Source organism: Elephas maximus, chromosome 9, assembly GCF_024166365.1.
Source record: "Elephas maximus indicus isolate mEleMax1 chromosome 9, mEleMax1 primary haplotype, whole genome shotgun sequence".
NCBI lineage: Eukaryota > Metazoa > Chordata > Mammalia > Proboscidea > Elephantidae > Elephas > Elephas maximus.
Genome location: NC_064827.1, coordinates 95,945,311 through 96,089,489, shown reverse-complemented (window position 1 = coordinate 96,089,489; position 144,179 = coordinate 95,945,311).

The following is a 144,179-nucleotide window of genomic DNA, read 5'->3' as shown; positions in this document are numbered from 1 at the left end:
TCGCGAATTCATCGTTGTCTTTATCATTGTGTAGTATTCCACTGTGTGAGTATACCATAATTTTTTTATCCATTCATCCATTGATGGGCACCTAGGTTGTTTCCATCTTTTTGTTATTGTGAAGAGTGCTGCAGTGAACGTGGGTGTGCATATATCTGCTCCTGTGATGGCTTTTATTTCTCTAGGATATATTCCAAGGAGTGGGATTGCTGGATCCTATGGTACTTCTGTTTCTAGCTTTTTAAGGAAGTGCCAAATTGATTTCCAAAGTGGTTTTATCATTATACATTCCCACCAGCAGTGTATAAGTATTCCAGTTTCTTCACAACCTCTCCAACATTTATTATTTTGTGTTTTTTCGATGAATGCTAGCCTCGTTGGGGTGAGATAGTATCTCATTGCAGTTTTGATTTGCATTTCTATAACGGCTAATGATCGTGAGCATTTCCTCATGTATCTGTTTTCCTGAACGTCTTCTTCAATGAAGTGCCTGATATCTTTTACCCATTTTTAATTGGGTTATTTGTGTTTCTGTTTTTGAAGTTTTGCAGTATCTGGAAGATTTTAGAGATTAGACCCTGATCAGATACGTCGTAACCAAATTTTTTCCCCAGTCTGTAGGTTGTCTTTTTATTCCTTTGTTGAAGTCTTTTGATGAGCATAAGTGTTCACTTTTTAGGAGCTCCCAGTTGTCTAGTTTCTGTTCTAGTGTTTGTGCATTGTTAGTTATGTTTTGTATTCTGTTAATGCTGTGTATTAGGGCTCCTAGCATTATCCCTATTTTTTTCTTCAATGATCTTTATGGTTTTAAGATTTTATATTTAGGCCATTGATCCATTTTGAGTTAGTTTTGTGCATGGTGTGAAGTATGGGTCTTGTTTCTTTTTTTTGCAGATGGATATCCGGTTATTCCAGCACCATTTGCTAAAGAGACTGTCTTTTCCCCATTTAACAGATTTTGAGCCTTTCTCAAATATCAGCTGTTCATAAAATCAAATATCAGCTGTTCATAGGTGGATGAATTTACATCTGGATTCTCAATTCTGTCCCATTGGTCTATGTATCTGTTGTTGTACCAATACCAGGCTGTTTTGACTACCATGGCGGTATAATAGGTTCTGAAATCTGGTAGTGTGAGGCCGCTCACTTTGTTCTTCTTTTTCAGTAATGCTTTACTTATCTGGGGCCTCTTCCCTTTCCATATGAAGTTGATGATTTGTTTCTCCATTTCATTAAAAAATGCCATTGGAATTTGGATCAGGATTGCATTGTATCTGTAGATCTCTTTGGCTAGAATTGACATTTTCACAATATCCAGACTTCCTATCCATGAGCAAGGTATGTTTTTCCACTTATGTAGGTCTCTTTTGGTTTCTTGCAGTAGTGTCTTGTAGTTCTCTTTGTATAGGTCTTTTACATCTCTGGTTAGATTTATTCCTAAGTATCTTACCTTCTTGGGGGCTATTGTAAATGATATTGTTTTGGTGATTTCCTCTTCAAAGTAGTCTTTGTTGGTGTAGAGGAATTTAACTGATTTTTGTATGTTTATCTTATATCCTGATCCTCTGCTGAATTCTTAGTTTCAGTAGTTTTCTTAAGGGTTCTTCAGGGTTTTCTGTGTATAAGATCATATCGTCTTCAAATAGAGATACTTTTACTTCTTCCTTACCGATTTGGATGCTCTTTATTTCTTTTTCTAGCCTAATTGCTCTGGCTAGGACCTCCAGCACAATGCTGAATAAGAGTGGGGATAAAAGGCATCCTTGTCTGCTTCCTGTTCTCAAGGGGAATGCTTTCAGTCTCTCTCCATTTAGGATGATATTGGCTGTTGGCTTTGTATAAATGCCCTTTATTATTTTGAGGAATTTCCCTTCTATTCCCATTTTGCTGAGAGTTTTTATCATGAATGAGTTTGGACTTTGTCAAATGTCTTTCTGCATCAATTGATAAGATCATGTGGTTCTTGTCTTTTGTTTTATTTATGCGATTGTTTGTTTTGATTGTTCAACATTGATTGTTTTTCTAATGTTGAACCATTCCTGCATACCTGGTATGAATCCTGCTTGATCATGATGAATTATTTTTTTTGATATGTTGCTGAGTTCTATTGGCTAGTATTTCATTGAGAATTTTTGCATCTATGTTCTTGAGGGATATTGGTCTGTAATTTTCTTTTTTTGTGGTATCTTTACCTTTTTTTTTTTTTTTTTACCTGGTTTTGGTATCAGAGTTATGCTGGCTTCACAGAATGAGCTCAGGAGCATTCCATCCTTTCCCATGCTCCGAATTACCTTCACTGGTAGAGTGCTAACTCTTCTCTGAAAGTTTAGTAGAATCGTCCAGTGAAGCCATCAGAGCCAGGGCTTTTTTTGGGGGGCGGGGGGGAAGTTTTTTAATTACCTCTTCAATCTCTTCTTTCATTATATGTTTATTTAGTTGTTCTACCTCTGTTTGTGTCAGTTTAGGTAGGTAATGTGTTTCCAGAAATTTGTCCATTTCCTCTAGGTTTTCAAATTTGTCGGAGTACAATTTTTCATAGTATTCTGTTATGATTCTTTTAATTTCAGTCGAGTCTGTAGTGATATCGCCCATCTCATTTCTTCTTTGGGTTATTTGCTTCTTCTCCTGTTTTTCTTTTATCAGTTTGGCCAATAGTTTATCGATGTTGTTGATCTTTTCAACGAACCAGCATTTGGTCTTATTAACTCTTTCAATTGTTTTTCTATACTCTATTTCATTTATTTCTGTTCTAATTTTTATTATATCCTTTCTTCTGGTGCCCATGGGCTTCTTTTGCTGCTCTCGTTCTGTTTGAGTTGTAAGGTTAATGTTTTCATTTTGTCCATTTCTTCTTTTTGGATGTGTGCATTTATTGCTTTAAATTGACCTCTGAACACTGCTTTTACTGTGTCTCAAAGATTCTGGTAGGTTGTGTCTTCATTCTTATTTGAGTCTGTAAATTTCTTTATTTCATCCTTAATTTCTTGTACAGCACAGTAGTTTTTGAGCAGGGTGTTGTTCAGTTTCCACGTGTTCAAATTTTTTCCTTGCTTTTTCTTTGACTGATTTCTACTTTTATGGCTTTATGGTCAGAAAAGATCCTTTGTAAAAATTCCATATTTTAGATTCTGTTAAGGCTTGCCTTGTGGCCTAATATGTGGTCTATTCCGGAGAATGTATCATGTGCCTTGGAAAAGAAAGTATACTTGGCTGCTTTTTGGTGAATTGTTCTGTATATGTCTGTGAGATCAAGTTGGCTGATTGTGGCATTTAGATCTTCTGTGTCTTTATCGAGCTTCTTTCTGGATGCTGTTTCCTTCACCGAAAGTAATGTGTCGAAGTCTCCTACTATTATTATGGAACTGTCTATTTCTCTTTTCAGTGTTGTTAGTTCGTTTTGTTTATTTTGAAGCCATGTCATTGGGTGTGTAAATATTTATTATGGTTATGTCCTCCTGGTGTATTGACACTTTAATCATTATATAGTGTCCTTCCTTATCCTTTGTGGTGGATTATGCTTTAAAGTCTATTTTGCCAGAGATTAGTGTTTCCACTCCTCGTCTTTTTTGATTGTTGTTTACTTGATATATTTTGTCCATCTTTTGAGTTTTAGTTTGTTTGTGTCTTTGAGTCTAAGGTGTGTCTCTTGTAGGCAGCATATAGATGGATGTTGTTTTTTAATCCATTCTGCCACTCTCTCTTTACTGGTGCATTTAGTCCACTTACATTCAGCATAATTTTTGGTAGGCATGAGTTCAGCACTGTCATTTTGATGTGCGTGTGTGTGTTGTGGAGAGTTTCTTTGTTCCACTTAATTTTCTTTGCTGAGTCATTTTTATGTATTTTTTAAAAATCTTTTTCATTGTTGTTGATTTTGTATTCGCTGAGTCTTTATGTTTTCCTTGTTTTTCATTTTGATGCACAGGATTGTTAGTTTCCTTTGCGATTACCTTAATAGTTACCTCTGTTTTTCTAAGTTCAAACCAATCTTTTTTTCTTGATATTGCCTTGACTTTCTCTCCATATGAAAATTCTATGACTACATTATCTAGTCCCTCTCTTTTGTTTTAATGTTGTCACCTTTTACATATTGAAGTCTCTATTTTCCTCTTTTCAGCTTTTTATCTTTGATTTATTTTTGGGACTTACCTATCTGGGTTGATATCTGGTTGTTTTGTCCTGTGTCTTGTGTTGTTATCTGATGTTATTGATTTTCTAACTGGAGGACTCCCCTTAGTGTTTCTTGTAATTTTGGTTTGATTTTTACAGATCCCCTAAACTTCTGTTTATCTAGAAATGCCCTGGTTTCACCATCATATTTGAGAGATAGTTTTACTGTATATGTAACTCTTGGTTGGCAATTTTTTTCCTTTAAGGCTTCTTACCTGTCATCCCGTTGTCTTCTCGCCTGCATGTTTTCTGCTGAGTAGTCTGTGCTTAGTCTTCTTGACTCTCCTTTTAGATGACTTTTCATTTATCCCTAAAAAAAGCCACTCTTAAAATTCTCTGTTTATCTTTGGTTTTGGCAAGTTTGATTATAATATGTCTTGGTGACTTTCTTTTGGGATCTACCCTGTATGGGGTTTGATGAGCTTCCTGAATAGATATCTTCTCATGTTTCACAATATCAAGGAGGTTTTCTGGCAGCAAATTTTCAACAATTTTCTCTGTTTTCTGTTAACCCCCCATGTTCTGGTATTCCAGTTACTCATAGCTTATTCCTCTTGATAGAGTCCCACATAATTCTTAGCTTTCTTCAATGTTTAAAATTCTTTTATCTGATTTTTCCTCAAATAAATTGGTGTCAAGTGCTTTATCTTCAATATCACTAATTCTGACTTGCATTACCTCAATTCTGCTCCTATGACTTTCTGTTGAGTTGTCTAATTCTGAAATTTTATTGTTAATCTTCTAGATTTCTGTTTACTGTCTCTATGGATTCTTGCAACCTGCTAAATTTGTCGTTATGCTCCTGTATAACCTTCTTATGTTCTTCTGTTGCTTTGTCTGTGTGTTCTTTGGTTTGGTCTGTGTTTTGGTTGATTTTGCTTCCTAATTTCTTGAAGAGCTTTGTATATTAATCTTTTGAATTCTATCTCTGGTAAGTCCAAGAAATTATCTTCCTCCAGGGGGTTTCTTGGTTCTTTGCCTTGGTCACTTGTTGAAGCCATCATGGCCTACCTTTCTATGTGATTTGATATTGACTGTTGTCTCTGAGCCATTGATAAGTTATTATATTTATTTATTTTATGTTTGCTTACTGTGTCCTAGCTTCTTGTTTTGTTTTGTTTTCATAGGCCCAGCTAGGCTGGTCATGTGAGCTACTTTGATTATTGGTGTCTTTGAAGTTCTCATATCTTGTCACCAAGTGGGTAGAGCTGTTACTAGGTATGTGAGCCCAGGAGTCTGTTTACTTTTCTTGTGTGGATTCAGCTCTGGTGTCCAGGCCATCGGTCACTGAGTGTGTGGTGCAGCTCTCACTTACAGTGCTAGACAGGCATGGGTAATTGGAGTAGGCACAGGTATCTGGCTGTAGTAGGGGGTCATGCACTGAGCGAAGGAGGGGGCTGATGGCTGCTCCTGAGTGTCTGGGTGGAAGACGTGTCCCTGTTCCCCAGAGTGCATAGGTGGGTGGGTTTTGCAGCTGGACTATGGGCACCCAATGCTGTTGGCTGTGAGGACTGGGAAGCACCACTTATTCTCAGTCCCCTGTAGTGGGTGGTGCCACCAATTCTCAGGCCTCTGATGTCTGTAGTTGAGGACCCTTAATGGGCAGGGTGGTGTCAAATGTCACGAATCTACCACTATCACTCAGCTGTTGCACTTGAAAATAGGCTTCAGGTTTATACCCTCTTGTACTGTGCTAATGAGCGCGTATGCTGTTGAAATGGGCCCACACAGGTCTAGGCGGGGGTGAAAGGTATTCAAAGTCTGTGGACCCTTTATGCTTGTGCCTAGCAAAGGAGCTGTGCCTGCTCTGAGTTCCCAGCTTAAGGGAGCTGGCAGATGATTTTTTTGTGTTTGTTTATTTGTTCCCTTTCCAAAGCTGGTAGAATAGCTCAGAGCACAAGACAGGTCCTACTTCTGGCCCAAGGGGTGCATTAATCACTGAAGCCAGACTGGGACCTGGAGCACAGCAGGAATGGGGCAGGTAAATAGAAGAGAAGTACTTCCCAGAGCGGGGAATGTTTTTTTTTGATCCTGTGCAGTAGGTTAGAGGCTTGTACTTAACCTTTGCCAATACAGCGCCACTTTTCTCTGGTTCTGGAGGCTTGAGCTGACTCTCCATCACTTGGTTTCTCTTGATGTGGAAAACAGGTCCCCAGCATGACTGCTTTCCTCAGCCCACACATGCTGGCTGATCCAACCTGCAGGGTGTTGGCCAGATCAGGTCTGGCAAATCCTCACTGGTTAGGAACTGTCTCTCCTTCCCCTGCCACTCAGTCCAACTCCTTAACTTTGTCTTTGATGTTCAGGGCTCCTAGATAGTCATATATAATTGATTCACTTGTTTTTTTCAGGTCTTTGTTGTAAGAGGGACCACAGGAAGTGTCTGACTACTCCATCTTGGTCCCGCCTCTTCTAATTTTATCCATACCTGTTTTGAAGAACTACCTGAGGCAGTTTGCCTTTAGTTGGTAAGGCCAGCAATACATCTTCATTGTCCTACCTCAAGGTTATATCAACTCTCCAGCCCTATGTCTTAATTTAGTCCACAGGGAACTTGATTGCTTTTTCCTTCCCCAAGACGCCACACTCATACAGCAACCCAATGCTAACATGACTACTACTATCTCAGATCCTTCAGGAATGAAGGTTTGGGTCACCTCATGTGACCAGTTGCAGAAAAAAGGACTGTAATTATTTTTAGTATTTCTTCCTTGTCTCATTATACATGTATGTGTACATATTTTATTGTTGCTGTTAGGTGCCATTGAGTCAGTTCCAACTCACAGTGACCCTTTGTACAACAGAACAAAACACTACCTGATCCTGTGCCATCCTCATGTTTGTTGTTATGCTTAAGGCCATCATTGTAGCCACTGTGTCAATCCATGTCATTGAAGGTCTTCCTCTTTTTCGCTGACCCTCTACTTTAACAAGCACGATGTCCTTCCCCAGGGAGTAGTCCCTCCTGATAACATGTCCAAAGTATGTGAGACCAAGTCTAGCCATCTTTGCTTCTAAGGAGACTTCGGGCTCTACTTCTTCCAACACAGATTTTTTTATTCTTCTGGCAGTCCATGGTATATTCAATATTCTTCACAAGCACCATATTCCAAAGGCATCAACTGTCCTTCAGTTTTTGTTATTTATTGTCCAGGTTTCACATACATATGAGGCAATTGAAAACACCATGGTTTGGATCAGGCAAACCTTAGTCCTTGAAGTGACGTCTTTGCTTTTTAACAATTTCAAGAGGTCTTTTGCAGCAGATTTGCCCAGTGGAATATGTCATTTGATTTCTTGACTGCTGTTTCCATGGATGTTGGTTGTGGATCCAAGTAGAATGAAATTCTTCACAACTTCCATCTTTTCTTTGTTTACATGATGTTGTGAGGTCAGTTGTGAGGATTTATTGTTTTCTTTATGTTGAGGCATATGCATACAGGTGTGCATATATACCTATGTATATTTATATGTCGTTGTTGTTAGGTGCTGTCAAGTCAGTTCTAACTCATAGTGTCCCTATGTACAACAGAACGAAACCCTGCCCAGTCCTGCGCCATCCTCACAATTGTTGTTTGGCAGTACTTCTTCCAAGATAGGTTTGTTCATTTTTCTAGCAGTCCATGGTATATTCAATATTCTTCATTAACACCATAATTCAAAGGCATCAATTCTTCTTCAGTCTTCTTTATTTATTGCCCAGCTTTTGCATGCATGTGAAGTGACTGAAAACACCATGACTTGAATCAGGCACACCCTAGTCCTTAAAATGACATCTATATCTATAGAAAATACCATTGTTTTCTTCCCTCCCTTATTACTTATTATAAGATATAAACGGGGCTACTGCCTTTTCAATTTCATGCATGTTAGTTTTATCATGTTAGGCACAAATATGACTTTAAAGTTGTCTTTATTCACAGATTGTATTTCATTTATAGAGATGTGTACAAGTGCCAAGTTGACAAAGGGTGGGCTGTGATGTTTAAGGTTATGTGTCAACTTGACTAGGCCATGATTCTCATTGGTGCAGCAGATATAATCACCATCAATGACATGATCTGTGGTGATCAGCCAATCGGGTAATGGGGGAGTTTTGTTGGGAGTGTGGCCTGCATCCAATACATATGGATGTTCTTGCAGAGCTCACCCTCTCTCAATCCTGCACCCAACTCCTCATCCTCTGACCTCCGGCTCTTGGGATGTGAGCCAGCAGCCTACCATCTGACCCTACCATCTGACCCTTAGATTTTGGGATTTGCCAGCTCCGCAGCCCCGTGAGCCAGTAGACTGAAATCTGACTTGCTGATTTTGGGCTCATCAGTCCCTGCAAGTCCTGTGAGTCAGGAGAAACCTCCAGTCTTATGCCTGATGCATGGATTTGGGACTTGACAGCCTCTACAACTGCATGACCCATTTCCTTGAAATAAACCTCTTTCTATATATTTACACTTCACTGCTTTTGCTCCTCTACAGAAACCAGCCTAAGACACCCAGTTTCACTTTCTACTTACTAGTTGACCTAGGGCAGTTTACTTAATTCCCCAATAACTGTTTTTTCTTCTGTTGAAGCAATACCACCTTGCCAGGTTACTCAGAGGATCAAAAGAGATTAAATAGGACAGTGCTGCCTGGCCCAGCAACGTCAGCATTCCCTGGGATCTACTAGAAATGCAAATTCTTGGTCCTTCCCTAGACCTACAGAATCAGAAACTATGATTCTGTGTTTTAATGATGTCTCCAGGTGATGTTGACTCATGCTAAAATGTGAGAGCCACTGAAATACGAAAAGCCCCTAGCTTGGAGCTGATGTCCAAATGTGACAACTACCTTTATAAGCACGCTCCTTCTTCATTTGCTGGTCTTTGAGTGATGCAAATGGTTAACAAGCTGGGCCACTAACCGAAAAGTTGGAGGTTTTAGTCCATTCAGAGGCATCTCAGAAAAAAGGCCTGGTGATCTATTTCTGAAAAATCAGCCACTGAAAACCCTATAGAGCTCCGTTCTACTCTAAGACATAGGGGGTCGCCACGAGGCGGTATCAACTTGACAGCAACTGTTCTTTGTTTACTGTCTTCCCCTGTTTCTCTAACTCTCCCTCTACTTTTTCATTATTAGAATAGATTAGCGTTGCCCTCTGTCTTCTCTGCCGTAAGGAAAGGGAGGCTGAGAGAGCAGACCTTGGGGACAGCTGGGTAGCTGCAATCAGACTTTCCCCTCAGGGATCCTGATGCTCACCCTCTAATGCTCCTTACAGGTCTCCAGGACTCCTGCTAAATGCCACCCCCACTGAGCCCGTGCACCAATCAACCAACTCCTGCAAAACCACAAAGGAGAGTGGAAGGAAGCTTGCAGGCAGAATTGTTCACATTGGTTCGCAGGCCCCATTTGGATTTGTGACATTTCCTTTCTCTCTAATTTATCTTCCTTACTACAGCCAGATCATCTTCCTAAATAAAAATATCCAATCCTCTTACTCCTTTTCTAAAAAACTCTGTAGGTGCTGTAAGATTTTATCCATAAGATTAGGCCAAACTATTTGGCACGATGGAGTCCCTGGGTCGTGAAAATGGTTAAAATGCTCAGCTGCTAACTGAGAAGTTGGACGTTCGAGTCCACCCAGTGGCACCTTGGAAGAAAGGCCTACCAATCTAATTCTGACAAATTATAGCCACTGAAAACCCTAGAGAATGCAGTTCTACTCTGACACACATGGGGTCACCATGAGTTGGAGTCAACTCCACGGCAACTGGTAACTTGGTGTAGCACGTGAGACCCTTCGCAATCTGACTCCCAGGACCTCTGCGGTGTCACCTCCTACCTCCTGCACACCGCTTCTGCGCGCGCCTCCCCAGCCCCTCTCCCTACCGCTCGTCCTCTTGCCATCTTCACCACTCACAATGACTTGGTGCATTGGGAAAGCCAGCGTGAGAGAGGCTTCCTGGTTGGAGACCGCTGACTAGTTAACACATGCTGCCTGATCGGATTCTTTTTTAGACCTTGAATAAAATAGCCATTGCTATCTCCAGCAAACAGCTGAAGAAACTGAGACTCAGAAGGCAGATCATTGACCCAAGACTTGCTCACACTATTAATGGCAACAATATCATTCAAAGCCATCTCTATGCTCCCAACCACCTCACTCTTCTGCACCCAGAGATTTGTCTAGCCCTTTAAAAACCAAAGTCCCTGAGTGGCACAAATGGTTAGTCACCAGGCTGCAAACCAAAAGACTGGAGGTTCGATACCTCGGAAGAAAGGCTGGTGATCTATTTCCAAAAAAATCAGCCATCGAAAACCTTATGGAGCAAAGTTCTACTCTGACACACATGGGACCACAATATGGGGTGACACATGAGTCCGAATCCTAGTTGGAGGCAACTGGTTTGGTTTTTACTGGTTAAAAACCAGGGATCGACTTCCAATTTGTACTGTAGCTCTAGATCCAACCCAAACATTTTCACCAGAGTCCTCAAGTTAGACAAATTACTCTATTGACCTAAAGGGATTTATTTCCTTCTGATTGGTGTCTTAATTGTTTGTTATTATTTTTTCCTAACGATGCTGACTAGAACGATGCTGAGATTTGCACATGATTAATTTTATGGATCTCCTTGATAATTTCTTGATGAAAAGCCTCCTTTGTCTGCACAGCTGGTATCAACATCCATAAAAGACCATTTATGCAATTTGTCAGTTCTGTAAGTGTCAATTCCCTGGAGTAGGTGTCTTTAGTGGCCTTCACTTAAAGTTTGAAAATACATGGAAAAACAGCCCTAGAAAATAATATTTTGTTTTTTAAATGGTGGGCTATTATTCTCTATTGCTTTCAGGAATTGCTTGTCAAAACTTAAATCCAAGGAAGCACAATGAAACCTTAAAATGTACAAAAAATCCAGAGGAATCAGTATGCCAAACTGCAAACTGGGCTTATTTGAAATCACCATAGCAGTGACAATATTAATTAATATTACTAGCAACACTAAAGCTGATAAATGCTAACCAAAAGGTTGGCAGTTCCAATTCACCAGCTGCTTCTTGGAAATCCTATGGGCAGTTCTACTCTGTCCTATAGGGTTGCTATGAGTGAAAATCGACTAGACAGCAATGGGTTTGTTTTGTTTTTAATCTAAAACTTTTTAAGGGTTCCTTCTTTTATGTTGAAAAAAATATACATACGTATACACACCTTTGGGAGAAAAGGTTATTATTATTTTTTCCTTTGTTTTAAAAATAAAGAATATTAAGACGTATCCTAAATTGGAAAAAAATCAAATTATAGTCATGAACCACATAACGTCCATTTGGGCAACGTCCAACCACATATATGTCCGTAGTCCCATAGGTTTTTTTGTTTGTTTGTTTAAAGAGGAAGCAATTCTCTTTTTGCTTATATTTCCCCTCAATGGTTTTAAAAGCCCCAAGTCCCCAGAGTAGCAGGGCTCCAGGGTGCATCCCAATCCCCAAAGTGCCTCTTCCTCCTTGTCCCCGCCCCCTGGCTTCGTTCAACTGACTATTAGCCATGCAGCCATTCACTTGGGCACAGGACAGTGCCTACCATGATTCCTCCACTCTTGTCCTGCCATGGGCTGGCAGGGCCCTAGCAGGCTTCTGGCTCTGGGTGGCAGGGGTGGCTGCACATGATCAGGGGGCTGCCGCAGCACCAACAGAACTATGGAAGCCAGGGCCACACCTGCCAGCCGTGCTCCTGTCACCCACACACCTGCTCCACACCTGGTCCCCACAGAGAGGTAGCTGTCCCTACCCTGCACCCAGAAGTGAGCAAAGTCCCAACCCAGCTACTGGTGCAGCTTCCACCAGGCCTGTAGCTGCACACCCAGCAAGGCCTGTAACCAGTGGATACATCTCTCCAGCTTTGTCAGGTGGACAGGAGGCTGAGAGGGCTGCTCAGCTCCTCTGGAAGACGGAACAGTGGGTGAGGCTGGGTGCTTAACCTAGGGACTGCCTACATACAATACAGAAATGCACAATATCCAAATTGCATAACGTCCTATTGTGGATGTTAAGCGATACATGATTGTCTTAATTTCAGCCTGCTAAATCTCTCAAACTTCTATGTCCTTGCAAAATAGAGATTATGCTCTATTTCTAAGACTAATACAGCCTTTGCCACATAGTAGGTACCCAACAAATATTTCTTGAATTAATTAATGAAAATATTATTAAACCAGATCAATCAACCTGAAAATACATTTAGTAAATATTTCATAATGTTACATGGTGCCCCATGTATCTTGGAACATACTTCCATTTAAAATCCGTTAAAATAATTTCCACTTCCAGGTATTTATTTTACAGATAAGCTGGCACGTATGCAAAATAGCAGAAGTACAGAAATATTCATTGTGGCATAGGTTGTGATAACATAAGATCTGAAGCCATATAAATGTCTGCCAATAGCCCTTTAATGGATAAATTATTTTCTTTTTGGAATTTTATGGTGATATCATGTTTTTTCACTAATGGAATGGATGCTGGGTCATTCTTTGTTGGTAGATTTTTAGTATCTGAAAAAACGGGGGGCCAATTGCAAGAGGGCCTTACCGGTACAATGCTCTGTGAAGTGTATCACAAATGTGGTACATGTCAGTACCACGGCCCAGGAAGTGTACAAAAGATGTCATCAGGGAGGCAAGCACTTTATAAAAGATCTCATCAAGAAGGCAAGAGCTTTCTCAAAGATGTCATCAGGGAAGTGAGCCCCTTATGAAAGCTCTCATCAGGAAGGTGACTAATGCAAGCTGGCCATATCAGTTCCATGTTCCAAAACGCACATCATACATGTACTACATATCTGTCTCATGGCCCAGGAATTGCATCACGAACTGTTTTCACCAAAAAAACAAAAACAACAACAACAAAAACCTCATTTACTTGAATATTTCCAAATGCCGGTAATCTTACCTTCCCAGTAACACAAAGGAAATAGTAAGCATACTTGCAAGCCTTATCCCACTGTGTTGTTGTTGTGAGGTGCCATTGAGTTGGCTCTGACTCATAGCGACCCTAAGTACAACAGAACGAAATGCTGCCTGGTACTGGGCCATCCTCACAATCCTTGCTGTGTTTGAGTCCATTGTTGCAGCCACAATGTCAATCCATTTCCTTGAGGTTCTTCCTTTTTTTCCACTGACCTTCTACATCACCAAGCATGAGGTCCTTCTTCAGGGACTGGTCCCTCCTGATAACATGTACTAAGTACGTGAGATGAAGTCTTGTCATACTTGATTCCAGGGAGCACTCTGGTTGTATTTCTTCCAAGACAGACTTGTTCATTCTTCTGGCAGTCCATGGTATATTCAATATTCTTCGCCAGCACCGTAATTCAAAGGCATCAATAATTCTTTGGTCTTCCTTATTCATTGTCCAGCTTTCACATGCCTATGAGGCAACTGAAGATACCATGGCTTGAGTCAGGCACACCTTAGTCCTCAAAGTGACATCTTTGCTTTTGAACACTTTAAAGAGATCTTTTGCAGGAGATCTGCCGAATGTAAAAAGTCACTTGATTTCTTGACTGCTGCTTCCATGGGTGTTGATTGTGGATCCAAGTAAAATGAAGTTCTTGACAACTTCAATCTTTTCTCTGTTAATCATGATGTTGCTTATTGGTCCTCCAGTGTTGAGGATTTTTGTTTTCTTTATGTTGAGGTTTAATCCATACTGAAGGCTGTAGTCTTTGATCTTCGTCAGTGTTTCAAGTACTATTTACTTTCAGTAGGCAAAGTTGTGTCATCTGTGTATCACAGGTTATTAATGAGTCTTCCTCCAATCCTGATGCCACATTCTTCTTCATATAGTCACACAGTACAGAAGCTAAAGACACAAGAACTTCACATAGCCACTTCTCCAGGAAGCACTCCCTCATTCGAATAAGCATTCCTTCATACGAATGGCTGTCAACACTCAGATGTGGTGCAGACCAACTTCCTTGTTTTTTAGGTGGTTGCACCAGTATCCACCACAATGCCAGAATGTACTAAAGTGGCTCAAATGCCTGCCAATAAACCACCAGGAACGGAAAGTGTAACAGGTACATGTATGTCCCAATGCCCATAAAAGGGGTAGAGAGCTGGTTACTTCTGTACAGTGATGGAAGACCATGAAAACATTACAAAGGATTGACATCTCTCTGTATCATCAAAGGACCCCTGGTGGCTCAGTTGCTAAGCACTCAGCTCCTAACAAAAAAGGTTGGCAGTTCAAACCCACCAGCTGCTCTTCGGGAAAAAAGACCTGGTGATCTGCTCCTGTAAATATTATGGCCTGGGAAACCCTATGGTGCGGTTCTACTCTGTCCTATAGGGTTGTTATCAGTCAGAATCCACTTAATGGCACACAACAATGACATATGTATCATTAACTGAAAACAGCAGAAGAATATTTTTATTTTGAAACAGTCTCAAAATTATAGAACACTTGCTAAACCAAGAAAACCAAACCCGTTGCTGTCAAGTCAATTCCGATTCATAGTGACCCTACAGGACAGAGTGGAACTGCCCCATAGGATTTCCAAGGCTGTAAATTTTTACAGAGCAGGCTGCCACATCTTTCTCCCGCAAACCAACTGGTAGGTTTGAACTGTTGTCCTTTTGGTTAGCTACTACTGAGTGCTTAACCACCAGGGCTCATGATTCTCGAACACTTGCAAGAATAATATAAAAATTCTTTTTTTTGAACCATTTTAGTCTAAGCTGCTAATACGATCTCTCATCATCTCTGAATACTTTAGTGTGTATTTCCAATGAAAAAAAGTATTCTCCTACATAACACCAACATAAACATCAAAATCAGACACTTAACATAAATACATACCCACTATCTAATCTCAGACCCAATTAAAGTTTTGTTAATTGTCCCAATTATGTCCTTTATAGCAAAAAAGATCCTGTCCGGAGTCACGCATTGCATTAAGTTTCTTAATTTTCATGACCTTGACACTTTTGAAAATTGCAGGCCATTTAATTTGTAGAATGTTCCTCAATTTAGGCTTGTCTGTATCTTTCCTCATGATTAAATTTGCATACTTGGTAAGACATTCCCGCTGTGTTTTTCTCTCTTCATCCTATCAAGTGGCACAGGGCTTCAATTGATCTCACCGCTGGGGATGTTAACGTCAATCATTGGATTAAACCTTCTTCCTTGTAAAGTTATTCTTTTTCTCTTCGTAATTTTAGTTAGTTGCCATCTAGTCAGTTCCAGCTCATAGAAATTTTATGCATAACAGAACGAAATGTTGCCTGGTCCTGCGCCATCTTCATGATCTTTGGTATGTTTGAGTCAATTGTTGTGGTTATTGTGTTGATCTGTCCCATTAAGCTTGTTGTTGTTGTTGTTAGGTGCTGTCAAGTTGATTCCGACTCATAGCGACCCTATGCACAACAGAACGAAACACTGCCCGTTCCTGCACCATCCTTATAATCGTTGTTATGCTTGACCCCGTTGCTGCAGCCACTGTGTCAATCCACTTCTTTGAGGGCCTTCCTCTTTTCCACTGACCCTGTACTTTGCCAAGCATGATGTCCGTCTCCAGAGACTGATCCCTCCTGACAACATGTCCAAAGTATGTGAGACGCAGTCTTGCCATCCTTGCTTCTAAGGAGCATTCTGGGTGTACTTCTTCCAAGACAGATTTATTCAGTCTTTTGGCAGTCCATGGTATAATCAATATTCTTTGCCAACACCACAATTCAAAGGCATCAATTCTTCTTCAGTCTTCCTTATTCATTGTCCAGCGTTCACATGCATATGATGTGATTGAAAATACCATGGCTTGGGTCAGATGCACCTTAGTCTTCAGGGTGACATCTTTGCTCTTCAACACTTTAAAGTGGTCCTTTGCAGCAGATTTACCCAATGCAATGCGTCTTTTGATTTCTTGACTGCTGCTTCCATGGCTGTTGATTGTGGATCCAATTAAATTAAATCCTTGACAACTTCAATCTTTTCTCCGTTTATCACAATGTTGCTCATTGGTCCAGTTGTGAGGATTTTTTGTTTTCTTTATGTTGTACAATCCATACTGAAGGCTGTGGTCTTTGATCTGCATTAGTAAGTTCTTCAAGTCCTCTTCACTTTCAGCAAGCAAGGTTGTGTCATCTGCATAACACAGGTTGTTAATGAGCCTTCCTCCCATCCTGATGCCCCGTTCTTCTTCATATAGTCCAGCTTCTCGGATTATTTGCTCAGCATACAGATTGCATAGGTATGGTGAAAGAATACAACCCTGGTGCACACCTTTCCTGACTTTAAACCAATCACTCTTCCCTTGTTCTGTCCGAACTTCTGCCTCTTGATCTATGTAAAGGTTCCTCATGAGCACAATTAAGTGTTCTGGAATTCCCATTCTCCACAATGTTATCCATCATTTATTATGATCCGCACAGTCGAATGCCTTTGCATAGTCAATAAAACACAGGTAAACATCCTTCTGGTATTCTCTGCTTTCAGCCAGGGTCCATCTGACATCAGCAATGATATCCCTGGTTCCACGTCCTCTTCTGAAACCAGCCTGAATTTCTGGCAGTTCCCTGTTGATATACTGCTGCTGCCATTCTTGAATGATCTTCAGCAAAATTTTGCTTGTGTGTGATATTAATGATATTGTTCTATAATTTCCACATTCGGTTGGATCACCTTTCTTGGGAATAGGCATAAATATGGATCTCTTCCAGTCAGTTGGCCAGGAAGCTGTCTTCCGTGTTTCTTGGCATAGACAAGTGAGCACCACCAGTGGTGCATCCATTTGCTGAAACATCTCAATTGATATTCCATCAATTCCTGGAGCCTTGTTTTTCACCAATGCCTTCAGTGCAGCTTGGACTTCTTCCTTCAGTACCATCGGTTCCTGATCATATGCCACCTCTTGAAATGGTTGAACATCGACTGATTCTTTTTGGTATAATGACTCTGTGTATTTCTTCCATCTTCTTTTGATGCTTCCTGCATCATTTAATATTTTCTCTGTAGAATCCTTCACTATTGCAACTCGAGGCTTGAATTTTTTCTTCAGTTCTTTCAGCTTGAGAAACGCTGAGCGTGTTCTTCCCTTTTGGTTTTCCATCTCCAGCTCTTTGCACATGTCATTATAGTACTTTACTTTGTCTTCTTGAGCCACCCTTTGAAATCTTCTGTTCAGTTCTTTTACTTCACCCATTAAGCTAGGCTACGTATATATTTCTTTACACCTGCATTTATGGTGCAGTTTGGGATGGTCTTAATGGAGCACAGGTTTTAGATCCTGGCATAATCTCAACCTAACCCAGTATAAAACCAAAAACCAAGCCTGCTGCCGTCAAGTGGCTTTGGATACACAGTGATCCCCTAGGATGGAGTAGAACTGCCTCACAGGGTTTCCAAGGCTGTAAATCTTTACAGAAGTAGACCAACTGCCACATCTTTCACCTGTGGAGCTGCTGGTGAGTTTGAACTGCTGACCTTTCAGTTAGCAGCCAAGCACTTAACCACTGCACCACCTCAGCTAGGTCTATGGTGCAGTGTAGTATTTAGGAAATTATACCCTTATCCCCCAAAACTTTCATTTTCTTGTTCTTGTATAATTTTCGGTACCTCTTATGTTCTCATGTAATTAAAAAAACAAACTCGTTGCCCTGGAGTCAATTCCAACTCATAACAACTCAATGGGACAGGGTAGAACTGCCCCAAAGGGTTTCTAAAGAGTGGCTGGTAAATTTGAACTGCCAGCCATTTGGTTAGCAGCCCTAGCTCTTAACCACTGTACCACCAGGGCTCTCTCATGTAATTAGGTGTCCTTTTTATCCCTTCTTAAAAATCTGTGTCCTTGAAAGAACATATTAAAGCAAGAAACCTAATGAGACAATAGGCAGGTTATGAGCAGTTAGTAGAACCCTCACTTCTTAAAATATAAAATTTCATAATATTAGACATAGCAGTCACTATTCCTCACAGCCTCTGGCAGATATTGGGCAAAGATCCCTGAACTCTGAGAGTATAGGCTCCTCCCCTCAGGATAAACAGTGATTGGTAGAGGGCCCTAGGTAATTTTATGCCCCTTGAGCTGCGATTGGTCTAGGGATGGGCATGCAACTCAGTTCTGGCCAATGGGATGTAATGAAAAGGCTTGCAAGAAGGGCTCTTCTTCCTGAATAATAACACAAATCTGCTTGAGGAGGAGGCCTTTTATTCCCCTCCCCCCCGGTTACCCCTTCCTGCCAGGAATGTACCAGTACTAGTTGCTGTCTAGTCAGCTCTGACTTATGGCGACCCCATGTGTGTCAGAGCAGAATTGTGCTTCAGAGGGTTTTCTTTTTTTTTTTTATTTTGTTTTTCTTTTTTTAAATTGTGCTTTAGGTGAAAGTATACAGCTCAAGTTATTTTCTTATTCAAAAATTTACACACTTTCCACCTCGGGTTCTCTGCGTCCATTCATTCAGTCCTGTCCCCTCCTACCTTCTCGTCCTGCTTTTAGACAGGAGCTGCCTATTTGGTCTCATATATTTTTGATTGAACTAAGAAGCATATTCCTCATGTGTGTTATTTTTTGCTTTGTAGGCCTCTCTAATCTTTACTAACATCTGTAGCCTGAAATTGATCAACATGCAATCAAGATGCATTGATAATTGGAATGCAAAAGTTGGAAACAAAGAAGACGATAATTGGAAAATATGGCCTTGATGATAGAAACCACACTGGAAATCGCATGATAGAATTTTGCAAGATCAATAACTTTTTCACTGCAAATACCTTTTTTCCATAACATAAACAGAGACTACACATGTGGACCTCACTGGATGGAATATATAGGAATAAAATTGGCTATATCTATGGAAAGAGACAATGGAAAATCTCAATATCATCAGTCAGAACAAGGCTAGATGCCAACTGTGGAACAGTTCACCTATTGCTCATATGCAAGTTCAAGTTGAAGTTGAAGGAAATGAAAACAAGTCCACGAAAGCCAAACTACTACCTTGAGTACATCCCACCTGAATTTAAAGACCATCTCAAGAATAGACTTGACACATTTAATCCTAATGACTGAAGACCAGATGAGTTGTGAAATGACATTAAGGACATCATACATGAAGAAAGCAAGAGGTCACTAAAATGACAGGAAAGAAAGACCAAAGTGGATGTCAGAAGAGACTCTGAAACTTGCTCTTGCATATCAAGCAGCTAATGCAAAAGGAAGAAATGATGAAGTAAATGAGCTGAACAGAAGATTTCAAAGGGCAGCTTGAGAAGACAAAATATAGTATTATAATGAAATATTCAAAGACCTGGAGCTAGAAAACCGAAAGACAAGAGCACACCTGGCATTTCTCAAGCTGAAAGAACTGATGAAAAAATTCAAGCCTCTAGCTGCAGTACTGAAGGATTCTACGGAGGAAATATTAAACAACACAGGAAGCATCAAAAGAAGATGAAAGGAATACACGGAGTCATTGTATCAAAAAGAATTGGTTGATGTTCAACCATTTCAGGAAGTAGCATATAATCAAGAACTGACGGTACTGAAAGAAGAGGCCCAAGCTGCACTGAAGGCATTGGTGAAAAACAAGTCTCCAGGAATCAACAGAATACCGATTGAGATGTTTCAACAAATGGATGCAGCATTGGAAGTGCTCACTCATCTATGTCAAGAAATTTGGAAGACAGCTACCTGGTCAACTGACTTGAAGAGATCCATAAGTATACCCATTCCAAAGAAAGGACATCCAACAGAATGCAAAATTATTGAACAACATCATTAATATCACACACAAGTAACATTTTCTGAAGATCAATCAAAAGTACATTGACTGGGAACTGCCAGAAATTCGAGCTGGATTCAGAAGAGGATGTGGAACCAAGGATATCATTGCTGATGTCAGATGAATACTGGCTGAAAGCAGGGAAAACCAGAAAGACGTTTACCTGTGTTTTATGGACTATGCAAAAGCGTTCAACTGAGGGGATCATAACAAATTATGGATAACATTGGAAAGAATGGAAATCCCAGAACACTTAGTTGTGCTTGTGAGGAATCTGTACTTAGACCAAAAGGCAGTCATTCTGATAGAATAGGGGGATACTACATAGTTTAAAGTCAGGAAAGATGTGTGTCAGGGTTGTGTATCCTTTCACCATACACCATACTTACTCAACCTGCATGCTGAGCAAATAATCTGAGAAGCTGGACTATATGAAGAAGAACAGGGCATCAGGATTGGAGAAAGACTCATCAATAATCTGCCGTATGTAGAAGACACATCCTTGCTAGCTGAAAGTGAAGAGGACTTGAAGCACTTTTTGATGATCAAAGACCATAGACTTCAGTATGGATTACACCTCAATATAAAGAAAACAAAAGTCCTCACACCTGGACCAATAAGCAAAACCATGATAAATGTTGAAGAGATTGAAGTTGTCAAGGATTTCATTTTGCTTGTATCCACAATCAACACCCATGGAAGCAGCAGTGAAGAAATCAGACAACGCATTGCATTGGGCAAATCTGCTGCAAGAGATTTCTTCAAAATGTTAAAAAGCAAGGATGTCACTTTGAGGACTAAGGTGTGCCTGACCCAAGCCATGGTGTTTCCAATCACCTCATCTGCATGCAAAAGCTGGATAGTGAACAAAGAAGACTGAAGAAGAATTGGTATATTTGAATTATGGTGTTGGCAAAGAATATTGAATATACCGCGGACTGCCAGAAGAATGAACAAATCTGACTTTTGATTTGCAGCTGAGCTCATTGACTGTTTACACCACCCAGAGACTCCACCCTAAAGGCACAGTAGCCGTCTAATAGCTGCAAGGCAACGGCAAGAGCTATAATTTTCAAGAACAGTAGCGCGGGAAAACAAGATCCAGTTCCCTGATTCATTGTTGAACTGCTGACCTAAGGCCAGCAACACCTACCTTGGGGGTCCTTGTTATAAGGGAAGAGTAAAGTATCTATCTGCAGTCAAACTGCAGCCTTTCTAACGGACACTTTGATTACAGAATTCTGGTCCATACTCCCAGCCACTACCAAGGAAGATCATTGCTAGTATCATGTCCTTCACTGCAATATAGGAACTGGAGAATTTAGGGGAAAAGGTAAGTGATCTCTTTTAAAAAGTCAGCTAAGTAAATCACAGCACAGGACTGTGTCTATATGCTACTTTTGTGTTTAAGAGGGATTGAATGGCAATATATTCCTAGTTTTTGTATTTACATGAAAACAAAACAAGCAAACATCTAACGGGTACACACAAATACACACAGACAATTAAAAAATTAAGGAATAGGACAGGGAGGAACAGAATTGGGGATGGCGTGCGAGTGAGGAATAAAAAGTAATCAAGGAATATAAGAATAAATTCATTATCAGAAATTAGAAAACTGTTCACAAAAAAGACTTTTTTTTCCCACAAAATTATATTTTGTTTGTCTTTATGCCATTCACTGGCTCGGTGATTTGGGGCCTCTGTTTTCCTACTCATGGGATGAGAAGTCAATTGTTTTCTAATTAGCTGTTTTTCATTTCTAAAACTACACAATGCTATAAGGTATCAATCAATTTTGTCATCACGTACAAGGGCTGCAGTTAAATGATTCCAACTGGAAATAGTCATCTGGGCAACTTTACAACAGGTTATTGGAGGCACATTTGGAGACAGCCTGGGGGTGGATCAGAGGAAACAATTCTGACTTGTTCTCATGACGAAGCATTAAAACTACCCATACTACTTAATGGTGCCCTGGTGGTGCGATGGTTAAGTGATATGGCTGCTAAGCATAAGGTCGGCACTTCCCTTTCCTTCCCCTTGTTCAGGATTCCTGATTCTCTTTGCTCTACTTTTTCTTTTCTCCATATCGCTGGCACCTTCTAACATCCCCAATAATTTACTTAATAATTATGCATGATGTTATTGGTTTCTGTGCACACTAGACTGTAAACTCCGCAGGGTGGGGGATCTTTGCATTGTTCACTGCGTATATTGAGTACCTCGCACAGAACAGGACTCATCAAGTAATTGCTGGATGAGTGAATGAACGCAGTTACAGGAGTGTGCCGGATCTGCTTCAATGTCTAAATAAGCTTCTCTCAATATTTGGGAAGGATGGCAAGGAAGATAACAAATCAGTTTTCACATTTGGATGGTCGGAGTTTGTTAGGAAAATATTCAGAACTTGGAATCATAGTTTTAGCTTTTTTGTTTGTTTTTTCTTTCTGGCTCATCCTTCACAATGATTAGTTATGAAGTAAAAGTAAGGATCTTAAGAATTCAATAAGTAAGTATGGAAATAAGTAAACCTGTACTCAGAGCAAACCTGTTCTTAGCTGCTGTTGAGTTGGCTCCCACTCATGGTGGCCTTGTGCATCCCAGAACAGAACATTGCCTGGTACTGTGCCATCTTTTTGATCATTGGTCTATTTCAGCCCATTGTGTGGCCATTGTGTCAATCCATCTCATTAGGGGTTTCCTTTGTTTTCGCTGACCCTCTCCCTTATCAAACATGATATCCTGGATACTCAATAAAAAGGGAGTGTTCTCTTCAATATTAGTGTTAACCCAAGTGTTCTTGTGTGCCAAGAGCTTGTAGATCTGAGAATGGTTCCCTTTAATACTTTGCTCCGAAGTCTCAGAACTCAAGAGATCCTACCCCTCAAAACAGAATTTCAGCCCTTCTGTTTACTTGGGTCTCACTTCAATTTCCCAGAAAGGTTTCCTCAAGTGAAATTCACACTGCAGCCTGCGTGCTCCTCTGTCTCCGTTGGCTGCCGCTTTTGCTCAGGTTGTCCCTCTTGGTGGCTGAGTACTGAGCTGCTCTTATGCCACCTGACTGCTGACGTTGATTTGGCTGCTCCGGCAGTGTTACTGATCCATTCTTCACCTCACTTATGAAGTTCTCTCTCTTTCTCATCCTTTCTACCTTTCGGAGTTGCTCTCTATAATCCGGCTTTTATAATCCCCCCTGCCCCACAAGTGTCAGATGTGTCTTATGTATTTGAACAACAGCAGTGACCAGGATTAAAATTCTTTCCCATTCAACTCCTGGGTTCTATGAAAATTCAGGGGATACAGCAGGTGTGTGTTGGTGGAGGGGGCCAGGAAGGAGAGAGGCAACTCTTAATTCAACATATTAAGCCTGAGTGATACACGTTGACCTGGGTTTGGAACCTGGGTCCGTGTTTCACTTGTTCTGTTACTTTTGGTAACTTACCTGGCTTCTTTGGAACTCAGTTTGTTCATTTATAAAATGGAGAGCATGACAAAGCCTACCTTCAGGGGATTATCTTAAGGATTGTATGTGCTGACCGCACGTGGACGATTTAAACCAGAGCCTATATAAGCCCTCAAACGTTAGCAGCTATCATCGTCATCATTTACTCCCCTTCTTTCTCCTCCTTTTTCTTCACTATTTCCATCATCACTGCCAACATCTCCTCTTCTGCCTCATTGCCATTGTCGTTTTGAATCTAGCTAGGACCTCTGTACTACTAGGTTTCCACCCAAACTCAATTTTCTTATCTTCCCAAAACAACACAGAACACAGGATTTAGTCTCTTTTGGGGGAGAAGTTTTTAACTTCCTAAAACACAATTGCTCACTGACCAAAAAATTTTAAAACTTAGAAGAACATGATACAGGGAAAGGATTGCCAATTGTAGTTTATTACCCAGATAAATGTTGAGACTAAGATTCTTTCCCTTAAAAAAAAAAAAAAATCATACCTAGAAGATAGTCTTAAACTTTAATCATAAAACTCAATATCTAGAACTAGAGAAAATCAAAGAGAAAACATGAAATTGGTTGTATTACAAAACTCCTGTCCTGAAAAGAAACATCTCTGATAATATTCCTTCTTTCTGCCTGTCACCCAAGGTAGAGTTTGAGTCCACATTCTAGGGGCGGGGGAGGGAGAAGCAATTTTCAGGCACAATACCTCAAATGAAAATACTAGGTATAGTCTAGGAATTGTTTGGAAATTAAAAAACCTCTGTTTTCCTGCACGGAAGGGACATAATATGTCATTATGTTGAGAACATTTATAAAGTTTTAGACAGGATATTTGGAAGGTGGCCTCACTGAGAAATATTGGAAAGCGATTCAATTTGCTAAAATGATTCTCTGAGAAACTGGAAATCAATAAATTGAAATAGAGAAAAGTGGACATAAATTTGGAACGCAAATTTTGAGATCCATCTCCTAGGAGGCAGAAATGGGCGAAATAGACAACTCCTTTTCCTTGTTATATTTTTGATAGTTTAATACACCCCTGAATTATTTTTTGTAGACTTTCTGGGCCATTGCTTTTTTTTTTTTTTTCTGTTGGTACTTGTGTTTGTTTTTTAAAATCGCGGTTTCATGCCCTTTTATTGAGGGGTGATGTTATGGATTGAATTTTGTCCCCCCCAAAATGTATCAACTTGGCTAGTCCATGATTCCCAGTATTGTGTGATTGTCCACCGTTTTGTCATCTGATGTGATTTTCCTATGTGTTGTAAAAACTACCTCTATGATGTTAATGAGGTGGGATTATCAGCATTTACGTTAATGCAGCAGGACTCAATCTACAAGATTAGCTGAGATAGAAAAGAGAGAAGCAAGCAGAGAGACTGGGGAACTCATACCATCAAGAAAGCAAAGCAGGGAGCAGAGCTCATACTTTGGACTGAAGATTCCTGTGCTGAGAAGCTCCTAGACCAGGGGAAAACTGATGACAAGGACCTCCCCCCAGAGCCGACAGAGAGACACAAAACACTTCCCTGGAAGTGGTGCCCTGAATTCAGATTTCTAGCCTACAAGACTTTGAGAGAATAAATAAATAAATCTCTGTTAAAGCTATCTACTTGTGGTATTTCTGTTATAGTAGGACTAGATGACTAAGACAGACAGACAGCATTAAATTTTTCTGTTAACTTTTTATTTTGAAATGATTTCAGATTTACAGAGAAGATGTAAAACAGTACGAAGATGTATGGCATATCCTTCAGTCAGGTTCCCAAATATTGGCCTTTTTAGTATGTTTATTGCTCTCTTTCTCTGTCTCTGTCTACAAACGCACATACACAAATACACACATGCATACATATTACTATATATTTTTCTGAGCCATCTGAGAATAAGTGGTAGACATGACATTTCGTTACTCCTGAATACCACAGAGTGCATCTCCTAAAAATAAGGACACTGTTTTTATAACTGCAGTCCATTCTTCGCAATCACAGAATTGACACTGATAAAATGTCACCGTCTAAACCACGGGCCCCCTACAAATTTTTCCAGTTGTCCTGTAAGTTCAGGATTCAGTCCAAGATCACCTATTGCTTTTAGTTGTCATGTTTCTCCAGTCTCCTTCAATATGGAATATTTCCTTGTCTTTTATGACTTTGCTATTTCTGAAGAGTGCATGCCAGTTATTTTGTAGAATGTTCCAACATTTTGGTTTATCTGGTGATTTCTTGTGCGTTATGTACTTTATACGGAAGTACCAGAGAAGTGATGTTGTGTTCTTCTGGGACACACGTCAATATATCTTAGTCTTGGTGATGTTAACTCTTATCACTTGGTTTAGATGGTGTTTGCCATGTTTCTCTGCTTTAAGGTTACTTAATGTGTGTTTTGTGCTTATTAAGTAATGAATAATTAAGCAATTTGGGAGGGATACTTTGAGACTATAGGAATATCCTGTTCCTTATCAAAGTTTCCCCACCAGCTTTAGTCTCCTGAGATGACTCTTGCCTGAATCAATTATTTCCATAATGAATGCCAAATGTGTCAGTTTTTAAGTTCTATCATTCCTTTAGGGTCCCTGGGTGGTGCAAACGGTTAACACTCTCAGCTGATAACCAAATGTTTGAAGGTTCCAGTCTACCCAGAGCCTCCTTGGAAGAAAAGCCTGGCAATCTACTTCTGAAAATCAGCCATTGGAAACCTTATGGAGCACATTTCTACTCTGACACAATGGGGTGGTCATGAGTTGGAACTGACTTGGTGGTAGTGGGTATTATTCCTTTTATATTTATTCTTTTGTATTCTCCTCTAAGGTAGAACTTTCCCTTCTCTTCTGCCCATTGCTATCTATCTGTCTGTCCATCCATCCATCCATCCAGCCATCCGTCTGTCCGCCCATTCATCCGTCCGTCTGTCCATTGGTCCGTCCGTCCATCCGTCCATCCATCCGTCTTCATCGTCTATCTATATTAGTATTGACTTTGACTCCTATTTTACTCAATGAGTTACAATCCATTATTATCATTGTTTGTCTTGATAATCATATTGTCTCAGGCTTTGCCAATGAAAGTCCCTTCAAACTGTCTCCTATGTCCTTTTGACATGTCCCAAAAATTCTTTGAACATTTTCTTACTTTCTGGAACAAGATGTTCCAGGCTTGTATCATTGTGTCTGCATTCCAGCACTGCATTCAGCCATTTCCCCAGGGACACTTGATTTATTTTAAGTAGAGAATGCTACTTAGAAATGAAGATCTGAGTAGCTAGGATGCTTGTTGCTGCTGGGATGCCATTGCATGTAGGCCACAGACAAAGCCAGGAAATATACGCATGTATGCACACACCCACACATGTACACATACACCTGTATCTATTCTATTTATGTATATTGAAAACTGTGACCCTACTCTGACACTTTCAATTCCAGTCCAGTATGACAGGGTTAACTCCGGCATTCCTTTTTTCTACATTTGTAATTCCTTTCTCCAACAGTGAGAAATCTGGCTTTTATTATTCTCAACTTTTCCTTATATATTCAGTACCCCTAAGTAGCCAATATCCTGATCGCACAGGTTTTTCTTCAGGCCTCACCCTGCAAACTGTGTCCTGCCCCACTGGAGTACCAGTTGATGCTCACCTCCAACCAACGAGAATGGAAAGAAGGTAAGAAGAAAGGAGAAACTTTATATCCTTTGCATTATTCATTAGCAACATTACCTATAGATAGACGGGAGAAAAGAAAAACATGAAATGCTGATGAAAAATTTTCAGATGCACCAGGTGTTAAACATATGAGACTCCAAATAGTTTGCCTGATTCATGCTATTCTTGTTATATAGACTTTGGTTCTAGTCTATGTTTATAAAATCTTCATTAGCAACACAAAGGAATTTAAATACATTTAAATAAATGCTAATAGTTTTATAATCCAATTTATTGTGTGTGATTGACAGATTGATTCATTTGGGGCAAAAGCTATTATTTCATTAACACAGAGCATGCCACTGCCTTTCAGAAACGTATCAGGGCTACGAAAGAAGTAGCTGGGTTCTTATTTTTCCTCTGAAGCAAAGGCAACAACAACAACAACAACAACAAAAACAGTTGCCATAGAGTCGATTCCAGCTCATGGCAACTCTATGTATGTCAGCCACGTGTGTCAATGGCTGGTTTTTCAGGAGCAGGTCACCCGGCCTTTCTTCTGAGGCAGCTTTGGTGGAATGGAACCTCTAACCTTTCCGTTAGCAGCAGAACAGGTTAACAGTTTGCACCACCCAGGGATTCCAAAGCAAATTTACTTACATCATAAAGGTGAAATTCCACCCTTGTCTCTTCTTTTCCCTCAAAAAGCTTTCTTTCTAAGCATATGATGCACTGAAAAACAGGAGGAAACTCTTTAGGTCATCTGGGGTCTCTATGAACTCCTCTTCTTTTAATATAGCGTGGTGAGGTTTTCACTTGTTAATGCTGTTTGCTAAGAGTGGTAGCAAATTTAGGAAGAAAAACTATTTTCACATCTTTCCTTCACCCTTCTTCATTTTAGAGTGATCAGGGAAAAAAGAAACAAAACATCTGCCGTGGAGTAGACTCTGACTCGTGGCAACCCCATGTGTGTCAGAGTAGAACTCTGTCCCGTAGGGTTTTCAGTGGCTGATTTTTTAGAAGTAGATCACCAGGCCTTCTTCCAAGGCACCTCTGGGTGGACTGGAATCGCCAAACTTTTGGTTAGCCACTTGGTGCATTAATCATTTGCATCCTCAGGAAATTGAATATGGGATACAGACACTTTGGTGCACAAAGGATTATATCACACCCAAGTAAATCTCTGACGTAAATACTTCGTGTAGACCCACATTTCCAAATCATAGTCATAATATGCACAGAAGCTTAAGCACGTTAAAGTGATACGCCCAATAATCACTTTATGGAATTTATAAAATTCTTTTGACAAAATTTGTATTCATGTGTTCATAGTCCTTAACAACAGATTACAATGAAGTAGTTTCATTTTACAGTGTCACAATGTCTTTTTAACTAGCATTAGCAATCTATTTCAAATATAGTGATCCCACATTCTCACATTCACTGAATATTACTTTTCTAGTCAAATCTGTTCAAACAATTGAGTCCTCAGAATAGAAATTACAATTACTGAGTTTGTTAGTCTAGTGCTTGACTTTTCGTGTTTATTTTTTTCCTAAAATTCTGAGAACCTTCTGGCTATCTGATATGGAAAATTGAGTTTGGGAGAATGTTTAATTACTGTCAAAGACATTAGTGTAAATAATTACAAACTTAATGGTAAAGTTTGATTATTGTGTATTGTATACACACACACACACAAAACCCAGTGCCGTTGAGCCTATTCCAACTCATAGCGACCCTATAGGACAGAGCAGAACTGTAATGTATATAACACCATTACTTTTGTTTCAGCACTTAGCTAGGTATCGGAATGTATGTTTTAGAACTTTGCTAATAGAGAGTCTCCTGGGAGTAGATTAATAGATTGGTATCTAAGAAGGACCTGGGGATTTTTAAGCAAAGAGGGCTCCAGGTTACAGATTGGTAACTTGATGACACACAGACTCTGTGTACAGAATGTTCTTTTGGAATCAATAAGACACTCTGTCAGATCATTGGAAGAGGATTAGATAGGAAAATTGCCAATGGCGCTTATTTAAAAGAGGTCATATTTTATTTTGCTTTCTTTACTTATAATAACAATTCAATGTATTAGTATATACTTCTATAGTACAAAGTATTTTCATATGTAATTTATATTCATATGCCTACAATAAACAAAATAGGCTACAACCTCAAACAGAAGGAGTCTCAAAAGTAATATGGTAATTTCTGCTTCTAAACCTGGTGAAAATATAGGTGTTTCTTATGCTGTAACATATTAAAAAAAAAAAAAAAAAAGCCATAAGAGTAGCCAGAGAAAGAAAATCTGCTTATTGAATATATTCTGTAATTTCAATGTTCACTTTGGGGGATGTTTTTTTGTTGTTGACTTCTTGGGGGAGGTTAGTTAATTTCAGACACAGGGTAAAGCAGGCATGACTTTCACACAGAGAGAGAGATAATTTTTCTTCAACTCGTGGCTTAATTACTTTAATTTGGCCAATGAAAGAGAAACTCAGACCAAACTATGATGGAGACACTGTGCCTGTGGTGCCCAGAGAGCCGGCGAGGTGACCAGTGACTGAATCTTTTATGAAGTCGGTCGGGTTCAGGCTCCATCATCTCGGACCATGGCTAAGCAGTCCTGGTGCCGAATAACTGGGTGGGAGAGACCTGTAGGCAAAATTGGAAGGAAAAGATTCCAGAAGTTTAAATTGAGGAGTTAGTTCTATTTTTATTTCACCTAAGGCTGCCTGGTTCCCTATCCCTTGTGCTATAAACAAAAGGCTGCAAAAATTTCTAATTAAAATGGAATATGCTCAGGCTGGGTCTATGGGGCACCAAATAATTGGATGAAAAGTCTCCTCACCACAGAGCCCTGCCCGTGTTCACTCAAATACCCAGAATGGTTTGTATGTAACTTGCTAACCATGAGGCTTTTTGAAACATTGGAGATGTTTGACTGTTTCAGTTTCCAGGCATTTGTGTCCAAAGTTGGAGAGTTCGTTACACACACACACACACACACACACATACATACACACGCATTCATACAAACATACACATACATACATACACACACACACATAGTCTTGGGTATCTTCAGTTCATATATTAATCATATTCCCTTTACATGATCTCAATTCTACCAGCTATGCTAGTGGTGGGTCTTTTATACTTTTAAAAAAATTATTGAAAACTCAAAAGAGCTTTTGTTTATGTGGGCTTTGTTTGTCAATGTTAGAAATTAAAACTGGAATTTTTTTAAAGTGTTTAGTAAATTATCATAAAACAGCAATAGAAAACTCATTGCACATTCACAGAAATAACACACTTTTAATCAATGTAACTGTATTATATAAGGTGCCTTGGGGACGTAGTGGTTAAGAGCTTGGCTGCTGACCAAAAAGCTGGCAGTTCAAATCCACCGGGGCAGTTCTACTCTGTCCTATAGGGTTGCCAAGAGTCAGAATTGACTCCATGGCAATGGGTTTGGTTGGTTTTGGGTATTATATAAAACAAATAGTGAGAAGAGTGGCATTGTTTTACATTTTTGCAAATCTTTTTCTTGTCGGCTTAATGGACGACAGCTTCTTCATTCAATCTGTTGTGAAGTTACATGTCATGTAGCCTCTGGGACACTCTACCAAGCTCTCATGAGATAATGAGAGTGAAAGAGGCAAAATAACCTTAGTATTATTACAAAAATAGTTTGATCCCATGGCTCCCCTGGAAGGGTTTTGGAATCCCCAGTGGTCCCTGGACCATACTTTGAGACCTGCTGAGATAAATGAATCTGAATAAAATTATCATTAGGTAGGTGCCCTGGTTCAGAATCCTATAAGGGTAAGGGCTTGACTGGCCTTTTCATTCTTCAGGAGTCAGCTTAAATGTCACACCTCAGAAAGGCCAACCCTGATAATTCTCTGTGAAGCAACCGTTCTCTCTGTTTCTGATGTTCTGGGGATTAGGATCTGATTTTTTCCTGTCATGGAACTTCCCTTAATTTGTAATTTTAAAATTTACACCTTTTATGTTACTTGGCTCTCCCCCCAACTAGACTATAAGTTTCTTGAGTTTTTCTGTCTTATCTGTTATTGTATCCCTTACAATGCTTTTTTCACTTTTCTTTCTTTCACTATAAGTCAGAATGGATGTGACAGCAATTTTTTAAAAATAGTTCCTTTACTGAGATGACCAGTAGACATAGGAGAATTGTAGTAAGCACATTTTCATTCATTCATTCATTTAAACAGTGTTTCTAGAGTGCCTCTTGTGCCAGTCAAGTTTATAGGATAAAATACATGAGTAAGACATAGTGCCCATCCCGAGTGATATCCCTATACAATAAGACCCAACAACAGAGGAAAATTTAACTGAATCCTAAAAAAATCAGGAGAGAATCAGAATCTCTAAGGTGAGGGAAAGTTTAGAATATTCAAGGAATTTCAAGGAGGTCAGTATCTGAACCAAACAGCAAGATGATTGGGGTAGGGGAAACTCAGAGTGAGACGTGAGGCTAGAGACATAGGTAGACCCCCATCTCTACCTGGTTTTGTATTAAGAAGGTTGTACTGCTTTATCCTAAAGGCAGACCAAGCATTCCATCCCACCTCCTGTTATGCAGATGAATCGTCCAGGAGGAATCACAAAGCCCTTGTCTCTATTTTCTCACACATGTCTAAGGCTTGGTATTTTAAGAGATACAGGGCAGAAGGTCAATTTTCTGGTTGAAAGACGTTCTTCGGCTGCTTAATGAACATCGATATGAAGTCACTTGATGCTATCAATTCATAAATTGTTGTTGCCATTGAGTCAGCTCCGAATCATGGTGACCTTCTGTTTAACAACAGAAAGAAATGTTGCCTGGTCCTGCGCCACCTTCATGATCATTGGTATGCTTAAGTTCAGTATTGTGGCTCTAGTATAGTGCCTTCCAACCTGGGGGGCTCATCTTCCTGCACTATATCTGACAATATTCCGTTGTAATCCATGAGATTTTCATTGGCTGATTTTCGGAAGTAGATCACCAGGACTTTTTTTCCTGGTCAGTCTTAGTCTGGAAGCACCGCTGAAGTCTGTCCACCATGGGTGACTCTGCTGAAATTCGAAATATCAGTGCCATAGCTTCCAGCATCATAGCAAACTCACAAGCCACCATTTATGACAAACTGATAGGCGGTAGAACTCATAAGCAGGTATTGATTATTTTGCCAACATATATCTCTTATTAACATAGAAACAAAAATTCTAAACAGAGTATTTGCAGGTTGAATATAGCAACATGTAAAAGGGATATTAGAAAGCAAATTAGAGTTTTCTAGGAACATAAAGTTAGTTTAACTTCCAAAAATCAATGAAATTTACTACATTTATAAAATAAAGAAAAAAATATGCTGTTGTCTCAACAGATGTATTAATAGCATTTGGTAAAATCCAACATTTATTTATAATAAAAAATCCTAGACACCTAGAAGTAGAAACTTCCTCAGTCTGAAAATATGTATTTAAAAAATATATGTATAACTATATTTATAATATTGTATATTATATATAATAATCAACTTAAAGTTGAGTATTGAAAGTTTTTACTTTTAATCTGGGAAAGGCATAAAGATGTCAGCTATTTTCACTTTTATTCAACATTGTACTGAGGTCCACGGAAGCATTATCAGCAAGAAAAAAGAAAACCCCAGTGCCGTTGAGTCAATTCCGACTCATAGTGACCCTACAGGACAGAGTAGAACTGCCCCACAGAGTTTCCATGGAATGCCTGCCTGGTGGATTCAAACTGCTGACCCTTTGGTTAGCAGCTGTAGCACTTAACCACTATGCCACAAGGGTTTCCAGAAAAAAAAAGAAAGCATAAGGATTAAAAAAGAAGAGAAAAAGACATTGTTATTTGCAAAGGATGTGATTGTATACATAGAAAATCTAAAAGATCCTATGAATAAATTATTAGATTTAATGAATGAATTTAGAAAGATTGCTGGATATAGGGTTAACATCTAAGAAATTATATTTCTAGATTTCAGCAGTAAACTATTAAAACAATAACATTGAGAAAAAGCATACTATGTACAGTAGTATTAAAAAAATGAAATACCTAGGGATGTAAAAATTTCTGCATAAAAAACTAAGCAGCATTCCTGAGATAAATTTTAAAATATTTAAATAGATGAATGGATATATCATATTAAGGATTAGAATACTCATTTTTTTAAACAGCTTTATTGATATATAATTTACATACCATAAAATTTACCCATTAAAGTGTACATTTTAATGGCTTTTAAAAAAACAACCTTCTTAATACAAAAATAATTTTTTAAAATTGTTGACAGTGTACACAGCAAAACATATACCAATTCAATAATTTCTACATGTACCTTTCAAAGATACTGACCACATTCTTTAAGTTGTGCAACCATTCTCACCCTCCTTTTCTGAATTGTTTCTCCCTCATTAATAGAAACTCACTGCCCCCTAAGCTTCCTATCTTACCTTTAAAGTTGCTAGTGTCTACTCATTATTTTTAAGATGTGAAATTTACCTAAACTTATCTGGAGGTTCAATAAAATTCCAAACAAAATCCTAGATATTTTTGGTGGATATTGACAACCTGATTCTAAAATTTGTATGAAAGTGCAAAGGGCAAGGATAACAAAGATAATCTTGGAGAAGAGGAGGAAAGTTAGGCATTGTATGTAAGTAATTACTGACTATAGTGATTAAAACAGTATTTATACAAAGATGGCAGATAGATGAATGGAAAGAACAGAATCCAGAAACAGATTCACATTAATATTTATTTATTAAAAAAGTGCCACTGCAATGCAATGTAAAACAATGTTCTTTTCAAAAAATGATGCTGGATCAAGTTGACATTCTTACCTACCCCCCCCAAAAAAAGAATGAACCTTGATCCCTAACTCACACCATATACAAAAATCAATTTCAGAAGGATCTTACAACTAAATGGAAAGTTAAAACCATATGGCTTCTTAGACAATATGGGAAAAAATCTTTTTGATTTTGAATTAGGCAATGTTTTCTTAAATATAATACAAAGAACGCTAACCCTGAAAGAAAAGACTGAAAAATTGGGCTGCACTAAAATTCAGAAACTTAGTTCCTCAGATGTTATCATTCAGATAATGAAGACTAGTGAGAGTGAAAGAATATCTAATACATGTAATTATGTTGTTTGTCTTAGTTATCTAGTGCTGCTATAACAGAAAAACCACAGGCAGATGGCTTTAACAAAGAGAAATTAATTTTCTCACAGTCTAGTACATTACAAGTCCAAATTCAGGGCATCAGCTTCAGGGGAAGGCTTTCTCTCTCTGTTGGCTCTGGAGGAAGGTCCTTGTCTTCAATCTTCCCCTGGTTGAGGAGCTTCTTGGGCGCAGGGACCCCATGTCCAAAGGACGCGCTCTGCTCCTGGTGCTGCTTTCTTGGTGGTATGAGGTCCCCAGCTCTCTGCTTGCTTCCCTTTCCTTTTACCCCTATAGAGATAAAAGGTGGTACAGGCCACACCCCAGGGAAACTCCCTTTACCTTGGATCAGGGAGGTGACTTGAGTAAGGGTGGTGTTAAAATCCCACCCTAATCCTCTTAACATAAAATTACAGTCACAAAATGGAGGACAACTACAGAATACTGGGGATCATGGCCTAACGAAACTAATATACACGTTTTTTGGGGGGACGTAATTCAACCCATGACATTGTTGTTGTTTTGTGCCATCCAGTTGATTCCTACTATAATGACACTATAGAGCAGAACAGAACTGATCCATAGGGTTTCTAAGGACAGGCTGGTGGATTTGAACTGCTGACCTTCTGGTTAGCAGTTTTAGCTCTTAAACAGTGTGCCACCAGGGCTCCATATAATTATATTGCTATGAGAAACCACCAAACCAAACCCATTGCTGTCAAGTTGATTCCAACTCATAGCGGCTCTATAGGACAGAGTATAGTGATATATATATCAATATACAATTCATATGTATATCAATATAATACATATTGATATGTATATGTATAGATAGGTAACAACATAGATGAATCTCTCAGATATATGAATGAATGAAAGAGGAGAGACACAGAACAGTCCACATTATATGAAGAATCTACATTATATAATACATTTATAAAAAGTAAAAAACCGGCAAACTGATCTATGGTAATAGATTCCAAAGTTCCTTTGCTGTGAGGTGGGAGTAGAGTGAGTCATGCCTAGAAGGGGGCATGAGAGAGGCTTCTACCTCGCAGGTAATATTCTACATCTGGGTTATGTGGTGTGTGTATTTCCTTTGGAAAATTCATCCAAATGAATATTTTCGATTTGTACACTTTATGGTATGTATGCTATGGTTCAATAAAAGAGTGAAATAAAACAAATCTATTGTTTTCTAACTGGAATTCAGGCATATATTTAGCATTTCCTTCTGTATTACTAGAGCCCCTGGGTGGTGTGAATGGTTAACTTGCGCTGGGTTCCTAACTAAAAGGTTGGCAATTTGAATCTACTCAAAGACACCTCAGAAGAAAGGCTTGGTGATCTCCAGCTGGAAAACCAGCCATTGACAACCCTAGGGAGCACGGTTCTACTCTGACACACGTGGGGTCACCGTGAGTTGGAGTCGACTCCATGGCAACTGATTTGTTATGTTGCTCTTTGTCGCAGAAATACATTTATATATATATATATAAAGTATATACTGAATGGAAACCCCGGTGGCGTAGCGGCTAAGTGCTACGGCTGCTAACCAAAGGGCCGGCAGTTTGCATCCGCCAGGCCCTCCTTGGAAACTCTATGGGGCAGTTCTACTCTGCCCTATAGGGTCACTAGGAGTCGGAATCAACTCGACGGCACTGGGTTTGGGTTTTTTTGGGTTATATACTGAATAATGTAATTAATACATGAGTTTCCTATCTTGAGCAGCAGTACAGAAGAGGGGGTTGGAAAGCTGGGCTCTGTCAGTCAATGGTTACAGACCACCAGATACTTTTGTCAATTTGAATGATGTTTGTCAGTCCATTTGTTGACCCTTTTGAGTCTAATTCTGCTGTTACGTTGTCATAGCTGATAAAAAGGATGTTAGTAAACACGCAGAGGTGGGCAATAGTTCAAATTAGACTGTCAAATGGGATTTTAAAATGCAAGGTGGATGGGGGCTTGAGGTACCTTCAAGGGAAGAAAGAGCTTGCAGGTAAGGAAACAGGAGTAAGACCAGCAGGCAACCTGGATGGATCGAAATCCTCAGACAGTATAAACATCCCTGCAGCCAGGGTGATGGACTACAACGGTGTGACCTGCACCCAGGAGAAACAATGCCGGAAGGCATGAGATGACTTCAGGGGAGTTGAAGTGAATGGATAATCCATTCATTCATTTGACAAATATTTACCGAGTGTCTGCTTTCTAGCAAGGCTTGCCTTAGGCGCTGTTAATGGTTGAAAATATGCCACGTAGAGACCACATCCTTAAGGGGAGGGTGGGTGGGGGTGGAGGTGGAGGCGGGGTGGTGGGAATGGCGTGGGGGAGGACTATGCCGTGGTGAATGTGTGTGGTGCTGATTCACTTAGCATTCATTCGTATTACCAGGAATGTATTTCCTGTGCTAATAAGGGTAGATTTTTTATTTACTTTTAAAAAAAAAAAAAGAAGCATAGTCTTTATTTGTAAATGTCATCTATTGCTGACTTATGGAAGACTTAGTAAGGGAACCTTGATTGATTCATCTACACTTCTATTCTTCCCTCTGTAAGCAACATTATGCATTTGTAAGAAATTTGAACAATAAATAGTGACCATGAGTTATAGTAAAATGCATTAGCTTATACGTGACTTGTACCCATGCCAACTGAGTACAGAATTTGCCCATGTATTACAGCATGAATTATTCAACAATTCTGCGCTAAATAGCCATTTTTGGAATCTAGTCTGCATATTGAATTTTTGTGTTTTAAGTGAAGGATTTAATTTGTGTGTATCCTGAAATTGTGTCATTCTGATAAGCTGCCTTTAGCAAAGAATATATTCTGTGGATGGAGAATATATGTTAGAATGGTGGAATAACTCTGTTACATATGTGCGTGTACACACACACACACAAACTCATACCAGAGAAGCATATTGTGGCAATCCTATGCACACTGCATAGTCTGAAATCTTTTCATCATGACTGAAGATCCAGAGATTTTACAAGTAAAATATGGACTCTTATTGGTTTTCTCCATTATAATATAAAATAACTGTGTGTGCAAGAGATGTGTGGAAGCAACTCCCAACTAAGAGAGTCAGAAACCAGCAATACTGAAACCAACCAAACCCAGTGCCGTTGAATCTATTCTGAGTCATAGTGACCCTATAGGACAGAGTAGATCTGCCCCATAGAGTTTCCAAGGAGCACCTGGCAGATTCAAACTGCCGACCCTTTGGTTAGCAGCAGTAGCACTTAATCACTACACCACCAGGGTTTCTGAAACCAGCAGTATAAACCAAAAAACCCTGTTGCCATCGAGTCAATTCTGACTCAGAGCAACCCTGTAGGACAGAGCAGAACTGCCCCATAGAGTTTCCAAGGAGCTCCTGGTGGATTCAAGCTGCTGACCTTCTGATTAGCAGCCATAGCACTTAATCACTATGCCACCAAGGTTTCCAGCACTATAAAGTGGTGCCCAAAAGGCTGGATTTGCAGGCCGACAGAGCTGAGTGTGGAGTCAGACTCAGCTACTCTTTAGCTGTGTGGTCTCGGGAATTTATTAACCTTGCTGAGCCTCAGTTTCTTTCTCTGTAAAATGGAGATCATAATAGTGCTCACTCATAGGGTTATTGTGAAACTTAGATAAGAGAGAGTATACAAAATTCCTGCCTCACAAACAAGCATTGTAAAAAAGACTACTGCTTTCTAGAAGAAACCACTATACCAATGCCATGGATTGAATTATGTCCCCCCCCCCGCAAAAATGTGTGTATCAACTTGGTTAGGGCATGATTCCCAGTATTCCGTGGTGGTCCTCCATTTTGTGATTGAAATTTTACGTTAAAAGGATTAGGGTGGGTTTGTAACACCCTCACCAGGTCTCATCCCTGATCTGATGTAAAGGGAGTTTCCCTGGGGTGTGGCCTGCACCACCTTGTATCTCTCAAGAGATAAAAGGAAAGGGAAGCAAGCAGAGAGTTGGGGACCTCATATCACCAAAAAGCAGCACTAGGAGCAGAGCGCATCCTTTGGACCTGAGGTTCCTGCGCTGAGATGCTCCCAGACCAAGGGCAGACTGATGCATCACAAGGACATTCTTCCAGAGCCGACACAGAAAGAAAGCCTCCCCCTGGAGCTGACGCCCTGAATTTGGACTTGTAGCCTACTCAACTGTGAGAGAATAAAATTCTCTTAGTTAAAGCCATCCGCTTGTGGTATTTCCGTTATAGCAGCACTAGGTGACTAAGATGACAAACCAGATATATTTTAACACTCTCTGCTGATTTTTAGTATTTCTTACTTAAGAGAAACATTAGAGGAGACACAGCTTAAATTAGTTATGTTTGAAATAAAACTGACTTTCACCTAGCATAGACCTCTTGAAGGCAAATTTGTCAAATTTGGTATCTTCATTCTCTTGCTCCTACTTACCCCGACTTTTCTTCGCAGTGTGAAAGTTACCATTTTGAATTGCTCTTTGGTTGACGTAAATTCAACCCCTGGATCCAAAGTAGCTTTGACGTTGGTCAGGAAAACGCTGGCATGCTGGAGTTTAGTACCCTATGGTTTTTGTAGAACGTACAACTCCAACTTCTGGTCACCGGCAAACGATCTTACCGAGAAATTAAATCTAAAAAGAAATGCCACTGATCAAACTAAAAGGATTAGTACCTTTTCTGAGAGGTCACATAGAAGATTTTTCAACCTTTGTTCCTTAAGAAATACGTAGGCACTAAATTCAGTTCTCATTTCAAACAGAACCTTTACGTGCCAGTTGTAAGAAATATGCAGAGGGGCGCGGTTGACTTTAATATCTTACTGAGCAATGTGACAAGAATTTGAAAATGTGCAAACTAACCGTGGGATGACCTTTCAAAACCGAAATGCATAGGTGTGGATGACATTTTCTCCTTCAATTACTTTATTTTGAAATCTAAATGAAAGCACGCACAACACCACATTAAATAGCTCTTTCCCCAGAGTGAATATCCCAATCATTTATAACTAAGCAACTTAAACATCCAGTAATCAACCAACATTACCATGTAAATACTTTGTTTTAATAAGCTGTAAACATCAATAAGCACATGGGTGAAATTACTCCCGCTGAAATGAGTCATCTGCAGCCCCAAATATCAAATAAGGGCTGGAGAGACATAAAACTGTTCAATTTGATTTCGAAAATATTCGTAGGAGTTTGCATAAATCCTCTTTATTTTCTGGGTTTTTTTTTTTTAAGATTTTTTTTTTCCTCCCCCTGCTAGGAGTCTTATGAAACTGAAATGTCAAGTGAGTGCTGCTTTATATCATGTTCTGTCAATCAAAGGCAGCAGGCTTTATGCATCTGTTGGTAGTATATTGGCACTTTTTGAAGAGTGTTTCGGTGGGAGCGAGAATAAATAAAGATCCTTCAGGCACTTTCTCATTTATGGATGAGGAATCAAAGCAGTCTGAAAGTTCATTTTCAGCCTGATACCCTGAAGATTGTTGGCTGATAATTCTGGATGGAACAGCTTATCTTGGAGGATTAGGGAGAACATGGCCTTCCTATTACTTCTGGCTTCAGCCTATTCAGCTGGGTAGACTTCGTCACCCGGTATCTGGGCCTTTACATATGTCACTAATCTTATCTATATCTTTTCAGCTCCTTCTGTTGGAACTGCGGTTTCCCGTGCCTAAACCTCCCATTTCTTCACTACACCAGCTGTATAGGCATTAGCCTTCCCTAACAGCCTTTCTGCACCATGTCATTCAGTAACGGTGAGGTCTGCAGATGTGCGGCCTTCTGCAGGTTAGGGTAGGATTTTATCCCAAATCTTGAGCCTCTCACATCAGTTATATTAAAAGCTCCCTGCAGTCCCCAAACGAACTCATTTTCCCCCTTTACTAAATCCGCTTAACAAAATGAAATAATCCCCACAATATGTTATCTTTGCGCCCATTAAAGAAAACACAGCCATATCCCTGGTGTGCCCGTGTGCATGTGCTAGACTGTCAGTTCTTTCCCACGGGTATCAGGCAGACATTTACACACAAAACAAATATTGAACCCCTAGTGTGTGCAAGACATCAAGAGGCCACAGGCATGATTTCAAAATGGACTCTGTCCTCAGGATGTCTACAATCTAGTGGGGGAAAGGTGAACTCACACAAAGAGCTGTGGTGCCAGGTCAGAATGGAGCACACCTGAGAAGGTACATAAAGTGCTCTGGCAGTTCATAAGGGGATGATAACCAAGAATAAGCACCTGGGAAGGCTGGGGGTAGGAGGTGGCACTTGAAAACAACAAGGATTTGAGCTGTTGTGATGTTGTCGTTGTTGTTAGTGGCCGTCGAGTCAGCCCCATGACTCACGGTGACCCCATGCACAACAGAACGAAATGCTGCTCGGTCTTGTGCCATCTCCATAATTGGTTGTGGAAAAGACCATTGTGATCCATAGGGTTTCACTGGCTGATTTTTGGAGGTAGATCACGAGGCCTTTCTTCCTAGTACTTCTTAGTCTTGAAGCTCTGCTGAAACCTGTTCAGTGTCATAGCAACACACAAGCCTGCACGGATAGATGGGTGGTGGCTGTGCCTGAGGTGTGTCTTAGTCATCTGGTGCTGCTATGACAGAAATACCATAAGTGGGTGGCTTTAACAAACAGAAATTTATTTTCTCACAGTTTAGGAGGCTAGAAGTCTGAATTCAGGATACTGGCTCTAGGAGAAGGCTTTCTCTCTCTGTCAGCTCTGGAGGAAGGCCCTTGTCTCTTTGAGCTTCTGTTCCTGGGTGATCTTCATGTGGCTTGGCCTCTCTCTTCCCCCGTCTCTGCTTGCCTAATCTGCTCCTTTTATGTTTTATAATAGATTGACTCAAGACACACCCTATACTAATCCTGTCTCATTAATATAACACAGACATCCCTTTCCCAAATGGGATTATAACCACAGGCATAGAGGTTAGACTTACAACACATACTTTTCGGGCGGGGACGCAGTTCAATTTATAACAAAGCACATTGGCTGGAATGGAAACTTGCTCTCTCACGTGGAAGGCGAAAATTCCACTACTGAACTATCACAGCCTCTGTTGCAATGGGGGAGGGGGCATTTCAGGAACTCGTCCAATGTCTTCTTTCCAGTTATATTCAGAATGAGGGGTATAATCCAAAAGTGACAAGAGAGTGAGTGACCAAGGCCTGAAGACATCTGTATCAAAGACTGCTCATTGAGCATCGATATCCATTCTCCATTTCACTCTCAAATTAACCTTGCCTTTTAGCTTGGCACCCTTCTGCCCTGAATAAGGACAACATTTGTCAGCTATTCTTGCAGCTGTGTATGGCTGTATGTCTAAATTCTGGTCAATGAGATATAAGTGGAGGAAATCTATAAAGGAAAGCAGTGAGCCCATTCTTCTCTTCTGCCCTTCTGGTGCTTGGAATGTGGCGTGAGGGCTGGATCTCCAACAGCCATTTGGAACAAGAGGCTGAAGACCACACCCTAGGGATGGTGGAGTGAGAAGCTGAAAGAAGCTTGGATCTCTGACCATGGAGACCCTACACCCGTCCTGCCCTGCTCGTTTCTAGCCTGCTTTTACACAAGAAAGAAGTAAATTTCTGTCTTGTAGAGATGATTTCTTTTACTGGTCTCTGGTACTCAAATCCAACCTAATGCTAAGCCGTATAGCTTATACTCACTACTAAAATCTTGGTTTTATGAGCACTTATCATGTAATGGAAACCCTGGTGGTGTAGTGGTTAAGTGCTACAGCTGCTAACCGAAAGGTCAGCAGTTCAAATCCACTAGCTGTTCCTTGGAAACCCTATGGGACAGTTCTCTTCTGTCCTATAGGGTCGCTATGAGTTGGAATTGACTTGAAGGCAATGGGTTTGATTTTTGGTTTATCATGTATTAGGAACCCTGGTGGTGCAGTGGTTAAGTACTTGGCTGCTAACTGAAAGGTTGGCGGTTGGAACCCACCAGCTGCTCCGTGGGAGAAAGATGTGGCAGTCTGCTTCCATTAAGATTTAGAGCCTTGGAAACCTTATGGGGCAGTTCTGCTCTGTCCTGTGGGGTCACTAGAAGTTGGAATCAACTTGAAGCCAGTGGGTTTGGCATCATGTAACGATACTTGGTAAGGTTTCTGGTTTCCTAGCATAGCATTAAAATGACACTATGCATCAGACCCAAAATATTTACAGAATTTCTACTATGTTCAGGACATTTTTTTCTAGGCAAAAAGGAAGAAAAATTATAGGGCCTGATCCTGCCCTCACGGAATTTAGATTTGACTTGGGGGTTTAAAACATACTTGCAAAAAGATAACTAATCATATAAGGTCATTAAATACAAGTACCGGAGGAGGAATTTAATATCACAGGAGTTGAGAAGAGACACCAGACACTTAAAGCTGATGAAGGATTGCCAGATAAAATATAGGACACCCAGTTAAAGTTGAATTTCAGATAAACAATGAATACTCTTTTTTTTTTTTTTTTTTAGTATAAATGTATCCCAAATATTGCATTAGATATGCTTATATTAAAAATTTATCCACTGTTTATTTGAAATTCTAATCCCAAATTTAAATTTAAGTGTCCCAAACATTGCCTGGAATATGCTTACACTAGAAATTATTTATTGTTTATCTGAAACTCACATTTAACCAGGCAGTCTGTATTTCTGTTTGTTAAATCTGGCAACACTCAGCTGTGAGCCTCTGGGATGTCTCCACAGCTGAGGTGGGAACCGAGCTGAAGGAAGAGTGGAATCAATGGAGAGGCAGGAACAGGGATGTGCTTTTCAAAACATGTTCCACAGCCATGGCCAGAGCCGGGACAGGACACCAGATAAACATGACACGGTTTTTTCTTGCAGTGTCAATTTTACTCAGAAAACCAAACCAAGCCCGTTGCCATCGAGTGGATTCTAACTCATAGCGATCCTATAGGACAGAGTAGAACTGTCCCATAGGGTTTCCAAGGAGCTCCTGATGGATTTGAACTGCTGACCTTTTCGTTAGCAGCCATAGCTCTTAACCACTATGTCACCAGGGTGTCCATGTTACTCTGGGGCAGGGGGACCCTACAGTCACATGTAACAATATTAAACTGAACATTGAGTGTAATGCAAAATTTGTATGAATTTAATACAAAGCAGAGGGGGCAGTGGTGGTTCAGCGGTAGTACTCTCACCCTCTATGCCGGCGACCCGGCTTCGATTCCTAGTTAACATACCTCAAGGGCAGCCACCATCCGTCTGTCGGTGGAGGCTTGCACATTGCTGTAACACTGAACAGGCTTCAGCAGAGCTTCCAGACTAAGACGGACTAGGAAAAAAGACCTGGCGATCTACTTCCAAAAGCAGCCAGTGAAAACTCTATGAACGGCAATAGTCCTATCCTCAACTGTTCATGAGATGGCACAGCACTGGGCAGCGCTTCCTTCAGCTGTGCACGGGGTCACCGTGAGTCGGGGGCAACTCGAGGGCAGCTAGCAACAGCAACATAAAGCAAGGCTTCTCAACCTTGGCAAGATTAACATTTGGGCGAAAAAGAGGAAGACCCTCAAGGACCCTCAATACAATTCAGTGGCTGCAACAATGGGCTCAAGCATAACAACGATTGTGAGGATGGCGCAGGACCGGGCAGTGTTTTGTTCTGTCGTACGTGGGGTCTCTGTGAGTCAGAAGCAACTCAACGGTACCTAAAAATAATATAACAACAAATTGCAGTGTTGCCATTAGGAACATGGAGGATTAATTTCAAGTGTGGGACTTTAATGTGACCTTGCAAATAGATTCCCTAGACACTTTAACGCTTGCTGTTTGGAATCAGGGACCATTGTCTGCATTTCCTATTTCCACTAGAAAATGTCTACCCTCTATCTAGTCAGAAGCAATATTCCCTCTAAGCTGTGTGCCACTGTGGTGGCACCAGCCTTCAAGTACCACTGCCTAAGGCCTCTGTTTGCAATCTGCCACCCACTCTGCTCTGGAGACAACACTCACACCCAAAGGAAAATGAGCCTTTAGGCCGTCACAGCACACTGCTGAGAAAACAGCCAAAGCTTTCGGCTCCGTGGCTGCACAACCAGTTCCTCCATGGTGACGGGAGAATCCAAGAGGAGGATGACGTTTCCAGAAAGTGTAAGGACCCAAGCAGATGCAACCTGAATAGTGTAAAAAGACTCTGTGTGTGTAGGACTATTGCAGTAATTAGGTATCTTTTTCTCAGACCTAGTTCATTAAAGTGCAGTTCCAACAAAGATCACGGGCACAGATCATGGATGTTCCAGGCCTACCACATCATGCCTGAAAACAGGTCCTCCTGCTCAAATGCTTCTCTCATTCCCTCTTTTCTGCTTCTCCCTTTCTCAAGTCCATTTTTTTCAGCACCTGATCTTCCTGCCCCATCCATGACCCATCTACGAGTTTGTCCTACTGTGGGGGCTTGCATGTTGCTGTGATGCTGGAAGCTATACCAGCAGTATTTCAAATACCAGCGTTGTCACCCATGGTGGACAGGTTTTAGCAGACCTTCCAGACCAAGACAGACTAGGAAGAAAGGCCTGATGATCTACTTTTGAAAATTAGTCAACGCAAACTCTATGAATCACAGGTGAATATCCTCCAATATAGTGCTAGAAGATGAGCCTTCTAGGTTGGAGTCTCGCTACGCAATGGCCACAACCATGGACTCAAATATATCAACGATCATAAAGATGGCATAGGACAGAACAATGTTTTGTTCTGTCATACATAGGGTTGCCATGAGTTGACGCTGACTCGATGGCAACTAACAACAATAACAATATTCCTTCTGCTCGCCCTTGCTTTCAGCCCATTCTTCAGCCACGATTGCTCCCACTACAAACCGGAAGGATGTTCTTGCTGGCCTCGGCCACTGCAGTTTCATGCCCCTTAGTTCTTCTGTCTTAAATTCTTCGGCATCTTGACACTGAGGTCTGGTCCTTTTTAGGTATGAGGAGGATCAAGCAATACCTTCTAAGAACCGCTGAGGTGAGAGAAGGCAGACACCTGGGTCTCATCGTGTCTTAGTTCCATAGCAGACATGGTTCACAATTTCTGTAAACACAGCTCCCCTAGCCATCAGTACAATGCAGACAGAGTTGCACTCAAGATCAAACTCCTTTGCCATCCTCGTCTTAGGTAATGGAAATGGGAAGGAGTGGGAAGGGTGGGAGAAGTAACCGGGAATGTGAGGGGTGGGTAGAACAAAGGGTCTTAGTCCTGAGGCAAAAAGAGTGAAGCACATAGGAGACTGTGGCTATGAAGGAATGAAGGAAGCAGATCTCAGAAATTTGTCTGTAAATAAACATGCACAACTCTTGGCATGGTTTGTGCTGTGTGTGTACACATGTCCATAAATATGATGAGGATTGTTGTCGTTAAGTGCTGTCGAGTTGGTTCCCACTTATAGTGACCCTATGCACAACAGAACAAAACACTGCCTGATCCTGTGCCATCCTCACAATCGTTGCTGTGTTTGAGCCCATTGTTGTAGCCACTGTGTCAACCATATAAAATATTGTTGTTGCTGTTGTTGTGTGCCCTCATGTGGATTCCAACCCATACCGACCCTATAGGATGAAGTAGAGCTGCCCCATAGGGTTTTCAAGGAACAACTAGTGAATTCGAACAGCCAACCTTTCAGTTAACAGCCTGAGTTCTTAACTACTTCACCACCAAATATTAGGGAATAAACATTGACATGGTTATCAATAAAAAAACAAAACATGGTTATAGGTAATATAAAACAATAAAGAGAAGAAAAGTTGTAAAACCTTGGAGTTGCTGCATAGTATTAATAATAATTATAGCCATGTATATGAACTGCTTACTATCTTGGCCTTTTAACCATGCACATAGCAGATAAGAAGCATGTTATTAATGATATAACAGATTAATGTCATACATTTTATTTGATGACAACACTGAACTGACAGAATACATGATTTCAAAAGTTAGAAACAAAAGGCAGTTATAGTTCTCTTTATTTTGCTGATGACATGGCCTTGCTTACCTTCCTGGGGTGTTGCCATCTGCTCCGAATACATGGTCACCAATTTACAAGCTAGAAGTTATGAAACATTATATTTCTTATAAAAGAAAAAAGATGAGAAACATAATTTTGTGCAGTTGGCAATCTAGCCTGTAATTGCTGTTGATGATGTCCTCATACTCTTGGACCATCTTGTCATTTTCATTGAAATGTCTTTGGAATTCCATTTATTCCTTAGCCCTTGCCTAGTGAGACACTGATCGCTTTTTTGACTAATTCATTGTGACACAAAAAGACTTGTTCCTGTCTTTTCTCTTCCACTGGTGGTGCAACAGGACCAGGTGGCCAGGGAGAGGAGCAGGCTTTGTTGCCAGTAGAGCATCAGTCTTTCCCTACAGGGAAACTAAAGAGTAAAGGCCACACATTCTTCATGAACATTCCTCTTTCTTAATTCCGTTTCTTCTTTTTCCCCATTTAGGGCTCTCGCTTTTTTTTTTTTTTACAAGAAGAGTTCTTTAACTCTGCCTCCAAGTTCTACCATTTCAATTCAATAAATATTATCAATATCTACTGGATTGCAGACATATGCTAGACACGGAGGGCACTGTGATAAATAACATATGGTTCTTGCCTTCAGCAATCTTATGGTCTATTTAGAAAATAGAGTAGTAATGAAGTGGTAGGAGGAAGGGGGAGAAAGGAAGCTTTTGCTTAAGGGGTGTTGAGCTTATGTTAATGGTGGTGGAATAATCTGGAAAAGGATAACAATAATGGTTGCACTATATGAAGAACGTAATCTATGTCACTGACTTTTACATGTAGAAATTATTGAAAAATGTTCATGAGCACTTTCCATGTTCCGTGTTGCGGGATACAGAAATTTCATTGTGCTTAAAGTTTTTTTTTTTAAAACACTTTTTTTGACTTGGCTGCTAGCTCAATTTCCCATCAAACACTACTTCCTTCACTGAGGCAGATCCTGTCAGTGGCCTACCCAGTGGTTATGACTCCACCTCTGTCTTGCTAAGGGAATCCCAATTTTGTTTGGGCCAATGTAGCTAGTGCCAGATGATAAACAATGACTGATCCAAGCCAATCATTATAATTGCATTTTCCTTTGCAATGCAAAGATGTGGCCTTGTGTTCTGGCTTTGGCAAAGGGATAGCCTGCTGAGGGGCTTCTGAGACAGCATTTGCTTCCTGACCACAGAGACTGATATTGGGGGAGGGGGTGGAGCGAGAGCTTGTTGGTGAACAATCTTCCCCTCTTTCATGCCTGGTATGCTGGTGTGAGAACATGATGCTTGGAGCTGTGGCAGCAATCTTATAACCATAAAGTATCAAGCATAAATACGGAAAGCCAATGTGCTGCAGATGGAGGAGCAAAAAAGATGGAAAGAGTCTGGGTTGCAAACAATACTGTTGAAGCTTTGAATGGATCTTGGAATCTCTACATCTAGATTTCTTGTTAAATATACTGTACATTTCCTTATAGTCCAGACCAAGGCTGTTGTTAAGCGCCATTGAGTCAATTTCAAGTCATAGTGACCCCATGTGACAGAGTAGAATTGCCTCACAGGGTTTTCTAGGCTGTCATCCTTACAAGAGTAGATCACTAGGTCTTCCTCTCGTGGAGTTGCTGGGTGGGTCTGAACTACCAAGCTTTCGGTTAGCAGCTTAGTGCTTAACTATTGCACCACCAGGGTTCCTTTCAAGCCAATGATAGTGAGATTTTTTTGGTTCCTTGCAGCCCAAAGCACTCCAAACTAATATAATCTTGTAATTCTCTTGGTGATGAACTCAGTGACATTGCATTGCCTATCAAACATTATCCAAATGAGTCACCCTGGATTTCATCTGCGCCCCTGTATCATTTTTCATTGTTCCACAAGAGGGACTGACAAAACACACCCTATGTGCCAATCTGGCCCACTGCCTGTTTTTTATGGCCTGTGAGCTAAAAATGTTTTTATATTTTTAAATAATTGAAATAAAAATCAAAGAAGAATATTATTTAGTGAAGTGAAAATTTTATGAAATTAATTTCATATAATTAATTATATGAAATTAATTATGTTAATTCAAATTTCAGTGTCCATAAATAAAGTTTGATGGGAATGCAGTCATACCCATTCACTTCTGTATTATATATGGCTTTCACACTACAACAGCAGACTTAAGTATTTGAGAGAGAGACCAGATGGGCCACAAAGCCTAAAATATTTACTTTCTGGCCTTTTACAGAAAAGTTTGCCAAACCTCTGCACAACCACATGAATTTCCATTCAAATCTCTCTGATTCTGATTGTATCTTATGTATGTCATTTTCTCTTTCCTACATGCCTTTGACCATGCCTCTTCCCTACTGGAATTGTCCTTCCTCCTGGTGGCACAGTGGTTAAGACCTATGACTACTAACCAAAAGGTCAGCAGTTCAAATAAACCAGTTCAAATCCAAACCCTATTAGGGCAGTTCTACTCTCTCTTATAGGATCACTATGAGTAGGAATCAACTCCACGGCAACGGGTTTGGTTTTCTATTCTCTCTGAAACTCTCACATTTGTTTATTGAGTTTATAAAATACTTTCACAAATAAAAATTCATCTGATTCTTACAAAAAATTCTGTGAGAAGATAGGAAAGAGGTTATCATTTTATTTTACAGAGAAGAAACTGATACCAGGATGCAGCCCAATACAAAGAACGAGGACTTTGGAGCTATACTAATCTGAGTCAAATTCTCAAAACCCCGCCCTGTAGTTGTGTGGCTTTGGGTAAATCACTTGATTTTTCTGAGTGTCAGACTTTCACTTATCAAATGTGGATAAAATACTTTGTCAAACCATTATGCAGCTGACACAAGTTCCCAGAAGTAGAAAGAGCAAAAGCTAGAGCTGGAATCCAGTTGATAATTTAAATCCACGTATAAATTTAGTTGGCTCTGAGAAACACAGCCTTAGCAAGTAAACAACTGCTTAAAGATGACTAGGGAAATATCTTGGAAATTCTATTTCTTTGCTTCCACACTAAGACGGACTAAGAAGAAAGGTCTGGCAATCTACTTCTGAAAATCAGCCAGTGAAAACCCTATGGAGCACAATGGTCCAATCTCCAACAGACCATTGGGATGGTACAGGGTTGGGCAGCGTTCTGTTCCGTTGTGCATAGGGTTGCCATGGGTTGGAGCCAACTTGATGGCAGCAAACTACAACAACAAGAGCATGGTACTGATAAAGCAGTTAGGAAGCTACTTGCTTACCTGAAAAAAATAGTGTCTGCAGAGAAACATAGAGAGACAGAGAGAGAGAGAGAGGGAAGGAGAGAGAGACAGAGAGAAAAAGACAGAGAGAGGTGGAAAGAGAGAGACAGAGTCAGACAGAGAGAGAGAGAGAGAGAGAAGGAAGAGGAGAGAAGGAGGGAGAATGCCTGAGAGAAAAGAGAGCATACGGTGTTCTCTTTTAACCAAATTATACCTGCCTCAAATCAATCAGTGGCCTTTAGTGAGTTTCAAATTGGTGAGCATGAAAGACCTTCCAAGGTTTCCAACTCTCTGTCTCATGTGGTTCTTCTAGTTAAAAATATAGCCAAATGAAAGAGCTGACTCTTTCACAGACCTCCTTGACCCTGAGCCTCTTTTTTCTTGCCCCAACTACCTCCCTGTCAGCCACTGGCTCATTCCTTACTCTCACAGCCTGTTTTGAAATTGCATATTTCAATCACCTATATGTGCTAACCGAAACTGAGTAATGAGTGTCTGGAAGGTTTGCACAAGGTTATTAAAAGTTTCTTAATCTGCCACCAACTTCTCTTTTAATATTGTTTGTAGATTTCCTAAAGCACAGGAATAAATTCCCTTGACCCTCTTACTCATTAACTTGGAGAGTATGGGAGAAAATCAAAGGTACAAGGCTGTTAGGGTATTTGGTCCCTTTTAATAACCTCAGGACCGAAGCACTGAAAAGATAAGGCTATCGCTATCACCACTGTTGATCAAAAAGACAAGAAAAGGCAGCTACAGCAGCACATGCATCGTTGTGCAAAGAAGTTTTTTTTTTAATCATTGCCTCTCATTTTCTAATTGTATGTTAATTAGGGAGCATTTTAATGGAAAAAAAAAGAGAGAGAAAATGAAAGCTTCAGAATGTCTTTATAAGAGACTTAGACGTGACAGTTGGAGTCTCTGGGTGTCCCAAAAGGTTAAGCATTAGGCAGCTAGCCGAAAGTTTGGCGGTTCAAGTCTACCTATAGGCTCCTGGGAAGAGAATCCTGGCGATTTGCTTCTGAAAGGTCACAGCTTTGAAAACCCTCTGGAGCATTCTGCTCTGCACATCCGGGGCTGCGGTGAGTCAGAATCAACTTGACTGCAACTGACAACAGCGACAGAATATAAAAAACAAACCAAACTTGTCCTTGTGGAGTCGATTGCGACTCATAGCGACCCCAGAGGACACCGTAGAACTGCCCCATAGGGTTTCCAGGGAGTGGCTGGTGGGTTCAAACTGATGACCTTTTGATTAGATGCCGAGTGCTTAACCACGGTGCCACAGGGCTCTGACAATGGAATACCCAAAAACCCATAAGAGACTTATCTTAAAGTAGTATTTGTATAGCAAGCACATAGTTTTTACTTAGATGGTTTCTATTATGTGAAGAAAATAGGAAGAGGTGAATTTGAAGGCAAAAGAACAGGGTTTGTTTCTAAATTCTACCACTTGCACGCAATAAACACTTAGACAAGTCATTAAATTTCTTTGGGATCCAATTGCCTCATTCATAAATTAAAAATAACAACCCCCAGACTAAAAAGAGCGTTCATCTTTCTTTGAACACCTACAGAATGTTTTAAATAATTTAATCCTTTCAAAAACATGGTAAGCTATTGTGCTTACTTTACCAGTGCCAGTTTTGGTTGAGTTGATCATGACTCCTGGCAACCCCATGTGTGTCAGAGTAAACTGTGCTCCACAAAGGTTTTTTCAATGACTGATTTTTGGGGAAGTAGATGACCAGGCATTTCTTTTGAGGGGCCTCTGGGTGGACTGGAACCTCCAACTCCAAACTTTGAGTTAGTCAATGAGCACATTAACCCTTTGCACCCTATAGACGAGGAAACCAAAGTTCAGAGTTCAGCTGTTGTGCCCAAAGTTATACGATCAGTGAGCGCTGGAGTCAAGACGCAAACTCCCAAACCTGCAAAACAGGGTTGCGGTGACGGTCTGGTGAAATCCATTAAAGGGTGTTTTTCCAACCCAAAATGGCCAAGCTGTAGACTCTTTTCCAGAAACACCCTCCAAGGGCTTTGCCTAGAATGTAAAAAGGGTAGGTCGATAAAAGAAGTATGCGGTAAACACATTCGTATTTGGGGGAGTGAGGGAAAAGGAGGTCTCTGTGTTCTTTTAAATGTGTAACTAATAAAGAATAAATAGAACATGTCCTTTTGGTTTGTTTAGTTTTTGAATCATTCCAGCGCAATTTGCAGTAAAAACCGCTTTCATTTTTAAGTGATCAAAGCCATGCATGATCCAATCAGGTCAATGGCTGCAACAAGCCAGAACAATGCAAACAAGCCTAAGCTCCCTGTTTACTAAAGATGTCCACAGAAGATAATAACGTCCACGTCCCAGGATATTTAAAGAAAAATAAATACACACAGAAGAAAGCAGTTGGAAGACAACTCTGAGGCAGGCGAACATTTGAAATGTGCAATAGTCACTTTATTGTCCTTGTTGTTTTAATTATAATTGGGGGGAACAGTTGAAATTTACTGCATTTTTTTTTTTTTTTCTCTTTCCCTCCTCTGGAATTTCTTTTTTTTTTTTTCCCCCCTAAAGGGCAGTTTACTGCTGAGGAACCTAATTTTCTTTGAGTCATAGAAGGCTTTCTTGGCTCTCAGAGGAAAACTGCGTATTAACAGAATGTTCCAGCTCCTCGTGTGTCCATTTGGATGTCAGCAGGTCAATAGGACTCAGTCAAAAGCGTAAGCAACTCACAAAGAGCTCAGCTCTGTGCATTTTTATTTCATAGTCACACCAAATTCATTGGTTGCAGCCGCAAAACAAGGATAATGGCCACAGTGTGTGTGCTTGCTGAGAACAAACAATGCTGCCCTGTGCAGAATAAAAACAAAAGTTAACTTTCAGGAGGCTGTATGATTCAGAATTTTTAATTGCACGCTTTCAAGCACTTGCATTTTTGTGTTCTTATATGTCTTTTTCAAGGCCATTTTAATTCCTAGAGGGCCTGTAATCAATCACGGGAAGTTTAGACCTAAGAGGACATTAAGGATTGCTTGGACGATGGGTGTAAAGGACTAGAATCGTGACTAGCACATAGTAGGTCCTTGATCAATGGTCACCATTATCATTATACTCTACTGTAACCTTTCTCCATTATCGGTCAGTTTGTTGTCCTGTGGTGTCTTGTATGTTACTGTGATGCTAGAAACTGTGCCACCAGTATTTTAAAAACCAGCAGGATCATCCATGGCAGACATTTCAGCAGAGCTTTTTGTTTAAGACAGATTATGAAGAAAGGCCTGGCAATCTGTTGTTTTTGTTAGGTGCCATCGAGTTGGTTCCGACTCATCACTGCCCTGTGAACAACAGAATGAAACACTGCCCGGTCCTGCACCATCCTCACAATCCTTATGCTTAAGCCCATTGTTGTAGGCACTGTGTCAGTCCATCTCATTGTGGGTCTCCCACTTTTTTGCTGACCCTCCACCAAGCATGATGCCCTTCTCCAGGGACTGATTCCTCCTGATAACATGTCCAAAGTATGTGAAACGAAGTCTTGCCATTCTTGCTTCTAAGGAGCATGCTGGTTGTACGTCTTCCAAGATAGATTTTTTCTTTCTTTTGGCAGTCCATGGAATATTCAATATTCTTCTCAAACACCATAATTCAAAGGTGTCAATTCTTCTCCCATCTTCTTTATTCGTCATCCAGCTTTTACATGCAGAGGAAGCAATTGAAAATACCATGGCTTGGGTCAGGCGCACCTTAGTCTTCAAGGTGACATCTTTGCTTTTCAAAACTTTAAAGAGGTCTTTTGCAGCAGATTTACCCAATGCAAAGTGTCTTTTGATTTCTTGACTGCCGCTTCCATGGGTATTGATTGTGGATCCAGGTAAAATGAAATCCTTGACAACTTCAGTCTTTTCTCTGTTTATCATGATGTTGCTTATTGGTCCAGTTAGGCTAAGACAGACTATGAAGAAAGGCCTGGTGATCTACTTCCTAGACTGAGCCAAGGAAAACCTTATGGATCACAACAGAACACTGTTCGACTCACTTGCTTTGGATGAGTCATCGGGAGGGATCAATCACTAGAGGAGAACATCATGCTTGGTGAAGTAGAGGGCTGGCGAGGGAGGGAGACCCTCAGTGAGATAGATTGGCACAACAGCCGAAATGATGGGCTCAGACATGCCGGCAATCATGAGGATGATGCAGGACCAGGCAATGTTCTATTCTGTTATATGTGGGGTCACCATGGGTCAGAGCTGACTTGACAGCAACTAACAACAAGAACACCCTCTTCTATTTGTAGTAGGGGAAACTGAAATTGAGAGAGCTAAGAGGTTGACTAAGGATACAGACTGATATTTATAAGAACCGTCAGGGTCTGCATCTTTTATGTAGCATCACACTTTTTGCTATATTTTTCCTCTAAATCTTTTATTTTAAAATTGTTCTCTGTAGATACCACCAAGGAGTCACTTCGTGAAAGAAGTTCCTGGGAAAGATGAGTAAGAGTGCCCATCAATGATCCCCATCATGTGACCCTTGTGGAGCCTTGCTGCCAATGTACCCACCAGGGAATACTCTTGAGAGACAGGAGAAAAGAATAATTAGGACCACAGGCTCCAGAGTCAGGTCTAACTCTCAGTACTGCCATTTTCTACTAACTTGGCAACCTCCCATGAGTTGTTGAACCTGTCTCAGGTGCCTTCTCTGTAAAATGAGGAAAAGAAAGGCTACATCACAGGATTGGTGGGAGGATTAAAGAGGTAATGTAGACAGCGTACTTAGCATGCTATGGGAAAAGCTGCAAAATGCTAACCAACGGTAGCTACTATGAATATTAGTTTTGCTGTTATTTTAATTATTACTGTAGAATCCCATTTGTTAAAACGGGTCTCTCCAAGGGTTTGGTCAGATAAGCAGTACCTCCTCACGAACCTGGTTCATGGCACCAGCCTACCCATAGCTGTAGGAGTATCTCGTAACCACTAGGAAACGTTTTCAAATGTGATCAAAGCAATCAGACCAGCACAATCAAGAAAGGAAGGCAAAGGGCCATGTGTAAGTATCCAAAATTGGGAGGAATTATTTTACCTAGGGAAAGATTGAGATGGTGAATCTAGAACTGATCTCTCTACTACTCAAAAGTCTTTCTGCTAAAAAAAAAAGAAGTTGGTGATGGCGGTGGAATTTATTGGCGTATATAGCTGAGGAATCCAAGCTTTAGGCGTGGCTAGATCTAGGAGATCAAACAACACTATTAGGAACCGGATCTTTCATCTCCATCTCTCAGCTTTTTTTGTCCTCTCTCCGTATCAGTTTCTGGAAACCGTGGTGGCCTAGTGGTTAAGAGTTTGGCTGCTAACCAAAAGGTCAGCACTTTGAATCTGCCAAGCTTTCCTACGAAACCCTATGAGGCAGTTCTACTCTGTCCTATAGGGTTGCTATGAGTTGGAATCGACTCGGCGGAAATGGGCTTTTTTGGTATATCCGTTTCTATTTTCAAGTCTGTTGTCTGTGGCAGCTCAAGCTAACATACTCATAGCCCCAAACTAAGCCAAGCCAAACCAGTTGCCATTGAGTCAGTTTCAACTCATGGCAACCCTATATGTTACAGAATAGGACTGAGCTCCATAGGGTTTTCTTGGCTGTAATCCTTACAGAAACAGATCACTAGGCCTTTCTTCTGTAGCGCTGCTGGATGAGTTTGAACTGACAACCTTTAGGTTAGTAGTCGAGCACAAACCAATTGCTCTAAACAGGGACCAGTCCGCCAAAAGTAAAAAGTGTCTCTCTCTTGTTCAAGTAAAATCCTGGAATTGGTTTGGCTCTGATGGGCCATGTGACCTTTGCTGAACCATTCCTTGAGGCCCAGGGAAGTCAAAGTTGTCATTGGCCAGATCTGTATCCCATGACTGCTCCTGGAGCCAGGTTTGGAATGGGCCCACATGGACTAAGAGTGTAAAAGGAGTGGTTTCCTAATGAAAACATAGGTCTTCCTGTACTAAGATGTATTCTGAACAGACAAAAATAACACATGTCCATTCTCGTGTCCAAGATGGGGCAGGTAGACTAGTAGACATGTTCCAGGTGGGGAACATGACTATTTTGTTTCTATTCCTGGTCTTTCTTCCATTGTTAAATAAATGAACTCTTCAAATTCCCTGACTTTATTAATCATCTCTATTTTAAGACCTTAGGTGTTGGTCTAGCCATCACCATTTCAACTGCTTGTTAGTATAGCACACATCCATTGCTCCATTGCATGCATTACTTGATAACTTTGATGAAACAGGAATTTAAGGAACACATACGGCTAGATTGGTGTAAAGAGGAAAGAGCCTTAGCTAGTCAGTTAACCCAGCTGGCCACTAACCATCCATAACTCATGTTGTCTCCTTGGAACTTGATGGAACCCCCCCAAAAAGTGACCTTTACTGCCTAAGTCTAAAATGAACACACACACACACACAGCTTCATGATCCAAGGAGATGGGGATCAGAATTTCAACTTCCTTACTAATAATATATAAGGGGTGCTGATGTATGAGCTTGCTATAACTACCCTGAATTGAACTTAGAGCCTCAAACTGCAGGCCTTCCTTGTAGGTGGCAGGTCCTGCCCCATAAACTTACCCCATGGAAAAGAGCAAGCAGATAGAAATGTGTGTTCTCTGTAGGCAGGTGAATTGCAAAGAGAAAAAGAAAGGGCAAGGGACTGAGGTAAGAATACCTAAGCTTAACATTAATTCTCTACAGAGCAGGGTTTCTCATCCTCGACATGATTGACATTTTGGACCAGATAATTCTTTGTTATTGGGGGCTTTTGTTCATTGTAGGATGTTTAGGAACATCCTTGGCACCTGCTAGATGCCAGTATCATCCCCCTTGCTCCAGTGATGACAGATGCATCCAGGCATTATCAGGTGTCCCTTAGGAGATGAAATCACCCCTCTCCTAGAGTAAGAGGGAGAGGCCAAAAGTGTGTTACTCTATATTAGATGTTCCACTTGGAAGGGAACAATAAGCATGGGAATGGCACATAGTAATGTTCGTGGAATGACTAAAACAATCAAATAAACAAAAAGAGCAATTACTCTCCAAAGAAAGCCAACCGTTGGTAAGGATATGGAAGAGAAGTACAAGAAAGCATTTGGTTTTTGGGTTTTTATGACGTTAATGAGGCAGGATTAGAGGCAGTTATGTTAATGAGGCAGGACTCAATCTACAGGATTAGGTTATATTTTGAGTCAATCTCTTTTGAGATATAAAAGAGAGAAATGAGCAGAGAGAGGGACCTCATTACCACTAAGCAAGAAGAGCCAGGAGCAGAGCTTGTCCTTTGGACCTGGGGTCCCTGCACTGAGAAGCTCGAAGACCAAAGGAAAATTAATGACAAGGACCTTCCCTAGAACTGAGAAAGTTGGACTTCTAGCCTCCCAGTCTGTGAGAGAATAAATTTTTGTTTATTAAAACCACCCACTTTTGGTATTTCTGTTATAACAGCACTAGGTTTTAGGTAACTAAGGACTGTAACTAGGAGTTTTGGGAAAATAAATAAGTGAAATGTATATTTGGCAGTGGCTTAAGTAAATAAGAAAACTGAATCATAAACTTGATATGGGAACCAGAAAATTAAGTTTATGAAACTGTTACGAAAAATGTCCCAGCCACTGTCAAAATTACTAATTGAGCAAGAACTCGTCTTCAAAGTCTAAAACAGTGGTTAATTTGATGTGCAGATATGTCCAAGAATTGCATGACTCTCAACAGGAAAGCCTGTACTTCCTTAATTCACAAATTTAGGGATTCGAAAAGTCTCAGTCTGTATCCCCCATGAATGTCGTGTCTATTCTAATTACATATAATTATCACTGTATTTTTGTTTATTTTTCTCAGATCTGTTATTTCTCCCTCACCTTTATTCACATTGCTTTTTAATCAGGGTTCAAAGCATTTCACAAGATCATTTCTGATTAAAACCCAATAAATCTAGTATCAGGAAGAAGTCTAAGATAAAAGAGATACCATATAATCCCGGTTGTCAGCAATGTATTTTTTTTTTTTTTTTAAGTCAGAAAACAGCTCTGAGGTTGCTGCTCCTTGCAACTTCTGAAGAATATGGTAACCCAAGCAAGGGGAAAGACTTTTGTTCTTTTAGGAAAAACATTGGGGTTACCTTTAGGCCTGCCGCCTGAAGGAAAAAGAATGCCTAGAACTTCCATTACTTGTCCTCTTTAATCCATAACCCCCTAAAACTCCATTCTCTAGACTTTCTCACTATTTGGGATAAATAATACTTCTGAAGAGTTGGTATAGATAATAATAATTATTATATCTCATATTTTCATTGAAGTATTAACTTTTCAAAGTGGTTTTGTATGTTTGAGCTTCCAGGCACCTAGGGAGGGGTAGTATTATCTGTATTTAACATATGCAGGAACTGAAGCCCAGAGAGATCTAAGATTTGCCCAGGAGGCCACACATCTAGAAACGGCTCGTAGCTCCCAAGGCCTGCCGTTCTTATCAATAACTATTTTCAAGTGACTCAACAACTTCCTGTCAGCCATGTTTAGGTTCTATGGCAAACCCAGATCATCCATGATGAACCCTGGATAAAGGGGTAGAGGGCGAAACAGGGGACTGTCAAGATAGTTGGTCAGAAAAAAATACTTTGTGAGTGTGCATTCATGTACTTAATCATTCCTTAAGTCAGTAAATATTATCTGAGCAGACACCATGTATCAGCTCCCTTCTAGATATCTCAAAAACACAGCACCATAATCTTCAAGCTTTTATAAACAGCAGGAAATAATTTCAGTCTACAACCTGAGTGCATGATATTTAGAAGTAGGTAACTCACTTTGAGTAATAGTAAAATTCTCACAGGGAATTTATACCAGGAGATTAACATTAAGTGTACCCTCTCTGGTGGTGTAATGGTTAAGAGCTTGGCTGCTAACCAAAAGGTCAGCAGTTCAAATCCACCAGCTGCTCCTTGGAAACCCTATGGGGCAGTTCTACCCTGTCCTATAGTGTTGCTTTGAGTTGGAATCGACTTGGCAGGAACAGGTTTGGTTTTTTGGTTAGTTGAGTGTGGAAAGAAAATTGCTAATTTTATATCTGTTGGCATTCTTAGCCCTACTCAAATTGAAGAGTAGCAGTGATTGTTCATAGTATCATAATCAACTCCATGGGATTATATTTGCCAAACAGATGTTTAATACGCTGATGAAGCAATTGGAAAGCCAACGTGGCAAAACGTATCAAATACTTTAAAATTGTACATACATTTTGCTTCCTTTTGGAAGCAGATTGTCAGGCCTTTTTTTCAGGGTGCCTCTGGGTGGGTTTGAACCAGTCTTTCGGTTAGTAGTCAAGTGCTTATCTGTTTGTACTACTTAGGAAACTCTTGGACTTATTTTATTTCGTTTTGTTTTAAATTCAGGGAATTTATCGTCAGGAAATAGTTCTATATATGGAAAATCTATTTACATAAAGATGTTCAATTCTTTATTGTAGTAAAAAAATTCTAACAACCTAGTTGTCCAACAATAAGAAAATGCTGAAATCATTGTTTTCCAAAGTATGCTCTGGGGAATACCAACCTTGTACAAGGCTCCATGGTTAAAACTTTTCCATGTTTAATTAAGTTTGAGAAAACAGCACACTGAGCTCCTTTTCTGGAGTTTCACAGCACATAATACAGGGGAGGTGTAGTATCTTCAATTTCGTTCAACTAGGTGTACTGCAATCTATTTACCTTTGGACCCTATTTTTGAAGTAATGTATATTAATAGTCTATGGGTTTCGTGCTGTATTAAATAAATTATGATCCACCCTGAAATAATATGCAGACATTAACTTGTTTTTTAAAGCATGTAATAACATGAAAATGATGAAAATATAATGCTATGGAGAAAAGGTAAGATAGAAATTTGTGTGCACATGCAGATGATTACAATTATGTAAAAATGTAAAGTAAAAAGAAAAGAACAAAAAAAAAAGAAAAGAAAAAGGCATACACCAACATTTTTATGGTGGTCATATAGAGATTTTGTCCTTTCTTTTACTTTACAAATTTTCAGCAACCTTGGTATGTTACTTTTATAATAAAAAATTGGTTTTAGCCTAAAGAATAAGAGAATTAAAAAAAAAAAGCTACAATATATACCTTCACCAAGCTCAAAGTACAATTTTGTGAAGCTAATATAATCCAATATGTGGTTAATAAACAAATCAGTAGATTAAGAATTTAAATGGCCATTTAGATATAACAAATAAATTAGCTTAGCTTTGGCTGAAGATCAGCTGATTTCAATAGATGAAATTTAGGTATGATGTATACATAAACCACAGGGTCCCCAGGCAGTGCAAATGGTTAAGTGCTTGGCTACTAACTGAAAGGATGGCAGTTCCAATCCACCCAGACGCACATCAGAAGACAGGCCAGGTGATCTGCTTCCAAACAGTCATGGCCATGAAAATTCTACGGAGTGGCTCTACTCTGCAACACATGGGGTCATCATGAGTTGGAATTGACTTGAGGGCAACTTTTTTTTTTTTAAAACACAGAAAGCATAGTTGACCAGCTGTAAGTTGAGCCAAATAGTGTTTTATAAACTCTTATCTAAGGGGTTACATCTTGAAGTGTTTATTTCATTCTTTCTTCCCTCCCTACCCTTCCCTTTTCTCTTCTTCCTCCATCTTTCCTTCCACTTCATTCAGAATTGCCAGCGTTTGTTACCAAATGCCCCACCATGGCATTCCCATTAGGAGTCACTTGACTGCACTTAGCCAGTTTCTTAGAAATGTGCAGCCTTTGTTTTAGCTTTGCTCATGCATAGTACTTATGCTAGAAAGAGACAGGAACCAAGATGTTTGCTTTTTCTAGTGAGAGAAAATAAAACAAGAAGACAATCCAAAGGAAGCCATGGTGAGATCACCAGTAGATAAACATTTCACAAGAGAAATGATAACCACTATTATGAGAAGCAAATGCAGCTTTTTTTTTTTTTTTTTTTGGCCAAAGAACTTTACAACAGTCTCTGAAAACATCCCGTTATCCCTCAGCTAGCAGACACACATCTTCCAATATTTGACAAATACCATCTTGAATCTTTCTTAGTGCAGGTGGTGCTAACTATGTCATGCTGTTACTCTCTTCTCAGTTAAAGTTGCATTTCTTTTTCAAATTCCTTCAGCACAGCAGAAGAAAAACCTTAGCAGATGGATTCGGGTAAAGGAAATGATACATAATGAATCACATTCGCAACCCCAGCATACAGACCAGCATATAAACATACATGGTCCTCCTCCTTGTCTGTGTTCAGTGAATTTGAGACCCGAGAGGCCACCATCTTGCTCTGTGCAGAGAAAGTGTCTCGCTGCAGCTGGTGCCTTTCTCTCCTTCAGGCTGACTTCTTTATCTCCCCTGCCATTGTGCCATGAATGCACCAGAACCTCGTAGCCCAAACCTTCTGAGCACTTGCTGACATCGAGGCCAGAATTCTCATCTTCTGGGACTCTCCAGGAAATTTTCCAATGAAGGAGGTGAGTTGGTAAGTTAAGGTGACTTGGCTAAAGTCACAGACCACACCAGCAATCTGCAGTCAAATTTCAGAATGGAAATTGCTGATTCGACCAAATAAAATCACACCAAAGCACACAGTTAATTTTTTTTTTCTGAAGATTTGTTACATGTAATCACTGCTTATTTTTTTCTTCCAGTTCAACCCCAAGATAAGTGAGCTAGACACACTTCTTAATAAAATAGCATAAAAGATCAAATTTTTAGTCACCTCACCAGCTACCTGTCTGGAATTTTGTCATACTACATTTAAACACTAGGTGAGATTGTCATTACGGAACCGACGTGAGGTCTAACTTCGCATTTTAGTGTTAATAGAACTAACTTTTAGGTGGGAGCAGCTGGTTAATGGTTCAATTTGTAGAATCCCACAGCTTTGGAAGTCAGCCAGTGAACTGGTATTTTCGAGCACCTACTGTTTGCAATATACTTCATTCTTAGTCCAACTGAGGAGGAAAACGTATACATGTTTAGGGAAAAACAAGTGCTGTTGTGTGTTTTTAATAAGAGAGAATGAAAGGCAAATCACAACAATTGACAATGGATTGGTGAGCTATTTTCAGTTCTTTAATTTTTAAGTTCAATAGTTAAGTGAATTCTGTTACCGTCTTCCCCTGATATCACTTAGGCGTAAAAGTTTTGGAGCAACAAAGAGCTTTGCCGTCATCTTTCAGCATTTTGCAACAAGGCTTCTTAGAATGTGCGAGTATGATTTCTACGGAACTACAACCCATCAGACAATTTCCATGATACGTTATCTCCTGGCCTCTGTGAGTCAGGAGTCAGGTAGAATCTTGTCAGTTTCTTCCCGTTAGGAATTACAAACAGGCAACCATGTGGATGACGTGATACACATGAGGAAAGTACTCACTGCAACTAATAGTTTAGAAGAAACAATCTTCATGCCATAGTAGATACAGTTGTGAGAAAGCTATGAATTCCAGGGTCAGTGGTATAGCTGAAGGCAATTCTTGCTGCAGGTGGTACCCATAAGGAACAGGAAGACTGAAATGTGTCAGGAAATCAAGTTTTTGGATCACTATTTAAAGAGTTTTCGGGGTAAAGGTGGAGGCGGAGATAAAATATTCCATTAGAGAAACTTCTCAAAACATTTGAGTATTAGACAAAGCAGATGAGATGTTTAAACCCAAACCAAGAGGTCCTTATTACTTCTTTTGTGAATATATGCACAAATACAGCTAAGGAAATCATCAACAGAAGTGGGTACGCCCAACATAATTTTATCAGACTTGTATTATCTCTCTCTCTTCCTCTCAGCTACTACCCCGCTGACTTTTCTCATCCTACACTGTTTTTCTCAGCAATCTGTAGCATTTATCTGAAAAATGACCAGGTGCCCCATTCAAAACCAAACTGGTCCCCACCAAGTCAATTCCAACTCACTGCTACCCCATGTGTGTCACAGTAGAACTGTGCTCCATAGGGTTTTTAATGGCTGATTTTTCAAAGGGAGATTGCCAGGCCTTTCTTCTGAGGTGCCTCTGTCTGGGTAGATTCTAACCACCAACCTTCTGATTAGTAGCAGAGTGCTTAACCATTTGCACCAACCAGGGACTCCAAATTTCCCAAAAGATGATTGTTTTCTCCATGGAAAGCAAATTGAAATGGCATAGAAGAGAGGCTGAGGTATTGCAATTTCTGATTCTTTTAGATTCCATTAAGCACTGGGAACTTGGGCGGGTACTTCTTTGCATGTCTGTGTAATGGCTTCTTTTTCACAGTTCTCGTTCCGTAGCCTTCATGTTACTTGCATATTGAAACCAAATGAGAGCATTTTGGATGATCCCAGAAAACAAAATTGGTGTTAGCAGTGGTGAGTCTTAAAGAAGGCTAAAAAAGAGCAGCGAGAGATTTGACAAGTTGTAAATTCCAGTAATTTGGATATTTTTTGTGAAAAGAAATAAAACTTGTTATTTTTGAGAAGTACTTCTCAGTGTGTTCTGGGTTGAGGGAATGGTACAGAAAACAGCAATGAGGATGCGAAAGCCAAATGGTAGGACTGCTACAGCTAAGGCTCGTCATTGCTGTGGTTAGGTTTATTTAAACTGAACCATTGCATCTTCAGTTCTGGGGAGTGATGTAAATGTTACACAACCAGCTCTCCAAAAAAAAAAAAAAAAGTACATATACATACTTAAATTGTACCTTATTCAAAGAACACAATGAATACATCAACTAAACACTAGTTAATGCCACTAATAGTTCTTCTGAGGGACTCCTATGGTACAGTTACAAGTCCCCAGTTGTGCAAATGGTTAAAGCTCTTGGCTGTTAATCGAAGGGTTGGAGGTACGAGTCTACCCAGAGGTACCATGGAAGAAAGACCTGGTGATCTGCTTCTGAAAAATCTGCCATTGAAAACTGTGTGGAGCACAGTTCTACTCTCGCAGAAATGGCGTTGCCTTGAGTCATAACCAACTAAGCGGCAACCAGTTACTGGATGGTACAGTGGTGGGTTAAAAGTCCACACTGGAAAGGAGGCATAGAACACAAGAGCTAAGAAAATGGATCCTGAAGTCAAAAAACCCTACAGTGCCATCCTGGGGCCAAATCATTTACTGAGTTTTTCTGAGATTTAGGTAAAATAAAACAGTACTTCCCTCATATACATGGAAGAGGCAAAACAACCAATCAAGCCCCAGTTTGCAGCATTTGTGATTCTCATGATGTAAATACTCTCATCATGACTGATTTCAAGCTGCTGATGTGACGTCATTGAATGCTGAGACACGAAGTGAAGTAGCACTCCATTGTATTATACTGTATTTCCGCCCTACAGACACAATAGGCACGGATAACTTGAAAAGCATAGGTAATAGTAAAATGCTTAGAATGTGATGAGTTTTGAGTATCACTTTTGTTTTTAATATAATTTATTTAATTAAAAGTTATTATAATTCACCCCAGCTGGAGCAAGGGAGAATGAAGGAAACCAAAGACATAAGGGAAAGATTAGTCCAAAGCGCTAATGGACCACAACTACCACAGCCTCCGCCAGACTGAGTCCAGCACAACTAGATGATGCCTGGCTACCATCACCGACTGCTCTGAGAGGGTCACAATGGAGGATCCGAGATAGAGCTGGAGAAAAACATAGAACCAAATTCTAACTCACACACACACAAAAAAATCAGACTTACTTGTCTGACAGAGACTGGAAAAACCCTAAGAGTATGGCACCCAGACATCCTTTTAACTCAGTGCTGGAGTCATGCCTGAGGTTCACCCTTCAGCCAAAGATTAGACAGGCCCATAAAATAAATAATAATACATATAGCTCAACCATGTATACAAGACTAAATGGGAACACCAGCCCAGGGGCAGGAACAAGAAGACAGGAGGGTACAGGAAAGCTGATAATGGGGAACCTAAGTTTGACAAGGGGAAAGCGTTGACACGTCATGAAATTGGTAACCAATGTCACAAAGCAATATGTGTATTAACTGTTTGATGAGAAAATAATTTGCTCTGTAAACCTTCATCTAAAGCACAATAAAAAAGGGCTAAACAAATTAAAAACAATGATCAACATCTAAAGTACAATAAAAAATTACTATAATTCAGGGCTTCAAACTGGTTCTTTCCTGTTCCATCCCTGCTGACAATGTGCATTTCCACCCCAGATGTACAGAGATACATAAGAATATAAATAAGAATCTCCTGGAGATCTTGATAGAATGTAGATGTATACATAAGAATCACCTGGGGATCTTGTTAAATCGTAGATTCTGATTCAGTATATCTGGGGTGGAAATGCAAATTCTCAGTATGGGGTCAAACTGGAATGAACCGGTTCGGAGCCCTGCTATAATTTGATTTTTAATAACAGCTGAGTTTAACAACCAACCAAAAAAACAAACCTACCACCACTGAGTGGATTCTGACTCACAGTGACCCTATAAGACAGGGTAGAATTGCCCCATAAGGTTTCCAAGGCTGTAAATCTTTACGGAAGCAGATAGCCACGTCTTTCTCCCACAGAGTGGCTGATGGGTTCCAACCTCTGACCTTTCAGTTAGCAGCTGAGTGCTTAGCCACTGCGCCACTAGGGCTCCTTGTTTAACAACCAGCTAATAAAATTCCTGAAAAATTAACAATTGGCTCTAACACGCCCCTTGTTCTGAGCAACCATGAATCTGCTTTTTGTCCTAGGGAAAGAGTGTCAACGGGAACATCCCTGCTGCCTGCTTAGAAACTCAGCTTCTGAGGCCTGGTTCACATATGTTAATACTTATACAATTAGCTTCTTCAGTTTAAAAACAACAATCCCAGTAATTCCCTCAGGCTGTACTTAAAATTCAAGGTCCGCCAAACCCTCCCCAGATGCCAGCAGGCAATAATTTATGATGGCATTAGGAGTGAGGGTGAAGAAAGGTTACTTGTTAATTATAATTGTGAAGACCACACGCACCATCAAAAGGAACGTTTTATAAAAATGAAGGAATTCCCAGTTAGCCCAGCTTGGTGATAAGCAAAGTCAAGGGACATTTCTTCTGCTCCCTGCAGCTCCGCCATTTTTTTCTTTTTTTTTTTTCAGGTGCTGTGGAGTCCACTCTGTTTCATGGTGACCCCATGTGTGTCAGAGTCAAACTGTGCTCCATACGGTTTTCAATGACTGATTTTTTTTTCCAGACATAGATTGCCAGGCCTTTCTTTCGAGGTGCCTCTGGATGGACTCAAACTCCCAAACGTTCATTTGGCAGCCAAGGGCATGAGCCGTTTGTACCACACAGGGACTCCTGAAGCTCCACCTAGGGGCTTCCTACTTGCCGTTTTCTAATCAAAAGCCCATCAATGAAATGTCTTCACAAAAACCCTAGCAACTGTGGAGCTCTTGGGAACCAGCAGTTGCCAAAGGCATTACAGTACCATGTCATGCAGGCTGTTAAAGCAATCCAGCCCTGGTGATAATGTGTATGTTCATTCTATGTAAATGATTACGTTCAAAAAACCGTACAATGAATCATGGTAGCAAGGCCAGACTCGCTTTGATTAACTATACTGGTATAATGAAATCCAAAAGAGCAATCACTGAAACATTTAGCTCCACATGTAAATCTTCTTGAACTCTGGAAAAAAAAAAAAAAGCACGTGAGGCAACGAGAGGTGGTGTATAAGACAGCCGTGTTTCATATAATCAAAGTGGAGGCAGTTGTAAAGAAAACGGAACGTTAAAAAGTTGTTATGCTGTGTTTGGCAAGAATGAGTCATTTTAAAAGTGTCAATCATGATAATCCAACATACTTCTAACCTAAAGGTCAATAGAAGTAGTTTCTAAGGTGGTACAATAGTTACGCCAAATATAAAAGCAAGCGGTTGTAAGATGATTTCAAGTGTTAATATTGTACCATAATGTGTCTTGGAGAATTAATCTCAGCTCTAAAATGAAGAGCATGGATTGATCAAGGTGGAAGAATTTTTTATTAAAAATGTACTGAGATAGCTGGTGACGCTGTCATTCCATCCAAGCTGCTATCGGAGTTCAGATAATTCAGATGTGACTCAGGGAAGGCTATGGGGTGTCTTGTGTGATGCAGTGATTTTTCACTTGGGCTCAGGTCTTCATCTGCTGGTGCCAGTGTCTACAGAATGAAAACCCTCTCCTTACGCTAACTTACAAGTCATTTTCTAAAAAGCAAGAGAAACATACACCTATGAGACCTAAAGTCAGTGTTCTGTGATGGAATGGCCAGCCCTTTTCCGACACGGGACCATTGGAACCCCTGCATAGTTTCTGTTTTGTCCTTGAACATGTATGTATATGTGTACATATATACATATACATTTACATATGTGTACATCTGTGACACACATGCATTGTGAGTGGGTCACTAGGGGTAAGAATGAGCGGTAATATGTATATATATTTATATATATACATGACATATGTCACTTTCCCAGGTAACCTTTCAAAAGCATATCCTATATAATTTGTCAGTTAGCAAGCATTTGTGGAGCTTCAATTGTGTTTTTAGAATGTTTTAGGTGATCTGGTCTGAGAAAACAAGAGAAATCAAAGACGAAGGAGCCACTCCATCACATTCTGCTCTTTTCCTAGAACCTTTGTCTGTGGGCGAAAACCATTACACAAAGGTTATTGTAAACACCCTAGGACACGGCCATTGGATCCTCTGAGGCTTCTTGTTACTCTTCTTTCCCCTTCGTTTCTTTCCCCAGTAAACTCCTAAAACATGTCATTTATCTTCAAAGTGTGAGCCCCACCACCATTATTCCAAGTAGCTAAAAGTGTCTATGGCAGAATTTACCTACCAGTAACTTAAACTGCACAGTCGAGGTGGGGACTCACAGTATATTCTGTCGTTTTTTTATTTAAAAAATGTTTTCTCAACACAAAAGTAATATATGCGATTATGAGAAAAATGGAAACAAATCAGAGAAACAAGGAAGAAAGTAAAAATGGTAATAACCTCATCTCATAGAGAAAACCACTGTTAAAATCTTGGTGGATATTTCTGTGGTGTTCGAAATATGCACACATATATACACACATATTAAAATTTAACTTTGGGATCCTACTGTGCAGGATGCCATACAGCCTGAAAACATAGGCAAAAAAAAATTGTTATCTAAGTTAATATCATTATTGACACTATTAGATTTCCTGAAACTAAATTCAAATATAATTTTTATTTTTTCTTACAGGTTGGAGATGTCCTTGATGGCAGTATGTGTATTCACCCGGGTTCCCAGACTTTATAGACACCCTGTATATGAATGGAAGAGACTTCTTGGTAGTGTCTTCCTGCAGTGTGGCAAGTTCCGATCCTGGCATAACCATAGTTGTTGTAGACGTAGAAATATTCATACCTGCCTGTGAAAGGAAAGAAACATTTCACTCTCCTAGATTGTTTTTCTAAAAGGCCAATTCACGAGCACTCTGCAAATTTATCAGTTTCAAGGTGACTGACCATAATCTAGAAATACAGTTGGTGAAAATCCAAAGGCTGGAGACACTTAAAAGTAGCCTATTTCCTTAACTCCCTTACCTTTCCCAGACATCACTTATTGTGTTGACAAATTAGAAGAAGGAGGTAAGAATGTAAGGAAGAAAAGTGTCTGCCTTTGCTGTAATTGTCTGCTACGTAGTCAAAACATGGATGGGGATCATAGCAAAAAGCAAGATGCTGGGAAACCAGTCCCCAGGCAGGAACTCGGTTATACTGACTTTCATGAAATATGTCTGTCGTGTCGTGCCAATGAAGATATTAAAATTGAAACTGAAATTTATTCCAGGCTCTTATAAAACACGTGCTGGACAAGGCCAGCCTCCATCACCTTTTGGAAAAAATCCTTCATGTTCCTTTCATGGAGCTAAACCTCCACTGATGAGAGCGATGGCTGACTCAAAGCCTAAGTGTTTTAGAACCACGTCTGTCCGAAGGTTCTCTTTTTCCAGAAACTCTCTTAAAAAATGCTGTTCTTTCTCTTTGAGTGGCCGCAGTTGCAGTTGTGAACTTTTGGGCAATATTTTTAATCTGACCTAGTACATAAGGTTTATAAACAGGATATTGGGACAGAGCTTTAGCACGCAATGAATTCATGCTTGGTGCTTTACTAACTGAATGAGGTGCAAACTTTATACTGTATTCCCATCACTGCAGAAGTGACTGAAATGTTTTCAGATGAATATGGGCCTGCTTCCACCTATTGTTCTGGAGCCAAAACGCTAAAACTATGATACTAGGAGCATCTTGTAAAGGATTTGTCTTAGCTTGGGTTCTCTAGAGAAGCAAAACCAATAAAATCAACCCAACCAACCCAGTGCCATCGAGTGGATTCCGACTCATAGGAACCCTATAGGACAGAGTAGAACTGCCTCATAGAGTTTTCAAGGAATGCCTGGCAGATTTGAACTGCTGACCTCTTGGTTAACAGCCATAGCACTTAACCACTATGCTACCAGGGTTTCCGAAACCAGTAAAGCATATAAATATATACAAAGAGAGATTCATATCAAGGAAATAACTCATGCGGTTGTAGAGGCTGGAATGTTCCAAGTCCGTGAATCACAATAAAAGCCTCTACCAATTCACACAGCTGCAGCAGCTGGCAGCCCAAGATCAACAGGTTGGAGATCAGGGCTCCCGCTCACAGGCTGTGAAGGTTGACGGATCTCAAGATGGGCAGGCAAGACCGGAAGGTTTCTCCTGGTCCCTGTAGCTGCGGGGGGCTGGCGAACCCAAGATCAGTAGGTCGGGGAGTAGGACTGTTGCTCGCAGGCTGAGGAGATAGACGAATCCCAAGATGCACAGGTAAGCTGCTAACTCAAGTCCCAAGAACCAGAGGTCAGGGGACGAAAGGCAGCTGCTGAATCCAGACCAAGTCAAAAGCTTTGGCAAGGTGAGCAGGAAGGAAGTAGGTGGCGGAAGGCAGAGAGATGAAGGCTGAGGGGGTAGTGAGCCGCCACAGGCCCAACCCCACCAGTACCACTCAGCAGATTCTATCATGGGGGTGATCACATATCAAATTTCAACAGGGAAGCGGTCACATCATTATACAACTGCTAAAACACTGAAAATCATGGCCCAGTCAAGTCGACACACAATCTTAACCATCACAGGGTTGTTTATAGGTTAATTATTTGAGATGTGAACAAAGATGCAAACTTAGCCTAGCCCCTTCTGCAATGCTGAAAGAAGAATTTTTTTTAAAGTGCTTTGAAATCACACGTATTAAGAAACCTCTGCTTTATTTGCATGGTTTTGGAATAGCTTAATATCTTTGAACTGTTTCTTTGGGTGCTGCAGATGGTTAACGTGCTTGGCTGCTGACTGAAAGGTTGGGGGCTTGAATCTATCCAGGGGCGCCTCAGAAGAAAAGCCTAGTGGTCTACTTCTGCAAAATCAGCCATTGAAAACCCTATGGAGCAAAGTTCTACTCTGATTCAATGGCAACTGGAGATAGAGTGAAGGGATCCTGTATCAGAGGCTAGAAGGGAACAGAACCTTCATGGGGTAAAACAAGGGGTATCAGACCACCAGGAGGGCGATTAGTCTTCAACAGAGCCAACAATGAATAGGCCATAAATTCAATAACTGCTGATATCACTAGCAGAATCCCCAAGCATGGGAATGATCCAGGCATACCAAAGGCAATGCCAGCTAGCGTACACTCATGGCAGCATTTTCCCTCAATGCCATAAGGCCATATAACTCAGTGCTTCCTAAATTTCGATGTGCTTATGAATTATTTGAGTATCTTGCTAAATTGCAGATTTTGACTCAACAGGTCTGGGTGGGACCTGAGATTCCATATCTCTAACAAGCTTCTCGGTTGAGTTGGTGTGTATGCTGCTGGGCTGTGAAAAGTACTTTAAGCACAAAGGATACAAGCTTCTGCCCCATATTTAGATACCATCTTAGAGAGAATCAGGAAAAGGAGGAGTGTTTGAAAAGACTGACCAATTCTCACAAAAAGCCGGAGTTAAAGCAAAAGAGGCTGCTGAAATAGTGGATTGGACTATGTTTTAAACCAGATTCCAACAAGCCAAACTCATTGTCGCCAACTTAGTTCCAACACATGGCGACCCTATATTTGTGCTCCATAGGGTTTTCAATGGCTGATTTTTCAGAAGTAGATCTCCAGAGCTTTCTTTTTCAGTGCCGGTGGGTGGATTTGAACTGCCAACATTGGTTAGTAGCTAAGCCAAATGTCTGTGCTTTCCAGGGACCTTTAAACTGGATTAGACTACAGTTAATCTTTCTTCCCCTCACTACCCATGAAGATCGTAGCAGCTTTAAGGAATAAAGGGTCTACATTTCTTTGTACATCTGTGTTTAGTGTGAAAATCCTCACGTCTCCAGTACTTGGTTACAGTGAAGTAATTTTTCAACAATCTCCAAAAAGTTTGTCTGCCTTTGATTTTCTTATTCCTGGTGCCTAAAATGTCATCCCCTTCTCCTCCCATCTGTTGTCCAGCTACTTTTTCATCTCATTCATTGATGTTCAGCTGTTCTATTAGTTCCTTTCTGAGGCTGCCTCTTACCCACCCTCCTATCACTACTCTGAGTATGCACAATTTCCTTATTTGGGTTCTCTTAGTGTTTAAAATTCTATCTAGTATGTAATTTATCCCAAAGTGCTGGGTTTATTCGTTTAGAGATATTCCTCTCAGACTATAGAGTGATCGCCCGGACAGCAGGAACAATGACCTGATAGTCATCTTACAATTATCAGAAGACCAGGCATAAAGGAAGTTTTCAATGGGCACTTGAGTGAATGAATGATGAATGGATGGTAGAGAAGTTAGCCATACTTTGTTTCTGCTATTTTTCATTTCGTTGGTGCACATGTCTTTCCTCCTCTATCATAGCTTGATAACTAAGAAGACATAGCTAATAAATAGTTTTTAAACCAAAGAATATGTGAAACATCTGATGGTACAGATTATGCTGTTCTAGCTCTGAACACACGCCCCATGTTCAAAGGACTGGAGAGGGAGTTTTACAGAGCAAATAAAAATTATCTGATGTGATCTATTAATTCCCAAGCTTTATTTTAGCTACTTAATTCCCTCATCAGTTTTTGTTGTTAGTATTCTTAGCTGCCAGAAACTCAGGTTAGATTCAGCAGAGGGTGTGAAACAAGGGATATCATTGCTGATGTCAGAGGGATCTTGTCTGAAAGCAGAGAATACCGGAAGAATGTTTATCTGTTTTTTATTGACTACTCAAAGGCATTCAACTGTGTGGATTATAACAAATTATGGATAACACTGAGAAGAATGAGAATTCCAGGACACTTAATTGTGCCCACACAGAGCCTGTACATAGACCAAGAGGCAGTCTTTTGACTAGAACAAGGGCATACTCTGTGATTTAAAATGAGGAAAGGGGTGTGTCAGGGTTGTATCTTTTCACCTTACTTATTCAATCTGTATGCTGAGCAAATAATCCAAGAAGATGAGCTATATGAAGAAGAATATGGCATCAGGATTGGAGGAAGACTCATTGACAACCTGTGATATACAGATGACACAACCTTGCTTGCTGAAAGCAAAGAGAACTTGGAGCACGCACTGATGAAGATCAAAGACCACAGCCTTCACTATGGATTAAACCTCAACATAAAGAAAACAAAAATCCTCACAACTGGACCAATAAGCAACATCTTGATAAATGGAGAAAAGATTGAAGTTGTCAAGGATTTCGTTTTACTTGGTTCCACAATAAATGCCCATGGAAGCAGCAGTTAAGAAAATCAAATGGTATATTGCATTGGACAAATCTACTGCAAAAGACCTCTTTAAAGTGTTAAAAAGCAAAGATGTCATTTTGAGGACTAAGGTGCGCCTGACCCTAGCCACGCTATTTTCAATTGCCTCACATGCATATGAAAGCTGGACAAGGAATAAGGAAGACAGAAGAAGAATTGATGCCTTTGAGTTATGGTGTTGGTGAAGAATACTGAATATACCATGAACTGCCAGAGGAACGAACAAATCTATCTTGGAGGAAGTACAGCCAGAATGCCCCTTATAGGCGAGGATGGTTAGACTTCATCTCAAGTACTTTGGACACGTTATCAGAAGGGACCAGTCTCTGAAGAAGCACATCATGCTTGGTAAAGTAGAGGGTCACTGAAAAAGAGGAAGACCCTTAACAAGATGGATTGAAATAATGGCTACAGCAGTGGACTTAAGCATAGCAACAATTGTGAGGATGGCACATGACGGGGCAGGGTTTCATTCTGTTGCACATAGTGTCTCTGTAAGCAGAACTCACTAGATGGCACTAACAACAACATTCTTAGCTGTTGATCAGATCAATGAGAAAAGATGGAGGAGGAGAAAATGGATAAACAGACTAGGAAGAAGGACCTGGTGATCTACTTCTGAAAAAAAAAAAAAAGGCCATTGAAAATCTTATGAATAGCAGTGGAACATTGTCTGGCATAGTGCCGGAAGATAAGCCCTCAGGTTGGAAGGTATTAAAAATACAACTGTGGAAGAACTGCCTCCTCAAAGTAGAGCTGATCTTAATGATGTGGGTATAGACAAGCTTTTGAGACCTTCATTTGCTAAGGTGACATGACTCAATGAGAAGAAACAGCTGTAAACATCCATTAATAACTGAAACATGAAATGTATGAAGTCTGAATTTAGGAAAATTGGAAGCCATCAAAAATGAAATGGACCACATAAAGATTGATATCCTAGGCATTAGTAACAGAAATGGACTGGTATTGGCCATTTTCAGTTGGACAATCATATGGTCTACGATGCTGGGAATGACAAATTGAAGAGGAATAGCATTGCGTTCATCATCAAAAGGAACATTTCCAGATCTATCCTGAGGTACGATGCTGTCAGTGATAGGATAATATCCATATGCCTACAAGGAAGACCAGTTAATACGACTATTATTCAAATTTACTCACCAAAGACCAATGCCAAAGATGAGGGAATTGAAGATTTTCACCAATTTTTGCAGTCTGAAATTGATCAAACATTCAATCAAGATGCATTGATAATTACTGGAGATTGGAATGCGACAGTTGGAAACAAAGAAGAAGGATCTCTGGTTGGAAAATGTGGCCTTGGCAATAGAAATGATACCAGAGATTGCATGACAGAATTTTCAAAACCAATGACTTCTTCACTGTAAATACCTTTTTTTCAACAACATAAATGGCAACTATACATATGTACCTCACGGTTGGAACACACAAGAATCAAATTGACTACATCTGTGGAAAGAGACAATGGGAATGCTCAATATCATCCTTCAGAACAAGGCTAGGGACTGACTGTGGAACAAACCATCAGTTGTTCATATGCAAGTTCAAGTTCAAGCTGAAGAAAATTAGAACAAGTCCATGAGAGCCAAAATACGACCTTGTGCATATCCCACCTGAATTTAGAGACCGTCTCAAGAATAGATTTGATGCATTGAACACTAACTACCAAAGACCATACGACTTGTGGGATAAAGACTAATTGAGTACAATTCAGGAAAATTATATACATTATCCTATTTAAGCCTCAGGATGATCCTGAGAAGTAAGTCCCATTATCCCCATGTCACAGGGAACTAAACAGGGTCAGAGAAGTTACAGAGCTCAAGATCACATAGAATGAACAAAGGAATTGGTAGCAAAACACAGGTGTCCTAATGCCCAATCCAATTTTCTTTTCATTGGACAATGTTTTCTGGGACTAGAATCATCTTTGTAATTGCAACTCTGTTACGCACCCTTTAAAGTTTTCATATCCTCCGTGGATGGAACTGGTACGTACTTGAAGAAACTGCTGCTCTGAGCTGCAAAGCCACTGAAGTGCATCAAACAAAAATATCTTGGTAGCATGCACTCTTTGCTTTAGAGAACACATCGATACACCTTGCTTCTTGCTTTGGTGACGGTTTTCATCTCCAGCACGTTCTGTAGATTTGATCACTTACTTGAATTTGTTGCATAAGAAACAAAACAAAACAAAAAAAGACTCTATTATTCCCAAGAACCACAAATTTGTGCTGGTGAAAGCCTGACAATGAGGTGAGCATTCATTTCCATTTCCCCAGAGAAGGAAGGGAGAAAGTGAGGTTGTATTTTATGGAAGGGGAAGTAATGGGGGAAATGACCCTCTCTCTACCAGGAGATCGAATGAGCGCTTGAACCTCATAGGATGTTCTAATCAGAAACTATGTTTGAAGCTGACAGTATAAGCTGGAACACAAGGTACAACCGATGCCAGATTTCCTTTTTATAGTTTTTAAATTTTTGGACAGGAACATACATTTCCAGCAAGCAGGCTACACTCAGGCTGAGAGAACTGGCGCCCTCCCAAGGGGGTGTGAATTTTTCAGTGTAGTGAGTCTAACAGAGACATCTACTGGCTGAGTTCCCTGCTTCCAGACCAGTTTCTGCTGGCCCCCATGACTGACCAACCCCCATCTCTCACAAGCTTGTGTGAAAGCATTGCTTCCAAATAAATGAGAATGATAATAATAATAATAACTATATTTGCTCACACAAAATTATTAACTGCTTACTTGGCTTGTGTGCCCAGATTGAAAAGTTCACAGAAGTCTGAGTAGATGGAGGTGATAAAGTAATCAGCCATTTGCACATTTACTTTCAAAAGTGTCTTTACTGCATCTCACCAAGGAACAAAGGAAATCAAGAGCTCAACATGAGAGCAGAATAACTTTTTCTGCCTTGGAGGGCCAGCAAAGGAAAGAAAGGAAGAGAAGTGTATGTGCGAAATATGAATTTCAGCCAGATAAATCCTGTGATGAATCCTGAAGTGCCAATTTATGGGGAAAACTTAAGAGGCTAGAGGATCAGTCTTGGGGTTACAGACAGTTCCCACAAGCAGAACCTAGCAGACAGTGTTGTCTTTTGGCATTTGTGTTCTCTGGCTCCTCCTCCACTCCCTCTGGCGGGATCAGGCCAATATCTACAACGTTAGGATTGGACCTCTATTAATCAGAATGAACAAACCTCCCAATCTTTATTGGGAGGAATCATGAATTGGAGGGCTAAATATAGGCAAACAAATCCAATGACTAAACCCTCACAGCCAAGACATAAGCAAATATAAATCCCACTCGTGTTATTATAATGCCTCCCAACCTAATTGAGAACACATTCATTTGAAGCTAAATAAATTACTGCTACAATTATATAACCTTGGGGTCACCTCCTGTAGGAGATGGCCAACACTTGTATTAACTATTCCACACTTTGCTGTAAGTGGCCTCAACCAATCAATGCCAGATAAATGCTGTTAAAATATGCATTTAATTAACTCACCCCTTCATTTATTTGCTATTTTAGCCTAGGGACGAAGAAGAAAGTGAAGTTAAATTGTGTGTGTTCTTAAACAAGACTTCAGAATGGAAAGCTTTTCCCTTCCAAAGCACTCTCTTGCTAGTTAATCTGGCCAAGGGAGAACATTCCTCAGACTTTAACAGGATAGTGCATCCAACTGAAGAATGGGGTCTTGCCTGTGCCATTTATAACCCCACACTCAAGGCGGCAACTCCTTCATTTTCCTTAGAGAGGTGGATTTACAAAATGTCTTTTACACTGATGGCGATCCTTCCTGAAGTATGAACAATTATTATAAAATCTTTGAAGTCACATGGATATGATGGCAATTATATCACTAGCTATGGATTCATCCATTATTGTATTGTTTTCAAGCTAGAAAATCCAAAAACCCATTGCTTTCAAGTTGATTATGACTCCCTGCAACCCCGTGTGTTATAGAGTAGAACTGCCCTATAGGATTTTCTTGGCTGTGATCTTTATGAAACCAGATCGCCAGGCCTTTTCTTCCTCAACCCGGCTGGTTGGGTCTGAATCGCCAACCTTTCACTCAGTAAAAAAAAATGTTTTTTTTTTTTTTTTTACTGAATAGTGGAGTGAAAACCATTTGCACCACCCAGGGAAGGGTTTTCAAGATACAGAGCTGCTTTTGGCTGTCTTCTGGAATATTCTGCTCTACTCCTCTTCCCAGTGTTATACAAAATAATTCTAGCAGTACCTACCTGGTATGCTTCTTTTGGTTTTGATATGGCTGTTGCAGGCACATTATTGTCCACTGAATATTCAACTACTTCCCCACATATCCCAGCCAAGAGTTGCATTTCATGAGAACCATGTGACCTTGGGCTGTGAGCAGAAGTGATGTGTGCTACTTCCAGGCTGAAGCACTTAAGAGCTAGTGCACACCTTCTCTCTCTCGCTTTTGTTCTATGGTGATCCTAAAGGTTGAGCCAGTAGAAGTTTAAGATAAAAGCAGCCCAGATTGCTGAGTCATTTGACATGTATCCTGACTTGCATTGTCTTTTGCATGAGCAAGAAAGATACTTTTGTTTTATTAAACCCCGGAGATTTCAAGGTTTGTTTATCACAGCATAATCTAGCCTGTGCTGACGAATATAATTGGCTTCTCTGATAAGAAACAAATCCATAATCTATAGCACTAAGTAACTACCTAAACTGTTGTTAACTTGGATCTAATTTACGTGAATATTAATTCTTTGAAACAAGAAAGGAAACTGATGATATTCCACAGACTTTGCACCTTTGGAAGAAACCACTTGTTCATTAATTTTTAATGAGAAACATTCATTATTATGAATTCTTTGACAAGACTTTGATTTTTTTTTTTTTTTGGTAAGTGATGACCATAATTAAGCTCCTCATAATGAACACAGCAATTTCTAAATAGTACAATTTATATAATATTTCTCCTCTGGGAGGCTTAGTTTTCCTAATGCAAAGCAACAGTGAATACATGACTAAGTTTTTATAATGCAAGAGGGTGTGAAGTCATCAGTACGTTTTCACCTTTGATTTCAGTCCTTCCTTCATGCATTTATTCATGGTGTTGAAGCATATCCTTCCTGCACTTTTATGCAGAACTGACTTTTACTCAGCTCAAGAATGAATTAAAGAAAATTTTTTTTTAGACATATACAGAATTCTAGGTTACTGACAACATAACCTTTCTCCCATCTTAGAGGGGCAAACCCAGCGAAACATCTATATAAATATGTATGGAAAGATGTACTTCAAGGAAATGGCTCAAGCAATTGTGGGCTGGCAAGACCCAAATTCGTGACCAACTATTTCTCAAAATGGCAGACTTTTGGTGCTAAAACCACGACAGTCTAGAGGAAACTGGGGCAAATTGGGACTAGCAATATCCCAAGCTGAGAAGGCATCTGGCATCTGGGAAAAAAATTCTGTATGTGTTTCTTTGCGTGTAAGGTTTGTTTTAAGTATCTGTTTAGTATTCGGTCAATAGGGGTGATGCTAAGAAATTCCATATGGCTAACGTTTAAAAAAATAATAAAGTAACAGCCACAGAATGAGGATAAAGGAGGGACCATTTGCCAAAACTAAATAAAAAAAATAAATCGAAAGTGAAAATGGATCCAAGCTGATCTTGAGGGTACATAAGCGCCTTGATTTCATTCAACTGAAGGAAATCGGGGCTTATCAATGTCGTTTTATCTGCCAGGCAGAGTCAGCAATAAGGGAAGAATGTAATCCACGTGATTTGGATGAACCAACAACCAGGAAAAGCCCCCCGTTCTCAGAACTCTGATAGGAACACAATGGTTGCCTGTGACATCCGAAACAGGCCTCTGGGTTGAGTCAATCTTGACAAAAAAAAAAAAAAAGACTGCATATTTCCTACCAAAATTGTTTAAGGCAACTGTGCTGCCCTTGGGTGATGCATAATAGAAAGACTGGCGGAAAAGGAAAATTCTGAGCACTCAGGATATGGCCCTCTTTGTTTTTGTTTTCTCGTGTCCATCAAGAAAGTGGCTTTTAGAACGTTCTATCTATGAAACCAAATTAAGGGTAAAAAAATTAAGGGTAGATAAGAAAAAACAAAGGTGAAAGAAAAAAAAATCCTCCAGCTTTTGAGAGAATAAGACAGAACTCAAAGTTGGAATTTTAATTGAAAAGAGATTTTCCAAATGTCAAAAGTTTCAAGGGTTATGGCGTTATTGTCATGACTAAAAGCCTTACTAGAAGGATTAAGTTATTGAAGTAATCTAAATACCAGCAGTTCTACTCTGTCCTATAGGGTCGCTCTAGAGTTGGAATGGACTCGATGGCAACCAGTTTTTTTTTTTAAACTCTAGCTTTATGTTAAATATTAACCAATTGCCATTGAGTGGACTCTGATTCACTGAGACTGGATGTGTGTCAGAGAACTGTGGTCCTTGGGGTTTTCAATGGCTGATTTTTTTGGAAGTAGATTGCCAGGCCTTTCTTCCAAGGTACCTCTGTGTGGACTCAAACCTCCATCCTTTCATTTAGCATCTGAGGAGGTGAACCATTTGTACCATCCAGGGACTCCAGGTTAAATATTACCAAGGTATTAACCAGGCACTTTTTAAAGAAATGGATACTTACCTGTTGTGTTAAGGAAGGGATAAACAAGCCTGCATTTTAAAGTAGCACTTCGGTATGCAAAATTTCTCTTGACCTATCACAGTTATACTAGTAACTCGCAATCAATAAGTAAGAGGAACTCAAACACAATAAAAACTCTAAAACCAAACAGATAGCTGAACCCCACTGAGTTCATAACACTAGTTTCCCCCTTCGATAATTATAGTAACTCATGTTTGAATAGCATTTTCAAATTCAGTCTCCCAATCACTCTGTGATTTAAGTGTTAATATTATTCCCATTTTACACACAAAGAAACTGAGGTAGAAGATATTTATGGCTTACTCAAGCTTCCAGTGTTACGTAGTTCGAGGGCTAGGGTTACAATCAGGTTCTTTGGCTTCAGATGCTATCCTATAAACATAAAACAAGCTCTTACTTTAACCTCATAATCTTTTAACTTTTAAGGAAACAGTGATCTTTTCAAGATTATCTCTGCATTTCATTAGTAGGCAAGACATTCCTGGTTACTCATTCCAGCAATTGCAATGGCCAGAGACTTATTACTTCCTTCACATGGAGACACTCATGAATCCCCAGAGGTTGTGGCTGAAAAATCAGTGCCAGATGGTTGTAGAGTAGACACTCCTGAAGATTCTGCTACTGTCAAGTCACTCCGACAGAAATGTCCTGATGCTGATAAAGATGGCGATAACACACGCAGGCCATCTGTTCTAGCCACATGGCTTTTAACAAGGAAAATCTCTTAAGGTGAAATGAATGAAGCCTAGATACAGGCAAAGGAGCACCTAGGATACATTCTTGTTTGTCTGTTGGTCATTAGCTAATCATGGATGGAGATAATTAAGACAAGCCTCCATAAATTGCCCCATTCAGCAGGATTAGCACGATTGCTGAACCTGAGGGACATGTTGAATGATGAGAAATCAACTTTGTTGGCAATTCTACTTCAGAGATGTCCAAGTAAGCTTCACCATAATTTTTGACTGAAATGTGTTACTCTACTTTTTTCCAAGTATATTTGAGGTGGTGTACTGGTTTCCTAGAGCGGCCATAATGAAGTACCACACACTGAGTGGCTTATACGGACAGAAATTCTATTGTCTCACAATTCTGGAGGCTAGGAGTCCAAAGTCAGGGGTTAGCTGTGTTGATTCCTTCTGAGGGCTCAGAGGCAGAATCTGCTTCATGCCTCTCTCCTAGCTTCTGGTGGCTCCTGGCAATCCTTGGTGTTCTTGGTTTGCAGCTGTGTCACTCCAATTTTTACCTCTGTGGTCACATGGCTGTATTCCCTCTGTGTATCTCTCTGTGTATCTTCTCTTTCATAAGCACACTATTCATATTGGATTAGGACCTACCTTCCTTTATTATGCCTATGTTAACTGATAACATCTTCAAAGACCATATTTCCAAACAAGGTCACATTCAGAGGTACCAGGGGTTAGGACTTGAACATATCTTTTTTGGGAGACACAGTGAAATCCATAACAGGTGGCTTCTAGCAAAAGATGCAAGTAAGTAAAATTGAACTAGAAAGGCAAAACCTGAATATGGCTCAAAATGATCATCACCAGCAGACGAAGCACTGCAACCAACTGGTACAGAACTGTAATTTCAGCAGAAAATATTTAAAACCAAATTAGGAGCATTTCAAGCATTTGAGTCTGTCTTGTAATCAGGATAGAGCTTAATAATACAGTGCCAAACCCCAAACCAGCCCCACTGCTGTTGAGTTGATTTGGACTCATAGCAACACTGTAGGACAGAGTAGAACTGCCCCGTAGGGTTTCCAAGGCCGTAAATCTTTATGGAAGCAGGCTGTCACATCTTTCTCCTGTGGAACAGCTGGTGGGTTTGAACTACCGACCTTTTGGTTAGCAGCCGAGTGAGTTTAACCACTGTGCAATACAATACCAGAAAGTCCGGAATCACTTCTTCTTGCTGGGATAGTGGCATGTGAAATCCATGCATGACTTCTTTCTGTGAGTTTCATCACGGCATTGTAATCACACTCAGAATCCTGGAAACCCGGTTTCCAAGGAAATGCATAAGTCAATGAAAACTCTTACCTAAAGGTGTGTACCTGGAAACCATCCTCAGTGAGAGATGATGGCTGCAGGTGTGCCACTGGTGTTCATTTGTTGATGCATTTGCCAGGGTCAGGAATGTCAAGGCCAAGTGGAAATTTGTTTAGAACTGTATTTGGTTTGCTTTGAGATAGAATGAGAATTTCACAGTCTATGATTCCAAGAAGACTCTTCAATATGCTTTAGAACTGTCATTTAAGCAGAGAATGTATTCAAGTTTCAGGTTGGAGGCCACATTCAATCGCTCAGTGGTGGAATTTCTGAGTAGGTTTTCATTTCCTGCTGTTTTCCAACTTGTTGGTATAGTAGGGTTCCTCCTCATCACCATTGTCAGAGGTGTGTTGAAGCATCAATAATCTCACACAAAACAAGCAGGCCTTCCACAACTGTTCTTTATGGGGCTCACACCACTTTAAATTATTACAGTATTAACTCAGAAATATCAATTTCTGCAGCAGAAATACCCAAATTTTGTTAGCTTCTGGCGGCCCTAGTGTCACAGCAGGTTTTTCATGGGGCCCAAAGGTCAAATCATATGAAGCAGTTCTACCGTATCCTATAAGGTTGCTGTTGAGTTGGAATCCACTCGAAGGCAATGGATTTGGGTCTTTTGGTTTTTAGGCCAAAAGAAAAAAACTAATAGCTGATTATTTTTATTTATTTATTTTTAAGTGCTTAGGTACAAATAACTCACTACAGGTAATCCCCAATTTAGGATGTGTTCGAGTTACAATAGAGGACACTTACACTGTCTTTTTTTTTAGTTTTTAGTCATTAGTAATACGTACTACATACACGTATGTTGCAGTGCATAATTTGTGATGTTATCATCCTCACGTGTTTACTCACAGATGTTCAATTTTATGATTAACTGTTTAAAACACTGCATATAGCAGGCTATCGCCTAGTCTACAATGACGTCTATTGTAAGGGATAGGAAGCTGGGCGATGGTCGAATCTTAACAACTAACAACAATTGAACTGCGCATGCGCTTGACAGCCGTTACGCCGCCAACTTCCCGGTTACCACACTGATGACTTCATTGTACGTCAGATCTACAGCGTGAACTTATTCAGCATTTCATACCGTAAGAAGCATCAGTCTGAAGTCGAGTTGTTCAAGTTTCTCACACTGTAATACCTTCATTGCTTATACCCCCAACAATATGCCTAGCAAAAGAAGTCATGACCTGAAAGTTCTGATCCGAAAAAGAAGGTGAGGAAGGCTCTAGATATGAATATAAAGATAGGTCATTAAGGGCTATGATAAATGAAAGAAAGTCGGCCAAACAGCACGTTAGAAGAACTGTCTCATTGGACCATTTAGACAATAAAAATAGGATTTTGGAGGCAGTTAAAGGAGCAATTGGCATAAAATTGACAATTTTCACAAAGAAGAGGCAAAGGGTCAGTCCACGAGTTGGAGAAGTTGTTGATGATTTGGATAGAAGGCCAAATTCAAAAGAGGATTCCTATGAGTTTATTGACGATTAAAATGAAAGCACGCAGACTTTTTGAAAACCTGAAGAAGCAGCAAGGAGAAAAACTACCAGTGGTACATGCCAGCAAGAGCTGTTTTCATCGCTTCAAACGCAGAGTTAGCTTACATTACAGTGTGTATAACTGGAGAAGCAGGAAATGCTGATGTTGACAAAAAAAAAGCCAAAAAGCTGGTGAAAAATTCAAGGATGAGCTGGACAAGATAATACAAAATGAAGAAGATGGAGAATATCTACCAGAGCAGATTTTTAACGTGGTTGAAACAGGCTTGTTTTGGAAAAGGATGCCAGAACGGGCCTATATTCACGAAGAGGCAAAGTTGATGCCTAGTTTCAAGGCATTTAAAGACAAAATCACGCTGTGCCTTGGAGGGATTGCTGCTGGATTTATAAAGATACTGATAATAAAAGGCAATAATAATGAAAACTAAAAAAATAAAGAAAATGAGTTATTCGGCTTACTTCAGAACTGACTTACAACGGAGTCGTTGGAACGGAACCCTGTGGCAAGTCAGGACTATCTGTATATATTTACGACCTAATAAATTATAACCCATCTGAAAAAAAAGTTACACACACACACACACACATATATATAGAAAGAAAAATACTATTTTTATGTTTGTAACCACGGTTACTTACTAATGAGATGTGTGTATTTGTTGGGCATTGTACAACTTCTCAAACCTTGAAATCAGATTGGATGCTGCCATTTTCGTTTCTTGGTCCACATTGGCTTTTGCGCAGTTCTATGAGAGCAACCACTGAATACCCAGCTACACAAAAATATGATCTCATCAAAGTAATTTGTGTGACCTAATGTTGAAATGGCCAACTACCTGGAGCTGGCACATGTGTGGTACCCCAATTTCCTGTGACTGAGTATCGCTAGGCTCTTCCAAAAATGTAAAACATCTGGGTTGCCTCTGAATTCATTGCAGCATGCTCAGGGTGCCTCCGTGGACAGTTTGGGGATTGCAGTTCCAAAGAGTTATAATAATAGCTTTGAGCAAAAATAATATTATTATTGAGATATTTCAGACAATGACCAAAGTAAAAGCAGACGCCACTTACAGCATGTTCTCAGAAGTCACAGCTCGTCTGGATTAGAGAGAGAACATGGACACTGTAGAAGATCCCTTAGGGATTTTGGTGGTGTTGTCGTTCTCAACAAGGAAAAAGGAACTATAAAAGATTTGTGTTTGAAGGTGGCTCCATGAGAGTGAGAACGGTTTCTGGAGTGCTGTGGTTGTTAGATGCTGTTAAGTTTATTTCGACTCATAGTGACCTCGTGTGACAGAGTAGAACTGCGCCATAGTGTTTTCTGGTCTGTAATCTTTGGAAGCCCTGGTGCGTAGTGGTTAAGTGCTACGGCTGCTAACCAAAGGGTTGGCAGTTCGAATCTGCCAGGTGCTCCTTGGAAACTCTATGGGGAAATTCTACTCTGTCCTGCAGGGCTTCTATGAGTGGGAATCGACTTGATGGCACTGTGTTTGGTTTTGGTTGGTTTGGTTAATCTTTATCGAAGCAGATCACCAGATCTTTTCTCCCTGGATTTGCTAGGTGGGTTTGAACTGCCAATCTGTTGTTTAGCAGCCAAGTGCTTAAATGTTGTGGCTCCAGGGCTCCTTTTTGTGGAGAGCTAGGCAGGGAATAAGGACCCTTACTGGCACAACGGTTAAGCACTCAGCTGCTCACTGAAAGTTGGGCAGTTTGAACACACCTATTGGCTCCGTAGAATAAAGACCTGGTGGTCTGTTCCCAAAAAGATTACAGCCTAGGAAACCCTGTGGGGGCAGTTCTACTCTGTCACATGGGTCACTATGAGTCGAAAATGACTCTACAGCACTCAACAGGAACAACAGGCAGGGGAATACAGTGGAGAAGGATTAGAAGCTTTTGAGTATGAACGCATCATCTGAAGTTTCTAAGTCATGAGGAGAAGTTCTAATCACGCCAGCTCCTGTGTCTTTATTTCTATCTTTGTATTATGTCTCAATTTCTTGGGGCAGGCATTCAGCACAAGCAGTTATGTTTAATCACAAGTCTTTAGAAATGTGGGATTCTAATCACTCTAGTCATGTGAGCTTCACCATAACTCATTTGCCAGTTTTGGTGCTCTTCGAACAAATGATCCAGCAACAATTCACATAAATTTTGAAGAAGATCAAAACCATAAACATCAAATTGCTGAAGTCTAGCCATTCAGGCAAGTCATATAGTAGTGAGACCTCCTCATTTCTATTTTTCACTCTGTTCACATTTGCTAACAAGCTTTGGGGTGAATAATAAATTGATAAAAACAAGACCTCAGGGATGATTAATGCCTCAACTTGTTCTTCATTTTAAAAAGTTTCATAACAACATGTTTTTCTAGAGGGTTTTCTCAGTTGGCATTTATGTATAAAAAGGCAATATCGTGAGGTGAAGGAATTTAATTCTGGGCCCTGGTTTAACTGTCGATCAACTGTCTGGTCTAAGGTCAAAGCCATCTGGCCTCCCTGGGCCTCGCGTCCTCTACCTGCATGTATAAATGACGGAGATGACTTAGGTATCTCTGTGGGTTAGGTGTTTCTAAGGCCCTTGACTTCAAGCACTGAAGACTTGATGAACTTTCCTGCCAATATGAATTTTTGTGCCAAAGTAGATTTTTGCTCTCTTCTGAACAGCGTCACAAACCCTGGTGGTGTGGTGGTTAAGAGTTCGGCTGCTAACCAAAAGGTCAGCAGTTTAAATGCACCTGGTACTCCTTGGAAACCCTAGGGGGCAGTTCTATTCTGTCCTATAGGGTTGCTGTGAGTCGGAATCGACTTGAGTGTAATGGGTTTGTCTTTTTTTTGGGTCTGAGCAGCGCAAGTATCATTGACCCAACCAAAGAGCTGAACTAAAGGAAGAGGGCACTACTGCTGAGTTGACGAGAAGAATGCATATTTATTTTCTCTCAGCCCCAAGGAAATCACAGTACTGTCAATAATCTTCTGATTTCATCTAGAGAGTTTCTAGAGGTAAAGGAAGTAGGTCACCAGGGTGCTTAAACTCCATTCTGGGATACCTGTAGGAGGATTGTTTGAAATATCATTTCCAGATGTGTCTTAGGGCTAAAATGTATTTCCTTCTGTTTTATTACCAGTCATTAAAGGAAACAACAGGGGAAGAGAAAAACAAAGTTTTGTCTTCCAAACTGTGAAAGGTTTAGCCATAGGGACAGTTTTACTGTGGACCTGAATCTCCACAGACACGTCTCATTTTTAATTAGTTACAGATCTTAACTTTCTTAATTTTACAGAAAAAAGTCTCTGAGGGATTGGAAATTTTTAGTCTCACATATTATTATATCTGTCCCATTTCACAAGTGTTGCACAAAAGGATATTAATGTCTGTGAATAATTTGTGTTTTTAAGTCAAGCCTGACCATTTTTAAAGCAATAGGCTCAGAACTTTTCAAGGGAAGTTTTTTTTTTTTTTTTTAATGAAAGGAAGTCAGTCTTCAAATCAGATTAAGACTTCTACTTCTCGGTGTTCAATCACTAATTAAATACATAGTGTCTGTATTTTTGACTTTAGAAATAACGTAGCATTTACTTGATAATTGAAGCTGTTTCTGTACTTTCCATATTTTGAATTTTGTTTTTGTACATTCTGCTCCCTCAAGCACTTTTTTTTTCCTAAGCAGGCTATATAAAGCTCATGTTGAGTTTTAATGAAGAAAGCCTTTCAACATCACTGACAATATTTTTTTTATCTTATTCACGTATAAAATTGCGGGGGGTGGTGACGTCATTGGGGGAATCCATTCCAAATCAGTTGTTCGGTTTGAAATGGGAAAACCAAGTACTACTTAAATAGAAAAATAAATCACTCAAAATGCATAATTTTGATTTTCCTGAACCTGTGATGAATACTAGTGCAGAGATCCCCTGCATGCCTTTTTCCAGGTAGAACTCCATATTTAAGATGTTTAAGTCCATATTTAAGACTCCATATCTAAGACACTGCTCATTGAAATGTAATGTGAGCCACATAAGTAATTTTAATTTTTCTTGTAGCCATACTAAAAACAAACAGGTGAAATGAAGTTTAATAATATGCCTTATTAATCTATCAAAAATATTTCAGGATGTAATCATGTAAAAATTATTACTGAGATATTTTAATTTTTTTGGCTTTAAGTCTTCAAAATCCTGTGTATATATTACATTTACAACACATCCATTTTGGACTAGACACATTGACATATTGCAATGGCCACACTGGCTAGTGGCTACCATATTGGACATTTGGTGGCCTGGTGGCATAGTGATTAAGTGTTTGGCTGCTAACCAAAAGGTCTCAGTTCAAATTCACCAGCCACTCCTTGGAAACTCTATGGAGCAGTTCTACTCTGTTTTACAGGGTCTCTATGAGTTGGAATCGACTCGATGGCAACGGGTTTGCCCGTTGGTACCTTATTGGACAACATGCGCAGCTTTAGATAATTATTTTCTTTAAAACGTTTGAACTGTTCTGAATTTCCTAGAAGTTTATATACATTTACTTGTGAAATTTATATCATTTCCATTTCTATGCACATTTCTGAAGATTCTAAACTCGAAAAAAGCTCGATGTTCAGGGATCGATGGATACGTATTTATCCTACCAAAAGTTTCTTTACTTCACAAAACATCACAGGTTTCCCTTGAAGAGTGAGAGCTCTGGTTTATTTCCAATGATTTAATTTATGGAAATAGAATTTTCAAACAACTTTTTAAGTGCCACACGAACACTATGTAAATCAAGAAACACCTGTGTATCTTTACAATGAAGGAAACTAATTGGAATTCAAGCCTCAGTCCTCCTGGGAAATGGAGAAGGGGTGAAAAGTGAATCAGGATAAATTAATATTTGGAATATCTATTGCAGCTCATTCTTCACTAAAAAAAAAACAATTGCTTTACCGTTACCCAGATATATAAATGGTACTTTTTAAATTTAGATCAATGTAGTGAGTTCCCTATATCCAAAGAGTTATGAGTGTATTTTCTATTGTAAAAATAAATCCTAACACTTCTCTCTGTCTACTTTTCAATGGCCATGTCTTCCATTTGATTCTGAGATTAAACATACACACACACACACACACACACAGAGTAGGCTGAAGCTGAACAACATAAATGTAAGCTTGTCGTTGTTGTTAGTTGCCATGAAGTTGATTCCAACTCCTGGTGACACCATGTGTTACAGAGTAGAACTGAGTTCCATGCAGCTTTCTTGGCTGTAATCCTAATGGAAGCAGATCTCCAGGCCTTTTCTTACGTGGTACCATGGCGGAGGGGTATTTGAGTAACCAACCTTTAGGTTAGCAATTGAGTGCAAACCATTTGTTCCGTGTTGGGACCCTTATTGCAAGCTTAAAAACAAAACAAAACCCGTCGCTGTCGAGTTGATTTTGGCTCATAGTGACCCTACATGTTATAAATTTTTGCTTCTCTGCAGAGAGAATAATAGAGTGTTAAAATTGAGATTTCATAGATTTTCTGTCTCAAGTCCCTCCATTTTACAGATGAAGAAAGACCAAGAATCACTGAATGACTTCCAGAAGATCACATACCTAGGCTATTCAATACCTAGCCTCCAATCTATTTAAACAGAGCAGATCATTCCTCTTCCCTGCCTTGTTCTTCCTATCACCTATTTTTCTCTTAATCCTAGTTGTAGCTGTCTCTGGGTGTCATAGTAAATGTCAAGCCCTCTGGAAAGTGATCATATCTACTTGGGTAGTTTCAGACTTGGTGATTTTCTCATCTTAAGTCTCATGACAACTCTTCATTTGTCTAGTTAAAATTGGCAAGTTCTGATGTCTTCCAAGACAAATACGTTCTAATTTTTCTACTCCTATTTCAAGTCTGTGTCAACAAGTAGTGACACAATAACCAGTTTGTGAATGCTCTTGACTACTGGGCTAGCTACTGAGTTTGTTCCATAGGGAGTCCCTGGGTGGTGCAAATGATAGACATGCTCATCTGCTAGTCAAAAGGTGGGAGGTTGGAATTCACCCAGAGGCCTGGAGACCTACTTCCAAAAAATCAACCACTGAAAACCCTGCAGAGCACAGTTCTACTCTGACACACAGGAGTTGCCATGAGTCGGAATCAACTTGACAGCAACTAGTTTTTCTGGTTGTTCTGAAGACAATGGAGACCCAGTTGTTGATCTCTGTGTGTGAGTGTGTGTGTTTATTTGTGTGCAGGAGTATGCAGGAGTGCATATTTGAAGCAGGATGATAATATGTTTATGCTGCGTTCTAAAATAATAACTGAGTAAACAATATAGTAGAGGGCTTTGAAACAGGAGGGCAAGATAAGAAATGGTTTCAACACACCATAGCACAGCTAATTTGGATATTAATTGATTGTAACAGTATCTAATATTCATTAAGTCTTGTATTCACTCTCGTTTAAATTTCACCACAGCCCTGCAAATAAAGTTCTCTTATTATTTCTGTTTTACAGTTGAGGAAACTGGAGTTTAGAGAAGTTAAGTAAATTGTTCAAGGACATGTGACTGGTCTATGTCCATAGTGTCCAAACATTCTTTTAAAATTGTGTACCCAATCAGTGAAAAAAATTCAAGCATGCTTCCCCAATATATGCATTTTGATTTGTGAGTTTATATATGCATTACTGTCAATTCACATATTGAATATGAATAAAGCCTATTACTTTATTGCAGCCTAATGGATCATTTAGAGCACCTGCTGGGTTGTATTCACTCCACTTTGGAGGACCCGGGTCTATATAATTGAATATGAATATCTCTAGACATTTTATGACCCTTAAGTCGATGATGGAAACCCTGGTGGCGTAGTGGTTAAGTGCTATGGCTGCTAACCAAAGGGTCGACAGTTCGAATCCACCAGGCGCTCCTTGGAAACTCTATGGGGCAGTTCTCCTCTGTCCTATAGGGTCACTATGAGTTGGAATCGACTCGATGGCACTGGGGTAAGTCGATGATGGACTCCATACTTCTTAGATCTGGCTACTGTATACACTGACATTAAGTTTTCGGTCCTTGAATGTATCTGAGCTTGAGATTCTATATTAAACCTCACCATCAACCTAAATATGATTGTTTGTAGAACGAATCTGCATGTAATCACTGTTTCTGTTTGTTTGTATCATTGATCTGTTCTTATGTTATCACTGCTATAGAAATGTTTTTGGATGGTTGTCTTAGTTATCTAGTGCTGAGATAATAGAAATACCAAAAGTGGATGGATATAACAAACAAACTTATTCTCTTACATTCTAGGAGGCTAGAAGTTGGAATTCAGGGTGCCAGCTCCAGGGTAAGGGTTTCTCTGTCAGCTCTCAGGGAAGGTCCTTGTCATCAATATTCCCCTGGTCTAGGCGCTTCTCAGTACAGAGACCCTGGGTCCAAAGGACATGCTCCACTCATGGCACTTCTTGCTTCATGGTAATGAGGTCCCTCTCTCTCTGTTTGTTTCTCTTTTACATCTCAAGAGATTGACTAAAGATACAGCTTAATTCTGTAGATTGTGCCCTGCCTCATTAACATAACTGCCTCTAATTCTGCCTCATTAATATCATAAAAAAAACCACACCCATTGCTGTCGAGGGTTTCGTAGGATAACCACATCAGATCACAAAATGGTGGACAACCACACAATACTGGGAATCATGGCCTAGACAAGCTGACACACATTTTGGGGAGACATAATTCAATCCAAAACATTCTCCCTTTTGGATCCTGAAAGTTCATATCCTTGCTACACGTAAAACACATTCACCCGATTATATCATCCTGAAAGTCTTAAATCAACTCCAAGCCCAGAATTTCCTGGGGGAAAATTTCTCTTCATCTGTGAAATCTAGAATACAAGTTTTCTGCTTCCAATGTACAATGATGGAACAGGCACAAAGTAGACACTTCCATTAAAAAAATGGAAGAATTTGGAAGGAAGGAAAGTATAACAGGCACCAAGCAAGTCAGCAGAAAATGTTACATTAGCTCTCAAGACTTAAAAAAATTCCTCTGTTCGCTGAGACCATTTAGGCAATAGCCCTGCCCTCCAGACTCTGGGTATTGGCTACACTCTCTGGATTCTGAGTGGAGGCCCCTAGGCTCTGGGCTTCTGTTCCCCCTTCCAGGCAAATCTGCTCCCTCCCATTTGGGCAGCCCCATTCTCCTAGTCCACCTGAGTGGTGACTGTACCCCCTTGGTCTCGACAGACCCTGTTCTTCTGCCATCTGGGCATGGCAGCCCTGATCCTTCAGCTTTGGGCAGCAGATCTGATCCCATCCCAGTGGCACTTGTGAAAGGCAGCCCTACATTCCGGACCCAGGTTGGTGAAGGTTTGACTCTTTGAAACGTAGGAGGCTATGGCCTCACCCTTTGAAAACCCAGAGGCCATGGTTCTACCCTTCAAGACCCCAGATGTAGTGGCCCTAGCCTTTGAGACTAAGTCAGCTCTGCTTCCTGTGTTTCTTGTCTCTTTAGCTTTTGCTTCCTTGGTCTCTTTGTCCTTCAAGCCTCTTGGGCTGGCTAATTGTCTGCCCTACTCAGGCAAGTGTTTCAAATCTCTTCAGCTCTACTGATAGGTGCCTGGAGGCACCCTACTCCGCCAGTAGCCCCTGGCAGAAAGGCACTCAGCTCTCTTGCTCTGAGGGTCAGCAAGTCTAGCTCCATTGATAAGTGCCAGAGGCATCCCACTCCACCAGGAATCCTCCTGTGTGAAGGCACCCAGCTCCCTCACTTCGTGGATCAGCTGCAGTGCTGTCTCATGCTGGTCTCTTGGTTCTGCTGTCGCCATTTCTTTAATGCTTCTTCTCACTGTCTGCACCGTCTCTGTTGTTACAGCTCTTCTTCTGAGTTCTCAACAAAATTGCCTTTGGTGTCCATAATTTCACCAACAGTCTCTTCAAGGCAATCTAGGCTTTTATTGTTAGGTACTTTAAAACTCTTCTAGCCTCTACCCGTTCACATTTGCAAAACTGCTTCCACATTGTGGGTGTTTGTTAGAGCAGCACCCCAGCACCCAACACCCAGTAGCAAATTATCTAGTGCTACTATAAAAAAAAAAAAAAAAAATTTTTTTTTTTTTTACTATAACAGAAATACCACAAGTGGATGACATTTAACAAACAAATTTGTTCTCTCTCAAGTTAGAAGGCTGGAAGTCCTAATTCAGGGCAAGCTCCCAGGGAAGGCTTTCTCTGTCAGTTCTGATGGAAGATCCTTGCCATCAATCTTCTCCTGGTCTAGGAGCTTCTCAGCACAGGGACCCTGGGTATATAGTATGTGCTCTGCTCCTGGCACTTCTTTCTTGGTGGTATGAGGTCCCTCTCCTCTCTGCTCTATTCTCTCTCTTACATCTCAAAAGAAGTTGACTGAAGATAAAACCTAATCCTGTAGATTGAGTCCTGCCTCATTAACATAACTGCTTCTAATCCTGCTTCATTAACATAATAGAGGTTAGGTTTTACAGCACATAGGATAACATCAGAAAACAAAATGGTGGACAACCACACAATACTGGGAATGATGGCCTACTCAAGCTGACACACATTTTTGGGGATATAATGCAATCCATAACAAAGGTTGAGTTTAAATTTCTCCTAGAGATAATTTAGTTTGCCTTACTTATACTACAGGTGAGAAAAAGGAGTAAAACAAAGGAGTGTAACAAAATCACTTCCTCAAAGACAGGATTAGAACTCACATTTCTAATGCTCAGTGTTTTCCTTTCAGATACAAGGGCTATCTTGCTGGTGGCTTAATATGTAAATGTCACAAGCACCCATGCAGCATTTTAGCCACTCATTAGTGTGATTGGTGCATGTTGTTAGTTGACTTCTAGTAGACTCTGACTCACGGTGACCCCATGTGTACAAAGTAGAACTGCTCCGTGGGTTTTTCAAGACTGTGACCTTTTGGAAGAAGATTGCCAGGCTTGTCTTCCAAGGTGTTTCTGGGGGGTTCAAACCACCAATCTGCCTAAGTGTAAAAACTAGACTGATGCCCCAATAGAAATTAAAACAAAATTTTTATTGAAGGAATAATTTCATTTTGTGAAATGGAGAAACAGGTGGCATTCAAACAGATTACATCATGTGTTCTGCCTTGAGGTAGAACAGCGGGATATTTAATTGGCAGGGTAAACAAAGGCAAAGGGTTTCACATCAAAGAAGTGGCAGGGGAGGAAGGACAAATTTACAAGGGATTGTCAAACTACAAACTTGCTTAATGTCAGTTTCTAGCCTAACACAAATCTCTTATTCCTGATAAAATTTGACTAAAGCCAATATTTCTAAAGTGAGACATATAAACATTCTTGATGTGGGGATTTAGTGATGGGTGGTAGGCTGAGTCAAACCTAATTGGAGTCCTTGAATTATAAAGTCGACCATTAGTTAGGAAAGAGTGAAGATTAAACCAGCTCTAAATCTGAAGTCTTTTGAAATATAAATATCTTTCATTCAGCTAAGAGGGAGTGAGTTGGGGCTGGGCATTTACAGTGAATTCCCTGAAAGCAGTTAAGATAGTTTATTCATATAAGTTAAAGTCTGAATAGCTGCACTCCTTGTGTTACAAAACAATCAGGACTTCTACAACTGCAGTCTGTCTCCTTATTTTAACAAACTTACGCTCTATCTGGAAACCCTGGTGGCATAGTGGTTAAGAGCTACAGCTGCTAACCAAAAGGCGGGCAGTTCAAATCCAGCAGGCAATCTTTGGACACCCTATAGGGCAGTTCTGCTCTGTCCTAGAGAGTTGTTACAAGTCGAAATCGACTTGTCGGCAATGGGTTTGGTTTTTTTGGTTAGTCTCTATCTAGTTACTGATTTAAAGAACTAGCAGAAATACAGTGGAAAAATCCCAATGAGTGAAAATTAATTTGGTGGTCAGGAAATGGAACTAAAGCTCGATATATATCTATCTTAGCTATGAAGTTATTTATAGGTTCTAACTTCATTTAACGTTATCAGTCCTATTCTCTAACCTTTTGTTAATTGAGCCTCCTTCTCTGGGACCATCTCTGTAAACATTCTTAACTGACAATTCTTCATCCAGGTTAGAAATTCTGACTCCTGCCTTGTTTGTTTTTCAAGCAGTAAAACTTAGACAAAAGGCTGAATTGTTTCTTTAAAAAAAACCCACTGCTATTGAGTCGGTTCCAACTCATATAAAAAAGAGTAGAAATGAAAATCTTAATTTAATTCATAATAGAGCTTTTAATTTAGGTCTAAAGTCACCTAATTCAGATATGCCAGCGATTCAAAAATTCACACCCACAAACTTTTGGGCTAATAGTCAAATGCTTTGACCATTTGTACTATCCAGGGACTCCAGTTAGTACTTAGAGTTCTTTAGTAATTTTACATGATTATGACAATTATTTAGGATAACAGGCTGCAACTCTGGCTATATTAGAATCACTTGGGGGGAGCTTTAAAAAATACTGAAGTCCAGGCTCTAACTTGCATAAGTTCTTTTTAAATTATTCTGGGATGTACAATCAGGCATCCATATAAAAAAAAAAAAAATTACTCAAGTGATTTTAACGTGCAGACAGGTTTTAGTTCTCTAATTAGGAGCCACCCTGATTTAACGCCTGTCTTAACAGCAACTAGGAGACAACGTGGCTGTAAACAGTAGGCTTGACAAAGCTGTGGAAGTTTTTTGAGCTATATCACATAGATAAAAAATAGATGAGATACAGAGAATTTGAGAAACATTATTCAGAGGACTAGTCTTACATATACATACATATACACACACATATATAGATATCTATTAAATATCTATATATCCATTTGCCTATATATTTAATCTTATACTTTATAAGTATAAAACAAATGGCATATGGGTGTCAGACCTCCTTGTCTAACTTCACAAGGGGAGGAGAGAGAATCAAGATCGTGAACATTAGTTCAAAGCTAATTCGTATGAGGTGAAGGTCAAACCTACCTCCACCCTCCAGCCTTTTTACCAGTTTTGACACCAGCCATCCCTCCATGACACTTTCTACTTCTCTGCTGGGTTTGATAACTCACAGACCATACTCACCGGTATGGAGTTTATTAGGGTAGTAACAGGTACAATTCAGGATACAGTTCTTTGATCAGGACAGCTTCTTCTCCGGCCATGCCTGCTTGGGTCTGGGCCCTCGTGCTCAGCTTCCAGAGGATAGGCTCCTCTTAGCCCCCTGAGGACAGGTTTCTCTTGGCCTCCTCAGGACAGGCCCCCTATCTTGGCTCTTGGCCCTCGGCCCTCGTTCTGGCCTCTGCCCTGACTGGGCAAGTGTTACAAAGCTCTTTTAGCTCTGCTGATAAGTGCCTGGAGTCATCCCACTCCTCCAGGAATCCTCCTGCCCAAAGGCTCTCAGCTTTCTCGCTTCATGGGTCAGTCAGCCTAGCTTTGCCAACAAGTGCCCAGAGGCACCCCCACTGTGCCAGCAAGCCTCCTGTCCAAAGGCACTTGGATCTCTTTCTCCATGGGTTGACATGCCCATTGTAACCGCCTCATTTGATGGGCTAGGCAGTCCACTGCAGCTGTCTTGCATCGGTCTCCTGATTGTGCTACCACCGTTTCTCTGCCGCTGGACTCTGCTGTGCTTGCCATTGCTTCTCATGGTCTCATGCCCTTTCCGGTATTACAGTTCTGTTTCCTGAGTCTAGGAGGTTCTCAGGGCAGGGACCCTGGGTCCAAAGGACACACTCTACTCCCAGCTCTTCTTTCTTGGTGGTAGTGAGGTCCCCTCTCTACTCTGGGATTGACTGTCTTTTTAAGCCCAGCAGGGTGACAAAACTGACCAATTTCCTTGTTAGGGTTCCATTTACCTTATTTGCATGATCCCACCTCCATGAGGGTTCCATGCACTTTGTTTGTGTTGTTAATAAGCTGTCCAATCCCCTTGGTGGGTCACAAGCATCTTATTTGCATAGTCCTACCCAATCATAGTGTGAGAGCTACAAAACCATGAGTGGCTAAAACAGCCATATTAAGTAATTCAATGCACTGCAGTAACCAAAGAACATACATTTAATTTTGAAATGACTACAGGACATCATATTCTAGGCTTACAAAACAACGAGAAGAATTATGTAGAATCATCAATGAGGGCAACCAAAAAAAACTTTTCTGATAGATACTAAAAAGATGTAATAAAAGGAACATTCTATGTTCCTGGATGGAAATGTTCAATATTGGATAAATTACCATTTGTCCTCTGTGGGCTCGTTCCCACCATCTTATGTCATTTTGTGGCATCTTGCATTGTCTCCAGTGTTACAGCTATCTCTGACTCTTGGGCCTAAGAGGTTCTCAGAACAGGGACCCCCATATCCAAAGGATCTGCTCCACTCCAGGCTGTTCTCGATGGTTGTAAGGTCTCCCTCAACTTCTGTGGGTTTAGCTGTTTTATAAACCTACTTCTCCCACCAAAACCATAAACTGACCAATCCTCTTGGTAGGCCACAATCACCTAATTTGTTTAGTAATTGACCAATTCACATAAGAGGTTTATGTACCTTATTTGCACAGTAAACTGTCCAATTCCTTTACAAGATTGTGTCCTAGCAAGTCTCCTTGGCAGAATTACAAACCCAGGGCCAGCAAGGCCATATATAAAGAGAAACCCATTGTATTGCAGTAAATATGTAGGCATTTCTAAGTACAAAAGGCAAAATAGAAAATATGTGTATGTAAAATGTAAAAACATACCACAAATTAAATTAAGAAGCAATAAAAACCCATTGCTACCCATTGCTGTCGAGTCAATTCTGACTCAAATAGGCAAAACGTAAAAGACCTTTGCATCACAGATGTCATAGGGTAGATAGGGTTTTTACAGTCAGCGAGTAAAAGACAAGCATCTTAGCAGAAAAACTGGAAAATGGTAATAAATATACAATTTTGAAATAAGAGTTATCGGTGGGTGGGTGAAAAACCCAAAACTTATAAAGATTAAACGTTTTACTACTAATCATTTAGCAATAAAAAATGAAAAATAAGTAAACAGCTATTTACTATTATTGTCTAGTAAATATCCAGATTTAAAATAAAGTACAACCTCTATTGTTGGGAAGGTAGGGATTGAGATTAGAAAGGGCACTACCATAATCCCCTGTGATTGAGAGGATTAAGTGGTACAATGCTCTTGGAGGGCAATATGGCAACATAAATAAAAAATTAAGACTATTCTTTGATGTAGAAATTCTAGGAATCAATCCCAAAGAAACAGAGATGAGCAAAATTACATTTTTGTGAGCAAAATAATGCTCATCATGGCTATTCCTAATTGTTGTTGTTAGGTGCCATCGAGTCAGTTCTGACTCATAGCGACCCTATGTACAACAGAATGAAACACTGCCCGGTCCTGAGCCATCCTTACAATCGTTGTTACGCCTGAGCTCATTGTTACAGCCACTGTGTCAATCCACCTTTTTGAGGGTCTTCCTCTTTTCTGATGACCCTGTACTCTGCCAAGCATGATGTCCTTCTCCAGGGACTGACCCCTCCTGACATGTCCAAAGTATTTAAGACACAGTCTCGCCATCCTTGCTTCCAAGCAGCATTCTGGTTGTACTTCTTCTAAGACAGATTTGTTCATTCTTTTGGCAGTCCATGGTATATTCAATATTCTTCACCAACACCACAATCCAAAGGAGTCAATTCTTCTTCAGTCTTCCTTATTCATTGCCAGCTTTCACATGCATATGATGTGATTGAAAATACCATGGCTTGGGTCAGGCGCACCTTCGTCTTCAAGGTGACATCTTTGCTCTTCAACACTTTAAAGAGGTCCTTTGCAGCAGATCTACCCAATGCAATGTGTCTTTTGATTTCTTGACTGCTGCTTCCATGGCTGTTGATTGTGGATCCAAGTAAAATGAAATCCTTGACAACTTCAATCTTTTCTCCGTTTATCATAATGTTGCTCATTGGTCCAGTTGTGAGGATTTTTGTTTTCTTTAAATTGAGGTACGATCCATACTGAAGGCTGTGGTCTTTGATCTTCATTAGTAAGTACTTCAAGTCCTTTTCACTTTCAGCAAGCAAGGTTGTGCCATCTGCATAACGCAGGTTGTTAATGAGTCTACCTCCAATCCTGATGCCCTATTCTTCTTCATATAGTCCAGCTTCTCAGATTATTTGCTCAGCATACAGATTGAATAGGTATGGTAAAAGAATACAACCCTGACACACACCTTTCCTGACTTTAAACCAACCAGTATCCCCTTGTTCTGTCTGAACAACTACCTCCTGATCTCTGTAAAGGTTCCTCATGAGCACAATTAACTGTTTCGGAATTCCCATTCTTCGCAATGTTATCCATAATTTGTTATGATCCACACAGTTGAATGCCTTTGCATAGTCAATCGAACACAGGTAAACATCCTTCTGGTAGTCTCTGCTTTCAGCCAGGATCCATGTGACAGCAATGATGTCCCTGATTCCAGGTCCTCTTCTGAAACTGGCCTGAATTTCCGGTAGTCCCCTGTCGATATACTGCTGCAGCCATTTTTGAATGATTTTCCGCAAAATTTTGCTTGCATGTGATATTACTGATATTGCTCTATAATTTCCATATTCGGTTGGATCACCTTTCTTGGGAATAGGCATAAATAATGGATCTCTTCCAGTCAGTTGGCCAGGAAGCTGTCTTCCATATTTCTTGGCATAGACGAGTGAGTACCTCCAGTGCTGCACCTGTTTGTTGAAACATCTTAATTGATATTCCATCAATTCCTGGAGCCTTGTTTTTCACCAGTGACTTCAGAGCAGCTTGGACTTCTTCCTTCGGTTCTATTGGTTCCTGATCATATGCTACCTCTTGAAATGGTTGAACATAGACTAATTCTTTTTGGTACAATGACTCTGTGTATTCCTTCCATCTTCTTTTGATGCTTCCTGTGTCGTTTAATATTTTACCCATGGAATCCTTCACTATTGCAACTTGAGGTTTGAATTTTTTCTTCAGTTGTTTCAGCTTGAGAAATGCTGAGTGTGTTCTTCCCCTTTGGTTTTCCATCTCCAGCTCTTTGCACATGTCATTTTAATGCTTTACTCTGTCTTCTCGAAACACCCTTTGAAATCTTCTGTTCAGTTCTTTTAGTTCATCAATTCTTCCTTTTGCTTTAGCTGCTTGACATTTGACAGCAAGTTTCAGAGTCTCCTCTGACATCCATCTTGGTCTTTTCTTTCTTTCCTGTCTTTTCAATGACCTCTCGCTTTCTTCATGTATGATGCCCTTGATGTCATTGCACAACTCGTCTGGTCTTTGGTCACTAGTGGTCAATGCGTCAAATCTATTCTTCATATGGTCTCTAAATTCCTCATAGCAAAGGAAAAAAAATATATGATGTCCAAAAAATTAGGAAATAGTTACATGAATTATAGTAAAATCTGCTAAAGAATAATTTACAAGAAGATAAAATCAAGAGTCCACATATACCAACATATATATATATATATATATAGGCACAAACCTTATGTCTTTCATGAAGATTGACTCAAACTAGATCATAGACTTAAATGTAAAATTCAAAACTATAAAAATTCTAGAAGAGAATATTAGAGAAAAATTATGTGACCTTCAGTTTGTAGGTGAGTTTTTATGGACAATATCAAAATACATACATTTGTAATACAGTCGGATTGTTTTGCTGCATTCTGTTCTGAGATCACCTGACTTTTTAAATGATTTTTTTTTCAGATTTTCTTACATTAACATTAACTCTTTGTAAGGTTTTATGGGTTTTGACAAATGCATTTGTCAAAGAAATTAATAGGAAAAAATTGATAACAGGCTTTATTTAAATTAAAAACTTCTGCACTGTGGAACACCCTGTCAAGAGAATGAAAATACAAGTGACAGTGAGATAATATTTTTGGGAAACATACATCTGGTAAAGGACTTGCATCCAAAATATACAAAGAATCCTAAAACTCAACAGTAATAAAACAAATAACCCAATTTAAAAAATGGTCTAAAGATCTGAACAGATAGCTAACCAAAGGATACACATAGATAACAAATAAGCATGTGAAAAGATGCCCAACATCCTTTGACATCAGGTACTTGCAAATTAAAACAACAAGACATCACTACATATCTGTTAGAACTGCTTTTTAAAAAAAAAAAAAAAACTAACAACATTAATTGCTGACAAGCATGCGGAGCAACAGGAGCTCTCATTATTGCTGGTGGGAATGCAAAATAGTACTGTCACTGTGGAAGACATTCGACAATTTCTTATAAATCTAGTCTTACTCTACAATCCATCAATTGCACTCTTAGATATTTACTCAACTGATTTAAAAACATATTCACACAAAAACCTGTGTGTGAATGTTTACAGCAGCTTTATTCATAATTGCCAACAACTAGAAGAAATTAAGATTAATTTATAGGTAAAGTCAATAGGTGAGTAGATAAACTGTGGTACATGTATACACTGCAATATTATTCAGCCATAAAAAGAAAAGAGCTATCAAACCTCAAAAAGACATAGATGAATTTTAAATGCATTCTGCTAAGTGAAAGAAGCCAGTCTATAAAGGTGACGTACAGTATGATTATTATTATACGATGTTTTGGAAAAAAGGCAAAATGATAGAGACAGTGAAAACATCAGTGGTTGCCAAGGGTTCAAGGTAAAAGTTGAATAGGTTGAAGTACAGGGGATTGTTTAGGGTGGTATGACTATTCTTTATGATATTGTAATGGTAAATACAATACAATATGCATTTATTAAAACATATAAAACTTTGCAGCACAAAGAGTGAACCTTAATGTTTGCACATTAAAAAAAAAAAAATTAGGAAGTCAGAGGATCCCAGGACAGAATCAGAATGCAACAAAACAATCTAAATGTATTACAAATATATAAACAACCTCACTGAGCTTTGTGGCAGTAAAAGGTGCTGACCTACATAACTTTGGAAACGAATACATTGTGTAAGGCTAAAGTAAAAAGAAACTGTGCATAAGCATGTACTCTAGCTGATAAAGTTGTTTCCTCTGGGCTATGAGTAAACAATTCTGATATCCCCATACATGTATACTGGAATTGAACTATTAAGCAAATGGATAGTAGATGGTCATATCAGCTTTCTCACTGCTTGAATGGGAGGCTACATATAAGCAAGGGCAAGAGGCCAGATTGATTCATATTGTTACCCAAAGCAGGTCCTGCTCCGTGTGGCTTCTCCTCAAGGTGAGGAGGGAGGCACAGCGTTTATTGCAAGTGCACAGGCAAGAGTAAGGAGGAGTATACCTCAAATCAAGCTCCCCGAACAAAGGCAGGCAGAACATTTTATACCATCCCTCTCAAGGAAGTACATACAAACATTATGGACTACATAGGTTATCGTGCTACACAGGTGCAGTAAGACAAATTGCATTTTTTCTTTGGCATGTAGGCTAGTAAATTAGGTTTGACTGGCTTGAGCCACAGCCAGCACTTTGAGGACAATGGACAGGAAGGGGTATGTTCTGTGTGGTCTGAGCAGCTCCCAGTTGAGTCACGCTCATTGCCATCACCTAAGGTTTTGTTTGCTAATTGACAGGAGGAACAGGCTGCATTGGCTATCAATGTGGTAATGGATTAGAGGAGGAGACATCAGTATGAACTCCTGTTTAACTTAATATAGATACAGGTGGTTACATGTAAAAATATTTATAGATATGGGTACATACACAGGTTAGAATACTAACATATAATTCCTTGCTCTATCAGTTGAGAGAGTTTAGAGGCAATAATATTTCAGTAGCAACAAGCACACTTAGCACCAGAAGCTGGTTTCTAATACAGTGTTACCAAAAAAAAAAAAAGAACCAAAATTTCTTGGAGAAACGCCTGATTTTAGGATTGGGGCTAGATATATACAAGATGAGTCTGGAGCATTTTGTAGTGCCTGAAAATAAGGAAGTGCTAAAAAAACAACACACAAAAACCAAAAACAACCCCACAATGATGGGGGTATGTTAAGAGACACAGGGAGCACAGGAGTCAATTGAAAGAGCTAACCCCAATGGCCAAAGCTAGAACAATTGGAACAACGAAGTAAGTAAAAATTATATTGGTTTATAAGCCAAAGTATAAAATAAATATCAATGAATTCATTCTGATATAAACAAATTAATGAATAAATAAACAAATGTGCCATACTGCTAATATAAATGGAGTTGATTTAGACAAATCTCCTGTGCAGAAGAATTCCAAATAATTTATGATGATACTCTACCCTCAAGGAGGTAGAATGTAGCTCTCCATTCCTTCAGTGTGGCCTGCATGTAGTGATTTCCTTCCAAAGTGTATAGTATAGAAATGAGAGTGGTGTGGAATAAATTTATAGTGGAGAAAACCAAGGAACACTACATCAACCAAAAGATCAAGGTCAACATCAACAGGGATAAGTCATGTTGATAGTATGTACCCTTGATATAATATGAAGAAAATGGCACTTCACATCTGTGGTCTTCCCCTGCAAAACACACTTCAGTCTACTCCTGAGAAAAACATCAAATTCCAGTTGAGCACCATTCTACAAACTCCCTGGCCAGTACTCCTTGAAACTGTGAAGGTCATCAAAAATAAGGAAAGTCGAGGGCGGAGCCAAGATGGCGGACTAGGCAGACGCTACCTCGGAGCCCTCTTACACCAAAGACACGGAAAAACAAGTGAATCGATCACATACATAACAATCTACGAACCCTGAACAACAAATACAGATTTAGAGACAGAGAACGAACTAATACAGGGAAGCAGCGATTGTTTTCAGAGCCTGGAGCCAGCGTACCAGTCAGGTACGGCACAAGCACAGAGAGCTGCTCCACCCCCCTGAACTAACCCTGGGAGGGGGACCAGCCGGTTCCGCGGGCTGCGTGGGATGCAGCCGGTAGGAGAAGTCCCCAGGAGGCAGTGACTGGTCTTGGAACGGGGAGAGCAGCATCCCAGCCAGGGAACCATCCCGCCGGGATTTGGACTGGACGCAGTGGATTTTCTGGAAAAACTAGTTTCCCAGTGATGGCTCGGAGACAACAATCCATATCAAACCACTTAAGGAAGCAGACCATGACAGCTTCTCCAACCCCCCAAACAAAAGAATCAAAATCTTTCCCAAATGAAGATACAATCCTGGAATTATCAGATACAGAATATAAAAAACTAATTTACAGAATGCTTTAAGACATCACAAACGAAATAAGGCAAACTGCAGAAAAAGCCAAGGAACACACTGGTAAAACTGTTGAAGAACTCAAAAAGATTATTCAAGAACATAGTGGAAAAATTAATAAGTTGCAAGAATCCATAGAGAGACAGCATGTAGAAATCCAAAAGATTAACAATAAAATTACAGAATTAGACAACGCAATAGGAAGTCAGAGGAGCAGACTCGAGCAATTAGAATGCAGACTGGGACATCTGGAGGACCAGGGAATCAACACCAACATAGCTGAAAAAAAATCAGATAAAAGAATTAAAAAAAATGAAGAAACCCTAAGAATCATGTGGGACTCTATCAAGAAGGATAACCTGCGGGTGATTGGAGTCCCAGAACAGGGAAGGGGGACAGAAAACACAGAGAAAATAGTTGAAGAACTCCTGACAGAAAACTTCCCTGACATCATGAAAGACGAAAGGATATCTATCCAAGATGCTCATCGAACCCTATTTAAGATTGATCCAAAAAGAAAAACACCAAGACATACTATCATCAAACTCGCCCAAACCAAAGATAAACAGAAAATTTTAAAAGCAGCCAGGGAGAAAAGAAAGGTTTCCTTCAAGGGAGAATCAATAAGAATAAGTTCAGACTACTCAGCAGAAACCATGCAGGCAAGAAGGGAATGGGACGACATATACAGAACACTGAAGGAGAAAAACTGCCAGCCAAGGATCATATATCCAGCAAAACTCTCTCTGAAATATGAAGGCGAAATTAAGATATTTACAGACAAACACAAGTTTAGAGAATTTGCAAAAATCAAACCAAAGCTACAAGAAATACTAAAGGATATTGTTTGGTCAGAGAACCAATAATATCAGATATCAGCACAACACAAGTTCACAAAACAGAACGTCCTGATATCAACTCAAATAGGGAAATCACAAAAACAAACAAATTAAGATTAATTAAAAAAAATTACACATAACAGGGAATCATGGAAGTCAATAGGTAAAAGATCACAATAATCAAAAAGAGGGACTAAATACAGGAGGCATTGAACTGCCATATGGAGAGTGATACAAGGCGATATAGAACAATACAAGTTAGGTTTTTCCTTAGAAAAATAGGGGTAAATAATAAGGTAACCACAAAAAGGTATAACAACTCTATAACTCAAGATAAAAGCCAAGAAAAACGTAACGACTCAACTAACATAAAGTCAAACACTATGAAAATGAGGATCTCACAATTTACTAAGAAAAAGTCTCAGCACAAAAAAGTATGTGGAAAAATGAAATTGTCAACGACACACATAAAAAGGCATCAAAATGACAGCACTAAAAACTTATTTATCTATAATTACGCTGAATGTAAATGGACTAAATGCACCAATAAAGAGACAGAGAGTCACAGACTGGATAAAGAAACACGATCCATCTATATGCTGCCTACAAGAGACACACCTTAGACTTAGAGACACAAACAAACTAAAACTCAAAGGATGGAAAAAAATATATCAAGCAAACAATAAGCAAAAAAGAAGAGGAGTAGCAATATTAATTTCTGACAAAATAGACTTTAGACTTAAATCCACCACAAAGGATAAAGAAGGACACTATATAATGATAAAAGGGACAATTGATCAGGAAGACATAACCATATTAAATATTTATGCACCCAATGACAGGGCTGCAAGATACATAAATCAAATTTTAACAGAATTGAAAAGTGAGGTAGATACCTCCACAATTGTAGTAGGAGACTTCAACACACCACTTTCGGAGAAGGACAGGACATCCAGTAAGAAGCTCAATAGAGACACAGAAGACCTACTTACAACAATCAACCAACTTGACCTCATTGACTTATACAGAACTCTCCACCCAACTGCTGCAAAATATACTTTTTTTTCTAACGCACATGGAACATTCTCTAGAATAGACCACATATTAGGTCATAAAACAAACCTTTGCAGAATCCAAAACATCGAAATATTACAAAGCATCTTCTCAGACCACAAGGCAATAAAACTAGAGATCAATAACAGAAAAACTAGGGAAAAGAAATCAAATACTTGGAAAATGAACAATACCCTTCTGAAAAAAGACTGGGTTATAGAAGACATCAAGGAGGGAATAAGGAAATTCATAGAAAGCAACGAGAATGAAAATTCTTCCTATCAAAACCTCTGGGACACAGCAAAAGCAGTGCTCAGAGGCCAATTTATATCGATAAAAGCACACATACAAAAAGAAGAAAGAGCCAAAATCAGAGAACTGTCCCTACAACTTGAACAAATAGAAACTGAGCAACAAAAGAATCCATCAGGCACCAGAAGAAAACAAATAATAAAAATTAGAGCTGAACTAAATGAATTAGAGAACAGAAAAACAATTGAAAGAATTAACAAAGCCAAAAGCTGGTTCTTTGAAAAAATTAACAAAATTGATAAACCATTGGCTAGACTGACTAAAGAAATACAGGAAAGGAAACAAATAACCCAAATAAGAAACGAGAAGGACCACATCACAACAGAACCAAATGAAATTAAAAGAATCATTTCAGATTATTATGAAAAATTACACTCTAACAAATTTGAAAACCTAGAAGAAATGGATGAATTCTTGGAAAAACACTACCAAACTAACACTTTCAGAAGTAGAACAACTAAATAGACCCATAACAAAAAAAGAGATTGAAACGGTAATCAAAAAACTCCCAACAAAAAAAAGCCCTGGCCCGGACGGCTTCACTGCAGAGTTCTACCAAACTTTCAGAGAAGAGTTAACACCACTACTTCTGAAGGTATTCCAAAGCATAGAAAATGATGGAATACTACCCAACTCATTCTATGAAGCCACCATCTCCCTGATACCAAAACCAGGTAAAGACATTACAAAAAAAGAAAATTGTAGACCTATATCCCTCATGAACATAGATGCAAAAATCCTCAACAAAATTCTAGCCAATAGAATCCAACAACACATCAAAAAAATAATTCACCATGATCAAGTGGGATTTATACCAGGTATGCAAGTCTGGTTTAATACCAGAAAAACCATTAATGTAATCCATCACATAAATAAAACAAAAGACAAAAACCACATGATCTTATCAATTGATGCAGAAAAGGCATTTGACAAAGTCCAACACCCATTATGATAAAAACTCTTACCAAAATAGGAATTGAAGGAAAATTCCTCAACATAATAAAGGGCATCTATGCAAAGCCAACAGCCAATATCACTCTAAATGGAGAGAACCTGAAAGCATTTCCCTTGAGAACGGGAACCAGACAAGGATGCCCTTTATCACTGCTCTTATTCAACATCGTGCTGGAAGTCCTAGCCAGGGCAATTAGGCTAGACGAAGAAATAAAAGGTATCCGGATTGGCAAGAAAGAAGTAAAGTTATCACTATTTGCAGATGACATGATTATATACACAGAAAACCCTAAGGAATCCTCCAGAAAACTACTGAAACTAATAGAAGAGTTTGGCAGAGTCTCAGGTTATAAAATAAACATACAAAAATCACTTGGATTCCTCTACATCAACAAAAAGAACACCGAAGAGGAAATCATCAAATCAATACCATTCACAGTAGCCCCCAAGAAGATAAGATACTTAGGAATAAATCTTACCAAGGATGTAAAAGACCTATATAAAGAAAACTACAAAGCTCTACTACAAGAAATTCAAAAGGACATACTTAAGTGGAAAAACATACCCTGCTCATGGATAGGAAGACTTAACATAGTAAAAATGTCTATTCTACCAAAAGCCATCTATACATTTAACGCACTTCCAATCCAAATTCCAATGTCATATTTTAAGGGGATAGAGAAACAAATCACCAATTTCATATGGAAGGGAAAGAAGCCCCGGATAAGCAAAGCACTACTGAAAAAGAAGAAGAAAGTGGGAGGCCTCACTTTACCTGATTTCAGAACCTATTGTACAGCCACAGTAGTCAAAACAGCCTGGTACTGGTACAACAACAGACACATAGACCAATGGAACAGAATTGAGAACCCAGACATAGATCCATCCATGTATGAGCAGCTGATATTTGACAAAGGACCAGTGTCAATTAATTGGGGAAAAGATAGCCTTTTTAACAAATGGTGCTGGCATAATTGGATATCCATTTGCAAAAAAATGAAACAGGACCCATACCTTACACCATGCACAAAAACTAACTCCAAGTGGATCAAAGACCTAAACATAAAGACTAAAACGATAAAGATCATGGAAGAAAAAATTGGGACAACCCTAGGAGCCCTAATACAAGGCATAAACAGAATACAAAACATTACCAAAAATGATGAAGAGAAACCCAATAACTGGGAGCTCCTAAAAATCAAACACCTATGCTCATCTAAAGACTTCACCAAAAGAGTAAAAAGACCACCTACAGACTGGGAAAGAATTTTCAGCTATGACATCTCCGACCAGCGCCTGATCTCTAAAATCTACATGATTCTGTCAAAACTCAACCACAAAAAGACAAAGAACCGAATCAAGAAGTGGGCAAAGGATATGAACACACATTTCACTAAAGAAGATATTCAGGCAGCCAACAGATACATGAGAAAATGCTCTCGATCATTAGCCATTAGAGAAATGCAAATTAAAACTACGATGAGATTCCATCTCACACCAGCAAGGCTGGCATTAATCCAAAAAACACAAAATAATAAATGTTGGAGAGGCTGTGGAGAGATTGGAACTCTTATACACTGCTGGTGGGAATGTAGAATGGTACAACCACTTTGGAAATCTATCTGGCGTTATCTTAAACAGTTAGAAATAGAACTACCATACAACCCAGAAATCCCACTCCTCGGAATATACCCTAGAGATACAAGAGCCTTCACACAAACAGATATATGCACACCCATGTTTATTGCAGCTCTGTTTACAATAGCAAAAAGTTGGAAGCAACCAAGGTGTCCATCAACGGATGAATGGGTAAATAAATTGTGGTATATTCACACAGTGGAATACTACGCATCGATAAAGAACAGTGACGAATCTGTGAAACATTTCATAACATGGAGGAACCTGGAAGGCATTATGCTGAGCGAAATTAGTCAGAGGCAAAAGGACAAATATTGTATAAGACCACTATTATAAGATCTTGAGAAATAGTAAACCTGAGAAGAACACATACTTTTGTGGTTACGAGGGGGGGAGGGAGGGAGGGTGGGAGAGGGTTTTTTATTGATTAATCAGTAGATAAGAACTGCTTTAGGTTAACTGAAGGACAACACTCAATACATGGAAGGTCAGCTCAATTGGACTGGACCAAAAGCAAAGAAGTTTCCAGGATAAAATGAATGCTTCAAAGGTCAGCGGAGGAAGGGCGGGGGTCTGGGGAACATGGTTTGCGGGGACTTCTAAGTCAATTGGCAAAATAATTCTATTATGAAATCATTCTGCATCCCACTTTGAAATGTGGCGTCTGGGGTCTTAAATGCTAACAAGCGGCCATCTAAGATGCATCAATTGGTCTGAACCCACCTGGAGCAAAGGAAAATGAAGAACACCAAGCCCACAGGACAACTAAGAGCCCAAGAGACAGAAAGGGCCACATGAACCAGAGACCTACATCATCCTGAGACCAGAAGAACTAGTTGGTGCCTGGCCACAATAGATGACTGCCCTGACAGGGAGCACAGCAGAGGACCCCTGAGGGAGCAGGAGATCAGTGGGATACAGACCCCAAATTCTCATAAAAAGACCAAACTTAATGGTCTGACTGAGACTAGAGGAATCCCGGCGGCCATGGTCCCCAGACCTTCTGTTGGCACAGGACAGGAACCATCCCCGAAGACAACTCATCAGACATGAAAGGGACTGGTCAGCGGGTGGGAGAGAGACGCTGATGAAGAGTGAGCTAATTATATCAGGTGGACACTTGAGATTGTGTTGGCAACTCTTGTCTGGAGAGGGGATGGGAGGATAGAGAGAGAGAGAAGCCGGCAAAATTGTCAAGAAAGGAGAGACTGAAAGGGCTGACTCAAGAAGGGGAGAGCAAGTGGAAGTAGGGAGTGAGATGTATGTAAACTTATATGTGACAGACTGATTGGATTTGTAAACGTTCACTTGAAGCTTAATAAAAGTTAATAAAAAAAAAAATAAGGAAAGTCTCTCAGCTTTGGGTAATAATATGAATCATGTCACAGCTAAGAGAAGCCTAAGGAAATGTGACTACTAATTGTAATGTGGTATCCAATATCCTTTTTCTGTTACAAGATCCTATCCAGGATAAAAAAAAAAAAAAAAAAAACCCTTATTCTGGATAGGATCCTGTAACAGAAAAAGGATGTTACATAAAAACTAAAGGAATCTGAATAAAGTATGGAGTTCAGTGATTGAGATCTATGGCTGCTAACCAAAAGGTCAGCAGCTCGAATCTATCAGCTACTCCTTGAAAACCCTATAAAGCAGCTCTACTCTATTCTACAGGGTCGCTATGAGTTGGATTGACTCGAAGGCAACGGGTTTGGTTTTTGGTTTTAGTTAATAATATCAACATTAATTATTAATTGTAACAAATGTGCCATACTGCTAATATAAGATGTTAATAATAGTAGAAACTGAGTGTTCTTGTATATATAACTCTCTGTGCTATCTTAGCTATTTTTCTGTACATCTAAAATTTTGTGTCCTAAAGGAAATTCTTTTTGAAATGTTGATAGTGGTTTTACGGGTAATTTAAATTGTTTTCTCTTTGCATTTCTGAGTTTTCCAACTTGTTAATAATGAAAACATATTTTAAAATCAGGAAAAAAATTCTAATATTAACAAATACATATTTAGTTAAAAAACTGTTCAGGTTGTTTCATAGATACTGATGTCCCCCTAGTTATATGGTAAGCTTCCTGAGGGTAAGAATAATATTTTTCTTTTCTTTTGTCCTTTTCCCCCATCCTCTTAATACCTATTACAGTGCTCTGCTAATAGTGCTAGTTCGGTAAATACTTGTTGACTGATTAGTTGTATTAAATCATTAAAATGAAAAATTATCAGTTTGGTATTTTTGTTCTGTCTTAATGAGATCATCTATGTGGTCAAAATATGCATGAAAAAATGAGCCAATAAAACACAAGATAACTCAGTTAAGAAGTCCAGCATGGCTAATTATCAGATGCCTATATATATATATTTTTTATAGACCACGCTTTTGTTTAAAGAGGGCATTTGATTGTTTCAATGTTTGGATCTCTGCCAACTGATTTGCCCAAGTGGAACTGTACGGTGAGTTATATCAAGATCATAAAGAAAAACCCCAAATAAAACTACCGTTTTAGCAAGAACTGGCTTTATGGTCTTCAGAGCAGCCAATCCTACAGTAGGCACTGAAAGGATTATTTCTGTATAAATCTTATTTTTCATTGCTAGGAAAATTTTCAGAAACTTACCTTTGGGGCCAAGCCCTTTTGTCCCGGCCCTGTGCTAACTTCTTTGTCCCCTCTTCTGAGGAAGGAAGCTTTGGGCACAACGCTTCTGGCCATGTGTTGGTTATATAAGCAGGCCAAACCAAACGTCAGTCACAGTTGTCTTTTATGAAGATTTAGAGCCAGCATGGCCTTCATGCCGCTAATCAGTGTCTACAGGAAAGATTGCAGCCAACAGCAGGAAACCTGAACACAGCAAGGCCACCCAAATTCTCCTGGGTACTTACGGGGTAGTGAGAGAACACTCAAGAAGTCCTTTAAGATTTACTTTACAGCCAGGAGCAGAATGGGAAATGCCTCAGGGCTGTGCTTTGTGTGTGGATATGTAAAGTAGCGTGAGGCCACCCTGCCCCAGAAAAGACCCTTCTGCACCATCCCTGTATTTGTACAAACAAACTACAAATGGGAGACTCTTCTCAGTCAGGCTATAGGCACATGTTTATGAGGCTTAGATAATTGTTCGCACCTGTTTGAGAAAGACAGTCTTAAACGTTCCCCAGGTGTTCCAGAGAACTCCAACTTTGGTTTCACCGCTGCCGCCACATCCTCAAGCTTGGCTTTTGGAAATCTTTTTTTCTCTTTGTGGGGATTTTGGTAAAACAAGAATTAAGTTACTCGAGATAAAACCCTCTCCTCTGATGGAGAAAGGAAATTGAGCCAATGCTTTTAGCTTTTTATGTTGTGCATATTGATATAATCTAAGAATATAAAATAATTTGCTGTAATAAAATAGTATAAAGTAAATGTCTATCTGTGACATATTCAAATCACTCCTTACACAAAGTCCTTCCCTGACTCGTCAGCCTAGGTCAGTATTCTCTGTCTCTCAACTCATCTCCCTTTGAGTTGTACGCCATACTGTTAATTTCCTCCCGCATTTCGCTTTAGAATTAAGTTGTTAATCTCATCTTCATTTATTTTACAGTGTCTTCGTGTTTAAATGCTGACTTTATCAACATCTGTTTCGATCACAGTTGCGAACCCATTACTTTTATGGGCTTGTACATATTTTCGAGATTTACTGCTGACCTTTGTTGGTGAATTGGAATGTTTTTGTTGTCAGTAACATTTCTGTAATTGATGCTATTGTTACTGCCACCCGGATAGCGGTTTCAAATGAGATATGTTTGGGGGAATCTCTTTGCTTAAACACATTAAATCAGATAGACATCAGTTTAAAACTGCACAGCTTTGAAAAAAAGCAGTGTGTTAAATCTTGTACCTTGAAGCAGAGGTAAGCTGCCACTCAATTTTCCTCTCCTTTGAAACAGTTTTAAAGTTTCGTATTTGCTAAAAGTGATTTTTTTCCCCCCAGTATTTGTCATTTAATAATACAATTGAGGGAACTGGGTAACTTACATAACCGCTGAGTGATTATTGATAAATCCATCAATCAAAGTAAGATGAATTGTGCACTCAACTTTCCACCCGTTTAGAAAAAATACAGTTTTTCAGAGTCAGATAGTAGAGCAAAACACCATCTAAATGTTCGACCTCCAGTCTCCAGGGAGACATTTTGAATTCGCTCTGCGTGTCAGGGATCTAGCAAAAAGTGAAGAAAATTTTGTCTCTCACAGTGAGCTGACAAAAAAATGGCAGGGGGTTCAAAATATCTCCCAGTTTAATGACTATGTAGGCTGAATCTTCCCTTCATCTGGAGAAGGTAATCAGAATTGGAGCAACTTGAAGGAACAGGGTGAAAAAGCCAGAGCCATAAAGATGACAAGTTTATTCTCTAATCCATCTTGGAGGGAACTTTTCCTCTATTTGGTTACGGTCATTCCAGTTCTGTCCACAATTGCACAGTCCCAATTCTGGTACCAGAAGAAGCTGGTTTCTTTTCTTTTTTTTTTTTTTAATTATCTACAATTATGTGTCAGATTGTGTGAACCAGAAATAAATACTCAGACTTCTCTGATGAACAATGCATTTTTTTCTTATTGTTTCGTTTTCTGTTGGGGCTTCTTTCACCTTTAGGTAATGAAAGAGCCTTTGATTAACATATAATAGACTGCTAATTGTCACTTGAAGAGTTTACATTAGGAAATGTTGTTAAAGTCCCAAACTACATAGTGGTTATAATGTAAAATTACATAAATGTATTTAAATGGAATTTTCCCTTTATCAATAAAATGTCTTTTTGTTTTTATAGACCAAAACACAGAGTAATAATATTTTCACATTTCAAGCATTGATACAATTGCAAATCACAATTATTATAATGCCTGTGTTATGTGTCCCTTGTTGTTGTTAACTGATATAGAGTTGGCTCCGACTCAGGAGACCTTATGTGTTACAGACCTTACGCACCATCTTCATGATCGTTGGTGTGTTTGCCTCTTCCAGCACTATATCAGACAATACTCTGTGGTGATCTATAGGGTTTTCTTTGGCTAATTTTCAGCTGCAGATCGCTAGACCTTTCTTCCTAGTCTGACTTAGTCTGGAAGCTCTGCTGAAACCTGTCCACCATGGCTGACCCTACTGGTATTTGAAATACTGGTGCGCAGCTTCCAGCATCATATCGGCATGCGAGCCACCACAGTATGACAAGCACACAGACAGGTGGTGGATGTATCTTTTAGCTCTTGCATTATTTGATAAGAAAAAAAGGGTACCTCGGTTGTGCTTGTTTTGCTGATCAATGTGCTCCCCTTTCCCCCATACTTCCTGTTTATACAATAATACATATTTATTGTAGAAATCTTGGAAGACAAAGAAAAGTATCAGAAATAAATCAAAATTACCCATAAGTCTGCCATACAAATGTAATTACCTCGAACACTTTGGATTATTTCATTTTGGATATAGTTTTGTATACTGATTTTATTATTAAACATATCATTTTTCTATGTCCTTTTAAGAGTCCCTAGGTGGTGTATATGCTTAAATGCTTGACTAAGTAGCCAAAAGGCCGGCGGTTCAAACCCACTTAGAGGCACCTAGGAAGACACACCTGGCGATCTGCTTATGAAAGGTCACCGCCTTGAAAATCCCGTGGAGCAGATTTACTGTGCACACGTGGAGTCGCCATGAGTTGGAATCTACTTGATGGCAACTAATAGGAACAATATATCATTGTAAAGTCTACACAAAGATAAGTTTTGATGTGTGTCCATTATTCCATCGGAGTGTTTTTATAATAATTGATTTAGCTATTCACCTAGTTTTACACACGTAGGTTGGTTTGGATTTTTTTTTTTAAATACCCTAAATAATATTGTGATCAATATATTTCATGTATATCTCTTTGTCCACAGCTAAATTTTCTTCAAGAGAAATTTCTAAAGGAATTTATAGGGTAGTTCTGCCAAGGGAAGCACAGACATTTAAAAATTGCTTAAATTTTCATTGAGAAAAGATGTACTGATTTACAGTCCTCTTAGCAGAGTATAAAAACACTCATTTTACATGATCACTTATGCTAGCTCTTAGGTCTCCAAAATTTTTTGATGAAAAATATTTAACAATTGTTTCATTTACATTTTAAAAATTAATAAGATTTAGGGTTTTCATGTGCTTATTACCATTAGTATATCTTTTTTGTGTGTGAATTTACTGTTTATTTTTTTGCCCATTTTTCTACAAGTTATTTGTTTTGTATGAATTGTAAGAGCCCTTACCTATAAAGAATATTAACTTATTATATTTATGTGGAATACATTTTTTTCCCTTTGTTACTTGCCTATCTATGTATAAAAACCAAAAAAACCAAACCTGTTGCCGTCGAGTCAACTCTGACTCATAGCGACCCTATAGGACAGAGTAGAACTGCCCCATAGAGTTTCCAAGGAGCACCTAGTGGATTTGAACTGCCAGTCTTTTTTGGTTAGCAGCTGTAGCACTTAACCACTATGCAACCAGCGTTCCTACCTATGTATAGCATTTAATTTTTATGTCACCAAATCTATTTCTTCTTTTGTTGATATGCTTACAAAGTCTTTTGGCACCCAGATAAGATCTGATTTTCTTCTTTTCATATAAATCTTTGATTTATGAGGGATTTACTTTGGGGTATAGTATAAAATGAAGTATTTATTTAATTTTTTCTCAAGTGGTAATTTTTTTTTTTTGCAGATTAATTTGTCCACTATTCTCCCATTGTAATTTCATCTCAACAACAACAACAAAAAAACAACTAAACCAAAAACAAAAAACACTAAACCCATTGCTGTCAAGTTGATTCCAACTCATATTGACCTTATAGGACAGGGTAGAACTGCCCCATAGAGTTTACAAGGAGCACCAGGTGGATTCAAACTGCCAATCTTTTGGTTAGCAGCTGTAGCACTTAATCACTATGCCACCAAGGTTTCCAAGTACCTAATCTTTATATATACCAGGGTCTGTTTGGAGGTTCTCCATGCTGTTTCATTGGCTGTTCTTATTTATCGCCACTGCATTTCAGTAGTGGTAACATCATATAATACATTTGCTGGAGCAAGTTGAATGACTTTACTTACCTTGCTCATTTTCTGGAATACTGCTCTCAAAGTAGGTAACATTACAGTGTCGTCCAACATAAAATATGTCACATTTTTTCAAGAGTATCGTATTTTATTTGCTATAAGATGTAAAAAAATACTCATTTTAAATTCCACCTTTGAAACATGTCAGTGAAATAGTTACTATTACGTTGGTCACAGCCGGTAATATTGTTGTCACTTCAATTACATTCTGTGCATTGTTGGCATTACATGTGTAGAATTTGTACAATTTAGGTGTCCTCAAAATTATACTACGATTACGCATTGAAAAGAAAAGTTATTGTATATGCAGAATGATGTGAAAATTGAGGAGAAAGGCAAATTTGTTGGAGGAGAGATTGCAATGTCATATTTTTTTAGCATAGATGCAACTATGTGCTTTATTTGGCCCAAGCAAAGAAGATGCCTGCATATAAAGCTGTGCTATATGTTGTTGGAAACCCTGGTGGTGTAGAGGTTAAGTGCTATGGCTGCTAACCAAGAGGTTGGCAGTTCAAATCTGCCAGGTGCTCTTTGAAAACTCTATGGGGCTGTTCTACTCTGTTCTATAGGGCCACTATGAGTCGGAATCAACTCAATGGCAGTGGGTTATATGTTGTTACTAAGATACAAGAAATTTCAAAGCAATGAGCTGCATACGTGGCTGGTTCATGCATTGTGCAAGGCTATTTATAAGGCATCGCACATTATGTTATCAGAAACTTATTGCTGACGTTGAACATGCTTAGTTTCTAGCCTCATGTGATTGAGTAAAAAAAAAGTGTTGGTATCAAAACTTGCAAAATGGGGATGAGTGACATGGAAGAAAATGTTGGAGAGAGTTGTTGTTGTTAGGTGCCATTGAGTTGGTTCCAACTCATAGTGACCCCATGTACAACAGAATGAAACACTTCCTGGTCCTGCTCCAACCTCACAATCATTGTTATGCCTAAGCCCACTATTTCAGCCACTTTGTCAATCCATCTCATTGAGGGACTTCCCCCTTTTTGCTGACCCTCTGTTTTACCAAGCATGATGTCCTTCTCCAGGGACTGATCCCTCTTAACAACATGTCCAAAGTGTGTGAGACGTAGTCTCGCCATCCTTGCTTGTAAGGAGCATTCTGATTGTGCTTCTTCCAAGACAGATTTGTTTGTTCTTTTGGCAGTCCATAGTATATTCAATATTCTTCTCCAACACCACAATTCAAAGGTGTCAATTCTTCTTCAGTCTTCTTTATTCATCACCCAGCTTTCACATGCATAGGAGGTATTTGAAAACACCATGGCTTGGGTCAGGCGCATTTTGGTCTTCAAGGTGACATCTGCTTTTTAACACTTTATAGAGGCCTTTTGCAGCAGATTTGCCCAATGCAATGTGTCTTTTGATTTCTTGACTACTGCTTCCATGGGTATTGATTGTGGATCCAAGTAAAATGAAATCCTTGACAACTTCAAGATCTTTTCCCCGTTTATCATGATGTTGCTTATTGACTAGCAGGCTACTTCTGAAACGATTTAGCCGGTGAAAACCTTATGAATAGCACTGGAACATTGTTTGATATAGTGCCAGAAGATGAGCCCCTTAGGTTGGAAGCACTCAAAGAATGACTGGGAAGAGCTGCCTCCTCAAAGTAGAGTCGACCTTAATGACATGGATGGAGCCAAGCTTTTGCAACCTTCATTTGTTGATGTGGCATGACCCAAAATAAGAAGAAACAGCTGCAAAGATCCATTAATAATCAGAATGTAGAATGTATGAAGTACGAATCTAGGAAAATCGTAAGTCTTCAAAAATGGAATGAAATGCATAAACATTGATATCCTAGGCATCAGTGAGCTGAAATGGACTGGTATTGGCCGTTTTGAATCAAACAATCATATAGTCTACTATGCCAGAAATGACAACTTGAAGAGGAATGGTGTTGCATTCACTATCAAAAAGAACATTTCAAGACCTATCCTGAAGTACAACGCTGTCGGTGATAGGAAAATATCCACATGCCTACAAGGAAGACCAGTTAATATGACTATTATTCAAATTTACGCACAAACCAGGAAGGCCAAAGATGAAAACACTGAAAATTTTTGCCAACTTCTGCAGTTGGAGAGAGTAGTGGAACATTTTTTTTTTTTTTTTAATTCCGCATCACCAATCCTCTTGAAAGCATCAGGAATGATGTAGTGATCAAATCTCCCTCTAAATAAGCCTAAAGCAATACTTTCAGTAAGTAAATATTTGTTCTTTAGTAGGAAGAAAAGATTGCATTAAAGTTTAATTGCTGGCATTGGCATTATATAAAATAATGGTGCATTGTATGATCAATATATGGTATCTTAGATTGCATGATAAACATTAGTTGCCCTGATTATTTTCTTCCTTAGCAAGTTGGTGCATCCATAGGGTGAATCTATTTTTGTCCCATAGAACTCTAAAAGCTCTAGATTTTTCAATCCCAGCAACAAGAGCCTTGCTAAAGTTCATGAAGTACATAATAGCCCTGCAACTTCCACGTAGGAAACCTCTATTACAATTACTAAGCCGGAGAGCTAGGAAGTGGCTCTTCCAAGTCCAACTTATATTTAGGGCTCCTCTTTCCAAATTCCTTTCACTTACAGTCATTTTTTAGGCAACCCCAAATCATCCGGAGTAATTTTTTAGTATCCAGCCATGAATGACTCCAATCTACACTTTCTAACAAGGCTTTCGGTATCTTAGTTCCTTAAACCCGAGCTCTTCTATGAAGCTGTCTGAGAACAACCAGAGAATAGATGGCTTCTACTCTCTTATGACTGAGAAGTGTTTGAATTTGAATATGTATTTTTTTTTCATACATGTACTGAAAAAGTTGATCCAAATTTTCTCTCTCTTATTCTACCTTTACCAATCTCTCTCATCAGCGGTCCCAACAGCTTTGGACAGATTTCCCCTGCCTTGGGTAGTTGGTGTTTTCTTGCTGCCAGGAACCGCTTCTGGGTGCCTGTCTTCCTAGACCTTCTGAATTTTCTTTCCTCTCCCTTTCTGTGTTTCCTGGTATTTCTAGCACTCTTAACAAAGTGTAAAATGCCTCTTTCACCTTTTGCCTTTTTCTGCCCCATCTTCCTTTGTACTAAATTTGCAATCCCTGGAACATGGTCATTACCCAGAATGCCAAATATAAGTCAATTGATGTTGCTGCGAAAAGCATTATAAAAAAAGGAAAGCGTATGGCTTCCCCGTGCTTATTACAGCAAAAACACAAGCTAGGTATGAAACACTTTTCTGAGACAAAAGGTGACTGTATGCTCTAGTTTGGATTGTGTGTAGCATCATTCCATGAAAGGATTGGATCAGAACATAAAAGCTTGATAAACTGTACACACATAGCATACCCAACATATTTACAAACATTTTAAAAAATAATCCTTTTTTTCCTACTGACTTGCCATACCACATATCACACTATTCTTACAAATTACCATATTTTCATGTATTTTGCATTGTGATTGTATCTTTGAGGAAATCCTAGACCAAGTGTATATAATACATAATCAGCAAGTACTTGAGGGTAGGAAGACTCTTGCCTCTTTGTATGTAGGCTTGGTAGTTTTAATATATACCCCCAAATTTTTTAGACTATTTTCCCAATTCAAAGTGGAACCTGATTCTTCTCTCCTTAAGTATGGACTAGACTTAATGGAATATGACAGAAGTGATGGTACGTGCCTTTTGAGACAAGATCATAAAGGCATTGTGCCGCCCACCTTGCTCTCTCTTCTCACCACGCTCTCTGGGGGGAATGCCAGTTGCCATTTTGTGAGGACACTCAAGCAGCATAGAGAGGCCCATGAAGCAAGCAACTGAGCCAATAGCCAGAAGTACTAGGGCCTCCTGCCAACAGCCATGTGTGTGACCATCTTGGAAGCAGATTTTCCAGCACCAGTTAAGCCATCCCCAGATGACATCTTGATAGCAACTTCAAAAAGACCCTGAGCCAGAAACGTTGAGCTAAGCCACTACCGAAATCCTGATCTACAGAAGTTGTGACATAATAAATGTTTGCTGTTTTAAACTGCTAAATTTTGGTATAATTTGCAACAGATAACTAAAAAGAAGCAAATGATTTGGTCAAGGTAGATTCTTAACATTCCGTGATAGAAATAAACACAGTCCTGTGTGAGTAAGCTTCTGGGATGAGGTCAGTATGCATTCTCTTGGTCACACTGGTTTCTGCATCCTATTCCCAACATCTCAGTCGCCTTCCTCCTATCTATCACTTCATGTGGGAGTAGCCTCCTGATTTCCAGTCACTGTATAGAAGAGTGAAGATTATCTGTTCTACCCAAAAGACGCGGTACAAGCGCTATGCTATATACAGAGTTTTGGGAAGTCATTATCCATACTGAAAGATAAAGATTTCAAGACACAGAGTACAGCAGGCTAACCTAAGCAGTTAGCGTTGTCAGAACTATAATTCGATTTTTGAAATTTGTAATTTGCACCATATCTACTTTTAGCTAGGAATCAAGTTGATGTATATTATCACTATCTTTGATACACATTATCACTGATAACTCTGTAAGAATAAAAATGAATCCAGAGAATGAGGAGAAGGAAGGAAAAATGAAATAACAGTTACTGAGGCCTCACTATGTTCTAGGTATTGGACTAGGCCAAATCAATATACTAAAAATTATATATATTAATATATAGTTACTGTAATTGCTGTACCTCCTTTGCTACTAACTTCGTTGCTGGTAATATGTTTATGCCCTTAATTTGCCTCTCCAGTTGCCTGTATGATTAAATTTCTCTTGGCCTTAGTTACTTTTTCGTATACTTTTCATCTCTAAGATTGGGTTTAGTGATTTAAAAATGATCAAATAATAATCTGTTAAGTTTATGGTCAAAACCTCCCCTCTCCCATTTTCTTCTACCATATTTTTTCTATATGGGGAGCTCTCGTCTTCATTTATCATGACCCACGGTTTCTTCTTGCATGTCCACTTTAGACATAAATGCCTAATTAACAGATATCAAGTGGGGCTTTGTGGACACTGATGGAAAGTAACAATTCTAAAAATGGTGTTATGATTGCAGTGAAGAACTAGGTCATTGGTAGAAATACAAAATACATGTCCCACTCATTATTTTTCAAATATTCTTATCATACTCTTGCACACAATCTCCTGATTATGGGATGACTCTCATCACTCAAGTGACTTTTGTTCCTCTTTCTTTGCCTGCAATTACAGTGTTATGCCAGTGGTTGGACTCTTTCAGGAGTCTATGGTACAAACAGCCAGGTTTTAGACACAGGTAGCACTGAGATAAATTGGTAATTTTGCCCGCGTATCATAAAAAGTAAAATTGTTAGTCAAAAAGCAAGTTTCTGAAAGGTAAACACTGGGGCTGTTCTAAGTTATTGCCAAGCCTAACCCTGATTTATCTCTAAACTTGTCTTGACTGTTTCTTTCAACTTGATTTTGTAAAGATGAATTCAAAGTCTCCATGGTGTATGTACATGGGCAAGGATTTGGGGCTTTGCCGTGTTTCAAATGAAAGCTTTGCCTGCGTTCTAGAAACCAGAGACAAAGCCTTAGTCTTCCTTTCCAACCTTCCTGCTTAATAAACTGCTGTTTTTAAAGAAGAGAAAGACCATCCATGTTATGGGTGAGACAGGGATAAAATGAATAAGTTACAAGTGTTTTCAACTTCTCCCACTCCCCAACAAATGATCTCAAAAAATGGAGAGAGGATTTTTTTTTTTTTTTGCTTTCTGCGTGAGTTACTTAGCATTCATTTGCTGAGCTGAATTCTAATAAAGGAGAAAAGAGGCGAATTGAAAGAAGATGGAAAGGTTAGTATATATTAAAGAGGCTGCAGCAGAGACAGATCAGGGAGGATACAAGAGATGCTGCATTGCCTGGGTTGGGAGAGAGTTTTCGGGAGTTTGAACTACCAGAAAAGCAAAGACTTCAGGGCCGCTGCCATATGTCAACAGTACTGGAAATAGAACATTTCAGAAGTTTCTCTGTGAATCCTGGATGCATTCCCCATTTGGTGTTTTTATGAAAAGCTAAAGTAAAAATTTACATTGTTTTACATTGTTTTTCAGTTATTCTGGACGCTGGACTGATGCTTCTTTAATGGAAAATTATGCCCATAAGGGGCCATGAGATGGCTTGGCTTTAGAGAGATAACACATTTTATAAGCTTTTTTTTTTTTTTTTTTTGTGATGGATGCAATTGACTCCAAATTGCCCCTCATGTTTAAATCCTATTGTAGACCTATTATGATGTTCCCCTTAGCAACAAGCTATGTAACACACAATACACCATTCAAACTAGTTTTGTGAGACTGAAATTCAAGAACTAACTAGTAATTGATCAAAGATTCCATAGAAGAATCCTGATCAAAACAGAAAAAAATGCAGAACAGAATTTCAAATTCTCATGGACTTCAGACTTTTTGGAGCCATAGAGGGTGGATGAACCCCTGAAACTATTGCCCTGAGATAACCTTTAAGCTTTAAAGCAAAAATATCCCCTGAAGTCATCTTAAAACTAAACAACAGTTCAGCTTACCTAGTAAAAAAGGTCTGCCTTGGGCATTAGGCTCTTTTAAGAACTATCTATGTGGGATCAAATTGACAATAATGACTCCAAAGATTAGATAGGAACCTTAGTGGGCAGTGAGTTTATGTCAATGAGGGAAGAACAACTCAGAAAAGAAGGGTGAGAATGGTTGCACAGCTCAAAGGCTATAATCAATGTCACTGAATTGTACTTGTAGAAACCATTGAATTGGCGTATGATTTGCTGTGTGTATTCTCACAAAACAGCAAACTAAGTAAAACTTAGGAAAAAAAAAAAACAAGAACTAACCAGTGAAACATAAAATGCAGATGTAAGAAGGTAGCAAATTTCACTCTTCCAAAGGGGCTCCATCTGACTTACCTGCTCTACCATTATCTGTGAGCCCTGCTGCATCCCCATCTGTCTTAATGGTCTAGCAACCACCCTAGCCCAGGGCTTTGTGGCTTGACAAAGTTAGTCTGTTACCTCCCATTTGTGGTTACCACTTAATTCTGCTGGACTTTAGCTTGTCACTGAATTTCAGTTCTCTCGTAGCTGGTCTTATCAGTCAGTTTCTGTCTGGTTCCCTCATTAGGTGGCAGTCCTCACAGGTCCCCTTGGATCACAGTTATTTTCTATTTCCAAGCAACCTTTTGAAGGTGTGGTCAAAAGAAACAAAGACATACTTATTTTTACTGGAAATCCAGTCTAGCAAGATCTGCTCTCTTTTAGAACATTCTATCTGGAAACAATAAATAAACAGAAATTTATAGGGCTTGAAATAGAGATGTATAGTGTTGTCACTCATTTAGTTGTTGAAGTAAAAATATCCATAGACAAATAATTTGATATGTATTTGCATATTAAGTTAAGAGCTCAGTGTTTATCATTTCTCAGAAGGCCCAGTTAACTACTGGCTGAGGACCAAATTTCCCATTGTAATCACATAAATTTGGTATCTGCACAATGAATATGGCAAAGTGGATTAGGTTATAGTAAAAAAGATGTGAGAAATATTTTATTTTGTTAACATAAGGTATCTTCTGAGCTGAAATAAATACTAACTTATTAGTAAAAAGCACTTAGGACAGTAAGAATTCAATTGTGAAAGGTGAATCTCTCATTAGTAGGCAAGTGAAATTATGGCTTAAAATTTCCTAAGAACATTTTCACCAAATATTGAGGAGGAAGGTATATGTGCATACATATTTCATAATTGTTTTTGTTTTGCTTCAAAGTTTGTGAGTGAGAAACATATCATACCGTATGGTTAAATTTGTCACAGAAACAAGAGCCAGTTAATATCTGAGAAACTCCTGTCAGGATATATTGTTTGTGTATGTGTGTGTGTTGGGGTGGGTGGTTGATGATATAAGACACATTCTTGATATCTTGATTGCATACACAGGAAAGATGATTTGTTTAAACTTTGCCTCTAACTTCTTTGTGAATAACTCAACTGTTAGGTTTTGAAGACTGGAAGTTGGAACAATTAGAAAAAAAATAACACACATGCACACAATTGAATTCATTAAGACCCATGATAATAAAATTTGAAACAAAGTTTCACTGAAGTTCACCACTTTTCTCTGCATCCGCGATTCACCATAGTAAAAGTTGTCAACTCACTATATTAAGAGGTGTCAAGTGGTTCCGTGCTAAGGGAGAATATTTAGAATATCTCTTACTTTTAGATGAGAGAGAGAATGAAGAACATAAATAGGAGGAGGAAATGGAGTCAGTTTCCAATTACCTAGGCTAATGGACTATGGATAAAACAAAATGGATGCAATCAGTCTCAGGGTTTTTTGTTTTTCCTCTATTACCACAACAAGGATTTCTTACTCTCAGAGACAGAAATCTCAGATCAGGGGAAAGGTGAGACTGGGAGGCAGCTGGAAAAAGATTTCTAGGGTGGTGGTTGGAATCAGATGGTTTTTTATGTGACCCCTTTAAAGATTGCTCAATGAATTTTATTCCTTTCATGGAAAATAAAATATAATGAGCTCCTTTTAACCTCTTTCCCCTGATCAGTCCACGCCTCTACCACATCCTTACCAAGTATAATATAAAGGAAAGAATGGATATTTCTCCCAATAACAATATAATTGTCACTATTGTAGGTTCTTTTATTAAGATGTTTGGAGGAATATATAGGAAAACACATAAAAGAGACTATGAGAGTCAAGCCTAAAAATATAATTCTGACCACATAATCTTGAGTAAACCCAATCAGAAAGGGAAGAGCGGGGGAAGCAATTATAGAAATCAATATGGTAGCACAGGGTTTTTTTTTCTGGTAGGTAGATTCAGGTTTTAAAACAAAATGTAGACAAGAGAGAAGGAGGGCCAGATAACCAAAAAAGAAATACAAGAGAACAGCGTGAACCAATAAAGAAGGAATCATGAAGGTCGAAGATGGAGACAGTCGAGAAGTACTTTAACCATTTTATTTGGAGAAAGGAAATGAATCCATGTAGTAGACATTAACTGGTTGTCTCCCTAGAATTCAGTCCCTACTTTTCATGTCACTAAGGTCTCAATTTTCCTTTGGAGTATTCACTCTCATACATGAAGCTTGTGTGGAAATGATCCTAGTTTCAGTTTCAGGAATAAGTCTTGGTTTACTTAACCCCATCAATTTATCCTTTCCTTTAACTGCCATGTTTAGCTCAGTGTTGGACATCTGCTGCAGTTAGGGCTAATGAGAAGGTATGAATTCCAGGACTTACGCCAGAGCTATTAGACATTTTCTTTCTCTGAAATAAGTTGGTATAAAGAAGTGAGATGTTGAACTACTCTAGCCATTTTTCTACCACAAGGGGGACAGCCTTGAAATTGGATAGTAGACCATATAAGACAGAGGGGAAGAAGAGAGGAAATGGATCCAGTGAGTTGCTAGGTCATACATCACCTGAAGATGGAATTGCCTCTGGAATTTTAAATCTTGTGAGATAATAAATACAATATTATTAAAGGTGTTTGAATTGAATTGAGTTCTGCTGTCACTGGCAACCAAAATATTCTTAACCAACAAAGAAACAGGTCCCCTTTCCATGGAAGACAGTATAAGTTAACTGGGAACTTTTTAAATAATTTTTTTTTTTTTTCTGAGTACTTTGACATTTTAATCCACACTCTATTTCCAAGAGTAGTTTAACAACAGACTTCAGCAGGCTGAAAGCCTTAACCTGAAAGTGGACGTTCACTTGGGAAATTGACCCCAAGAGGAGAAACCCCAAAGACTCATTTTTGTGGGAATGTTTTTGAGGGTGTTACCAGTTACTTGCACCTAGAGGGTAGGAAGACACATCGGTTCCAGAATAGTTGGGAAAGGCCAGAAGAGTTCAAAGGAAAGAAAAACTGAGTGATACTGGCAAAGTATCTCCTTTAAGAATTTGAAGCGTCTTCACAGTGATCAGGAGATAATTGGTGGTAGGGTATATTTACAGGGTCTTGGAGGTCAGGGAAGCTTGCCTCTACAAAGGGGGTTGATGCTGTTCGTTCTGATCTGTGAAGCCATCTGTGTGAGGTCAGTTGTGTTGACTCTTTCACAGTGGTAAAGGCACTTGCACCTTTCATCTGTTGGTGTCCTTCTGTTAATCACAGTCTTCTTCTGATTAAACACTGTGCTGTTGAATATTATCAAATGCCCATTTTATGGCAGGGAACCTACACGTCAGAAAGGTTAAATGACTTGCTGAAAATTACACAGTGAATTAATGGTAGTTTCAAGGCCTGAAATTTTGACTATCTTCAGAACTCATGTGTTTTCCAAAATATGATTTTGTTTCTGTCTTCTCCTCAGGGAGAATGATTTTCAAACTGGGAAGGATAGATAAAGCATTTTCTAAGAGGAAATTAAAGTACTAAATAGATGAGTAGACCAAGAAAGCACCTGGACATGTTAATTGAATTTCACACTTCCAGGCCCAGTTGCATTATATATTATGGGATTGACAAATTTATAGATGGCTTCAATATTTGAGAAATTGTGGAACAGAGACAGTAAACATTGTTCTCCACAGAGGTAAAGGTGGATTTTGGAATTACAGACAGGTAATTTATAATCTCTGGCCTAGATTACTTCTCTAAACTACTTATCTGTGATGTTATAATTAAGATTCTTTTGACGTGGTTAAGTAAGTGTTTTCTAGAAGAGTTAAGTTGTGAGTGACTAGATTCTAAGCTGTGTCTTCTTTTTTTTTTTTTTTTTTTACTAAAAAAGAACATTTATCACATCTGAGGATGCTACAAGGATGGGAGGAATAGCTAATATATTAGATAAAATAGTCAGTATCCAAAGCGACCTTGAGAAAATTCTGGGAAAAGATTGCAGAGGAAGTGGGATCACAGAATTACACTCCCCTTTTTTAGTAGCTAGAATGCTCCTTAGAAGTGAAGATGGCAAGACTTGCTCTCACAGGCTTTGGACATGTTATCAGAAGGGATCAGTCCCCAGAGAAGGACACCGTGCTTGGTAAAGTAGAGGCTCCGCAAAAAAAGAGGAAGTCCCTCAAAGAGATGGATAGACACAATGGGTGCAACAATGGGTTCAAGCATAATGATTGTGAGGATGGTGCAGGACTGTGTAGTGTTTCATTTTGTTGTACATAGGGTCGCTGTGAGTCAGGATCAACTCAACAGCACCTAACAACAACAACAACAGTACTATATAAAATAAATGAAAATTAATAAGAAAAAACAAACAAAAAAACAAAACCCAGTCAAAAATTTGTAAGCAGCAACCAAACAAGGAAACAGAGTCAAATTCATGTTATAAAATTTAAAAGTGGTGACCAAGGAAAGAAACAGGTTGTTCGTTTTCAGCACAGGGCAGCTCCTAGTACCATCCCCAAAAGCAAAAGCGAGGAAAGAAAGGGAGTTGATAAAAATTTCAGAATTTTTAACTAAAGTTTTTAAATGAGAAGAGAAGAAAACTGAGGAGTAAGGTTGGGACAGAGTTAAGGAGAAAAATCCCCAGTTCTTGTTTGCCGTGGGATCAACTTCTGCTCATAGTGTTCCCACATAACGGAGTTGAACTGCCCCATAGGGTTTTCTTGGCTGCAATCTTTACAGAAGCAGATCGTCAGGTTTATCTCTCACACAGCTGCTGGGTGGGTTTAAACCACCAAACTTTCCTTTAAGAGTTGAGCACTTAACTGTTGTACCACCATGGCTCCTCTCCCCAGGTATAACCAGTAGGTCTCCTGCATCTTCAGGGAATTTCAGCTCCTTCGGTTTCACTACAGTTTCTTTTTTTTCTATTAAAATTATATTAATTTTAATTTTTTTAAATGAAAATATTATGCTTAGTGTTAACTCTTCATAAATTTTTTTCTTGTCCACTCAAACATTCATTTAGCTTTCTATCTCCATTTGTGAATGAAAAGGTGAGTGAATAATGTTTACCAACAGGAAGCACAGTATTGACTCTTTCTGGAGGATGGGATTTTCAGTGGTTTCTTTTTTTTTTATTATTTATTGCTTTTTAAAAAAATATATGAATATGTACCAGTTTTACAAAGCATAAATACTTGTCATAGAAATATCTCAACAGGCTAGCTTTGTGGGCCCATATGATAAAGAGTAACAAGGACAAATGTAAATTTCTGCTTTTAATTTTGAAGAATTGTATAGTTAGCTCTTGAATGACACACTCAAAACTAAGTTAAAGTTTCTGCTTCCAGTTCAGTGTCAGCTTTTCATCCACGGCATGTTACTAGCAAAGAGAGCTTGCAGGTAACATAGTCCATAAAGACAATGCTCTTATACTACTTCAGTGAGTAGCCACTGGGGTCTTAAAAGCTTGTGAGCAGCCATCTCAGATACAACTCTTGGGCCCTTCCCATCCAAAGCAAAGAAGATTGAAGAAAAACAAAGACCTAAGGGAATAATTAGTCTAAAGGGCTATTGGACCAGAGGAACCACAGCCTCACTGACATAAGGCCAGAAGAACTAGATAGTGCCCGGCTGCCACTACTGACTACTTTGACCAGGATCACAGTAGAAGATCCTAGACAGAGTAGGAGAAAAATGTAGAACAAAATTCAAATTCATAAAAAGGACCAGACTTACTGGTCTGATAGGGACTGGTGGAATTCCTGAGACTATGGCCCTTAGATACCCTTCAAACCTAGAACAGAACTACTCCAGAAGAGCACCTTTCAGCCAAACAATAGACAGACCTATAAAATGAACAATAACAATAACACCCGTGAGGAATGTGCTCTCCAGAGCAAACAACTATACGAGATCAAAAGGACAGTATTTGCCCAAAAGCAAAATTCAGAAGGCAGGAAGGGGCAGGAAAGCTGGGCAAATGGAAATGGAGGCCCCAGGGAGGAAGTGGGGAAAGTGCTGATACATTGAGGGGATAACAAGCAATGTCACAAAACAAGCTGTCCATAAATTGTTGAATGGCAAACTACTTTGCTCTGTAAACTGTCACCTAAACCACAATGAAATGTTAAAAAAAAAAAAACCAAAAACTCAGCTTGCAGGGTCTTAGACTGTAGTCTTGCAGCTTCCTTAAGGTGGAAAACATGAGTGTATTTTTTTTTTAAAACTGTTATTGTGAACTGTACTTCTCTTTCAAACACATAGATGAGTAGAAGATAACATAATGAATACCCATGCACTTGTCACTTTTACAAAATCTCAACATTTTGCCTTATTTGCTTTGGATCCTCTTTAATTTAAGAAATTAAATATTATGAATATAATGGCAGATTCCTGTGAACCCTTCCCTGAATCCACTCGCCTGTCTCTCTCCCCAGAATTAGATCCTATTTGATATGTCCCAACTAAATTTTGGCGGCAATTGCATCCACATAGCATCTCAGGGATTATTTGAGCCTTCCAGGTGAAATTGAAATTGTTGGATTCTCTCCCATTCTTATTAAAAAGCGTTTTGTCAGTTTACCCAGTAAAGTCTTGGTTTGTGCCATATGGCAGTATCTGCTGTAAACACTGAAAATATCAGAAAGATTAATACTTGAGTCCAACCTTGAAAAACCCTGCTGTTGACTTTCCTTAGAATTCATAATTCTCCCTTAAGTGTTAATAACATTCATTCCTATTTTGCAGGGAGCATGAAAACAATGAATTTCATTTGAGGAAGAAAAGGAGGTAGAACTTATTTGCAGGTTTTAACTGTCCTTCAGGAAACCCTGGGGGCATAGTGGTTAAGTGCTACGGCTGCTAACCAAAGGGTCAGCAGTTCGAATCCACCAGGTAGGTGCTCCTTGGAAACTCTATGGGGCAGTTCTACTCCATCCTATAGGGTCGCTATGAGTCGGAATCCACTCGAGGGCACTGGGTATAGATAGGACTACATCACTTTTAGTTTTGAGCAAAGAAATCCCACTAGTAGAAAGAAAGCAGGTGATAATATCTGTCTTTGTTCACAATTTATAAAAAATACAACTGGGCAGAAATGACAGATTTATAGTACTAGGCCACAGGTGACCTGAAGAAGTTAGAAATTTGTCTTCAGTGTAGAAGGGCACAGTCTCAACCCTAATGACTTACCAATTACTTTTAAACCAAGGGGGTCTAAAAGATTTAGAGAATCCATGCATACATGATGGGACTAAATAATCAATAATCTGCCTCACCTTGATTAAAATCCAACTGGTGCCCATTAAAATGTAAAATTGAAAGCATTTAGGAAGATCAAGGTCTCTCCAGATTGGAAACATCCTCCAATCAAAGTACAAAAGGCGAGTGAAGGAAATCCATCAGAAGATTTGATAAACAAGTGACCAGAGGGCGGCTGGGTGAAATTCAAAGCATCGGACATCAAGAGATGGAGAAAAAGAACAAGAGTTGACTCTTCCTGTAAGAAAAACCAGGGATATATGGGGAGAAAATGCCAGAGTTCTTTTCTGAGTTACAGGGGGCTGGCCGGTAGCTAAATCGAGAAGGGAAATGAATCATAAGCGCTTTATAACTTGTATTTATATGCTGCCTTTCCCTCTAAGAAGTTCACAGTACTTTCCGGATAACATCTAATTAAACTTTACAACATGCCTGGGAATGAGGAATCGAGTGTTATTGCCCCTGCTTTACAGATAGGAAACTGTGTTACTCTGGGGCTCAGCTCACATTGTGAGCGGCACCTTAGACAGGGACTTTCAATCTGTCTTCTGTACCAATATTGTACCCACAGTTCTTTACGAACATCTCTTTTTTTCTTTTTTTTCTTACTGAAAATGTTAAGGTTGCTAACATCGTTGTAGGATATTAACGACTCTATGAGAAATCTAGATAAATATTTATTTCCATTTATTGAATGCTCCTTCCCAAAAGGATGGCCCTTTATATACTATGTGTTTTCCATGTGAGAATCACTCTAATTCTCCAAATAACCATGCAGTGTAGGAAAAGGATTCTCATTTTACACAAGGGAAAACTGAAGCTCAGAGTTTGAGGAATAGCCCACCATCACCCTGTAAGTGGCAGACCCAGGATCTAAATCAGCTTTTCCTGACATTAAAGCTCAAGCTATCTGAATACAATTTACGCGGCAAGATGGGGTTTCTACCCTTTGCACCTTAAGTTTGAAAGCACAGGTTTTAACTATCCAACAGGACAGTTTCATTTCGGGGTGTCCTGAAATGCGTAGATTCAGCACCGTCTTCAACATGAACTGGCCCTTGGGTATCTGCCACCACGGCTCTGAACGTTTTCTACCTCACTTCTTCGTAGCCATTCCAGTGACACTGGATGATTTTCCTTTCCCAATTGTACTCTGGGGTCTAGCTTCTCCACCTTTACCCCTGAATTCTGTCTTCTTTCTCTAATAGTTGACTCAGCCATTTATCTGGTTAACTTCTCCTCACCCCAAGTCTAAGCTTAGTTGTCTCTTCTCCTTGGGAACATTCTTTAATACCCCAAGTTTAGGCTCAGGACCCTTCCTGGGTTTCCATCCAGCCTTGGCCCACCTCTGTGGCACTTGTCACTCTGTATTGCTGATTGCTTTTTACTTGTAAACTCCATATCAGAAGGACCATTTCTGTTTTGTCCACAGTTAAAACCCAGCACATGGCCCAATGCCTGGAAATAGTAGGTGTTCTATAAATTCATATCAAATGAATGAATCCTGAGTCTTCAGTTATTTATCTTATTCACTCCCCCCACCCCTAACCTACCCCTGGGGCCATCCAGGGACTGTCAGAGCAATAAGGCCTTGGTGGTTTTCTTTCTGTGAGCCTGAGAAGTTTGGGACCAGTCTTAGCTTCTCCAAGCTTAAGACTAGAGACAACAGGCATCTCTATGGAGCCACCAATGCCTTCGTAGGAAGGCAAGGCCGTCTGCTGGATCTTCTGTGCCTGGATTCTTGGGTACACTATTAAAATATTCACACCCTATGAAATCTGGTTCACCCCCGTTCTTAGGTATTAAGTGAGGTCCCCCAGTACCACAGCTCATTTGCCTGAATTGCTCCTGAGCAGCCGAGTTCACATTTTTCTCTGATGTGTTTTCAGACATTCACTTACATGAGCCATGGGGCCTCTGACTCTCACACTCTCCACTATGCTGTTTCCATCCCATCAGACCTGCTGAAGACACCAATGTTATCTGGGATGGTTGAAATTTGTCTCTGACGCTGTTCCCACTCTCCCTCCCATCGCATTTTCACACCGCTGTTTCTGCCCTAATTTTACAGCTTTGTCTCGCTGACTTCAACCTAATGACTCTTTCTAGGAAATCTCCCTCGTACTAAATCCTGCCCCTCTGCTGCCACCAGCGAACCCCCTCCTTCCCTTCCCTAATACACCCCCAGTTCAACAGATTCTGCTCTCAATGCCCACTGCTGGGAGATTAATCCAGCCTCAATTTGGGAGTCAAGGCTGACAGCTTCCTTTGGACAAACTGCCTGGACAGAATGGACAGCAAACATGGTTATCAGGAGTGCTTTTTTTTTTGTTTGTTAGATGCTGGATAAAGAGCAGACCGAACAAAGGATCCTGGTCCCCCTTTTTTGCCAGCTTTGATTGTCATTTCTCAGTAATCAGAACAGCCAAAAGTAACTAATATTTTCATTTGGGGGAAAAGAAAATCCCCAAGAACTCAGCAGTCACAGTCTTAATAAAATATATTTAACAACATGTGGTTTTTACATAATTTATTAGTATTATTCATAAGGGGGAGAAAGGCTACAAAAGCAGGGGTGGAAGGAAATGAATATTTTAAGAGAAGCTTCTCCCGCACGTAAAACAAAATCATGAATGTTAAGCCATTTTATTGTCTTTTTTTTTTCTTTAATTTTAGAGATGGTGTTATCCCCTTTTAATAAGTGTATTAATCCTTTGTTTCAACAGCAATTTACTGAGTTCCTACTATGTGTTTGGAATATTTTCAATGATATATAAATATCAAATGCTTTACCAAGTAAGCGAATTCAAAGATTTACAAAGCTCGCTTTTGCAGAGCAAAATTCTTACCCAAATTATCAAACGACTACCAGTTTTCTGCTTTTATATTTCTATGCAACTCACCTACAACGTTCTCTGCTTCCCCTTTCATTACTTACCACACCACTGCAGGTCGCCAACACATGTTGTCATTGTTAGTTGCCGTTGAGTCAGAGTAGAGCTGTACTCCATAGGGTTTTAAAGGCTGTAACCTTTCGGAAGCAGATTGCTGGGCCTGTCTTCTGAGGTGCCTCTGGGTTGGCTTAATCTGCCAACCTTTCACTAGTAGTCAAACGCTTAGCCATTTGCGCCACTTAGCGACTCCTAACATGTATTGAAGGATTTCTTTTGATGACGGAAATCACTCTTTTATTGGGGTGATACGGGATGGGGATACAAGTATTCTTCCAGCATACGCTGATGTTGGTGGGGACTCCTCTTAAACAATTCAGGATCAGGTGATAATCAAGATCTCATAACAGCAGCGCAAACCAGCATCCTGAAAACAGGGGGAGTGGAGTTTTGTGTTGCAAAGTGCTGAAGCATTTAGAGTAGACTTGGAATTAGACCACTTCTGCAGGGGTCAGAGATAGAATGGCTTTTCCTCTACTCGATTTATTGGAAACCAAATCCAAGGAGGTTTTGTAGCCTTTTAGTACTCATGCACCCTTTCATTCTGTCCCTGTTTTATTGCATTCCTCATGGAGACCATAATGCACAGCGGAGACTGCCAAGACACCTGAGCTCATCCATTCAGTTGGTGCCCGTTGACAGGAATCCATTTGCTTGTCATCTGCCACTTCTCCTGCACCAGAGAGGAACCCGTGGCTTCAGAAAACCAGGCAGCACGTTGTTCCAATGTAAAAAGACAGTGTTAAGATCCAGAAAGACCTTTAATCAATTTGTGTAACCTTTACCTGCCTCTGATTGCATAGGCTGTATGAGACCGAGTTCCATCTTGTGCAAAATGGGGAGAAAATAACATATAGCTCACAGGTTGTAATGGGGCCTGAATGAGGCAGCACATGCACTTTGTTGGAATCTGGCCAACTGGGCAACCCTGCGTTTGTTTCTGTAAAATGCAGCTAATAACGGTGCTGACTTTATAGGGTTATTGTGAGCATTAAATGAGTTATTACACATTAAAGTGCTTAGAACAGCACCTGGCACGTAATTGGATCCCATAAACATTGTTCTTTTTGAGAGTAGCAATAGTAGTACATGTTGTGACGGTTAAGGTTGTGTGTCAACTTGGCTGGGTCATGATTTTCAGTGGTCTGGCAGTTTTATAATGGTGTAATTACCTCCATGATGAGATCTGATATAATATAATCACCTCCATGATGAAATCTGCTATGAGTAGCCAATCAGTTGAAAGGGTGTTTCCTTGGGGGTGTGGCCTACATCCAATATACATGGACTTTCTGCCAAAGCTCGCAGTCTTTTGCTTTGCTCTGGATCCTGCATTTAGCTCATCACCATCTGACTTCCGATTCTTGGAACTTGAGCCAGCAGCTGGGCCATCTGACCCATTGATTTTGGGTTTGTCAGCCTCCAGCGTGACACCTGACACAAGAACATGGGACTTTGCAGCCTCTACAACTGAATCAGCCATTTCCTTGATATAAATCTCTCTCTCTCTGTCTTTCTCCCTCTCTTTCTATCTGTCTATATGTGTCACTGGTTTTGCTTCTTTAGAGAACCTAGCCTAAGATGTATCTTAAAGCTCTAATACAGTGTCTGCTATAAAAAAAAAAAAAAAAAAAAAAAACAACCAAACCCAGTGCGGTCCAGTTGATTCCGACTCACAGTGACCCTATAGGACAGAGTAGAACTGCCCCACAGAGTTTCCAAGGAGCACCTGGCGGATTTGAACTGCCGACCCTTGAATTAGTAGCTGTAGCACTTAACCACTACGCCACAAGGGTTTCCAGTGTCTGCTATAGGGGGTGTCAACATTTATTAGTACTGTCCTTACCTTTCCTCTATTTTCAATAAGGACTTTTTTTGCAGGAAGTTTTTTTTGGGGGGGGGTAGGTAGGGAGGATAGGGGGAATGGATTACATAGTACTTTGGTGGTTCATTGGTATAAGTCTTACCTTCTATGCATGAGACCTGGGTTCTATTCCCAGCCAATACATTTCATGTTCAGCCACCACCCATCTGTCACTGGAGACTTGTATGTTACTATGATGCTGAACAGGCTTCAGTGAAGCTTTCAGGCTAAGACGAACTAGGAAGAAAGGCCTGGTGATCTAATTTTGAAGATCAGCCAATGAAAACCCAGTGATCACAATGGTTCAATTCCCACCATATTGTGGGAATGGCTCAGGACTAGGCAGCATTTCATTCCGTTGTACATGGTATTGCCATGAGTTGGAGCTGACTCAAGGTCAACTAACAACAACAAAGCACATTGCAGACCTTATGGTGTACCTCTATAGAGTGACCTGATCAATTTACAAAGTCAGTTCCAATTTGGTTCAAGGCACCTGCCCTACACTGAACCCTGTCCTTCAGAGTTAGGACATTCTCAGGCCACAATTTATTCAAACAACTCATTTTGCTTTTTAATCAGTAGCTGTGAGTTTTGCTATTGACAGCAGATCGAATTTCCACGTAAACTAGAAAGAGTTACCAAAGTGGGACCACAAGGTACTGAATATCTCTCCTCTGTCAAAATGGCCAACAATTTCAGCACTGGAGCCAGAGCATGGAGTTAATAAGAAAATAATTATTTGGAATAGGTGGGAGGGCAAGGGGTCATACAAACGTCAGAGCCTTTAGCAAAAATTCCTTTCTTTAGAGAGAGTGGCTGTTGCTTGCATCATAGGAAATGGAACATAGGACAACCAAATTTTGATAGGAAAGAGAGGTTGCCCATGTGTTGGCCAGACTTGCACAGAATACTGAATTGCTAGAGGAAGCCATAGGAGCATGAAGAGCCCACGGGCAATGGGAAACATCAAAGACAGGCAGGAAGGCAATTTTTGAAGCCTCACTTTGCCTCAGTTTATCCCTAGCTGTAAATGGTGTAAATCACAGAGTCTGTTCAGTGGGGACTGGCTGACATGAAATTTTATGTTCCAGTTTCACCTCTGCAGAAAACCTAACCCATGTTGACAAACCCAGATCTCCTTTCTGCCCTTGGTTTTGCCAATTAGCTTATTTGATAACAACTCAATGGTTTTTATAATTGCCAAGGTTAGCTATCTTAGAAAATGGCCAGGAAAAGGAAAGAAGGAAGGAAGGAAGGAAGAGGATCACCCGAATTGTTGGGCCTCATTGCCTCCTTCTATTGCTTCTGTCTTTTGAGAGTAGAATCTGAATGTTAGAAACTCTGCTCGGGGACAGATTTAAGCAAAGGCAATGTAGGTGGCTGTGAACATTCAACTTTTAGATCCTGTTTACACTTGTGTGGTTTCAACCACATTCTAGGCCCTGGGTGATGTGCTTTCACATACCTTATTTTGTTTTATCTTTACAATAGGCCTGTCTTAGGCTGGGTTCTCTATAGAAGCAAAACCAGTAAAGAGTAAAAATAGACATAGAGAGAGATATCAAGGAAATTGCTCACGTGGTTGTAGAGGCCAGAAAGTCCACCATCCTGGATAGGCTGGAGGATTCTTGCGACTCATGTAGCTTCAGGGGCTGGAAAACTCAAGATCAGCAGACCAGTTGGCAGGGTTCTGACACACAGGCTGCAGAAACCAACGAATCCCAAAATCGGCAGGCAACATGGCAGGTGAGCTGCTAGCTCAAGTTTCAAGAACTGGAGGTCAGATGAACAGGAGTCAGCTGCAGAATTCAGAGCAGGCAAAAGCCCATGAGCCTTGCCAGAAAACCCACCTCTATTAGATGCAGACCACACCCCCAAGGAAACTCTGTTTCAAATGATTGGCTAGTCACAGAAGATTCCATCATGGAGGTGACCACATTACATCAGATTTCATCATGGAAGTGATTATACCATTATACAACTGCCAAACTACATCATAACTGCCAAACCACTGAGAGTCATGGCCCGGCAAAGTTGACATACACAATCTAAACATCACAAGGCCTACGGCTTGCAGAAAGTGGACTGACTTCTCCAAGGTCATGCAGCTATTAAGTGGAGGTCCCAGATTTGCCTGTCTCCAAAGGCTTTGACCTTCCCGTTTAAAGTTGCAGATGAGGTTATTTCCTGGGTGTGTGGAATGAATCTTGGTGAGGATCTGAGAGCTAGAAGAATGTGGAAAAAATTGGAAAAATCGTTATAAGAACTATAATACATTGAGATAAGACACTAAGTAACGAGGGCTTAGTTGAAGTTAGCACAGTTTCTCAACTTTCTCCAATTCTGCTGTTCGATAGTTGGAGTGAGGGTGGAGAACACACCGGGAGTGAAAAAGTAGCTAAATGATTGATATAGAAACATGAGGTCGAGGTGGGTTTCCTCAGCAAAGACAACAGATAGTTTCCAAGGAATTGGAGGTTCTTTAAGTATGAGAGCGTGAACAAGATAGAAGTTAAGGAGGTGGTGGCTACAGAAGTGTAGAGAATTCTGGGTGAATATTGGATTCAAAGTGTGGCTTTATCAGTAACTTTGGTTGCACAGAGATTACTATATCTGGAGTTGAGGAGGACAACAGCCTGTGAAGTCAGGCTGTTAGGTGACTTGTCAGCGTAGATATATGGAACTTGCTGAGAATGATGACAGGAGAGGAAAAACAAGCCTGAAACTAAAAATGTTGCCCCACATTTCTATCGCATATTTCGCTAGCTCTAGGAAATATATACCATGTTCTTCAAAAAGAAGTGTGGTAGTGGGGTATATAGCAATTTATTTAATCTTGGGATGGTACCCTGTTGATTTTTCAGGTTTATGTGATAAGCACAACCAAACTTACTCCCTTCAAATAAAGTTACCACCATTTTCCATGTATTGAAGGGGAACAAAAGGTGGTATTATTTAGATAACCACCTTCATGAGTAGATCTAATGTCTTGTTCGTAGGTTCACTGAGTCAGCTTTGACTCATAGTGACACTATGTGCAATGAAATGAAACACTGTCCGTTCCTGAGCCATCATCTGCTATGCAAGAACCCATCATTGTAGCCACTGTGTCAATCCATCTCATCGAGGGTCTTCCTCTTTTTTGCATGATGTCCTTTACCAGTGACTGATCCCTTGTGATAGCATGTCCAAATCATATGAGACAAAGTCTTGCTATCCTTGCTTCTGATGAGCATTCCGGTTGTACTTCTTCCAAGACAGATTTGTTCGTTCTTTTGTCAGTCCATAGTATATTCAATACTCTTTGACAACACCATAATTCAAAGGCATCAATTCTTCTCTGGTCTTCCTTATTCACTGTCCAGCTTTCACATGCATATGAGGCGAATGAAAATACCATGTCTTGGGTCAGGTGCAACTTAGTCCTCACAGTGACATCTTTGCTTTTTAACACTTGAAAGAGATCTTTTACAGCAGATTTGCCCAAAGCAATATGTCATTTGATTTCTTGACAGCTGCTTCCATGGGTGTTGATTGTGGATCCAAGTGAAATGAAATCCTTGGCAACTTCAATATTTTCTGTTTATCACGATGTTGCTTATTGGTCCAGTTGTGAGGATTTTTGTTTTCTGTATATTAAAGTGTAATCCATACTAAAGGATGCAGTCTTTGATCTTCATCAGTAAGTGCTTCAAGTCCTCTTTACTTTCAGCAAGCAAGGATGTGTCATCTGCATATAAAAAAAATTTTTTTTTTTTTTAGCATATAGCAGGTTGTTCATGAGTCTTCTTCCAATTCTCGTGCCGCGTTCTTGTTCATATAGTCCAGTTTCTCTGATTATTTCCTCAGCATATAGATTGAATAAATATGGTGAAAGGATACAACCCTGACACACATCTTTCCTGACTTTAAGTCACATAGTATCCCTTTGTTCTGTTTGAACAACAGCCTCTTGTTCTATGTACAGGTTCCTCACGAGCACAATAAATTGCTCTGGAATTCCCATTCTTCTCAGTATTATTCATAATTTGTGATGACCTACACAGTCGATAGAACACTGATAAACATCTTTCTGATATTCTCTGCTTTCAGCCAAGATCTGTCTTAGTTATCTATTATAAACTAAAATCCTAATGCTTAGTTATTTATTGTAAACTAAAGTTGTTTACTCGTATCATATGGCTTTTGAGACTTGAAATAAATGAATAGGGTATTTTTGTTTTATTTTCCTTGTTGTCAGGTGCTGTCAAGTTGGACCCCCACTTATGACTACTCCATGCACAACAAAACAAAATGCTTCCCAGCTCTGCACTATCCCCATGATCAAATGTGGACTAGAACGTTGTGATCCTCATGACTTGCACTGGCCAAGAATTGAACCTGAGTCTCCCGCATGGAAGGGGAGAATTCCACCACTGAACCAACAATGTGCCTCTTTTTCCTCTTATAAGGAACCAAGTGGCTCTTGTCTATTTCACCATAATTCAACAGCAAATTTAAAACCATTCCCTTGGAAAAACGCACAGATATGTATTTATATTACTGTCGTAATTATTTTAAATTTTGTGCATAAAGACTGGAAGGAATTACATAAAAATATTAACAGGGTGGGTAGTGGTTGTGAACAGTTACCATTTATTTTTTTAAATATTTTTTAGATTTTTAAAAATATTTCTGTAAAAGTAATGTGTTATTTTTATTAAAGGACCAAATCAATAATATTTATATGTGATAGATGATAAATATATAAAGTAATACTTTTGTTTCTATCTAGATTAATTATCTAAGCCTTGTGAAGGACACTATCAGGAATTAAAATATTGGTATAAGAAGAGGAATTCGAATTTAGTTAGAGCAGTTGCTGGATTAATAATTGCTATTTCAGAGTAAGATTACTTATGTGAAGGGTAGCCAATAAATCTGCTGCCAGTTGGTGTACCATGCCTCATTCTGAAACAGAAACATTTGAGAACAACACGCCCTCCCAAGCAGATGAACTGAGATACGTAACTCTCACATAAAGATGATACATCTCCCTCAGTTAAGCACTGAGTCAAATCTACTAATTTAGGCAATTAGCACTATATCTAAATCTGAATCTATGCTACCAGAAAATTACAATTGCTTATTTAGAACCCCAGACACTCAGTTTAATAAAAAAATTATTTTAGGTCTCTTCTCAAAAATTTGATGCTTTCAGAGGTGTGGGAAAGGAAAGTGTTTTCTTTAAATTCAAGTAAACTAGAGGAAGTGAGCTGGGAGTCTGTTATTAGACATCAGTATTGCTGGAGTTTCTAACAATATAAACTTAAATATTCAAAGTAAAATAGGGTTAATACAAACTCTCAGCACAGGGGGCGGTCAACCAAAGAGAGGTATTGAATGGAGGACAACTTCCTAATTTTAAAGTAAAAGTGGTGAGTAATTCATGTTGCTGGGCTATATGGATGGAAAAGGCTGAATTCTTAGTAAAAGGGAACTAAAATAGTGTGGGGAAACACCTCTCGGGCTAGGCGAAGAAGAGTTTAATCACAGCCAGTTGTTACGTGGCAAAGGATTTCTAATTACCACTGGGACCAGAATGGCAAAAAGAATCCATCTGCAGCATGATCCCTCTCCAGTGAGAGGTTGCTGCCAGGAGGGCTGGGTTGAGCAAGATTCTAAGGCTGATATAGGATAGAAGAGTGCTATGATTGATTATTAATGTCTGCCATGGTTATGGCTTGGGAAAATGAAATGGTGATAACGAAGATACAATATATTCGAACTCTGTTATGAGTTACTTTGTCAGCTAAGTGATTACAGACAGCTGTCATACACTAGACAAAACTTCAAAAATCCTCCCAAACTCCTGACAGAACTTGGAACCATTCGAGCCTGAGGACTTTTTAATAACTATAATGTAGTAAGTAAGAGAAATAGTTAATGATTATTCCTTAAGTGTTTTAAAAGAAATTAAAATTTAAAAGCTAATTCTTTGGAATTTAAGTTTATTCAGATTTTTCTCATTTAAAAAAAATAAAGGATAATAGGCTAATGTTAATAATTGTTGGCATTTGCTGTTTTAATAGCTATGTTGCTTTTCTCAGGAACAACCGTATAGAATAAAAATGCTTGCTAAATTGTATTTGATGCAGTTAACCATGATTATTGGAAGTTGGCTGTTTGGAATAAAAGACTGTGGCTTACTGACCAACATATACTTGATGACAATATGTCCACATATTGATTATGATACTGAGGAGGAAATAAAACAGTCTCTTCACCGTGGCCTTGAAAATCTAAGCCCAAACAAGGGAGATGGCAGTGAGAGTAAATTCCAAAATGTCAACCCAACATGGGTTAAGGAAGAGGCTGGCCTGATGAGGCTCACAGCCTGCCATCTCTTGGTATTCTACACAGGGGGCTGTTTGTGCTGGCACCTGGCGACAGCTCTGTGGTTGTGTTCCCCTCCTCATTTCCAACGTTCTCCCTTTTGATGAGTCAAGCCTGAGAGCAGCTTTATCCCAAGCAGACTTAGCTCTGGTGTCATGTGTTTACAGTAAATGGTGGGAAAATCAGTTACCCATCCCATGGAGACCACTGGGAATATGTGAGATTTTAACCCTTCCTACTCAGGAGTGAATTAACCAGTAAGCAAGGTATGCACAGGCTTAATTGTGTTTACTTACTAATCTGCAGTGCACAATTTCACATGTGAAACTATGTACTGCAGATTAGTAAGTAAGCCCAAGTAAACTTGGACATACTTATGGGACAATCCGTCCTTGTCCCTAATCCTAATATAGGAAGGACGTCACTAGTCCTAACTAGCCATTGCCAGGAAACCCAGAAAAAGCTCTTGGGGACATTATGAGAAAATTTTGGTAGATTTTATTTCTGTCAAAAGATACAGTTTCTTTTCTACCAGGCCTGTCTCTGTGGAGGCATTATGCTTTCTATTCCATTGGCGTGAGGCTGGACCTTGTGATTTGCTTTGGTCAATGGTGTGTGAGTAGAAGTGTCATGTGTGACGCTTCTGAGCTGAGGATCTAAGAGCCATGATTGGTTTTGCCACCTTTCATTTCATCCTGCCTTGATACCAGCATGTAGCATGTCCTAGATAGTAGCTTCTTCTTCATTGTTGGTTCTCCAATAAAGAGGGCGTGGAGTAGAGCTGCAGCCAACAAGTAATACCAGAGAGAATGAACCTTAGTGGCAATAAGCTGCTGAAATTTTGGGTGTGTTTGTTATTGCAGTACAACCTAGCAAAAGCTGACTATAACATCACCTCACGAAGGCACACAGCAGGTAAGGAAATTATGGGCTATTTCCAATAGGAGAAGGCAGTTCTAGGAACCTAGGCAGACCCAAAGGGCTAGAAGTCAGCACATGGAAATTAGGCCCAAAACCGATGATTCAAAGAATGAGCACACCAAGACAAGAACCTGAAGGCAGCACTCAAATTAGGGAATAAGCCTATGAGGGAAAAGATAGTTGCCATCAAGTTGACTCTGACTCGTGGTAACCCCATGTGTGTCCGAATAGAACTGTGTTCCACAGGGTTTTCAGTGGCTGATTTTTCACAAGGAGATTCCCCAGGCCTTTCTTCTGAGCATCTCTGGGAGGACTGGAACCTCTACTCTTTTGTTAGCTGCTGAGGGAATTAACCATTTGTACTACCCAGGAACTCTGGGAAAAGGATAGGTAGGACATAATTGATAGCATTGTTAATACAAATCAACACTGGATCTGTTTGTGGCATATGTATATGGGTGTATGTGTGTGGTGGCGGGGATGGGAGAAGACTGAGAGAGCAAGTACTTGTGTAAGTGGGTCCCAGGAGTAAGATTGGTTTGCCTAGCAATGGCTTGTCTTACAAGTAGACTGAAGTTAAAGAATCTAATCATCAAATTGGGTGATGAATGCGGCAGTGGTCCCACATATAGAATGGAGGAATTTAGTTATTGGAAGGATATAAATGAGAAAGGGGCCAAGGAAGAAATGCAATGTGAAGGAAATATGAGAAGGGAAATGCTTCACAAGGGAAATGGGGGCCAAGTACTTAGATAGTGAGAAGCGAGGCAGGAATCCAGTCTCTGAGCAACCTGTATACCAAGGTCAGAGCAGACTCAGGAGGAAATCTGGCTCAAGAGTAAGGCAATAGTCAGCAAACCGATAGAAATATAAGACCAATACCTTTTATTCTTTCCCCAAACTGCTTGGAGTCTGGAGTGGGAAGAAGCTGCAGGTAGAATTCAAGTGGTTTTGTCTGTGTGGGTTATAGGATGGAATCACCATGCTCTGACACTATGTAATAGGATAAAGGAGTAGGCCAATGATTAACTCCATCTTCTAATAGATGTGATGAATCAAACTAGTTTGTCGTACTGTGGTAGCTTGTGTGTTGTTGTGATGCTGGAAGCAATAACACGAACAGGTTTCAACGGAGCTTTCAGAATAAGACAGACTAGGAAGAAAGGTCTGGTGTTCTCATTCCAAAAGTAGCCAGTGAAAACTCTGTGAATCCCAACAAAGCATTGTTCAACTCACTTGCTTTGGACACATCATCAGGAGGGATCAATCGCTGGAGGAGGATATCATGTTTGATGAAGCAGAGGATCAACCAGGAAAAGGGAGACCCTCAGTTAGACAGATTGACACAATAGTCACAGTGATTGACTAGAACATGCCAGGATTATGAGAATGATCCCAGATCTGGCTTTCTGTTGTATTTAAGGTTTTTTTATGAGTAGGAGTTAGCTCAATGGCAGCTATCTGTTTTCGATATATCTATCTATTGATCTACCTATCTGTCTGTCTAATGAATCACACTAGGCTAAAAATTGTTCCCCTTTTTCCTAATTTCAGACAAACTGCCCATAGCTGTGGGAATTTTGAGTGTTCAAAATAGCTGGTGGATAGAATTGTTTTTTTCTTTATCAATTTCCAGAGCTAAATGATGTGGATTGATGTATCCCATTGAAATGAATGATCAGAACTTTTTGTAACATTTGACTTTTCTTTCTTTATATTTCAGCATCAGTGGGACTTTACTACTGGAGTAGTCTGAGTTAAAATTTCCTTAAACTCTCACCAAGAAATCAATTATGCCCCCAAAAAATGTATGGCAAAAATTGCAATTTGTCCAAACATCCATTCTCCCTTTCATCTCAAATTAACTAAACCTCCAGTTTTAGTTAGGCACATGGTTATTCAGGTCAAAAGATACATTTGCCCACCTTTCTTAGGGCTTGGTGTGGGCATATGGCAAAGTTCTTGCCAAAGGAATGCATGTGGATGGAAGATAAGCAACTTCACAGGAAGGAAAGAACATCCCTCTCCCCTTTCCTCTTTCCCTTCGCCATGTGTACTGTGAACAAGGTGATGAGCCATTTTGGACTATGCAGTTGAGGCCAACACTCTAGGGATGGCAAAGAAACAAGACTGAATAGCTGAGCCCATTGCCTACCTAATAGAAATTAGAGACACCCTTACCCCCTCAACAGGAGGAGGTTGAAGCAAGCTGTGCTGGATAAGATTAAAAATCAGAACTGACCTTCAAAAAGATGTACCCCAAGAGATGAAAATACACAACCAGGGATTTAGGCTAAACGGTGGAGAAAGAGCACGTTTTCTTTTATTGAGGTCCCTTCTGATACTGCCACTCCACTCCTAAGCATCATTACAGAGCCAGTATGCGCTTTTATAGGGCATCTAGACTCTGCGTCTCCTTCCCAAGGCCCCTATTTCTTTACATTGGTTGTATCCTGTGGTCTCATCCAAACCCAGAATTCCCCATTTCTTTGATACGGTTGCCCTCACCACAGACACACACAAATTTATTGATCCAATACATACAGCTCTGCCTCTTTCCCCTCCTCTTCTCTCATCTGGCTTCTCATTAGCCATCACGCAGTAGCTTAACCTTCCACCAGGAAGCTTTCACTGCTATATGCTCTCATATTAATATTATTACCCTTACCGTCAAGTCAATTCCAATTCATATCGACCATATAGGATAGAGTAGAACTGCTCCCTAGGGTTTCCAAGTAGCACCTGGTGGATTTGAACTGCCGACCTTTTGGTTAGTAGCAGAACTCTCAACCACTACACCACCAGGTTTTCCATATGCTTTCATAAAAACGGCATTTTCCCAACAGAACACTTTTTACATTTTATTTGTGATTGCTGTGTGTATGTGTTATTTCTATGCAATTTTATCATGTTTGTAGGCTGGTGTATCCACCACCACAATCAAAATACAGAAACATTTCCATCACCACAAGCGTCCCTTGCGTTGTCTTTATAACCCCATTCACCTTTCTCCCACCCACACTTCTAAAACCTAGAAACTTAGCAGTCTGTTCTCCACTTCTATGCTTTTGTCGTTTCAAGAATGTTACATAAAATGGGATCTCACAGTATATAACTTTTAGGGATTAGTTAACTTTTTCAACTTAGCGTCATTTCCTTGAGATTCATCCACGTTGTTGGGTGTACCAATAGTCTGTTCCTTTTTGTTATAGAGGAATAT